The sequence below is a fragment of the Toxorhynchites rutilus genome, chromosome 1 (assembly GCF_029784135.1).
Source record: "Toxorhynchites rutilus septentrionalis strain SRP chromosome 1, ASM2978413v1, whole genome shotgun sequence".
Lineage (NCBI taxonomy): Eukaryota > Metazoa > Arthropoda > Insecta > Diptera > Culicidae > Toxorhynchites > Toxorhynchites rutilus.
The window spans coordinates 198181681-198325859 of record NC_073744.1 but is presented as its reverse complement, the minus strand read 5'-3'; the positions used below and the strand labels follow the sequence as shown (position 1 = coordinate 198325859).

At 41.2% G+C, this 144179-nt stretch overlaps 2 protein-coding genes across 5 annotated transcripts; one reads left to right on the top strand and one right to left on the bottom strand.

Annotated features, from left to right (window-relative positions):
- Positions 1–42528: 42528 nt before the first annotated feature.
- Positions 42529–90475, top strand: LOC129764936 (uncharacterized). The gene is made up of 4 exons (XM_055764602.1): positions 42529–43581; positions 60934–61233; positions 61301–61740; positions 90083–90475. Exons 1-4 carry the CDS (start codon positions 43096–43098, stop codon positions 90438–90440), a joined length of 1584 nt encoding a protein of 527 aa, XP_055620577.1. The 5' UTR covers positions 42529–43095; the 3' UTR covers positions 90441–90475.
- A 58-nt stretch (positions 90476–90533) lies between these two features.
- On the bottom strand, positions 90534–143838 carry LOC129764915 (uncharacterized). Of its 4 annotated transcripts, none has more exons than XM_055764580.1 (5): positions 143218–143838; positions 128676–129380; positions 100968–104789; positions 90786–91136; positions 90534–90725 (listed from the first exon to the last, which is right to left on the bottom strand). In XM_055764580.1, exons 2-5 carry the CDS (start codon positions 129335–129337, stop codon positions 90593–90595), a joined length of 4968 nt encoding a protein of 1655 aa, XP_055620555.1. In that variant the 5' UTR covers positions 129338–129380; positions 143218–143838; the 3' UTR covers positions 90534–90592. The 4 variants fall into 4 exon arrangements, with proteins under 4 accessions (XP_055620555.1, XP_055620540.1, XP_055620563.1 ...); XM_055764565.1 differs by having other exon boundaries at positions 128676–129356; XM_055764588.1 differs by having other exon boundaries at positions 128676–129356; positions 143583–143838.
- Positions 143839–144179: the final 341 nt, after the last annotated feature.

Here is a 144179-nt window from a genome sequence, read left to right as displayed (position 1 = left end):
ATTGGGGATCAATAAGTGTCACTCATTTTTTAGAATTGACCTTCCAACTATTGGAGGGATCGAAGCTGTTGCTTGTCATGCAAACATCAGAGGAAAAGACCTCTGTATAGTCAGCTTGTATTGGCCTCCGAGAGCTGCGGTTAGCCGCAAGCAACTTGTTGACATGTGCTCACTCCTTCCTGAGCCACGATTGATCTTGGGAGACTTCAACTCTCACGGAACTGCCTGGGGGGAACAGTACGACGACAATCGTTCACTGTTGATATATGATCTTTGTAACAGCTTCAATATGACACTTTTGAACACTGGGGAAACAACACGTGTACCTAAACCTCCTGCTAACCCAAGTGCTCTTGACCTCTCGCTTTGCTCGAATTCACTATCGTTAGATTGCGAGTGGAATGTAATCCAGGACCCCAACGGTAGTGATCACTTGCCAATCAAAATTTCCATCACCATTGGGTCGAATTCTTCTGAATCTATAAACATGGCATATAACCTCACAAGACACATTGACTGGAAAAAATATGCGGACGCGATTGCTCTAGCCATCAATTCCAGAGATGGTTTACCTCCATTGGAGGAGTATAACTTCCTTTCTCGTTTGATCTATGACAGCGCGGTTCGCGCTCAAACGAAACCCATCCCAGGTTCCACTCTTCGCCGAAGGCCTCCCAATCCATGGTGGGATAGCCAATGTTCCAAGCTTTATCAGGATGAATCGAACGCATTCAAAGCTTTTCGGAAACGTGGAACCATTGAAAATTTTCAGTCGTATTTGGACCTTGAAAACCAATTTAAAAACTTGATCAAAGGGAAAAAACGTGCTTATTGGCGAAATTTCGTGGGAGGTTTGTCACGAGAAACGTCAATGAAAAAATTATGGAAAGTGGCTCGAAACATGAGAAATCGCTCTTCAACGAATGAAAGCGAAGAATATTCACATCGATGGATTTTTAATTTTGCACGCAAGGTTTGTCCTGATTCCGCTCCCGTGCAAAAAATTGTTCGAGTTATACCACAAGATAGGTGCGATCTTGATTCCGAGTTTTCGATGGTAGTATTCTCTTTTGCTCTCCTTTCTTGTAACAATTCGGCTCCGGGAACGGATAGAATTAAGTTCAACTTGCTGAAAAACCTCCCTGATGTGGCGAAACATCGCTTGTTGAATTTATTCAATCGGTTTCTGGAACATAATATTGTTCCGGATGATTGGAGACAAGTACGAGTTATAGCTATTCAAAAACCCGGAAAACCCGCGTCCGTATACGGAAATTGTTGGAGAAAATGATCTTGTTTCGCCTTGATCGATGGGTTGAAACGAATGGCCTACTCTCAGATACACAATATGGGTTCCGCAGGGGCAAGGGGACGAATGATTGTCTTGCGTTGTTTTCTTCAGAAATTCAAATGGCTTACGCCGAAAAAAAACAAATGGCTTCAGTATTCTTGGACATAAAGGAGGCCTTCGATTCTGTTTCAATAGAGGTTTTGTCGGACAAATTACACTCTCGGGGTCTGCCGCCTCTATTGAATAATATGTTATATAACTTGCTTTGTGAGAAACATTTGAACTTTTCTCACGGAGATTCGGCAGTAAGTCGGGTCTCTTACATGGGCCTCCCCCAGGGCTCATGTTTAAGCCCCCTTTTGTACAACTTCTATGTAAGCGACATCGACAATTGCCTTACACAAAATTGCAGCCTAAGACAACTTGCAGATGATGGAGTGGTGTCTGTCGTAGGACCAAACGAATCCGACCTGCAAGGACCCTCACAAGATACTTTGAACAATTTTTCAACCTGGGCCATTGGGCTAGGGATCGAATTCTCCACGGAGAAAACAGAGATGGTGGTTTTTTCTAGGAAGCATAGACCAGCAAAACCAAAGCTTCAACTTTTGGGTAAACCGATCACTCATGCTATGCCATTCAAGTATCTTGGGGTATGGTTCGACTCCAAATGTACTTGGGGGCCCATATTAGGTATCTGAGTAAAAAATGTCAACAAAGAATAAACTTTCTCCGTACAATTACCGGCACCTGGTGGGGAGCCCATCCCGAAGATCTTATAATGTTGTATCGAACAACTATTCTCTCAGTTATGGAGTATGGCAGTTTCTGTTTTCAATCAGCTGCCAAAACACACCTCATTAAACTCGAGCGAATTCAGTATCTTTGTCTCCGTATTGCGTTGGGATGTATGCCCTCAACGCATACCATGAGTCTCGAGGTTTTGGCAGGCCTACTCCCACTAAAAGATCGCTTCAATTTATTATCTCTTCGGTTCCTCATCCGGTGTAAGGTTATGAACCCATTGGTGATCGGAAATTTTGAGCAGCTGATCGGGCTAAATTTTCATTCTGGATTCATGACTTCATATCATGAATTCATCTCCACGAAGGTTGATCCTTCTTCGTATATTCCCAACCGTGTTTGTTTTCCTGACTACATCAATTCCTCTGTGCATTTTGATCTGTCCATGAAGCAGGATATCCATGGAACATCAGATTATCTTCGATCGAGGATCGTTCCAACGATCTTCGATGCAAAGTATGGGGATATCAATTGTGATAATATGTACTTCACTGATGGGTCCTCTATGAATGAGTCCACAGGATTTGGAGTGTTCAACGAATTTTTTAGCACCTCCCACAGTCTTCAGAATCCTTGCTCAGTGTATATTGCTGAATTGGCAGCGATACACTGGGCGCTGGACAGCGTCGCCTCACGACCTGTTGAACACTATTACATTGTAACGGATAGTCTTAGCTCTGTCGAAGCTATCCGTTCAGTGAGGCCGGAAAAGCACTCGCCGTACTTCCTTGAGAGAATACGAGAAATTTTGAGTGCTTTATCCAGACGCTGTTATGTCATTACCTTTGTCTGGGTCCCTTCTCATTGCTCAATTCCGGGTAATGAGAGGGCTGACTCATTAGCAAAGGTAGGTGCGATTGAAGGCGACATTTACCAGCGTCAAATCGCTTTCAATGAATTTTTTTCTTTAGTCCGTAAAAATACCATCGCTAACTGGCAACGCAAATGGAACGAAGATGAATTGGGCCGGTGGTTTCACTCGATTATCCCTAAGGTTAGCCTCAAACCATGGTTCAAAAGTCTGGACTTGAGTCGGGACTTTATTCGCATCTTCTCCCGACTCATGTCCAATGACTGTTCGTTAGATGTGCTACTCTTTCGTATTAATCTTGCCGACAACAATCTTTGTGTTTGTGGCCAAGGTTACCACGACATCGAGCACGTTGTTTGGTCGTGCGAGGTGTATCTTGTCGCCAGATCGAATTTAGAAGACACCCTTCGGGCCCGAGGAAGGCAGCCCATGGTGCCGGTGAGAGACGTGTTGGCTCGGTTAGACCTTGATTACATGTCCCAAATATATGTCTTCCTTAAAGCTATCGATCTTCGTGTGTGATTGTCCTTATACCCTTAGTTTTTCCTTTTCCTTTTCCTTTGTGAGAGATCGGATCCCTTCTTAAGAATAAGATGAAATGTAAATACATATTAGATATAAGATAGGTTTAAGAATTGAGTGTGATGAGTGTGATTGAGAGTGTGAGTGTGATCATTGTCAACATATCCTCATATCCCCTCCTTTTCCTGAAGAAAATATGTCACCATTCTAAACTCGAGTCGACCGCGAGTAATCGGTTTCCTATATTATTAACATTAGAATTAAGGAAAAATGTATATATACTAGTAACAATACAGTAAGGAGTTCGGCTCCTTTAAACCTATGTAACTGAGCCTGTAAAAATAAACAATTTAAATAAAAAAAATAATATATGATTTTCATGAAGGAAAATCGATTTGCATTTACTTGTTGCATAGAAACACCCTAAATTGGACAAAATCATTTACCCTAATTTATACAGAATGAGTTTTTCTGTGAAACAACCCTCTGAAAGTTAGCAGCATCCATACAAAAAATCTCAATTAGAACCGGGCCCAACCAACAAATTCAACTCCCGTAAAAAGAGGAGCCGTCGCAGCAATTTGAATAACCTCTTGCATTCGGATGGGTGAAGGGACCACCACCGGTGGCGGCTAGCGGTCAGTCAGTCACCGGTGGTTAGTTGTCTCCAGCGGAGAAAAGCGTTGGTTGCGTCTCCCGCCGTCTGCACAGAAAAGATAATGATCGTGTGAAAGAGGTCTCATACATCAAACATGAGCTTAGTGTACCTTCGACCGAAGCGCGGGGTGGGAAGAATGTGCCTTAACTATGCAGGTGGTAATGTCGGATGTGACATTGGGCGAAGATGAGTGTGCTTTGATGGTGTGTTGAAATTTAATCGGGGTCTCGGGGGAGTGATTCATTCCAATGAAACTAAAAACAAACAACAAAATTAGAGAGCGATCGAAGCGATCGCTTTGTAAATGACAGCGTTGTGGTGCAATCCACTAATCACTGATTTCGTATGCAAATTGGGCCCCGAGAAAACGTGCCCAGCGTTCAAATTCTATTTATGCAACGAACGATTGAAAAGTGCACTGATATCGTCTGAGCGATGGTGTGGGTGGTGATGTGATCGAACATGTTGAATTCATGCACTGACCATCGGTGCGTTAGCCTTCGCTATTTTATGAAATGAACTCTCGAATGAATACAGGTGATTCGAATCACAATAATGTACTGCGTGGCGAATGGCTCGAGTCACAGTATTCTCGAAGGCCTCATCATTATAATGTAGAATTGTTTCCAGGCTATTTTCGTTCTAGATATTCTCAACACTTGAAAATAACGTCTTAAACTATTCCATAGTACACGTATTTAACACGGAAAATTCAATTTTCATTCATAGTTTTCACTTTGAAAGAGTGTTAATTCCACCTAAAAATTCATCACCATTTTCGTTTCATTCCAATAAAACTAATGTTTCATTCAATGTAACACAGTAGTATGCAATATTGTGTGCGACTAGACGCGCCTCGTGGTTAACAGATGGAGCAATGGAGCTTGAATCAATCGATTCACCTATCAGACTATTCCAGGCTACTACACTTCAACTTTTCACCTTTTCAACTTCAACTTCAACAACAACTACACTTTCATCTGTTTACTTTGTAGTTATCAATGGAAACTTTTGTCTCGGTGTCATCCACTCGCTTATTTTTACCTGTATTTTATTTTTTTGCACAAGGTAAGTATCAACAGATTACATTCAAACCAACAGATACAACTTACTTAAACTATCTTATACATAACACTAACATTATTACATTATTACAAACAAGTTATACATTCAATAGTCATGGTGATAAAATATTGTAAAACATAAACTTAAGACTAGCACGAGAATGATTAAAGTCAAATATATGATAACATTTGTTGAATATTTTACACATGCTGGTCAGAGGTTCATTTGCACCATAGTTTGTACGAGATGCCGGAATATTCAGAAACGGGTGGGAACGTAAATTTATTCGTCTTATGTGTATATTTAACTGTTGGAGAAGTGCAACGCAGTCTATATCTGACCGTAATAGATCAGCAATAAACATTGCCTTAGACAGGTCTCGACGCACATTTAGAAGTTGCAGGCTCAACAAATTACATCGACTTTCGTAACTTGGCAGGTTAACGGGATCCCTCCAGGGTAGTTTTCGAAGAGCAAAGCGTACAAATCTTCTCTGTATGGACTCAATACGATTGACTGCATTATTGTAGAACGGCGCCCAAATTACTGAACAGTATTCTAAAGTTGAGCGGACTATTGAACAGTACAAGGTTTTCAAACATGCAATGTCTCTGAAATCCTTTGCATAGCGAAAGATAAATCCAAGCAGAGAAGATGCTTTGCTGGCGACATATGACACATGCTGTTTAAAGGTGAGATGAGAGTCAAGCATTACTCCCAAATCCTTCACAATAGACTCTCGGTTTAGTGACTGCCCACGAAGAGAGTATGTGAAGCAGATGGGTGATTTCTTCCTACAGAAACTGATGACAGAGCATTTCGAAGCATTCAGTATCATCATATTGTTTTGACACCACTCAGCAAATATGTCCAACTGTTGTTGAAGGAAAACTGCGTCAGTACGATCGTTTATGACAAAGTACAGCTTGAAATCATCCGCAGAAGACAGCTTCTGGCATTTGATTGAGAAGTGAATGTCATTCAAATACAGCAGAAATACGAATGGACCGAGATGGCTGCCTTGTGGTACACGAGATGACACAGGAAAAGATTGAGAAACATGATCACCTATTTTGACGGACATTTGACGACCCGTGAGATAAGATCGAAGCCAGTTGAGGAGTGCACCATGGAAGCCAAGCCGCTCTAGTTTGGCAACAGCAATCTTATGGTTGATTTTGTCAAACGCAGCCGAGAAGTCAGTATAGACAGCATCAACCTGTTTCCCGTTATCAAGCTCGCGGATTATAAATGATGTGTATTGCACTAGATTTGTTGATGTTGATCTTTTCTTCATGAATCCATGTTGTTCAGCAGCTATATAACTGGAACAACTGTGTTTAACGTAGTCTAGGACGATTAACTCGAAAAGTTTGGACACAGCACACAATGCGGCAATGCCTCGATAGTTCGTAACAGAATGCTTGTCGCCTTTCTTAAAAACAGGAAAAATGAAAGAATCCTTCCAACCGTTAGGGAAAATTCCAGATTTTAATGAGAGGTTGAATATGGCTGCAAGTGGTGTACTCAGGACGTCTATACAGTATTTAATCACCAAGGCGGGGATTCCATCAGGACCAATGCAGGTGGAGTTTTTCAAACGAAGACCAGCTTTACGGACGTCATCTATCGATAAATGTGGAAGGGGTTCAATGGCTAAGTGCATGGGAACTTCTCTTGCAGCATTTGAAACGAGTTCATCAGAAACCACTTCGCTAACGAAAACACTGCGAAAATGTGCCATGAACAAATCGGCGATTCCATCAACGGTAGACATTTCCCGATCTCCATTGGACATCGTGGAAGGAAGGCCGGATTCCTTACGTTGATCTTTCACGTGATTCCAGAAACTTTTGGGATTAGATCTAAGCTTATGTTGAAGACGATACTGATGATTGCGATAGAGATGTTTGTTGAGCGCCTTATACTGTTTGTTGATTCGTATGTATTTCTTTCTCGATTCTTCTGTTCGCAGTTTGCAAAACTTCTTCAGAGCAGCCCGCTTAGAGGTTTTTAGGCGCTTCAAACGATGACTGGACCATGGAGGGTGAATTAGTGAGAGCGAAATTTTCTTTGGTACGAACTGGTCGATTGCATAACCAACTATACTTGTAAATATATTCGATGCAACATTCACGTCACAACCTCGCATTTCTTCATCCCATTTAATGTTGTCGAGAAAAGCGATCATTCTAACGAAGTCAGCTTTCCAAAAGTCGTATGAGATGCTTCCTGTGGCGTTTCGGTAAGGAAAAGCCTGGCACAATTTTAGCGATACTTGTAGAGGTGGATGGTGGATGCAATGTTTCACTAGTGGCTCAGGTGCCTCGAAAATTGAGCAGTTGGAAATTAGCTCCTGACTGAGAAAACATAGATCGAGCAGTCTATGATTCGCATTGGATACACTATTCAGTTGACGGAGACCTGCAGTGCTATAACTATCCAGAAGGGCAGCCGCTAAGGGTCCAATGTTTGAGCAACTGGATTGAGTATAGAGGTATCCGGCATCGTTTACACACCATTTGAGTGAAGATAGATTGAAATCACCAATAACAAGAATGTCGTCGTTTGTACTCATCTTCGATACAATCCAGAAGAGAGAATTTATGTGTTGATTTATCAATTCAGAATCTCTTACTCGGTCGGGAGGCAGATATACTACACAGATGAATACAGATTTTGATTGTAGAGTGAAGGACATCCACAGTTGTTCAACACCAGTGCAATTCGGTGGATGGAGCTGTCGAGATTGAAAAGTTGACCGAATGGCAAGTAAAACTCCACCACCATTACTTTTGGGGCTCGTGTCTCGTGACCGATCAGTGCGATATACTGTGAACTCCGTGCTGAATATTTGCCTAGAGAGTGTGCTGCTTTTTAACCATGTCTTCGTGAATGCATAGATGTCGTAACAGGCGTCTGAACAAGCCAATCTGTATTGAGCCACTGACGTGTTGATGCCTCCAACATTCTGGTAATAGATGAGTACGTTATCTTCCAGTAGTGTGTTATAGTTACACGGGACACGGTCGCTGTAACGCGAAGATCCATTATGTGGAGAACAAGATGAAAACAATGGATACTTTCCTGATATTACAGGCTGGACGACTCCTCCACCAGACCCAAGCACAGGCCTGGGACGACTGTTGAACGCAGGCAGGAAATGCTCGACTGTGCTGGGGGGCTCAGAGTCTCCCATAATACTGAACGGTTTGCGTCCCAGGTGATGAAGACTATCAGAGTTGGAGAAGCTGCGATGTGAAGGATTTTCAACGTATGAAATGTTCGTATTTAGAGTGTACTTGCCAGAGGGGGTAGCACGGAAGACCCCGTCTCCAGAACTGAACACAGAGCCAGGACGACTAGGGCACTGCTGGTTAGACTCAGGATGCAGCACGACTGTGTCAGACGGAGAGGAGTCTTCCATAGTGCTTATTTCTGTGCGTCCTGTGATGCGATGATCTAAGTTGCAGTTAGGTGACGGATGGATGATCCGTTTTTTTGGTTAGGCTCAAACATACGTACGGTTACCCCATCAGGCCAGTACCATGAGTCACCAACAATTTCAGATACGGCTTTTGATATGACAACTTTGAAGGATACGAAAGAGAGATCTTCTAGACTCTTCCCTCGCGGTACTAGCTTGGTGATTTTTAATAAAGATGAGTCAATGTTAACAATATCATGAATATGCCTCTTCAAGTCGTTTTCGTTCTGTTCCGTTGCGAAGGGGGTAACATAGAAAGACACCATATCGCTGTCAGCTTGATCCTTTTTTGCCACTTTCAGGAATGCGGTATGCTGTAGAGTGTTAAAAGTGCAAATTTCAGAATTGTATTTAAAAGCATGGCCCACAAACAGACTCAGACGGTGTGATCGATATCGTAGATGCGGCTGAGATGCGACTCACAAATGAGATGTACTGCATGAGTGAAAATTGAAGGAATTACAGCAAAACGTATTTTGGTACAAGTTTAATCAATTTTTGACTCTATCGACATTTTTCTTTTCAGAATATGGCGCCACATCATTCGAACATTGGGCTCTATTCTATATGACGAGACGAACAATTCGTCTAGTTTCGTCTCGACTTCAGTCACTGTCGAGTCGAGCAAAATATCCTATTCCAGTACACGAGTTTCATTGAAATGTATTATTTGGTAGACTGGAAAGACTTCTGCCACTTTTGCTCGGTATGATCAGTGATGTCATATGTGAAGAGATGATTTTATTCTGAGAAAAACAACAAACACAGAACAAACATTTCTAAAAAAGGTCAATCGAGACTCAATTTTTTTTTTTATCTGAATTACAGGGACTTTCAACTCATTTGGCTGGTTCGTCACTTTTACTTCCATTTTTGGAAGAATTTCGGGAGTGAGAATTGAACTCGTGACCTTTAGCGTGAGAGGAATGGATGTTACCACTACGCCAGATCGCCTCCACATCGAGACTCAGTTTTCTCAGTGCCAAAATTCTAAAATCCTCAATCTAAATAAATTTTGTTTTATTAATATTTTTTCTACCAATATATAATTTCCGACGTTTCGTTATTGGGTCCAATGTTTATTCGCCTAATCAACGATTTGAAAAGAAATGTTTTAAATTATATGCATGAACATATAGATTTCCCTTAACAGTTGCACAATTATAGTACACTGGCTGATACTTTTTTATTGGTATAGATAGACTTTTTAGCACGCTCCCTGATATCCTGACGAACACTCAATTTATCCTGATTTTTGTACTCTTCACATTATTCGTAATCAATATACTGGTTTTCATGCTAAAGTTTCGGTTCGTGATAGCTCTCCGCTTCGCACTTGTACAGGGTTTTCCATTTCGGGCTTCCGAAAGTATACAGCCCTGCGCTGACAACCGTTTGACATAGCTGTCAACCAAAGTGTCATATCGTTAGTTGAATGTCTGCCATTTTACAATATGGATCGTTTTAGCATCGCACAACGTGTTAATTTTGTTAAATTATACTATAAAAATGATGAAAAACCGGCAAACGTTTTTCGAGCATTACGGACGGGTTTTGGTCGTCATGGACGGCCTACAGAGCACAAAATCGCTTATGTAGTGCGTAAATTCGAACAAACTGGATCCGTAGCGGATATCGTGAAACCTGTGCATCATCGTAATGTGCGTTCGGCCGAAAATATTGCTGCTGTTGCTGCCAGTGTGGAGGATGACCCGAATGTTTCGATTCCACGGCGTGCTCAGCAATTGGGCTTGTCAAACACATCATTGTGGCGAATTTTGCATTTGGGCTTGTACCTACAATGTGTTTCCCATATAAAGTCCAACTGGTACAAAAATTAGAGCGTGGTGACCATGGAATACGTCGGGCAGACGTCGATTGGGTGAACGAACAACAGCAGCAAAATGCTGAATTTTCGCATCAAATTTTCTTCAGCGATGAGGCACATTTCGAGCACGGTGGCTCGAATACCAAAAACACCAAAAAATTCCCGTATATGGGGCTCAGAAAATCCACACGTGATTGTTGAGAGGCCATTGCATCCGCCAAAAGTCACTGTTTGGTGCGCATTATGGTCTGGTGGAGTCATCGGGCCGTATTTCTTTGAAAATGAGGACGGCGAGACGGTAACTGTGAATGGGGAGCGCTATGGCCGCATGTTAACCGATTTTTTTTTGCCACAAATTGAAAATATGGATACGGATGACATGTGGTTTCAGCAGGACGGCGCCACGTGCCACACAACACGACCGAACATGGCCATATTGCGAACGAAATTGGAGGGACGCATAATTTCGCGTTTTGGTGATGCCAATTGGCCGTTGATATCATGCGATTTGAACCCGCTAGACTTTTTTTTGTGGGGTTATGCGAAAGACCGTGTCTATGCCAACTCTCCGCAAACTCTTGAACATTTGAAAGACAACATACGTGAAGTTATGACCGAGATACCGCCCCATATTTGCCGAAAAGTCATCGAAAATTACCTGTTCCGGATCAAGGTGTGCGAGGAAGCCCTAGGTGGACATTTGAATGATGTTGTATTTCACACATAATGGCATAAACCAAACTTTAATTTGAAATAAAAGTTTCATCGAAATTCGAATTCTAAGTGTGTTTTATTTCAATTTACTTTCGGAATTTAAAGTTGGAAAACCCTGCATTATGCGTTGATAGTAATGAAAATATATCTCCTACTAAACGGTTCACAGCTTTAAGAAATGGTTTGTTTCCGAGCTTTCAATTGAAGTTTATTTAACAAGAGTAGAAACTTCATTTCTGAATTGTTTTTTTTTCATGTCCGCAGCTTTTACGCTACTAAGTTTGCGATCAACGAAAACGCTCCTCTCCACAGGCCATCCCGCAACAGTTACTAATCAGTGAATCCCACTTATCATTTTGTCGAGCGTGACCTGGAGCTAGCTAGTGCTAGTGCAGCCGAAACAGCGCTCAATCCGTTGCCTGCTCGGCTTCGAGAAACTCTGCCGCGTCCGGGTGGAGATAATTGACCGCCACTCGGGCTGCTTTCGCTTTCGGGCAGAGGTTGCGTCCAATTACGCACTTCCAGTGCCCATCGTTGTCCTATTCACCGTATCATCCATCATCCTCCGGAGATCTCACACGCCCGGTTATCGTATTTCATCTCTCGGTTATACGCTCTCTGCTGGCAAACAACTCCGAGATCCGATATCGAATAAATGCCATGTAGGAAAGAGCGTCCGCGGCGAAATGCTAAACTTATCAATCATTAATTTTTGTACACGTCGATCAGCGTCGAACACCTCCGGTCGATTCGCGATCCGCGGAGACGCGAATCCCAGATCGGGTGTCAGTTTCGGGTTAAGCTCTTAAAAAATGCGCCCTACGTCTGCACTCATTCCATGCGCACGTTTTAAATTTCTTGCTGAAATTCTCCCTCCCCGGATGAAACGGAATGTTTTGAAGGTTTGAGTCGCAGTGCAGGACGGAATTCGCTTTCGATCATCTGATAAAACAAACATCAAACGCCAGCCCACACTCAGTCAAACCGACTTAACCCATTTCTGCCCAGGTGTACAAGAACTTGATCCAAATGTCATGAAACTTTCTAGTCCATCTAGGTTTGTCCCGAAACGGGGGAGAAACGCAATATTTTGGTTTGGAGTTCTTTGGAAGTTGAGATATCTGACGTATGAAATTTCATACGCTGAGCCAATACAGTATCAAAAATGGGAATCATTTGAATATTTGTATTTCTTTGTATTTGCCAACAGATGATTTCCATCCCAATGACATTAGTACTTAAACTAACTTAAACTAACAACACAAATTTTAAAACTGACAACACCGTAAGCTAACAAAAAAATCGTCTAAATTCGCGCTTATTCGATTCTTGTGATACATTGAAATCAAACACAAAGTAACACTTATTGAAAACACGACACATACTCCGCACTGGTTCATGTAGGCCATAGTTCGTTCTAGCATGAGGTATGATGAAAAATGAGTGTGATCGTAGATGACGACGACGGGTGTTAATGTGCAGCCTACTGAGCAGTATAGGACAATCGATATTGCCCTGCAAAAGATTTGCAACGAAGCATGCTTTCGTTACCTTGCGTCTCGCGGCCAATTGTTCCAGGTTGATGAGCTTACACCGGCTTGTGTAGCTTGGCAAATTCAAAGGATCCCTCCAGCTGAGGTGACGAAGTGCAAACCTGATGAATTTCCTTTGAACAGATTCAATGCGTTGTGTTTCATTTTGGTAGTGCGGTGACCAAGCAATGGATGAGTATTCCAGGATAGGACGCACAATTGAACAATATAAGGCTTTTAGGCAGTAAACGTCCTTAAATTTTTTGGCAAAGCGAAAAAGAAACCCCAATTGCGAAGTGGCTTTAGATACAGCATATGTGACGTGATCTTTGAAACTCATTTTAGCGTCGATCAGAATCCCCAAGTCCTTGACTATTGATTCGCGTTTGAGTTGTACGCCTGCCAATGTGTAGTCAAAGCAGAAGAGTGTGTGTTTACGCCCGAATGAAATAACGGAGCACTTCGACACGTTAAGCGACATACGGTTCGTTAGACACCATTCGGCAAAAGCTTCCAATTGTTGTTGCAGGAATAATGCGTCTCGCGGTTGCTGTATCACGTAGTAGAGCTTCAGGTCATCGGCATACGAGAGTTTCAGACATTTCATAGTGAAGTTGACATCGTTCATGTACAGCAGGAACAAAAATGGTCCTAGGTGACTGCCCTGCGGAACACCAGACCAAACCGGAAACGGTGATGAAACATGATCTCCAATTTTGACTGCCATGCTACGACCAGTGAGATACGATCGGATCCAGATGACCATTTGGTTACTCATTCCAAGTTTGTCAAATTTAGCTACTGCTATTCGATGATTCATCTTATCAAACGCTGCGGATAAGTCGGTGTAGATAGCGTCTACTTGTAGTCCATTCTCAATTTGATGTATCACGAACGAGGTGAAGCACGTCAAGTTAGTGGTCGTGGAACGCTTGGGCATAAATCCGTGTTGTTCCAATGAGATATACTGTGAACACCTTTGCATTAACGCCTGAAGCACGATCAGCTCAAACAACTTCGAGGTGGCACATAATGCAGCAATACCTCGATAGTTCGAAACGCTCCGTTTGCATCCTTTCTTATATACTGGAAAAACATACGACTCTTTCCAGCATCTCGGGAATACACCGGAAGATAAGGACAGATTGAACAGTGTCGCTAGAGGTGACGCAAGTGTGTCTACACAACCTTTCAAGACGAGTGATGGAATGCCGTCCGGACCACATCCTGTGGAGGTTTTCATGTTCTTAGTTGCTGCAATTACCATGTCGTCAGTGATAACAAAATCCAGCTCAGAAGCAAGAAGTCGAGGTACGTTTCTGGTAGAAGCAGCAACATCCTGCGGATCGATGTGTTCATTGACAAACACATTACTGAACTGAGAGCGAAACAGGTCAGCGATGTCGGTAGTCGTATCAGCTTCCAATAAACCGTTGGTCAACGTAGATGGTAGACCGAATTCCTTACGTTGGTCTTTGACGTAACGCCAAAATCCTTTAGGATTTACCTTAAGGCGTCTCTGCAGACGGTCTTGATAAGCACTGAAGAGACGATTATTGAGCTGTTTATACTCAGCATTCGTCTTTAGATATTTCGCTCTTGTTGAGTCCGTACGGTGCTTGCTGAACTGTCTTAAAGCAGACTGCTTCACTCTTTTAAGATACTTCAGGGCACTATTTGACCAGGCAGGCTTGGTATCCTCACGTTTCATCTTCAATGGAACAAACTGATCGATTGCATACAGCAGAATACTCGACATGATCGATGCAGCGAGGTTAGCGTCACAGCCTTGAAATACATCTATCCACTCGATTTGTGCGAGGAAATTGTTCATCGCGGTAAAATCAGTTTTACTGAAATCGTACGAAACACTTTCAGAAGCATCGTGAAATTGTCGGAAAGGTTTCAAATTGAGATTCACCAGTATAGGAGGATGATGTCGCACTATTTTAACAAGTGGTGATGGTCCTTGCATGACTGTGCAGTGCTCACATAGTTCTTCGTTGACGAAGCACAGATCAAGTATGCGATCGTTTTCATTTTTGATTCCTATCATTTGCCTCAGTCCAGCGGTGCAATAGGAATCAAGCAGTTCTTGTGATGTCAAGCAGATCGAGGATTGAGAAGAAACCGGGTAGAGAAAACCATGCGAGTTATGCTGCCAAGAGATTGAGCTCAAGTTGAAGTCGCCCAGGATCATAATGTTGTCTCTCGGTTCTAGTTGTGAAACAACCCAATAGAGAGAGTCAAGATGTTGGTTGATCAAAGGTCCATCGTTTACCCTATCAGGAGGCATGTAAACTACGCACAAGTAAAGTGTAGCGTCCAAAGTGGTAATAGCGATCCACAGATGCTCTACCGTCGAGCAACTCGGAGGATTGAGCGTACGGGATTTGATCCTTGAGTGAACAGCCAACAATACACCACCTCCCGTGCGTTTGTTACTATTCAGCGACGAACGATCCTGCCTGTAGACGGAGTAAGAGTTGTCGAACAGCTGAATATCGAACAAAACAGTTTTTGACGTGGGACTACGTCTAACCGGAGTATATGGGGGGTAAAATGAAAACCTAAACACAGAACATGCAGGAAAAAATGAAAGATTCCGAATGCTTATAACTCGAACATTTCTTACTGGATCGGAAAGATGTTTGCATCAATTGATAGGAAATATTTCTACGCTTCTATCACAATTAATAAAATGTTATTTTTCATTAGATAAACAATTGAATAACTGTAAAATGTTAAGCATTATCGAAACGCCCTAACTACCTCGTTTTGATTGGCCCGATTTACGGTTTCCCCAACACAGCCATCAAAAACAAGCAGCATTGGGGAAACCGGCATCGCAAATACATGAAGGTATGGGGACTTTTGTTCTCATCGAAATGTGTTCCCTAATACAGACTTCAAAACCTAGCAGCGTTGGAGAAATCGGCATTGCCAATACATGAAAGTCGGGGGCGTTTTTGTTCCGACTGAAATGTGTTTCCCTAACACGGACTTTAAATCCATGGAGCGTGGGGAAATTGGCATTGCGAATACATGTAAGTCGTGGGCATTTTTGTTGCGACTCTAATGTGTTTCCTTAACGTAGACTTGAAATCAATGGAGCGTGGGGAAACTGGCATTACAAATTCATGCAAGTCAGGAGTATTTTTGTTCTGGCTGGAATATATTTCCTTAACACAGACTTCAAATTCATGGAGCGTGGGGAAATTGGCATTGAAAATTCATGCAAGTCGGGGTTTTTTTTTGTTCCGATTGAAATGTGTTTCCCTAAAAGCCCCCGCAGACTGCAGGCTTTTGTTGGCCGATAGTTTGATTGCCCGACTTAATCAGTACAAAGCGACATGCATATGCGCACACTTCACCGATTCAGTATCGGCAAACCGCATTCAAACTGTTTTGTCGGCAAACTATCGGCCGTCTGTTGAATCAGTACTGGCTAGCTTTGACCTGCGGCCATACGACGATTGTTTATTGATCGATAATTCAATTCGCTCTCAATTTTGGAATCCGACATACATGCCGTGCGAATCACTGAGAATGGGATGTACCCAATACTCTCGGATTCTGTTTTTGATTTTCCTTCTCCGTTGTCAAACGATGATTAAACAATATGCGTTCGACGTACATATCAAAATCGAAACTGAGTGCCTGAAATTCATCAAATCAAGCGAATACGCGGCTCAAGAAGTACGTACACTTGAGAGATGCAACCTTCAGAGGGAAATGTAAAATTAAATAATCGTTTGATAATTCTTCCGTTCACATATTTTGTCCTAGGCATCATACCAAACGTAAAAGAAATGTCATTAAATTTACTTATAACGAAGAACATAATCTATCACAATGCATGAATTGACCTTATATGGCATTTATTCAATCTATTTACTCACAACCGAATATATTAAATTCGGAAATTGTTTCATTCAATCAAAAGTCAATCAATACAAACAAATGATTGCTAAGCTTAGGTAGTCCCACGTCAACCTTGCGGTTATATCATAGATATAACCCACCCATTTTTTTTTTTCATAAAATTCAACTTCAACAACCATTTTCATGGTTTGTTAGCACTTTCGTGTACTGCCGTTCTACGCATAATTGTCCCACTGTTCATAGAGATTGCATAGAACATAGTACAGTTATGCGTAAAACGGCAGTGTATCGAATTTGGTATCACTGAGTATGGTACCGGAAAAAGCACTCCGAAGGGTGCAAACCCACATCATACTGCAAGCAAATATGCGTCGTACATCGGTTGCAATACGCACACCTTCGTTGGGAACCAGTTGGATTCGTATTAATGAAATGATTTATTCCGTCAATCCTAACTTCCGGGGACTTTGAGTGTTTAGGCTTAATCTGCATGAACTCGATCCTTGCTGGATTGATGTCACTTAGAAGTCCTTCACAGATAGCTCTGACCAAAATAATCAAAGGCCCATTTCCATGATTCTTTCTGTAGATATGATAAAGATTGACAGATCGGAAAAAGGGCCAATATCACTTCTTATTACGGATGGTGCAGTGGTATAGCCCTTGTTGAGCGTCGAAGAGATCAACTCCACCCATTCCTTTGTTGTAACTTTGCAAAGATGGGGTTGGAATATTGATCCTGTTTTTTTCTCAGCCTTAATGTATCTCTCACACGTATTTTTTTTTTTTTGGCACTCACTTCTTAACTAGGCGAACCTAGCCAGAATTTTCACCTGCCCCCGGGCTTCTGAATGCCAAAGGGGGACTAGGCTCTGCGGAATGCACGTATCTGCATGCTCGTGCTGTTTCAGTCCTGACCGAGAAATTGTCGGACAATCGCGCAGGTGCTAAGGATGACCGACTTTTGGATGCCGGCCAATTCCTTCTCCATGTTCAACACCTTTAGCGCTTCCAGAAGTGTCTTCGGGATAATTCCAGTTCCAGAGAGAACGACTGGAACATTTCTTGGGACCTCCCTTAGCCCCCACAGTTCCTTGAGCTCCACGGCCAATGGTCGGTACTTGCAGATTTTGCGACCGTGGGTCTCCTCCAGATTCTGGTTCAGTGGAATAGCGACATCGATGATGGTGACTTTGCGGTCGCTCTTGTCGTAAACCATTATATCTGGGCGGTTGTGGTGGATCGAGAGGTCGGTCAGAACAGTGCGATCCCAGTACAGCTTGAAACGGTCATTTTCCAGGACAGGTGCAGGCAGGTACCGGTAGTTTGGTACGTTGTCTTCCAGTAGAGCACATTGGAGCGCCAGTTGTCGATGAACAATACGGGCCACGTTGTTGTGGCGCTCGGTGTAGGCTGCGTTGGCCAAAACGGGACAGCCTCCCATAATGTGCTCTATGTTTTCACCTGGTTGATGGCACATCCGGCAAATGTCATCAACGTGCCAGACGTACCGCCTGCAGTTTCTCGTCGGCATTATCCTGTCCTGGATGGCTATCATGTCGGCTTCTACTACTGAAGAGAGTTCACCACGCGTTAGCCACAGATTAGATGCGGCCTTGTCGACGTGTGGCCGGTCCAGTTGATGGGGGTGGGCACCATGCACTGCCTTCTGCTTCCAAGCTGCAATCTTCTCCTCCACTGTCTGCAGATTGCAGTTGAGTTGGTACTCCGCTTGCGCCAAGTGCAGAGCGCTGTATCCTCTGTCGGCGGTGCAGACAGCCCGGTATAGCGCGTTTTGGTTGGCGCGTTCTGCGAAGTACTCGCGCAGTTGTCGTACCTGGGCAACACACAGTGCAGATATGTCGACTATTCCAAGTCCCCCTTCTTTGCGTGGCAGTGAAACTCTCTCCAGTGCCGATTGAGGATGGTGCATTCCGGCCTCTTTAAATGCTTTCCTCATCCTCCTCTCAAGGTCCTCTAGGTCAGTTTTGCTCCATTTGACTACACCAAAACTGAAGGTCAGCAGGGGAACCGCGAATGTGTTGATCGCGCGTACCTTGTTCCCCGCGTTGAGGAAAGTCCTCAGGACACAGTTAACTCGACTCAAGAACTTGTCTCGCAGCTCCGTCTTGATGTCGGAGTGGCGAATCCCGGTGAGCTGTCGGAATCCAAGATATTTATAGGATTCGCCACGAACCATGTCTCTTATGAACTCGCCGTCATAGACCTCGTAACCTCCGGATTCGGTAAGCTGCCCTTTCAGCAGATGGACACAGTGGCACTTGTCGAGGCCGAACTCCATGCAGATGTCCCTGCTTATGTCTTCGACAACCCGGATAGCTACACCTAGACGCTGACGTGAATCAGCGTAGACCTTGAGATCATCCATGTAGAAGGTATGGGTCACTTCTTCGTGGGCGCCGTCGCCATACCTTATTTTATAGCCATGACCGTTTCTATTGAGCGTCCTACTGAGGGGGTTCAGTGCCAGACAAAACCAAAGCGGGCTGAAAGAGTCGCCTTGGAATATCCCCCTCTTTATCTGCAGCGTTCTAGACTGCAACACATTTTCCCCATCACTGAGGTGCAGAGACGTGCTCCACTGCCTCATCGCATGCTGCAGGAACCTAACGACGACGGGATCAATCTTCTATAGCTCCAATACCCGGACGAGAAACGAGTGAGGTATGGAGTCATAAGCCTTCCTGTAATCGATGTAGGCCATACTTAGGTTCCGCTGGTTATATACCGCCTGGCCGACTATGGCTGCGTCGATGATGGCCTGGTCTTTGCAGCCATGCGTATTTTTCCTGCATCTTTTCTGCTCTTCTGCGATGATGTGATGCTGTTCGCAGTGAGCAGAAACTTTGGCGGTAATTATGCTGCTCAGTATTTTGTACAGACTCGATAGGCACGTTATCGGTCTGTACTTTGATGGGTTCAATGTGTTGCTGTCTTTCGGGAGGAGGAAGGTGACGCCACGGGTGGCGAATTCAGGAAGGTTGTGTGGGTCACGTAGCACCTTGTTGAAGCACTCAGCTATCTTTGGATGTGCGACGGTCAGCTTCTTGTGCCAAAAGTTCTGGACACCATCGGGGCCCGGTGCTGCCCAGTTCCTCAGGTACCGCGAGGCTTCGCGGACATCGTTCTCTCCGACGATGATAGCTGGCATCTCTCCAATTTCACCACAACTCTCCTCCTCCCGTCTTAACCACATTTGCCCGTCGCGATGTTCTACTGGGGTCTCCCAAATACCAGCCCAGAAGTTCGTCACATCGCTAATATCTGGCAAACCTTCGCGGTAGTCGGGCTTCTCGTCGCTAATGTGGTCGTAGAACGCTTTCTCGTTATCTCTGAACATCCGATTTTGTTCCTGGCGCTTTGCAGAGTCAGAGTAACGTTTCAGCCGTTTTGTAAGGACGCTCAATTGCTGTACCAGTGTGTCGAGTTTTTCCGTCAGCTGGTGAGCTCCCAGCTGGCGAAGTTCAGTAGGCCGCACGATCACAGCAACTTGGCGACATAATTTCACCGATCTGCTGCCTCTTTTGTACGCCATCAGTCTTCCAATTGCGGCGCGCTTGTTTAGGATCCGTTGCTCCAATCTCCTTCGCCATGGAGGCTCACGCCTTTCACGGAGATGTTGGAGCAGTCTGCCTCTTGGCCTAATACGGTATCCTAAACTTTTGGCGGTCGCCACAGCAGCACAGTAAACCTTCAGTTGCAGCTCCTCCATGTTCTCAGCATCAACCAAGTGCAGCGGAAGAACGTGCTCGTTCATGAGCTTTACTGCACTTGTCAGCCTGCGGGAATGCTGTAACTTCGGGATCCTGGGGCGCGACAAAGGGTCCGTGTCGCGGAACTGTGAGATCGCCTCGTCGTAATGGAAGACCAGATCGCGTAGTAGTTGTTGATCTGGCTGTGGATCTTCCGGCTCAGAGGGTTGTTGTACTGTGGCCTCCACTGGTGCTGATTCGCGTGCCCCACTCGCGAATGAATTGCTCAGCCGTACTGAACTTCGTCTCGACACATCGCTTGCTCTGCTTGTTCTGGAGCTTAGTTCTCTCTGCAGCTGCTGCTTGATCTCGTCGACTTGCGTTTGGGAGAGCATATTGTTGCGTACAATCGCTCTACGCCTCGCGTTCATCGCGTTTTGGTCAAGCCTCCCGACGAACTCTGGATACGCTTCCTCGAACATTGCGAGTATTCGAGGGCGACCGCTCATGTCCGTCTCCAAAGCAGTGCAGATGTAATAGGCGCGGATCACGAATTCGTTCATTTCGTGTGTCCACATTAGGATTGGGCAATTTTTATAAAAAGATCGATCTTATCGGATCGATTTTCCAAACGACTTAGGGATCGATGCACTGAATCAATCGGTACCAAAGAATCGATCTTTGCCGAATCGATTTTTGAAAAATAAAAGCTGTCGTTTATTTGAACAGGGAATACAAAATTTATATTTCTATTCAAATATCAAAATCATTTTGTTTTGTTTCACATCATGAAGGCCACAGCCACAGATCACTCATCTTGTGCCGCCAGGTAGTCGTTTTATCTGATAAATAAATTGAAAAAGTATTATTAGAAATTCAACAACCGCCTTAAACTCAGCTGACAATGATCCCATAAAAGCCAATCGTGCCATACATCTGTCATTTAGTCGAAGCCGATTCTTGATTTTGGCGCCAGATCTAGATAACAACCTTTCGCCAGTAATTGATGGCAACATCAGGTTCAGTGATCCTATGTGCAACCGATTACAGTTCATCCCCTCAGTAGCTGCCGCTAGTTCTGTCTCTGTCAGCATTTGTACAGAAGTAAATCGTACAAGAAGCAATCCAAATGTTGACATTATGTTTAAAAAAAATGTTAGGTGGCCTTTGGTGAGAAAAAAAAAATCGATGTATACTGAAAAACAAATCTACAAAAAGATCGAAAAGATCGAAATCAAAAATTCGATTTTCTCGATTTTCTCGAGTACAAAAGATCGATCCAAAAAATCGGAAATCGGAATGGAAAAGATCGATCTTCTAGGAATCGATCCGAGATCGCCCAATCCTAGTCCACATGATCCGTCGCCTAGTAGTACCCACAAGTGTGGACGACTGACAGTCGTCTGACAGTCGCAACACGCCTCGTAGGCGCAGCGTTTCGTTGGTGATGTCGATGGCTGCTGTTTCCGTGTGGCGGTAGCTCTCACTCTAGCTTTTTTTTTTTTTTTTTTTTTTTTTTTTTTTTATCTGTATTATAGTGATTTTCAACTCATTTGGCTGGTTCGTCACTTTTTACTTCCATTTTTGGAAGAATGTCGGGAGTGAGAATTGAACTCGTGACCTTTAGCGTGAGAGGCATGGATGTTACCACTACGCCAGATCGCCTCCCTCTCTCACACGTACCTCCACGTAGGACAATGTTGTCGTTTTTGACATTTGTAGCCATTTTGACAACATTATTTTCATTCCAACGAACAATTTATTTATTTATTTATTTATTTATATATTTAATTCTCATCTGGCTAGTTGCCTTAATGATATCACATGTACCGATAAGATGAGGAAAAGCCCTTTTGAGTTGTTGGATGTTTTACACAAAAGGGCATAAAAACCTCATATCTTTTCATAATTCCTACTACAAAATATTAACAATAACTAAGCACATAGTACAGAGAAAAAAAACATAAAAACAAACATTCTCATAAATCATAATAATAAAATTAGAGTCATGAATAATAAAATGTATACAGTGAAGCTGCTGATCGTGGTGGTTCTTCAGTATTCCAATGTTGGGTGTTATCCATTTAATAGGTTTCGATTGAATGCTGCAGCAGAAGAGTTAAAATCGAACATCTGATAGACTTCGTTGAATCTTGTCGCCATAAATCGAATGGGGTCGTATTGACCATATGCTGAACGACGACCGTCTAGTAACAGGAAGTCCCGCTGTCGAAGGGCTCTAATAGGCGCATATATATTTAGTTGTGTCAATATTTCCGCTGAGTCAATATCGCCCAAAAGTATTTTTGCGACAAACATAACTTGGGCAACATATCTCCTGCGTTCCAACGTGTCAAGCCCGAGGAGCCTACATCGCTCTTCATACGGTGGTAAATTCAACAGGTCTCGCCATGGAAGACTACGGAGCGCGTATCTAATGATTTTTTTTTTTGTATCGATTCGAATCTACTTATCCAGTTTAACTGATACGGGCACCACACGATTGCATTTGATTCCAGAATGGAGCGCACCAGTACACAGTAAAGTGACCGAAGACATTGTGGATCACGGAATTCGTTGGATACTTTTAATATAAATCCTAGTTGTCGGTTAGCCTTTGCAATTATGCTGTCATAATGGGGGCGAAAAGTCAACCCTGTGTCAAGGATGATTCCCAAGTCGCGTATTTGATCAACACGCACAAGAGTCTCGTTAGAAATATTGTTATTGTGGATGATTGGGTTCAATTTTCGATGAAACGATATTGCGTTGCATTTATGGATACTGATCGTCAATAAATTATTTGTGCACCACTCTTCGAATTCATTGATCCATTGTTGTAGAGTGTAGCAATCTTGGATGTGATTTATGGCTGTGTATATCTTGACATCATCCGCGTAGAAAAGGCGACATCCCGGTGGCAGTAGTTTTGATAACTCGTTGATGAAAATAGAAAATAGAAGAGGTCCTAGATTGCTCCCCTGCGGGACACCTGATATGTTGGTGAAAAATTCAGATGACTCAGATCCAATTCGCACACATAGTTTTCGATTCGTGAGATATGATTTAAACCATCTAATGAGGTCATTCGAAACACCTAGCTTGTCCAGTTTTATAAGCAGTATCTTATGATCGACTCTATCGAAAGCTGCTTTGAGATCAGTGTATATCACGTCAACTTGTGATCCGGCATCTAGATTCCGCAAGCAGAATGATGTAAACTGCACTAGACAGATCGCTTGGGGTAAACGCCGTGTTGATCAGCTGTTATGTAATTTTTACAACTTACAAACAATACTTCATTGACGATAATCTCAAATACTTTGGAGCATGCACATAACGATGTAATACCTCGATAGTTTTCAATGTTTTGCTTATTTCCTTTTTTATAAACAGGGAACATAACCGACAATTTCCAATTGGAAGGAAATATACCTTCACGAAGGGACATATTGAAGAGTAGCGTTAAAGGACGAATCAGTGAGCTCAAGCAATGTTTTAAAACGCAGGCCGGAATCCCATCCGGACTAGTTGATGAGAATTTCATTTTAGAGATGGCGCGTTCAACCTGTTGTTGGTTGATAACAACATTTCTCAATTCAAATGCGTTGATAGTGGTGTTTCTACATGCAGCTGCGGCTTGTTCAGCGGAGGCGATAAAACTGTTAAATACACTCTTGAAGTGGGTGGCAAAAAGCCTGCATTTTTCAGAAGAGGAGGAAGTGACATCATGATCTAGGAACATTTCAGCAGGGAGTCCGTTTTCTTTGCGTTTAGAATTCACGGAATTCCAGAACTGCTTAGGATTTCTTCGAAGGTTGTCTTGTGTGCGGAGAGAATATCGTTTGTACAGATACCGATTGTAAAGGCGATAGCTGTTGCTGGCGCAAACGAATGCCTGCTTACGAAAAGGACACCGGGTTTTTCTATACCAACGAAGAGTTCTTGATCTGATACGTTTTAGGTGTCGTAGATGAGCATTCTCCCATGGCGGTTTGGGAGTAGGTCTTCGAACAGGAACATGTTCCGCAAACGCTTCGTTTACCGACTGTGAGAAATGACTGACGGCATCGTCCACATTCGCTGATTGTTCAAGAAACGTCCAATCTGTTTGATGGAAAACTTCATTCAACGCTACATAGTTAGCTCTACGGTAGTTTAGTTCGACGGTGTTTGAGTGCAGTCCTTCAAATATAGGAGGAATTAGCACTTCAATCTCTACTGAAAGGGCTGGATGACTAGAGTCATTGACGGTAAGCGGCTCGATGGCTTCAGATAGTTTGCACTGTCCAATCAATGAGTCCGTAATCAACACTAGATCGAGAAGACGTCCTAATCTATTGTGAATTTTGTTGATTTGTCTCAAATTTTTCAAATTAAAACCGTCGAGCAGCACAGTACACGCAGAAGAAATATGCGATTCCAAAACATTCACAGTAAGATAATCGGGACTGGTTGAGTTCCATACTAATCCCGACTGATTATAGTCCCCGAATAGGAGTGCGTGATCATGCACTCTGAGATTGGAGAAAATGGCTCTGATAGAATCGATATGGTCATTCATACTGATCAGGTCATTCCTACGATCTGGTGGTAGATACAATACACCAATGCTTATGTTTGAATCGGACAACTTGAGGGTAACCCACAGATGCTCGAGTGAATGAATAACTTGAGTTCTATCCAGAAAACAGTTTAGTGAGACTGAAACGGCAATTAGCACTCCTCCTCCGCGAATTTTCGTGCTATTGAGATGGTTACGATCATTCCTGTACACATTATAGGAATTACCGAAAAGCTGAGAAGAGAATATCTTCTCGTCGAGCCAAGTTTCGGTAAGCACAATTATGTCGTAATGTGATTCGCAGATTGCGAGAAAAAAATCCTCAACATTTGTACGCAAACCTCGCACGTTCTGGTAATAGATTTCAAGCTTACTGGAGTGTGTTGCGCGGAGTGGATTACTATCCTGCTCGGGAATTGATGCTGCTTTAGAGGAACCATTATCGGAGACGGATTCCAACCTCACATGTAATGGTTTGATACAACTTAGGAGAGGTGCAGTATCCACAGATGCTTCGGCAGGACAATGGTGATGTTTGTTTCAGTATCACGCACAATGTCATATGTTCCACGAGCTTGCTTTTTCATGGTTTCCAACGGTGCCTTTTCAATGCGGTTGTTACGGATGGTTGCAATAATATTTATGTCCCTCTTGCCAAAATCTTCAAGAAGGGCCAAACTGGTAAAAAAATATCTATGTACACGTAACTTACTTCAGCAACAATATCTTTGCTCAAATTGGACACAACCTTCGATCCCAATGGTTCTCCAGGGTAACGATCAGTTTTTCCTACAAAGTATATCAATAAAACATTATAAAATGCATATAAATCTTAACATGTGTTTTACCTTCATGAGTACAAAGGCACCAAAATTTGTAGCCAAAACGAATTGGCTTTCCTCGAATGAATTGTTTCATAGAGTTCCTGCCGTAGTAAGGCTCCATAGCTTCGTCGATAGAGACATGTTTTCCCAATGGTTGTCCCATTCTCAGAAACTTGTCATTCGCATGTTCAATCAATGGACGAACCTTGAACAATTTGTCGGACCCATCATTAAGTAAATTGTCGTTGAAATGCAGATATTCCATGATTTGCTCAAATTTATTCCTTGGCATAGCGTTGGCAATCAGCATATTGTACTATCTTCTTTTGCTTCCCAGTAGAACCGCTTACTTGGTACTTTTACGTATCCGGAAACGAGCACAATTCCTAGAAATTTGTACATCTCCGGTACGGTCACACGGAATCTTGTATCTCCTTTTAGCAGTGCGTACTTATTTGTCTCTGCGGTGATTAGTCCGACGAAATCTGCGTCAAATAGGTAACGGTACATTTGAACGGCAGATCATTTATGTTTCGAGCAGAGATCAATAAGATCAGGTGAATGCCCTTCAAGAACAACGGCTGCATCTGCATCCGAATTTAAGGTCCTTTTTTCCCAGTGTCTGGCTCTCCGCTTCTTGCTGCTGCCCGAGGAGCATTCTTGTGATTGGCCTCGTTCAATGTTGCTCTCGACACTCACTTGTTTGCCAAAACCGGAAGGGCCGTCCTCTGAGTCACTATCTCCAGCATCCACATCGCTGTCTCCACCGCTAGGGGGCACGATGACAATGTCAATATCATTTGTTGACACTAGATTTTCGAAAGCGTCTTCGTCCAAATCAATCAGATAATTGTACAGCTCCTCCGGATTATCGGGAAGCTAATATATCCTATTGAGAAAAAAATTATAGGAGGTTGTGTCCAAGACACGACCGCATTGTTGACGTAGAACTACGCTGTAGTTTAATTCAAGTCGCTTGTTTAAAACTGCGAATAAAGGGTGTGTCACATCAAATTGCATCACGGAAAAAACGCTGTAGAAATTCGCCCAGTAGACCGATTCTTTTGAAAATTTTAGACAGTAAAATAAAAGACGGGTGGGTAATGTCGGGGACATAACCGGAGTGACGTAGGACTATACAAAGGGGACAGCTTTTGTTAAATATTTATTTTAAATATATTGTTTTATTTTCTTCTCCTACGTGAATACCTACCTATCTACCTGAAAACTGGATTAGTTTACTGTTTACTCTTTATGAATATGTTGATGGTTCTGAAAAAAACCTTTGGTGTTGTGTTTTTGTTATCACTCGATATCCCCATCTTGTTCGGCTGAACCTTTCTGTTTAGCGATTGCATTTGCCACTCGCCACAGCTTTCACAGTTGGAAAATTTCTTCCCATCCAGCTTGTGACATATTGTTTAACCTGTAATTGAACATTTGCGATGACAGTGGTATAGTGTCGACTTTCAATGTGGGGTCATAATGTGGACCCCGAACTCTACGTTTACAAAAATGTCCAACTAAATATGTCGCATTACAGGTCCGTCCAATTAGCTAAATGTCGAGATAAGTGTAAATTACTGTACTTTCAATCTAGAAGCAATTTAAGAATTGGTGAAAATCAATAAGCTCAGAACAACTGCCAAATTCACATACTCATCATATCCTGGCAAACAAATTATGAAAAAATCAATTTGTGTTTTATTATTATTTTGGATATTGTTTTAGAAAGCATTGAACTGTATTTCCTAAACTTTTTTTTGGAAGGTTTAATGGCCCTGAAAAGCGCCTTGTTTTATGGAATGGTTTCAATTTAGAAAACTTAATACTCGTGATTTTGAAAAAAAAAACCATTTCGAACGCCCTCGATGCCGCCTTGTTCTGGATTTGCCACCAAAGCAGATTATATAAAGAACAAACTTTTTTCTTCTGCTACCAGCTGCCGTTTTGCGATTGCGTTTGCCACTCGCCACTCGCTGCAACTGCCTGTTGTCTTGATGTCCACCGAACCGAATGTGTTCTGTTCTGAATACGGGTTTTCTTATCGTCTCGAGCAGCTTTGCCAGCTAACTCGATCACTTCGGCGGCCGAAACTATATAACGCCAGCTAGGTAGACTGGTGCACTGGTACTAACGCGCTCGGCCTAGCTACCCTTGCGGAGAAATTGGCGAATACACCTACGTGGAACTGCACACTTGCACGGTTCGAGTGGGACTTTGCCTTTCCCTTCACTTGTCCTCCTTTGTTACGTCAACACGTTCACGTTGCTGCTTGTGTTGCTTTGTCGATGTGATGCGATGCGATGTTAAACGATGCCGTACAACCACACGGTTTGTTTACGGTTTGAAAGAAAATAACATATTTTTTTGGGGTCCACGTATTTTATACTCTAGCGGTACACACTCACAGGATAGAGACAAATCGGCAGACTCAGCCAAAGGGACGAGTCCAACGAGACGAACGAATGAGCGTTAAAAGGCAGCGATGGCAAAAAAATACATTCATCACGATTTGTTCGCTCGTTGGATTCACATGCAGGCTAAAAAGGGTCCTTTTCAGGATCACAAAATTATCTTCAATCTAAAGAGTTTATTGTTTTGTTATCACTCGATATCCCCATCTTGTTCGGCTAAACCTTTCTGTTTAGCGATTGCGTTTGCCACTCACCACAGCTTTCACAGTTTGAAAATTTCTTCCCATCCAGCTTGTGACATATTGTACAGTAAATTACATTCAATGGCACGTCGCATTACCACCACTTAGTGTCGGATTGGAGGTAATTTTAACCTGTAATTGAACATTTTCGATGACAGTGGTACAGTGTCGACTTTCAATGTGGGGTCATAATTTGGATCTCTATGTTTACAAAAATGTCCAACTAATTATGTCGCATTACATGTCCGTCCAATAAGCTAAATGTCGAACTAATTGTAAATTACTGTACTTTCAATCTGGAAACAATTTAAGAATTGGTGAAAATTGAATAATCAGGAAAGTCCCCAACTATCAATAATCTCAGAACAACTGCCAAATTCACATACTCATCAGATCCTGGCAAATAAATTATGAAAAAATCAATTTGTGTTTTATTATTATTTATTATATTATTGTAGAAAGCATTTAACTGTATTTCGTAAACTCTTTTTTGAAAGGTTTAATGGCCCTGATAAGCGCCTTGTTTTATGGAATGGTTCCAATTTAGAAAACTTTGTACTCGTGGTTTTAAAAAAAACCATTTCGAACGCCCTCGATGCCGCCTTGTTCTGGATTTGCCACCAAAGCAGATTGTTAAAAGAACAAACTTTTTTCTTCTGCTACCTGCTGCCGTTTTGCGATTGCGTTTGCCACTCGCCACTCGCTGCAACTGCCTGTTGTCTTGATGTCCACCGAATGTGTTCTGATCCGAATGCAGTTTTTCTTATCGTCGCGAGCAGCTTTGTCAGCTAGCTCAATCACTTCGGCGGCCGAAACTAAACACGGTTCGAGCGGGATTTTGCCTTTCCCTTCACTTTTCCTCCTTTGCCTTGTCCAGACATGGCTGCTTGGGTTGGTTTGTTGATGTGTTGTGATGCGAACTGATGTGGTGTACGGTTTGAAAGAGAATGATCGTTACGGCAGCGAAGCGGGGATTTTTAAGCTGACTGGCTGGCTCGAGAATTACGCATGTGTGACACTGCGACCAATGTTTCGTTCATTTTTTTTCTTTTTCCTTTCCAATCGTGGTTCATTCTATTTCGCTGCTGCTCTGGTTGCCCGTTTTGGTCGGTTCGATTTGAGGAGCACAAAATGGACCAATCAAAAATGGGCACATAGTGCATTTTGACAATGCTCGATATTTCACAATTATTCAATTATTTATCTCAAGAAAAATGAAATGTTATTCATTATGATAGATGCGTAGATATATTTCCTATCAATTGATGCAAAAACCTTTGCGATCTATTGAGAAATGCTCGAGTTATAAGCGTTCCAAATCTTGCATTTTTTCCTACTTGTTCAGTGCCTATATTTCCATTTCACCCCCTATATCTTCCGGTTAGACGTAGTCCTACGTCAAAAACTATTAAACAACTTTTGGCATTTTCTTTTTATTCATACTTCGAGCCCAAGCCCGTATGCTCGCACCTTCCTCTTTACCCAGTCCATAAGGTTCTGTACAACGTCAGGTTGTAGTTTTTTTTGAACAGAAATCCATTTTCTCTTGAAGTCCGCCTCCGATTTGACAACTTTTGGGTTCTTCCGGAGGGCCTGCTTCATAATCGCCCAATATTTCTCTATTGGGCGAAGCTCCGGCGCGTTGTGCGGGTTCATTTCCTTTGGCACGAAGGTGACCCCGTTGGCTTCGTACCACTCCAACACGTCCTTTGAATAGTGGCACGAAGCGAGATCCGGCCAGAAGATGGTCGGGCCCTCGTGCTGCTTCAATAGTGGTAGTAAGCGCTTATGTAGGCACTCCTTAAGGTAAACCTGCCCGTTTACCGTGCCGGTCATCACGAAGGGGGCGCTCCGCTTTCCGCAAGAGCAGATCGCTTGCCACACCATGTACTTTTTGGCAAACTTGGATAGTTTCTGCTTGCGAATCTCCTCCGGAACGCTGAATTTGTCCTCTGCGGAGAAGAACAACAGGCCCGGCAGCTGACGAAAGTCCGCTTGACGTAGGTTTCGTCGTCCATTACCAGGCAATGCGGCTCGCGTCTTCCCCACCATGTTTTGCCTTTCGTCGCGGTTAGGAGCCTTCTGAACCTTGTATGTACGCAGGCCCTCCCGCTGCTTGGTCCGCGGGACGAATGAACTTGACAAATTCAGCTTATTGGCGACATCCCGGACCGAACTTCCCGGATCACGTCTAAACTGCTTAACTACGCGCTTGTGATCTTTTTCACTGACGGAGCATCCATTTTTGCCGTTCTTCACCTTCCGGTCGATGGTTAGGTTCTCGAAGTATCGTTTTAGTACTCTGCTGACCCTGGATTGGACGATTCCCAGCATCTTACCGATGTCCCGATGTGACAACTCCGGATTCTCGAAATGAGTGCACAGGATTAATTCACGACGCTCTTTTTCGTTCGACGACATTTTTCCAAATTTACGAAAAATTGACAGTGAAGCATGGCCAACGTGATCTATACACTCTTATCTGATTATAAGCGAAAGCTGAAGATATAATTCCTAAAAATTAAATTTCTACAGCGTTTTTTCCGTGATGCAATTTGATGTGACACACCCTTTATTATTTTATAATGCCACGAAATTTCAGAAATGGCCAGTTTGGTCACCCTGAAATGTATTTTTTTGTAGAATCATTTGACGAATATTGTTTGATGATTCATTCTTGTCCTCTCAGAACAATACATGCTCGAGATAAGCGCCGTTATCATCCTTAATGGAGAAAGTTTTGCTACTGGCAAGCGAAACCAAATCACATACAAAATTCCAGAACATTTGCTCTCCTGATGACTAAATAAACGAAATAAACTCTTCCTGTTAATCTCAATAACCGAGTAAGAAAAGAGTAGCACTGCTTCATTATGATCAAGATTAGCGCTAATGTGAGTGAGTTTTGCTACTGGCATGCGATCCCAAATAAATTTATGACTTATTATAACTTATTGAATAGCTTGGTATTCCCAAATAATTTTTTGGTGCACAACCTCAACACTTGCTTTACCATAGCGTCAGTTCAATGCATTGATACAATGTCAAAGGCACCAACGAAGCCTTTATGATGACGGAAAACAAACAATGTCAACTGCTTGGAAAAAGGCTGAATATTTGCCTCAGCAGAGATTCATTACTAACACCCTATCGCAAATATTTCCCTCCCGCTATCTCCCCTCCTTGTCGCCACGTTCAGATCCACATGTTCACCCGCAACAGCGCAATACGTTAAAACGCACGCACGTACACGCATAAAAATATCCATATATCGATGGCTTGAAGCAATTAAATATGCACACACTTATCTCCGTTTTGCGCTCTTCTCAACAGAAGCCCTTTTTGTTAATATTGCCGGTCTAGGCCAGCTTAGCTGTCATCCTTTGTGGAGAGAGTTTTGCTACCGTCATGCGAAACCAAATCACAGACAAAATTCCAGAACATTTATTTTCTTGGTGAGCTGACGATAGCCTAGCTCCCCACAGAATTGTGTAGCTCAGAACCTTAATGCAATGGCGTCAGTTTGATGCAATTATTGCAATGCTAAAGGCATCAGCGAGTCAGTAGTTTCCACTGCTTAATCCGAAACTAAGACACGTGAGACTTTAAACTTCTTTAGTTCATTCTTCTCTTACCTTCAAAAAAGCCCTTGGAAAATTTTACACTTACCCAGCAACGATGTTGTTGAGTCGGTGTCCTCACGAAGAATGAAAGTTTGCCTCAGCGAGATACACTGTTTATACTCTAGGCAAATATTCCCCTTCGTTCTTCTTCTTTTCCTTTTTTCACGGAGATTTTAAGTCTTACGATTTCCTCTTCGTGGCTCGTCCGTAAATTGCTCGTTATTGACAGCTCTGTTCGGCAAGCACACAAATGGACAGAACAAATGTATGGAAAAATGAAAACGCTTATAGTTTTCATGAATTTTAATCATTTACACACCGTGGGATTGTAATGCATAGCATATCAAACAAATCTAAGGGAATTTCCGACTCGTTTGGTATGCAAGTCGTCAAAATCCGTTCGCGACAAAAATAGTTATTGACGTTAACTTTATTTCATAAAAACGTGACCTGTTTTCTGATTTGGCACCCTTAATGAAAGACGTAGTTCTACGTCAAAAAATATACCGTTGTTGCACAGCGTATGAAATTTCATACGCTCAAAAGTAAACACAGATTTTTTGCGGTTTCATAATTTTCTTCGGATTTTTTGTTGTATATCATTTTTTACATTCGTCTGGTAGTGTTGTGTCACAGATTTGAGCAATTTAGAATCCTTTAAGAGGTAAAACTTTGATCAATTCACGTTTACTTTTGCGACTCCATTAAACTCGAACTTTGCAAGCTTCAATACACAACAAAACAACAAAAATGACAGATAAAATGGCACTGACACAAAAAACACCCTTAAATTGTCATGTGGTATCATTTAAAATGCGCTTAACACTTAAGGTGGGACCAGAATGCCGCGCTATACGTCGCGTTGCGACAGTTGTGCTTTGACACTTCATTTTAAATATATGTGTTTCCATTTAGTCGAACACAATAATGCGTTGCGTCATTAGCATCGTTGTACTAAACGCTAACATTTGTTCTAAACTGCTTGCGCCGAATTTGCGATAACAATGGCATGGTGTCGACGTCTGGTGGCAACTTCATATTAGGGCCATAATTTGGGTCCCAAACTCATTAGTGTAATCTCTATCAGATTAGAAGACACGAAGCTGGTTCTTAAATTTTAAAATTAGAATGAAAATTTTTACATCATGTTATTTGATTACTTGGAACACGTGTTTCTGACTTTCATTTAACCATATGGCTAAACAATTCCAACATTGTTGCTGAATTTTTTCATTATAATATAGAGTTGTCTTCATAAACAATTTTCGTATGAGACTGTTTCACCACCTGCAAACAAAAATGTTTTTCATTTAAATAGAATACTAGTTTGATACAAAAAAAGCTAATTTTCATTCATAATTTTCATTTTGAAAACGTGTTCATTCCGACTGAAAATCAGCTATTCTTTCACTCTCCCTTAAACTAGTAAACGAAGCTCAATGCCGCCAGCGCGGATATAACAATGTGATGTTTTAAAAACATTCAACTGATCCGTGGACACAACAAGAATAAGATTATCATACGAACTTTATTTTGTTTTTGTTTACATGAAAAGTGGTGACGCGAATGCTAGATTGTGACTGCAAATCAACAAACTGCGTCGGACGAATATTTTAGTACAAAACGCAAGCAATGACTGCTGATGAGAAGCAACGCACAACGCGGCATTCTGTTTCCACCTTTAGTTTCATCAAAAACAGTTTTTCAAAAACGGGCATTTTTGGGTATTAAATTTTATACGCTGGGCACTAATAGGTTGAGATTGTTTCCTAGCCGAACAGCAGCGGATCCATGCAATAACCTCAATTGAATCCCCCGGGTTCTATTTCGCCTGGCGTGCGCTACGTTCCGTACTTCCGGACAGGGTGGTGCAGCACGGTAATAATTTTCTAATCTCAACACTTCGAATGGGTTATTTTTAACATTCACGCTCGCGGAGACGCACGCCTGCCACCCACCCACAAACGATCACCGCCGGATATTTTTGCTTCCATCCGCGTTTCAGTGATGGAGGCGTCGTCTAGTTTAAGATACAGGGGCAGATGATCTGCGTTTAATGGGAGATTATGTGGTTAATTGAGCTACTTGAAAAATGAGGTTAGCTGGATCTGGAACGTTCACAAACCTATATAGGTTAGCTCAATTGTTGTGACTGTGGCATCATACCCATCGACCCGGTGAACTGTCGTTCCGTTGTTTGTTTCCGGATCACGTCCACGTTGCTGAACACATTTTTGTACAACCAATTAAACGCATCAACAACGCGATGCACGACGATTAATTTGTATGCAACGGACGAACGCTTGGTGTAAACAAACCCATGCTATCACCACCAGATGATGAGAATGACAACCGGGTTGACAAACGATTCTTGAGGCACACTGGTACCCAAAGTGGTTTCCCGAGTGATTGATGTAACCTCCGGATGAGCCATTTGGACGGGTAATTACGTAGCGCGCATGGAACACACAGACGCACGAAGGGAATGTCAGTAACTGTAAACAAACCCGGACGGACGGATCGGATGGTAGCGCGCACATAACATTTGCAACGAGTAGGCACTGGATTTGTTTTCGCTTTCCTCTCGCAGAAGCTCCCTGTGTCTGCGTCATCCGCGTTGTTAGTGGCCGGTGTTTGCTTGGATCTCCGTGAAAAAATGGTTGAAATAAAAATAAACACACTTTAACGAGCCCGCTAACCTAAATTAGTTGATCTTACTTTCGACATACGGGAGATCTTGGTCCCCCTTTCTCCCGCTGGTTGGTTATGATAAATTTTGAAAGCTGCAGCGAAAACTGCGAAAATTTGTAACTATGTAACTATCGGGGCGGAGATTCCATTGCGTGATAATGAGCGCTTCGAGACGTGTCTTCCATTCACACAATTATTATAGTTAATGATCGTAGACATGGAGGCGGCGGCGGCGGCCGGAATCAATACTTGTTCAAAATCTACAAACAAAGCCGTTTCTCCTTCATCTAATCGCATTCGTACCGGTGGGCAACGGGAATGAACGGAACTAGAAGTGCACCAAAGTTTGCTGTCAGATCAATTGTCAACATGACTTCTGAGATTGCGATTCGGCCGGTCAGGCAAACAATAACAATCAATGTAAACAGGATATAGGGAATTCTTGACACGTGTTATCATATTGATGCTTCCGGTTTTGAATTCATTGAAATTCGGGATAGATTTTAGAATGTGATACATAAGGCTTTTTGGCCTTATGAAACTTGGTACACATTTTAGCATTTAAGATAATACACATTTCGTCACATGTTGTGTAGTTATCCCATGGTTATGAAAGAATACATTTGTCACCAAAAGATACGATTTGTTTTGTAAATAAATTTGTTTTCTCACTAGCAATGGCCGAACAGCAATTTTGACATTGCGGTCCAGCTATAGTACAACGCCTTGATAAGAAGCTCGAGAACGCTTCCATGTACCATGTACCCCACTGCCCATGTTTGTAAAGGTGACGTAAGCGACAAAATGAAGAAAATTAACTTCTTGGTTGCTACGCATTGTACACAACGTAACGGTTATGCTCAACATGTAAACAAACATTTTTGTTCGAAAAAATATGAGCAATTTGGAAAAAAAACGTTTTTGAATAATCCCAGATTGAACGCAAAATTGACGTAGTTCCAGTAGTATACAGCAGAGGTTTTCAAATGGTGCTCCGCGAAGTTATAGCAAATGCTCCCACTTGAAAACACACCTTGAAAAAAAAACATTCTTTAATTCGTTTTCACTGGCATAAAGTGATTCACCTTGTTTACTCCGGGTCAGATGTCCTTTATCTACGAGACGCAACCGAAAAAGAGCTGTTCCCAGTTGGGTAACGTCATTGCAAACAGGATTTGTTTTATTGATTAAAAAATGCAGGTGCTCCTTCAAATATTTTTGCTATAAAGAGTGCTCAGCCATAAAAAAATCTGAAAACCCCTGGCATGCAGCATTGTGCTATAATCTACATCCTCATTCAAATTCTTTGAAGAGTTCAAACATGTCTTTCATGACAGAGTTCCATTTCATAGCGTTTTATAATAGATGAACATAAGAAACCTTTGAAACATTATTCTCTACTGTTCTCTGTTCACAGCACCACGATGAACGTTGAGAAGAAATCGTGTTTTAAGTGTCGTATTTACTATAATTTCTGTATTTGAATCTTCAATGTGATAATGAAAATAATCAAACTAGTAATGGAATCAAAATAACAATGACGTGGCCGGTGGTATAGAAAAAACCGACAAAAAAAAAGTCACAGGAGGGTTGTGCCCGAGACACGACCGCATGTTTGGCGTAGGATTCCGTTAGGCTATCTGTTGATTTTGAATATGTTTGAAGAATTACATCGTTAAACTCTTTGATAATGATTTGGTGGCCCTGAGGGCTGCTTTGTTTGGTTGTCGGGTATTGTTTGTTCACTCCACCAGTGTTTACCGAGTAATGATGACAGAAGGATGGTAAACAGTCGGTGGTTGGCGTATCAGATAGAAGATACTGAAGTGGAACGATATATGATGAAAGCCGCCCTCTGAGATCCTAGACGAGATGCCTCCTGTGATATGTATGGAAGGAGAAAAGGAAAAAAACCTCACCAATGTAATATAAGATAATTACTAATACCGAACACAATTATCAATTTTTCTCATCAGTAAAAACATATTGCTTTTATATAGAGAAAACATATTTTAAATCTAAAATTTCCTTAGGTCTAAACTTTCCTTGGGTGAAAATGAACACAACAAAACAGACAGCTTAAACCAAACGACCCGTTCTCAAGCGGGAAAACACTTTGGTTGTTATTTATGAAAATTGAAATAAATCGTTTCATATATCAAATCATATTTAACGCAACTGTTACCATATACAGTTTTACTTTTACATTTGTGCTAAATTTTTCACAATCCTATCAAAAATGTCCCCGACTTGCATATATTTGTAATGCCGATTTCCCTCAAGCAGCTTGGTTTTGATGTCTCTGTTAGGGAATACATTTCGGTAGGAACAAAAACTCTCCCTACTTTCATGTATTTGCAATGCCGATTTCCCCCAGGCAGCTTGGTTTTGATGTCTCTGTTACGGATCCGCCACAAGTTTCGTCAATTTCGACCAATCAGAATTGGGTATTTCCGTTAGAATAGGGGTTAAGATTTTTCAATTGTTCGATAGTTAGTTTCATGACATATATTATTTTCTTCAATATGAAAAATTGTTATGCAGTTCCGGAACCGATTAACGCAAAAATTTCATCAATCCATCGTGAAATGACTGAGCAATAAGCGTTTGAAATTGGACAATTTTCGAGATGTACTCGATTTACGATTTTCAATTTGTAATCCAATATGTTCCCGAAAGACGTAATCCTACGTCAAAATAGCCATCAACTGGACAGATTATTTAAATGTGTATGATTATGCTTTTAGACCAAAACACAACATATATGCGTTTTAAGGTATAACCCTAGCCATTCAAGTACTACTTTCCTTCTGATCCCCCGGTTTTCAACTGCACCATCCACAATTAGTACTAAACAACCTTCACTGATCGGCACCATATCCAACAGGCACTGACAGAACTTCGAGTTTCTCTTCAGTGGTAAACTGCGGTAGCTGCCGATAAAACTAAACAGTTCACTACAAATGCTTCTGATGTAACACTTCATGGAGAATGTGGACTGCACGAATTTCTTCCGATGCAACCTTTTTATTCAGTCGCGGCTTTTTATTGTTCGGATCGTGAATAAACTCTAACCAATCTCCACTTTTACTACATGGGCTGAAAAGTTGCGGGATTTTTTAATGAAAACAATCTTGTTTTTTTTTTTGGGCAAAGCTGCATTCATTCCTCAACATAGTTTCCCTCGAGGGCAATACACTCGGTATAGCGAGTTTCCGGGGTTGTAAACAACTTTCGGTATTGGGTGGTTGTCAATTCAAGGGAATCTATAGTACATTACAGTATTCATTCGGTAACTGGACGGGAAAGACAGCCCAACTATCGACATTTGGCTTGCTAGCTGGACCGGCATGTAAAAAGTCAAATAAAATCGAAGGGAACTTCGATGAATTGTTTGATTCGCGTTCTTGGAGAAATTGGATACACAAAAGGTTTCCACTAGACGTTTCGCATTGAGTGCGACAACAAGTATGAAATATAATTTGGGGAAATTATTTTTCTGTAATATAATTAATGTTTTTGTCCATGCGAAAATAAGCAGGTCCTTTTATCGAACAATTACTATACACTTTCCAAAGGTTACAGTATACAGATTTTGAACCGCTTTCGCATCCAAGAAGTGATCGTGTACATTGATTAAAACTCCTATGTGTGTTAGAAGCGTTAGCGTTAGAAGAGGCTGCTGACTGCTTGCTAGTTGGAGCTAGTCTGAGTATTAGAAATCGCGAATGTCTTCTGTATACCCAATAAGCTGTAAACAGGCAGGGCTAATTTGCGATATCTTCTCTTTCCACGGTATCCGTACAGGTGAATGCTGCATTCGCATTTCTAGCGACTATTTAACGCACGACCCATTCGCAGTGGTATACAAAAAATATACCTCGCGACTCTAATCGTTCCTCGGTATTGAAGACTCGGTTCCGGAAAAGTATAATTACACTGTCTTCCGTTTATCGCAATCTTTTCTCTTTGTCTCTTTGAATCGTGTTTTGAAACTGACAAAATGGCTTTGTTGAGGAGAGGACGTAACGTTCAGGGATGTGTACAAATTAGAGCTGAACATACTGGGAAAATCGAGAGGTTATCAAATGTTTTTTTTTCTCTGTCTTCTACGCTTACAGTATAGAAAGCACAGGTAGGTAAAGCACAGAAATGCACAGAACAAATGTATGAAAAATTGGGTACGCTTCCAATTTTTGTCAATTTGAACCATATGTGGGTTAGGGAATCGTAATGTTTCATATAACAAACAATTGTCAGAGAATTGCAAATTCGATGGGTAGCAAAAATTAGTTATTATCTTTAGAACTATTTCTTTAAAACGTGACATGTTTTCTGATTTGGCACCCGCATTAGTTGAAAGGATTTTTCTGCGACAATCAATATTTGGGCAAACGCGGATATAAACGCTAGTATAATTGACAAACAAACTTTAATGAATGAGACAAATTGTGTGATATAATTTCCAAAAATCATTCTAGAGAACAAAGCAAGTATATCCAAGAATGTTTAATTGATTGGTTTCATTCAGTCAATAAAATTCAAAAAAATATTATGTCTTTTTTTATTTTTTTAGGTTTACGTGTCCCGTTTTTATCCCCGAACTATTTGGTCAGCCTAATTGAGGTTGGTTATCAAATATGCGTTTGGTTGATTTGACAATTTGGAAAACTAAAACTATACTTTTAACTATCGGTCTTGACAGAAGCCATTTTCGAGCATCGTTGCTGCTGGGGCTGGTCACTAGGTGAATGACAAATGAATCATGTCTTAGATATGCGTTTAATTTTCTTCTTTGTTTATTTTCGGAAACTTTAAAACGTTCGATTGATTCGGTTTATTTAAAAAAAACGCAATCAAATTGGTTTCTTGAAATTCATCTCAGCTGAAAATTTCTCTTGGGCTTTGAGCTATATTGTGTCATGTTCGACCATCTTTGGTATGCTGATAATCCAGCAAAAATGGCTAACGGATATGGGTGCCACATAAGGGGAACATGAAAAAAAAAGCTTCAAAAATTCAGAATCCGAAATCACTGTTATTTTTATAGCAGCGATCGTAGCAGGCGTATTAGAAATCTTTTGACAGCACATTGTTTGGAAATCCCGTATCTTTCGACGATAAAAATAACGTTGATTCGTTTTGTTTTGAAATCGTTGTGCAGGATGGAAGCCGAAAGAGGAAATTAGATTTCGGACACCCACATTAAAAATCCGACGTGGTCAGGTACTAAAATCGCGATATGGCTGAAAGTGGCTGAATTGTGTGTATGTGCTGAAATGTTTCTGTGAATGTACAAGTGTTAGGATGGAACACATCGTTTGGAATTTACGATTGGAAACTGAGGTTAAAGGTATTGAGAACAATTAAGATAAACCCAGGACTCTCGGACTGCAAGATCGCAAAAAAAGACCTCCAACCAAAGTACAATCCGGAAAACACGGTGGTGACCAAAAGATGCACTTGAAAGTTATACAACAACAAAGTATAATTTTTGGTGGGTGACGAAACGTACCTGAAGATGGATTTTAGACAGCTCCCATGTCAGAAATTCTATAAGGCCACTGCCAAAGGAGATATCTCCTGTAAATTTGAGTTCGTTTTCGCTGATAAATTTGCCGGGAAGTTCTTGATTTGAGATTTGCATTGGAGGAAACCAAACCAAAAGTCTATCAAAGATTTGTTACAAACACGACAATGGGCTCGAAAATGTGTAGGGAAGAGTGGCTGCAAAACCCTTTCCTGTGAAGTTTTGGCTAGATTTGGCAAGCTGCCACTACAATCGAGTGGTGCTTCAGTGGTACCGTGACAATGGAGTCGATTATATTGAAAAATTCCTCCCAATTGCCTCCAATTCCACCCGATCGAAAAATATTGGGCAATTGTCAAGCAGAATTCGAAAAAGGGTGCCAAAGAGACTCGGGATGCTGCAGGCATAAAAAGATCGTGAAATAAACCGGCCGCTGATGTTGACCAACAGAAGACCCAAACTTTGATGGAGGGAAGAGGAAATGGAAGAAAAGTATGAAAACTCATCAAAACTGTAACGGAATAATTTTCTCAATATTTTTTCCTGGAAAGAACCACAAAGTATCTGCATTATGATACAGGAACATTTTTTGTACCTTTAACTAATTCCGAGATACAACTGGTTTTGTGATTCCGGATTCTAAATGTTTCAAGCCTTAGGTCACTTTAATATAACTATCGACACTGCCAATCAATTCTGTCAAGTAACGCTTAGTTGAAAAAATGGCATTGTCGGAATAAGACCGTCGTAATTTAATTTTCAAATTTTGCGAGCAAAACAAGCAAAAGTCTATAGGGGGAATGTTTCACTACTTTAGGGATCTGGGATTCAAAAAAACGTGTATATCCGTATCAAAGAATCCGACTAAGGTTATGTTATAGATGACCATCAGTGAGTGTGGGATAAACGAACCGATGTTTTTCAAGAAATCAGCACGATGTGAAGCGGATTTTTTACTTGTGAATTTTGTTAATGAGTTAAATTACATGAATAAACAGACAAGTTCAGAAAAATATGTTATGCAGCATTTTTATTTCAAATCGAAATTTTGTTCGGATTTTTTTCCTCATACGTTAACATTGTAACAGGTGAGAGGTATAAATTATTTGATTTAGTGATTGGCAGTAATTTCACTCTAGATAGCGATCAGCCCACGCCATATGGTGAGGCTGAGACTTAACATGGAAGTTAGAGTCTGTTTTTGAAGACTACGATGTTTGAATGTAAGGTAAAACCAGTTGATCATAAAATTTCGTTCATTCCTAACTTAATATCGAAATTAATAACTCAATTGAAGGTGGATTGAATGCAATAAGTTCGTAGTCCTATGTCAACGATGCGGTCGTGTCATGGACACCACCCTTTTTAGTTGTACAATTGTAGGAATACTTTTCTCCACATCGTTTTGTGGCAAAGCTTTAGTAACTGTTTTCTAAAATTCAACAATTAGAGAACATATTACAAAAATAGAAACAATACACAACGAAAAGATCAATCCTCGATCGCTGCTGGAAAATCTCCAAACAGAAAAATCTCTCCCGCACTGTCATCCGAAACAAGTATTGTATATCAATTTCCATTTGTTATCACGCTGGCCGACGCAATTAAATTAGAAATCCCAAGCGAAACGGACACGATCACAAATGCAGAATCATTCGTTGATTCACTCATTCATGGTTCCATTTAGCAGCGAAACCTTGTTTTGTTGATTTGCATGAAGCCTACATTTTTTCGCAACACGTAGGCTTGCATGCTGTGATTTGTTGATTCGATGTGGCGAAAAGGGAGACAAAGAAAACCAATTGCACTGCTATTCGGACACAAAAATTACCCACAATATGTGAAGGTTTTTTTTTTCTCATTTCCCCCCTATTTGTTTTATATGTTAGTAGGCTATGCTCCGCTGCGTCGTGTCGCCGGCGCGCAGCTTTTGAAGAGAATTTTAATGGGTTCTAATTTTCCGTGTCTTCCGGTGGTGAGCCACCAAGGCACAGCATGCTTCGATTCCTGTTGGGACAGACTCTCAGGTGAGCGAGAGATGCCAGCGAGGGACCGCTCGATGCGTGTGGAATGTTTCACAAGCTTACTTTCAAAACAGTCTTATTGGAAGAAAGAACAACAACAACATCAATTCGTTATCAGAGGTATCAACATAATGTTGTTAGTTGATTTGTGGAATGCCACTGGTAATTTGAGCACGTGTAAGTTTCCCTCCGGATGAGAGAAAGCACCTGGTGAGAGACAAACTGAGTGAGAATGAGAGGGAAGCTGACTTCATTATGCTCCTCGTGGTGGCGAACTTGAGTACGCGAGTGTCCGCCTCAGTCGTCAACGAGCAGTGATCGAGATCACCGCGTGTGACGTTGACTTTCGGTGGTTGTTTCGTGCGAATTCGAGCGACGGGAACCCGTTTTCGAGCACCTCGAGTGTTCGTTGTGTTTGTGTGGGCTCCATACCTGGGCTAAGTAGCGTTTTGGTTGGCCCCAACCTGTATTGTTGTATACACATTTGTGTACGCTGGTTTGCGTTGTGCAGTTCGGGGGAACTTCGGAAGTCAATAGACTCCTAACTGTGCGCGAGATGTCCGACGAGTGGCCGAGGGCGTGTTGTTTGGTTTGTGTCGTTGTTTTGATCCGTCCTGAATACCTACTGAAAAGGCATTGAAAAACTAAAATAACAAATAGTTGTTTCCGAACAAAGAGCTGCCGCCACATTGGTGGCGTTGATCGCGTGGACAATCGGATGCGGATAAGTGATTTATGCTGTGTCAACGATACGTTCGAAATAGGTAATTGAGGAAGTGCGTGTTCCTCCAACGGTACATTTCGATCGGTAGCGATCGCTACGGGTTGTGTGTTTGTGGTTCGCGTGACTTCACTCTGCACGCGGCTGCAATGTTCTCGGCGAAGAGAGCTAGTGCGAAACTGCCCGCCGCCCCGGCAGACGATAAGCCCGAGGACAGGCCCCTAAGCCTGTACGACAACCTGATGGCTGGATCTTCCGGCTCGGGCTCCAAAGTGTTACAATTTCCGAACATTCAGTTCAAGTTTGACGACGATGGTCCATCCACGCTAATGAGTGATGCCAAATCGGACTTCTTTGGACTCTCGAAGGCTCCCGCTCCAGCGATCGTTGATGACGACGACACCGCTCACGCTAAGGACGAACCCGATGAGTCACAACAGCTGTTCTCGGAACACGATCGGCGATCGCCACCGGTCTGCATCGCACCAGCTACTTCGTCACCCACCTCCACTGCCAGCACAGCTCCCGCCAGATCTTCCGGATCGCCACATGGCTCCCCAGGGGGCAAATCCCGCCCAATTTCCACCCATCGGAATATCACCATCAAACTGCCCGATGCCGAAAAACCATCAGAGGTGGGTTCGCTAATTGATATTTTGCAACTGAATAATGTGCTGAATAATATCTTACTTTGTGCTACCTGTTCGATAGCGTAGCGTAGGGTTTTTTCTCTCTGACATTTGCATTTTTCCTCATGGCGATCGCATGCCTAGGCTGCGGTAAATTTAAATTTCGACACGGTCTGTTCTAGGTGCTGACTATTGCTGCTGTTGCTGCTATGGGATGTGATGACGAATGACGGCGAGATCGAAGCAATGGGATCGCTGTATTCGTCATCATTGCTCCCAGCAGACAACAGCGTCTTACGTTGAAGTGATTTTCGTTTGCACCGAAGCTAACAGTGCGTGCTAGAAAAGTGTGAACAGTTCTACACGAAAAAAAATTGTGATACGCCTGAAACTGAAACCCTTTTATAAACTGTCAAGGGCGACATCAATAATTGCTCCATCTTACCCAAAGTAAATTTGAATGGATTAAAAACCACACAAATAGTTGAATATATGTTGCGGAAAATCGTCAAATGTGTTTTGTCTGTTTTTAAGTGTTGATTATATGCTGTTTTTTAAGTGTTTTTGTTGGGAAATGATTGAATGTCTTCGATTGATGCTATTTTCAGTTATCATTCAGTTGGAACTGCTTCGAATTCCATGTTTTGTGGAAAAAAAATTCAGTTATATGCGAGGAATTGTTGTTTTCGGCAATTTGTTGGTTTTACAGTTTTCCGATATCTAGCCATGTATACAGTCACATCAAATTGCATCACGGAAAAAACGCTGTAGAAATTCGCCCAGTAGACCGATCCTTTTGAAAATTTTAGACAGTAAAATAAAAACTATTAAACATCTTTTGGCATTTTCTTTTTATTCACACTTCGAGCCCAAGCCCGTATGCTCGCACCTTCCTCTTTACCCCGTCCATAAGGTTCTGTACAACGTCAGGTTGTAGTTTTTTGACGTAGGATTACGTCTTTCGGCAACATATTGGGATACAAATTGAAAATCGAAAATTGAGTATATCGTGAAAATTGTCCAATTTTAAACGCTTATTGCTCAGTCATTCGATGATGGATTGATGAAATTTTTGTTTCAATCGATTTCGGCACTCCATAACAATTTTTCATATTGAAGAAAATAATAGATGTCATGAAACTAACTATCGAACAATTGAAAAATCTACCTACCCTAACGGAAATACCAACTTCTGATTGGTCGAAATTGACGACACATGCGGCGGGTCCCTAACAGAGACATCAAAACCAAGCTGCCTAGGGGAAATCGGTATTGCAAATACATAAAAGTAGGGGGAGCTTTTGCTCCCACCGAAATGTGTTCCCTAACAGAGACATCAAAACCAAGCTGCCTGGGGGAAATCGGCATTGCAAATATTTGCAAGTCGGGGGCACTTTCGTATTGCAAGTAAAGTGAGTGATACGATTAATTCTAGCAAATAAAATTTAAATTTGGAACTTTAATGTTGGTTGCTTCGTTAAATTTCATATCAATGACCGATCGTGTATTGTGAAAAATTTAGCACAAGTGTAAGTGTAGAGCAAGGGGACGAATTAACCGCAAAGGAAGGAAAGGAGGGTATAAGGATATAGGGACAATCACACACGAGAACTTGATGCATGAAACGATTTATTTCAATTTTCATAAATAAAAACCAAGGTGTGTTCCCGCTCGAGAACGGGTCGTTTGGTCTAAGCTGTCTGTTTTGTTGTGTTTATTCTCACCCAAAGAAAGTTTATACATGAGAAAAATTGGAAAAGTGAAGAAATATTAGAAAATATTAGAAAGTGATTTTCCATATGCTCTACATATAAGATTAGGTGTTGTTAGTCCAATTTAAATTCGCATCAACAGATAGCCTAACGGAATCCTACGTCAACTATGCGGTCGTGTCTCGGACACAACCTTCCTGTGACTTTCCATAAACATTTTCCAACATGTAAATAAAATGCGATCATTTTAAAATTTTGACGTAGGACTACGTCTAACCGGAAGATATAGGGGGTGAAATGGAAATGGAAAAAAAGTAGGAAAAAATGCAAGATTTGGAACGCTTATAACTCGAGCATTTCTCAATAGATCGCAAAGGTTTTTGCATCAATTGATAGGAAATATATCTACGCATCTATCATAATGAACAACATTTCATTTTTCTTGAGATAAATAATTGAATAATTGTGAAATATCAAGCATTGTCCAAATGCACTATGTGCCCATTTTTGATTGGTCCATTCTGTGCTCCTCAAATCGTACCGACCAAAACGGGCAACTAGAGCAGCAGCGAAATAGAATGAAGCACGATTGGAAAGGAAAAAGAAAAAAATGAACGAAACATTGGTCGCAGTCTCACACATGCGTAATTCTCGACCCAGCCAGTCAGCTTAAAAATCCCCGCTCCGCTGCCGTACCGATCATTCTCATTCAAACCGTACACCACATCGGTTCGCATCACAACACATCAACAAACCAACCCAAGCAGCCATGTCTGGACATGGTAAAGGAGGAAAAGTGAAGGGAAAGGCAAAATCCCGCTCGAACCGTGTTGATCTGGAGTTCCCCGCAAGGGTAGCTAGGCCGAGCGCGATAGTACCAGAGCACCAGTCCACCTAGCCGGCGTTATATAGTTTCGGCCCCCGAAGTGATCGAGTTAGCTGGCGAAACTGCTCGCGACGATAAGAAAACCCGCATTCGGAACAGAACACATTCGGTTCGGTGGACATCAAGACAACAGGCAGTTACAGCGAGTGGCGAGTGGCAAACGCAATCGCAAAACGGCATCAGGTAGCAGAAGAAAAAAGTTTGTTCTTTATACAAACTGCTTTGGTGGCAAATCCAGAACAAGGCGGCATCGAGGGCGTTCGGAATGGTTTTTTTCAAAACCACGAGTACTAAGTTTTCTAAATTGGAACCATTCCATAAAACAAGGCGCTTTTCAGGGCCATTAAACCTTCCAAAAAAGAGTTAAGGAAATACAGTTCAATGCTTTCTAAAACATTATCCAAAATAATAATAAAACACAAATTGATTTTTTCATAATTTGTTTGCCATGATCTGGTGAGTATGTGAATTTGGCAGTTGTTCTGAGCTTATTGATAGTTGGGGACTTTCCTGATTATTCAATTTTCACCAATTCTTAAATTGTTTCCAGATTGAAAGTACAGTAATTTACAATTAGTTCGACATTTAGCTAATTGGACGGACATGTAATGCGACTTATTTAGTTGGACATTTTTGTAAACATAGAGATCCAAATTATGACCCCACATTGAAAGTCGACACTGTACCACTGTCATCGCAAATGTTCAATTACAGGTTAAAATCGCCTCCAATGCGACACTGAGTGGCGCTTCGGCATGTCGCATTGAATGTAATTTACTGTACAACATGTCACAAAGCTGGATGAGAAGAAATTTTCCAACTGTGAAAGCTGTGGCGAGTGGCAAACGCAATAACTAAACAGGAAGGTTTAACCGAACAAGATTGGAATATCGAGTGATAACAAAAACACAACACCAAAGGTTCTTTTCAGAACCATCAACATATTCATAAAGAGTAAACAGTAAACTAATCCATTTTTCAGGTAGATAGGTAGGTATTCACGTAGGAGAAGAAAATAAAACAATATATTAAAAATATATATTTAACAAAAGCTGTCCCCTTTGTATAGTCCTACGTCACTCCGGTTATGTCCCCGACATTACCCACCCGTCTTTTTTGAACAGAAATCCATTTTCTCTTGAAGTCCGCCTCCGATTTGACAACTTTTGGGTTCTTCCGGAGGACCTGCTTCATAATCGCCCAATATTTCTCTATTGGGCGAAGCTCCGGCGCGTTGGGCGGGTTCATTTCCTTTGGCACGAAGGTGACCCCGTTGGCTTCGTACCACTCCAACACGTCCTTTGAATAGTGGCACGAAGCGAGATCCGGCCAGAAGATGGTCGGGCCCTCGTGCTGCTTCAATAGTGGTAGTAAGCGCTTCTGTAGGCACTCCTTAAGGTAAACCTGCCCGTTTACCGTGCCGGTCATCACGAAGGGGGCGCTCCGCTTTCCGCAAGAGCAGATCGCTTGCCACACCATGTACTTTTTGGCAAACTTGGATAGTTTCTGCTTGCGAATCTCCTCCGGAACGCTGAATTTGTCCTCTGCGGAGAAGAACAACAGGCCCGGCAGCTGACGAAAGTCCGCTTTGACGTAGGTTTCGTCGTCCATAACCAGGCAATGCGGCTTCGTCAGCATTTCGGTGTACAGCTTCCGGGCTCGCGTCTTCCCCACCATGTTTTGCCTTTCGTCGCGGTTAGGAGCCTTCTGAACCTTGTATGTACGCAGGCCCTCCTGCTGCCTGGTCCGCTGGACGAATGAACTTGACAAATTCAGCTTATTGGCGATATCCCGGACCGAACTTCTCGGATCACGTCTAAACTGCTTAACTACGCGCTTGTGATCTTTTTCACTGACGGAGCATCCATTTTTGCCGTTCTTCACCTTCCGGTCGATGGTTAGGTTCTCGAAGTATCGTTTTAGTACTCTGCTGACCGTGGATTGGACGATTCCCAGCATCTTACCGATGTCCCGATGTGACAACTCCGGATTCTCGAAATGAGTGCACAGGATTAATTCACGACGCTCTTTTTCGTTCGACCACATTTTTCCAAATTTACGAAAAATTGACAGTGAAGCATGGCCAACGTGATCTATACACTCTTATCTGATTATAAGCGAAAGCTGAAGATATAATTCCTAAAAATTAAATTTCTACAGCGTTTTTTCCGTGATGCAATTTGATGTGACACACCCTTTATGCATGTTAACGATAGATGAATTTCATTCGGACTGGTTCAAATACTCTATAAAATACAACCTATTTTTTGGGAGAAATATTAATATATCAATCTGTAAATTCTGTGTTAAACTCAAAAAAGCTGTAATCTGTAGAATGTGAAAAACCTGCCGAAATACAGATTATTCAGTAAATATGATAAGCCTAACTGTGTGTATATAGATTTTGTGATATACGCATTAGGAATGAATTGTCTATTCGCTAGCTGGATCGAGACTGCGATTAAAACGTTTGGGTTATATTGTAAGTGTATGCAACTCACGTACTGCATCTGCCTGATATGCACATATAATATCGTTCAGACCGATTTAACGATAGTGTATATCATGAAACCGATGCTTATTATAAGATAAATTTCGACTTTATCTGAGTAATTCTTTTCTTACACTGGAAGTGGTTTTTCAAAAGACGACGATTTCGCGGTTTTCATGAAGACTTTATTACTTGCACTGCAGTTGACGAAAAAAAAGGGGGAAACACAGGCGCGGCTCGCTTATATGAATGAATTTTGCCTAGTCAGCTATATTATATTGGTGCATTCCATGGCGTGACCATGTGTGGTCTGAGCTCTACCTGTTCTAATTGGTCAATCCACCTACTAGTGTTTTCCTAACTATGTACAGGTAAACTTCGATATAACGTACATTTCACTTTCAAAATTGTACGTTGTATCGAACTGTACGTTATATCGTAGCATAATGAAGTACTCACAAACGTAGTCTATAATACATTATTGTGTTGCTGTTTTAGTCAAGTTAATGAATAAATTCAATCAGAAGACGAAGCCAGCCTTTCTCATGATGTTTCCCTTTGTACTGTTGATTGAAGCTTGATTCATTTAGAATCTGGAATCACAAAACCAGCTGTATTTCGAGATTGACTGAAGGTACATAACTTGTTTTAGCATTACAATACAGATAATTCATTGTTCTATCAGAAAAAAAATATTGAAAAAAATGTCCTTTACACTTTGAAAAGGTGTACGTTATATCGAGGTAAAATGTACGTTATATCGAGTGACGTTATATCGAGGGTATGTTATAACGAGGGTACGTTATATCGAAGTTTCCCTGTAGTGTTAAAATAAAAAGGGGTTTTCGAAATTTATACGATTTTAGATATACGCGATGTATAGTTTGTCGACATTATATATGTTTGGGATTCCATCCCTCTTTACACGTGATAAATATATTTTGTCACAAACCAAACAATCAATATTTTTCAAGAAGATGTACGAAGAGAAATTTGGTTTTTCAGTATTTTATTGAGTTATATACAAGGGCAGTCCGATAAGTACTTAGCCTACAAAAAACAATCTTTTTGTGGCTATTTATTTCTCAACATAGTCTCCTTTCAGCTTTATAAAGGGCGAACACGAAATTATTGCGACACCGAAAATGTCATGCCAATTTTCTTATAATGTTTAGCGCGTAGTTCTAGTTGTATTTATTGTATCGAGTCATACTATAGCTTGTTGGAAAGGTATTTTTGTGCGCTTGACAGTGTTTTGTTTGGTTAAGTCGTTCGTGAGTTATAGTGTCGCAAATATGGAGCAAAATAAAGAGAAAATCCGACATATTTTACAGTACTACTATGACAAGGGAAAAATGCATCTCAAGCTGCCAATAAAATTTGTGCAGTTTATGGACCCGATACAGTTTCCATTTCCACCGCACAACGATGGTTTCAACGTTTTCGTTCTGGTGTAGAGGTCGTCGAAGATGCGCCACGCTCCGGAAGGCCTGTCATCGAACATTGCGACAAAATCGCTGAATTAGCCGAGAAAGACCGGCATAGTAGCAGCCGTAGCATCGGCCAAGAGCTGGGGATAAGTCATCAAACCGTTATTAACCATTTGAAGAAGCTTGGATTCACGAAGAAGCTCGATGTGTGGGTGCCACACACGTTGACGCAAAAAAAACATCTTTGACCGTATCGACGCATGTGAATCGCTGCTGAATCGCAACAAAATCGACCCGTTTCTGAAGCGGATGGTGACTGGCGGTGAAAAGTGGGTCACTTACGACAACGTGAAGCGCAAACGGTCGTGGTCGAAGCCCGCTGAAGCGGCTCAGACGGTGACCAAGCCCTCATTAACGGCCAGGAAGGTTCTGCTGTGTGTTTGGTGGGATTGTCAAGGAATAATCTATTATAAGCTGCTTCCCTATGGCCAAACGCTCAATTCGGACCTGTACTGCCAACAACTGGACCGCTTGAAGGTAGCACTCATGAAGAAGAGGCCATCTTTGATAAACAGAGGCCGCATTGTCTTCCACCAGGACAACGCCAGGCCACACACTTCTTTGGTGACGCGCCAGAAACTCCGGGAGCTCGGATGGGAGGTTCTTTTGCATCCGCTGTATAGTCCGGACCTTGCACCAAGTGACTACCACCTGTTTTTGTCCATGGCGAACGAGCTAGGTAGTCAGAAGTTAGCCACAAAAGAGGCCTGTGAAAATTGGCTATCCGAGTTTTTTTGCCAATAAGGAAGCGAGCTTCTATAATAGGGGTATTATGAAGTTGGCATCTCGTTGGGAACAAGTCATCGAACAAAACGGCGCATATTTGACTTAAAACAGATGATTGTAACTAATTTTATGAACAAATTAAAATTCAAAAAAAAAAATACCGCAGGACTTTTTTGACAGCCTAATATATTTACTTCAAAAATCAAAAGAAAAGTTAATCAATGGGGCCTTGAGTGTAAAATTGAACGCATTTTCGCTTGATGCCCTCCATCAAAGTCTTTACAGTGTCATCCGGTACCAGTTTCTCAGTTTTTTTTCCCTTTTCTTAACATGTCCTTCTCGTCTTTGACTGTCTTCTTGCTCTTCCGAAGTTCCTGCTTCATTATTGCATTAGTACTGCTCCACCGGGCGCAGTTCCGGACAGTTTGGCGGTTTCATGTCTTTTGGAACAAAATGGACAGAATTGGCCTCAAACCACTCCAGGACACTTTTAGAGAGGCATGATGCCAAATCTGGCCAAAATATCGTAGCTTCGTCGTGCTGCTGCAAGAACGGCAAAAGGCGCTTCTCGAGGCACTCAGATTTGTAGATCTCGCCATTTACTGTGCCCTTTGTCACGAAAGGCTTACTCCTCAGCCCGCAAGAGCAGATGGCCGGCCAAACGAGATATTTGGAGGCGAACTTCGACATTTTCTTCTTCTTAAATTTATCGTCGACATCAAACTTGCTCTTGCCGGTGAAAAACTCCAACCCCCAGGAATTTGCTTAAAATCGACTTTTATATACGTTTCGTCGTCCATCACACAGCAGCCATATTTTGTTGCCGCTCATCGCGGTTTGGGAAGTTCTGTACCTTGTATGTATGTAGTCCAGCTCTCTTCTTTGCATTCTGGACGTAGCTCTGCGACATGCCTATCTTTTTAACCAAATCACGGCTTGAGACGTTGGGATTTGCTTCAATCATCCGCTTCACCTTTCCCTCCGTCTTTTTGTTCTCCGGTCCCGGTTTTCTTCCAGCTCATTTGCCGTGGTCCAACGTCAACCGCTCCTGGAACCGCTTCAACACTCTGGAGACGGTAGAATGGTGAATGTTCAACATTTTTCCCAACTGTCGATGCGACAGGTCAGGAAATTCCAGGTGTTTGGAAAGAATTTGTTCTCTCGACTCGCGTTGGTTCACCTCCATTTTCGTTGAGTCGAAAAACACGACTTCGAGTTTGACAGCATGTGGACAATACACATCAATGAAAAAGTGTGCGAAATTTGGTTGATTTTTACCCAATGGTAAAAAAGTTATGCCCTGTTGAATGTGTCGCAATAATTTCGTGTTCGCCCTTTATAGTTGTATTTAGGAATTACATCACGTGATGTGTACCAATTAATTCTCTCTCTATTACCTTCTTTATGTTGTTTGCGTGTTAAAAACACGCATAACACGTGTTATTTCACCTGAAAATCAATTTCAACTTTCGAACAAAGATCAATTTCGTTAGCTCAAACATCGAATGGACTAACAACGCTTATCATGATGTTTCTTCGGTTTTACAACAGATGGTGTAACTTGATCATTATTCCAGTGAATCAAATTTCCACACATTCGTTGGAAAGCTGCTGTCATTGCACGTCTTTTTCAGTATATGTCAAAAAGTTGAAGCGTAAACAACAAAGTTTTTTGCCACTTCGAACATGTCGAATTTCGTACCAACGAGTTCTTCTGTAAGTGCGCGTTCGAAAAAATTGTATTGTATGTCAACAAAAAGCCATGCAAGCTAATTGATAAAAGCCTTCGAAGCTCGAATTGTATGCAACAATGCAAATTCGAGCGACAAGTAAACACAAAGCAAACAACAAACTTTGCTTGTTGGACATGCATCCAACCCCTGAGCGAATACGACCGAGATGAACTTCAAGCAGATACCCATCTTTATAGATTTTTGTGATTCCAATAGTTTCAACCAAGAAGATGGAACGCATACTTCAGACACCATTCATCAGTCTCCAAATTTCCAAATTTGTAGATCAACCTACAGCAAAACCTTATTCTATTCTAGAAATGCATAATTAAGCGATCGTCGAAGCAGAAATATTTTCAAATGTACTCTCAGCTCTAACATATGACGCTGACCTAACGCTGTCTAGAGCGTTGCTAACAGAATATGTCACAGTAACGTAATTTATATCTCACTTTGATGCGACGTGATATGTTGCATCATAATCGCTACATTATTGGCTATTTCTACAGAAAAACTGAGAGAGCACCGATTGTAATGGTTCCTCTCTTCTCTCTCTCTCCTCTCTACTCTCTCCTATCTTATTACCCATAGAACGAACGCTGCATTCAGCGCCCAAATTCGGACAAGTTATGACATAAACAAAATTACAAAATGTGTGACATTAAGAATAAATTAAGTCCGCTCGTTGTGCTGTGCTTGTGAGTTCAAATCGCGGATGGCTTTTTTATAGCAAATAAGATGGAATGGGCTAAAGCGAATCCCTTACTTGCTCGTAATTGACGAAATGGAAACGTTCCGAATTATCGTGAATTTTAATTGTTCACGGATCGGGGAATCGTAATGTACAGTATATGAAACAAATCTTAGAGAATTTCCGATTCCATTGGTATGCAAATCACCAGAATTCGTTCGTAGCGAAAAAAGTTATTAACGTTAGCTTTATTTCATGAAAACGTGATATGTTTTCTGTTCTGGTACCTTTCCCGGAAGACGTTGTACTACGTCAAAAACCGTGATAAAAAAAAAATATGCAGTATATTCAAAATTCGATACAACTTTTGAAAACCTATCTACATTGATCGATTCTCTTCATTGACTATCTTTTTCGATAACCACGGCCTTGCAGACGGATTTGACGCCGGTTTTACCACATAGTTTGATGAACGAGGTTTCCTTCTACACTTTTGATCTTCAAACACATCAGGAAGTGCTTTCATCACCGAGTCATTAACGAAAGAGAATCGATCAATGTAGATAGGTCCTCTTCAAAAATTACGCGAGAATTGATCAAACGCGACCTTCTTTCGGAGTGCTTTAACACTTTAAGGACCGGGAAGACATATGTAAGTCATACACCTGGGACCGCACGTTTTGACTTGTGTGAAGTTGCTTGCTTTGCTTGCAAGTTTTTAAGAGGCTTTAAACTTTGCAATTCATTCGCCTCTATGTGTGAAGTTAGCGGATGAAAGTTCTGCGGATAAAAGTTTTTGTTGCGTGCAAGATTCTGTTCAACGTCTTGCTGGATTTAATGAATAATGAATTATTTCAGTTGAAATAAATTGATTGTTTATCAAGTAACAACCTTCAAAATCATACTCATTAGATAGAGAATTGAATCACTCATCTTTCCACCTAATTCATTTTTTTCTTGATCGTGACAGAGAAAAGTTATAGACTGAAACGTGAGAATGAGTTAACATAGGAAAATTTACAGAACCAAGTTGTATGGAAGAAATTAATTATGCTAAAGAAAATTGAAAAAAGTTAATTGAAAGAACCCAAAACACATTCTCGAGATAGTACTTATTCGATATAGAATATTTTCATCTATCTTTAGTAAAATTTCCATTGGTCGTAAAAGGGTCTAAGAAAAGTTAAAGCCCAAAACATGTACAACTTGTATGAGTGAAATAAATTAATTTAAAGAAAATTGAAATAACAAATTTTCGAGGTAGTACTCATTCGATAAAAAAAAATATTTTTAATTATCTTAAGCCAAATGTCCATTGATCCGAAAGAGTATGAGAAAAGATATTGGCCAAAACGTTCACGAGTTGTACGGGGGAAGGGGTCTGGCTGGGTAAGGAAGTGAAAAGTAAAAATTTCTATTGTATAGAAATTTTGACTATTTTTCGAATCCCTATCCATTGGATCTATGGTGAAAAACGTACCTTTCATTTTTTTAGCACGCCATTCTCAATAGCTTTGAGATAAAAAATTTTAAAAAAATACTGAAAGTGCATCTTACTAGGACATATCGAAAAATATAATCAAAAAATAAATTCCTAAAAAATTTAAGTACTAAAAAAATACTAAAGAAAATTGAAATATTGAACTTTTTTTAGTGTTTAGGGATTCAGTACTACTATAATTCGTATTTAAATGTGTTCCTACGCCTTTTATAGATGTATGTGAATTTTTCAGATAATAATAAGATAGTGAACCATATACTAAGAGCTATAGTAAAAAAACGAGTCTTTTTTTCCCATTCTAAATAGGCTTGGAAATGAAAATTTGAGAAAATACTCAAAGTACATCTACAAATTATAGTGCAAAGTACCGCGACAAATTATAACAAAATTCTATCCCCTGCGAAAAAAAGCGTATATAGAATTTATTAGAGTTTTCAACACTGTTTTTCGATGATTATTTATTGAACTATTTATTATAAAATACGAATTCGAAATTTTTCGTTCATGCAATTATATCTCAGTACTGAATGATCCACAACAACGTTATAGAACGGATAGTCTTAGCTCTGTCGAAGCTATCCGTTCAGTGAGGCCGGAAAAGCACTCGCCGTACTTCCTTGAGAGAATACGAGAAATTTTGAGTGCTTTATCCAGACGCTGTTATGTCATTACCTTTGTCTGGGTCCCTTCACATTGCTCCATTCCGGGTAATGAGAGGGCTGACTCATTAGTAAAGGTAGGTGCAATTGAAGGCGATATATATCAGCGTCAAATCGCCTTCAATGAATTTTATTCTTTAGTTCGCAAAAATACCATCGCTAACTGGCAACGCAAGTGGAATGAAGATGAATTGGGCCGGTGGTTTCACTCGATTATCCCAAAGGTTAGCCTCAAACCGTGGTTCAAAAGTCTGGATTTGAGTCGGGACTTTATTCGCACCTTCTCCCGACTCATGTCCAATCACTGTTCGTTAGATGCACTACTCTTCCGTTTCAATCTTGCCAGCAGCAATCTCTGCGTTTGTGGCAAGGTTATCACGACATTGAGCACGTTGTTTGGTCGTGCGAGGTGTATCTGGTCGCCAGATCGAATTTAGAAAACTCCCTTCGGGCCCGAGGAAGACAGCCCAATGTGCCAGTGAGAGATGTGTTGGCTCGGTTAGACCTTGATTACATGTCCCATATATATGTTTTCCTTAAAGCTATAGATCTTCGTGTGTGATTGTCCCTACATCCTTATACCCTCCTTTCCTTCCTTTGCGGGTAATTCATCCCCTTGCTATAAATAGTAGAATAAGTTGAAATGTAAATAAACTATAGATATACGAATAGATTTAAGAATTGAGTGCTCATCAACATTGTTACAATTTCCTTATATCCCATCCTTCTCCTAAAAATATGTCACCCTTCTAAACTCGAGTACACCGCGAGTAATCGGTTTTCCACCTTACTAACCATAGATGTAAGAAAATTGTTTATATATATATATATAGTTTTAAAAATATATTTAAGAATTCGGCTCCTTTAAACTTAAGTAACTGAGCCTGTAAAAATAAACGAATTAATAAAATAAAACGTTATAGAAATCGAATAAAAGAAAGTTGATAACGTTTATTGGATTTGCTATCTTTGAAAAAAACAGGAAGAAATCGATTTTTCATTTCTTCCCGATATTTTTATCCACCACATCTACACATACATCGAAATACAAATTTCTCTGAAAAATATTCCGTGTTAATCCATGTAAGTTATGCTTCAATGAGATTTATATCCCACCTTCATGCGTTGATATTTCACGATTTTGAAGCATTTCAAAAATCGCCATCCTTAATTTTTTTCGAGTGTGAAAAAGTTCTATTTCCATTTTCGATCAATTTATTAATTTCCCTCCTACAACTTGTATACATTTTGGCCCATACCTCTCCTCAGACGCTTTTCCGGCCAACGAAAATTGGGCTGAAGATGGATAAAAGTATTCTTTATCCAATGAGTATTATATCAAAAATGTGTTTTGGGTCCTTTCAAATAACTTTTCTAATTTTCTTTAAATTAATTGATTTCCCCCATACAAGTTGTGTAGGTTTTGGGCTTCAACTTTCCTTAGACCCTTTTCCGACTAACGGAAATTTCACTAAAGATAGATGAAAATATTCTATATCGAATAAGTACTATCTCTAGAATGTGTTTTGGGTCCTTTCAATTAACTTTTTTCAATTTTCTTTAGCATAATTAATTTCTTCCATTTTTTTTCCTGTTGGGTACATTTTCCACTACGACCAGTTATTTCATCTATTGTGGCGGGCCCCTATTTGTTGTAAGCCTTATCAGGGTGTCGTATCGCTATTAGTTGGAGTGATTTCCACTTGCTGACTGTAGGCATGATCCCAATAAGGTATTATAGCACGAATGAACATTATTGCCTTATTGGGGGAAGCTATCCAAACATCTGCAGGTTGCATTAAACCTTTATCAAATAAATTGCGCCTTCTATGAAAAAGTGCTTCGCAATTGCATAATAAATGTTCCGAGCTTTCACTTTCTAGGTTACAGAAACGACAGGTATCATCTTCTAATTTACCTAGTTTCTTTAGGTGGTATTTGCTTGGACAATGTCCTGTCACTAGGCCAGTGAAAGTGCATAGGTTTTTTTTTGTTAGGCTGAGAAGTCTTTCAGTTACTTTTTTACTTGGTGATATAAATGATTTAGCCTGTCGAGCTACTGTACTATGTGCCCAGATGCCATCAATCTTTGATTTTTCCCAGTTCTTTAATTCCATTTTGAGGGTACATTCAGGGGCCCCACAAAATGGTTCTGGTCCTAGGAATGGTTTCGATGATCCACATCTAGCTAACAAATCTGCTTTTTCATTACCTTCAACTCCACAGTGCCCTGGAACCCAGAATAGGTTCACTGCACTTTTTTTTAGCTACCTCTTGAAGAAGTTGAATACTCTCCCAAACTAATTTAGAAGTACAGGTAACTGACTTCAATGCTTTCAATGCAGCTTGACTGTCAGAAAAAATGCATATGTTTGCATGTCTATAATTGCGCCTTAGACAAATTGTTGCACATTCAATAATTGCCTGCACTTCTGCCTGAAATACAGTTGGCCACTTGCCCATTGAAATTGATATGTTCACTCCAGGGCCGGTTATTCCAGCCCCGGCTCTTTCGTTTAATCTGGAACCATCAGTGTAGAAAATTATAGATCCTGGGTGAATATCAGGTCCCCCTGACTCCCATTCAGTGCGGCTTGGCTCAGTCACATTGAATAGTCGTTCAAAGTTGTATTGCCTGTTCATCCAGTCCTCCTGAGTTAGTATCGGATTAAGTTTGAATTCCTTTAGAATACTTAAATGACCCCTAAGGTCTCCATCAAAGAACTGTTTTGTTCTTTTCAACCTTAGTGCGTTTTTTTCCGCCTCCAATTGAACGAATAGATATAAGGGAAGTAGATTTAACATTGCATCTAGTGCTTTAGATGGCGTACTACGAATTGCTCCTGTGATGGAAATTGTAGCTAACCTTTGTAATTTTCCTAGCTTTTCCTGAGCATGCTTGGATTTTGTTTTTGGCCACCAAACTAATGACGCATATGTTATTCTAGGTCTCACTATAGCAGTGTAGATCCAGTAGATCATTTTAGGTCTAAGTCCCCATTTGTTACCGAATGTTCTTTTACTAATCCATAATGCATTTGTAGCCTTATGTATTATTTCATCTAAATGCGAGTTCCAATTGAGCTTGCTATCAAGTGTTACTCCTAAATATTTCACTTTTGGAGAAAACACTATTTTAGTTCCCAGCAAATGCTCTGGTATTTTCATTTTCCTTCTACGTGTAAAAGGAACAACAGTAGTTTTATGAGGATTTATAGATAAACCCTCATCATTACACCATGCTATAGTTAAGTTTAGAGCATATTGCGATCTGTCTCTGATTACATGCTCATATTTCCCACGAACTACAATTACAATATCATCTGCAAAGCCTATGATTTCAAATCCTATCCTTTCAAGGAATGCCAGTAGGTTATCTACTACCAATGACCATAACAGAGGTGAAAGGACCCCTCCTTGTGGGCATCCTTTCACAGTTCTTATTGTAACTGTGGCCCCTCCCTGATTACACGTTATTTCTCTTTTTTGTAGCATTTGAAATATCCATTCTACAACAGTTTCATCGAAATTACGCTGTATCATAGCATTTCTCATTGAATTGTGGGATGCATTGTCAAACGCTCCTTCAATATCTAAGAACGCGGCTAGTAGCAACTCTTTGACTTCAAGTGTTTTTTCAATTTTCGTTACTAGTGTATGAAGTGCTGTTACTGTTGATTTTCCTGGCTGGTATGCAAATTGAAGTTTACTGAGTGGTGTCGATTTCAAGTATTGCGATTTGATATAGTCATCAATTAGTTTCTCCATTAATTTCAGCATAAATGACGAAAGACTAATAGGCCTAAACGATTTTGGACTTTTTTTTATCTTTTTTATTAGCTTTGGGAATAAAAACAACCCGAATTTGTCGCCAATTCTTTGGTATAATTTCTTCCATACAACTTGGTTCTGTAAATTTTCCTATGTTGACCAATGCTCACGTTTCAGTCTATAACTTTTCTCTGTCACGATCAAGAAAAAAATGAAGTATGTGGAAAGAAGAATGATTCAATTCTCTATCTAATGAGCATGATTTTGAAGGTTGTTACTTGATAAACAATCAATTTATTTCAATTGAAATAATTCATTATTCATTAAATCCAGCAAGACGCTGAAAAGAAACTTGCACGCAACAAAAACTTTTATCCGCTAATTTCACACAAGTCCGTAAAGGAGGAACGCGAAAACGAGAATTCTCGTGAGCGGTCCGCAAAGTGTTAAAAGCGGGTTCGAACGCATGTAAATGTATACATTTTAAAAATAAGTGAAGGTTGATGTCCATGACATGACCGCATTGTTCACGTAGGACAAGGATTTTTGTTTTGTTTTACATCACTTGTTTATCACTATGAAGATAATTTTTGAATGAAACGAAATTTGAGTTTTTACTCTCTACTATAAATTTTTGATGGATCACGAAGGGTTCTCGGGAGCAACTGAAGGCGAAAACAATATACACATTAATTCATCAATTATTGGTTCATGGATTAAATCGTAAACAGTGGAAAAATTGTCTTCTCTGAGACCTAACATCTTTATTTTTTGGTTCAACACATACGTGGAAGTTTCATTTTCAAATTTGATTCCATCCATGAATTTTAGTGACACTGTCATGAAACTTCACCCAAAGCTAGTGACAGATAAATCTCTCGAAATGAACCTTGTTCATTTTTCAGTGGCGCCATCTGTTGAAAAATACCGGCACTTTTCGGCCCATGTAGTATAACAAAACGTGTATTTTTTGACAATTTGTCTCAATATTTAATATTATTAATCACTATACAGTGCTTACATTTTTAGAACTAAACAAACATATATTCGTGGTCCAAAGTTGAATACTGCAATTCAAATTCTCCTATAATACACTAAACCTAATGCTCATACACTCTCCCCAGGAACGAATAACATTTCGGGTTAATGTCCCTCAGAAATAAATACAAATCATACACTCTTCTTAATGGGTTAATGGGCCGTCCAAACAAAAATAATCGAATCATCAACCAATTATTCAATTCATATGCAAACACATTCGGGCCTCCATGTTGCCCTGCCGGCAATCGTAGAACAACAGCAGCGGCAGTGACGGTGGCGGCGGAACCGGTTGAATTGTTGCACATGTGCCGTACACAGATATAAATTCAACCTTTTCGGCAAGCCATTCATGGATTATTGTTCTCCTCCGGTTTTTCCTCCCCCATGCTTGCCTAACTCATAATCCCATTCCCTGCGTTCTGAATTCGAAACACGATCTTCATGCTAAATCTCGGCGGCATGGTCGTGTTTTTTTTTGTTCGTTTGTCTGCTCTCTTGCAACGGTTGAGTGACGCAATCTGCGCTGCCGTGTGAATAAATGGATTCAGATGTAGGTTAGCACACTCGAAATAATGGTGGTGGTGGCGTTGAGGAAAACATTATCCAAGCAACGAAAACCGTTTAGTTAGTTTATTTTTTCTTTCGTTACCATTGCAGGCCGTCTACATGACCACCACGGTGCCGCAGAACTTCTCCAAGAACAGCCACACATTGATCGGGAGACACAAACCCACGCGCAGCAGCCTGCGGCACAGTCGGATGCTGGTGGTGAGCAAAAATTTCCACCAGCGCTACCCGAAGGGAAACTCGCTGAATCTGAAACACATCCGGCTCAGCCGGTGGCTGATGGTGCTAAAAGTTCTAATCGGTTCGCTACTTACCATTATGGGGCTGGCCATTATGGTGTGGTCCCCCAATACCCACACCAAGGACAATCCCTACTGGGCGGGATTGATTGTAAGCGGTTCTCTTTCCTCTAGATGATTCTAACCCAAACTCAGCTAACATTTGAGCTTGCTTGCAGCTTGTCCTGAGCGGTTCCTTGTTCCTGATACTGTTCGACTACAAGCGGCGGCCGGCGAATCGGCTGCGCGAGACTTGCTTCAACGTCATCCGGGTGAACGCTCTGGTGATTCTGCTGCTGACGATCTTCTTCACGATGCTGGCGTTCATCTACGCGCTGATACACACCGCCAATTTGAGCTCCAGCAGTTTACGGTGCGAGCCGGAGTATAGCTTCAACGTGAACGCCTCGAGTTGCGTCTGCACGATCGATACCCGACCCTTTTGGGGAGGGAAGCCGACTTCGTCCACTGGTGGTGATGTGAGAGCAGGCGAACAGCAGTTATTCCCTGGTGAGGAGGCAGAGGAGAATAGTACCACCACCGCCACCAATGTGGTGGTTAATTTCCGAAAAATCGGGGATCAGTTTGAGGACGAGAGCGTGACACGGTTGGAGTATCGGTGAGTACATTCACTCCCTCTTATTCAACGCAGCGAGTGACGTGAGATAGCAAAGTTTCTCGCTTCATTGTGGAAGCTACATTACTTTTCAACTTATTTTTGATACCCGAATCGATAACATATGAGGACACGACTTCAAATCTCACTTATAGCGAATTCGTTTTTGTTCAGTTTCAACCCCAGTGCCGCACTAACTGCTGCAAAACGTGTTTTTATTCACTCAGTTTCGCACTCAGTGTCGCACTAGTTCGCCCCGAAAACTGTTAGTTTCGCACTGAGATGTTTCACGGGTTGGCACTCGGGTTCACCAATACAACTATACTGAACTGTCAAGTTCCGAATATTATTTTGGAAAATCTTAAAATAAAGACTATGAAAATGGAAAACCTGCTGCTTTTGCTTTTGTATTATTGGAAGCGTAATCCAATTCGGATTCTGATTTTGAAGAGTATATTCGAGTAGACGGCATTAAGCTACGTGTGCTTTCATTGGGAGGTGAAAATAATGATGGATATTCAGGTGGAATAAATTTCAAAATCAAAATTATGAATGAAAATTTACTTTAACGTATCGAATATTTATTTTATGTGATTAAATAAGAGGATTTTTCCGATATCGCAGAAACATATTGAACGAAAACTGTGTCTAATGATGATTTTATATTATAATAGTAATTATTTGTGGAACAAACAGGAAATGCATCGACAAATGGTTAAGTGAGTGTCAGAACTACATGTGTTAGGTAATCGAACAATATGAAGTACACATTTTCATTCAAACTTTTATATGTTTACACTGCACTTGGCCCTTCTGATCTGATGGAGAACAATTTACCTCCCAAGCACTAATATCACCACCAGACGTCGACACTGTACAATTGCCGTCGTAAATATAAACAAATCAGACTATATAACGTACACCAACAAACCAACGCATTCGTGAAACTGAAAACGTTTTTTTATTACAGAGTCAGTTTGGCACTGACTCAGTTTTGAAAACGAATTCGCTATTAGTGACAAACTATAGTCACGCCATTCGCCTACGAGAATGCAGTGACTTGAGCCATTTCACCTCACTCGCCGTGCGGAGTAAAGGGAACTATGCCGCAGGTAGAGATTCAAATGCGACAGAAAATAATTTTAGCATCTGCGAGTCCTAACTTCTGCCTGTCATCGAATAAATCTTCAGGAGGTCTAAAATGTTTACTTGAAATACAGTCCATTATTGAGAATTTAGTTTCTCTTTGATTTACGGACGAATGTCTGATAAATATCTCGTCGACATTCAACTCGATGCTATTAGAATGTTCCAGATCCATCTCTGTCGAGGTAATTATAGCGAATTCGTTTTTGTTCAGTTTCAACCCCAGTGCCGCACTAACTGCTGTCAAAACGTTTTTTTATTCACTCAGTTGCGCACTCAGTGTCGCACTAGTTCGCCCCGAAAGCTGCTACTTTCGCACTGAGATGCTTCACGGGTTGGCACTCGGGTTCACCAATACAACTATACTGAACTGTCAAGTTCCGAGTATTGTTTTGGAAAATCTAGAAATGAAGACTATGAAAATGGAAAAGCTACTGCTCTTGCTTTTGTATTATTGAAATCGTAATCCAATTCGGATTCTGATTTTGAAGAGTATAGTCGTGTAGACGGCATTAAGCTCCGTGTGCTTTCATTGGGAGGCGAAAATTATTATGGATATTCAGGAGGAATAAACATGCTCTCAAAATCAAAATTATGAATGAAAATTTACTTTAACGTATCGAATATTTATTTTATGTGATGAAATAAGAGGGTTTTTTTTTCCGATATCGCAGAAACATTGAACGAAAACTGTGTCTAACGATGATTTTATATTATAATAGTAATTATTTGTGGAACAAACAGGAAATGCATCGACAAATGGTTAAGTGAGTGTCAGGACTACATGTGTTAGATAATCAAACAATGTGAAGTAAAAAATGTCATTCAAACTTTTATATTTTTACACTGCACTTGGCCCTTCTTATCTGATAGAGAATTTACATTTGTCGTCGCAAATATAAACAAATCAGACTATATAACGCACACCAACAAACCACCGCATTCGTGAAACTGAAAACGTTTTTTTATTACAGAGTCAGTGTGACACTGACTCAGTTTTAAAAACGAATTCGCTATTAGTGTCACCGTGGCCAAGTGATTAGCGTCTCACATTATCATGCCGGGTGTTCGGGTTCGATTCCCGTTCTGGCCGGGAGATTTTTCTTCAGAGAAATTTCCTTCGACTTGCACTGTGGTCACGCGTATTCTAGAGCTTCGGAATACATTCAAGGCGTGTTATTTGGCTTAAGAAATCTCAACTAACTATTAATAAATGACGCTAGTTAATGTATACGTTGAGACGGCAAAAGTTCCACAGGCAACATTCGAAAAGAAGAAGAAGAATTAGTGCCATTTGAAGACGATTTCTGGTAATTGACAAAAAACAAAAATACAGTGTCGAACAAAACATTAAGACCACTACTTAAGCAAAAATTTGAGGGGTTGTATCCGAGACACGACCGCTTAGGACGTAGGACTACGCAATCTTTTTTTTTTTAATTTGTTGGTTTATCATTTCGGATAATTTTTACGAATACGTCGAAAGTTCATAAGTAACTCTTTAGTAAAAAATTTCGGGGACCCTGAAAAGGTTTAATGGCTTGCGGGGTTTTGTATAATCATTCCTAGTAGCAACGATTCTTTCTTTGCCTTTGCGAGAAGAGTACACTAATTGGTCATATGTCGCAATTTGAGTATTTAACGGTAGGCATCATATGTGACGGTTCATACATAAACGGGTCCACTGGCTTCGGCATCTTCAATGAAAATTCCAGTGCCTCTTTCAAACTCAAAGATCCTTGTTCCGTGTATGTCGCAGAAATGGGTGCGATATACTATGCTCTAGGGATCATTGAACACTGCCCATCGACCATTATTTCATTTTTTCAGACAGTCTCAGCTCAATAGAGGCAATCCGCTCAATGAAAGTTGATAAACGCTCATCTTATTTCCTAACAAGAATAAGACATCTATTGAGTGTTTTGGTCGAAAAATTATTCAAGATTACCTTAGCATGGGTTCCCTCTCATTGCTCGATTCCGGGGAATGAGAAAGCGGACTCGCTAGCTAAGGTGGGCGCTTTAGAAAGCACACTTTTTGAAAGGCAAATTGCCTATAATGAATTTTTTCACATTCCTCGTCAGGACACACTCGTTAGTTGGCAGCGCATGTCGAGTGAAGATGAGTTCGGTCGTTGGTTACACACGATTATCCCTAAGGTTTCGACGAGTGCTTGGTTTAAGGGATTGAATGTAGGTCGTGATTTCATTCGCGTGATATCTCGGCTCATGTCCAATCACTACAACCTAAACGCGCATCTCTATCGCATTGGGCTCGCAGCAAACAATCATTGTGATTGTGGCGATGGCTACCACGACATCGAGCATGTTGTCTGGTCGTGTATCCGGTTCCATGCTGCTCGCTATCAGCTCTCTAGAGCACTGAGAGCACAAGGCAGACAATCGGATATCCCCGTCCGGGATATCTTAGGTAGCCGGGATCCTGATCTTCTGCTTCATCTATACCTGTTCCTCAGAAACGCCGATGTCAACGTTTAATGATGTTTCCTTCGTTGTGTCCCCGTTTCATATCCCTCCTATCCGATCGATAAACTTTTACTTAGTCGCGGCAATACATACACACACTCTTTACAGATGCACGGGCCGAAGGTTGTGCAGTCCACTGATTATTCAACAAGAGCCAAAGGTTGTACCGCTCATGACAACTCTACACGAGCTGATGTTTGCGCCGGCTACTGACCATTCTATCCTGGATTCCTCTAGTCGAGAAGACGCACCACGCTAGATATGGGGTACAGACTAGGGGGCGTTGCTGATTAATGGTCAGCTGCATCCCAAAAGGAAGTATCCCGTGTCGGGCACAGGTACAGAGCATTGGAGACAGCAACATCCCAATTACGAGAACACTTGTAATACTAACCTCGAGCCGACCGCGAGTAATCGGTTAAATATTACTAACATTGATAATAAGAAAAATTGTCAAAATATTGAACTCCGGCCCCGTCAGGCTAACGCCATATGAGCCTTGATAAAAATATATATTTTGGAAAAAAAATCATATGTGCTTCGCCATTCAACAAGCATCAAATACGCGTCTAACAGATGCACACAGTTGCAGCGATTAAGTGAAATATTCGCTAGCGTTCACAGCTCGAAGGGAAACATAAAACACAATAAGCGACCTTTGTTGTTTTGGGCACAGAAAGATTCTGAGCGGCAGCTTACTTACTTCCAAATATTCGCTTTTCGCTATCCCCCTTCGTTGTTTATATTTTTCTTCTCCTTCTTTTCCTTTATTTACGGAGACTTTAAATCCAACGATTCATTCGTCTCTGACTGTTTCTATTCTAGCGGCTGCATATGTTGCTCGCTATTGAGAGCTCTGTTCGAGAAAGCACACAAATCGACAGAACAAATGTATGGGGAAATGGGAATGCTTCCAACTTTCATCAATTTAGACCATATACAGACTATGGGATTGTAATGTATATCATATCAAACAAATCTTAGAAAATTTCCGATTCGATTGGAATGCAAATCGTTAAAATCCGTTCGCAGCAAAAATAGTTATTAACATTAACTTTATTTCATAAAAACGTGACCTCTTTTCTGATTTGGCACCCTTAATGTAAGACGTAGTCCTACGTCAAAAACAAAAAAAGAAAATGACAAAACTTTGAGAAAAAAATTACAGGAGGTTTTGTCCAGGATACGACCGCATTGTTGACATAGAACTACGCTGTTATTTTATATAAGTCGCTTGTTTATATCTTCGGATATCATTCTATAACGCTTTGGCGCACAATCTTAACGTCTGATTCGCCATAACGTCAGTTTAATGCATTGATGCATCCTCAAAGGCACCCACGAAGCCCTTATGATGACGGAAAACAAACAATGTTAACTGCTTGCGACCGCCTTCACCACCAGCGGGGAGAGCTTGATTTGATTGCTGCCTGGGTAACGGTGTTTACATGTTCGACCGACGCGCCGAAATCGCCTACTTCGCTGTTGTTCGATGCGGTGTCACACTCGCGAAGGCTCGTTCAGTGCGAGCGCTTTTCACTGCACCAACATCGCGTGCATCATTAGATGACGCTTACCTCGAAATTTTATTGCCCCTGGCAATGCGTTCGTTTTTTTTTGCAGGGCTCGAGCCTGCCTTCCTCTTCTTCTTGCTCATCACACACTACGCGATACGTCCAATTTATGACGCGGAAAGAAAAACACACGATACGAATAACGCCAAAAACAAACTGAAAAAACCACACGACGATATCCAAGTTGGATTACCACTGGTGGGGTCCAACCTTAGATCGAAGCGCAGCAAAAGCAAAGTGAACTGGATTGCTCAACAGTCCGATGCCGAATGAAAGTTTGCCTCAGCGAGATCCACTGTTTATACTCTAAGCAAAAATTCCCCTTCATTCTTCTACTTTTTATTTGTTCACGGAGACTTGAAATCCTACGATAAGTTCGGGAAAGCACATAAATGTACAGAACAAATGTATGGGAAAATGAAAACGCTAAAAGTTTTCATGATTTTTAACCATTTACAAACCAGGGAATTCTAATGTATAGCATATTAAATAAATCTTACGGATTTTCCGATTCGTTTAGTATGCAAATCGCCAAAATCCTTTCGCGGCAAAAATAGCTATTAACGTTAACTTTATTTCATAAAAACGTGACCTGTTTTCTGATTTGGCACCCTTAATGAAAGACGTAGTTCTACGTCAAAATAATCCAATACAGTGCTTCAATCCATTTGTAATAATTTGCCATGTTTGAAGAAGTATATAACATCTGTAGTTAATAGTCATTCATGAAAAATGCGTTCTAAGCATACTTAAGAACTGAAATGACGCGACAAAATTTAGAACCAGTTCCTCGTTTCGGCTGTTTCTAGTGTTGATTTGACCGATTTTTGAAGAAAATTGATTCTTTCTCGGCGGTATTTTGTGTTTTTCGGATCCTGGTAAGTATTTATCATGACATGAGAAGACCGCGAAAAAGATCCGGGACGGACTGAACTTGTATGTGAGTTCCCGGACAGTTCAGCGGCGGCTTTTGGAGCAGGGGCTGTGCGCTAAAAACCCCCGGAAGATCCCGATGCTGACGTCGAAGCATCTGAAGGCGCGGCTGGAGTTCGCGAAAGACCACTTCGATTGGATTGGTCCGAAGAAGGAACAGCAGTGGCGATATATACTGTGGTCGGATGAGACGAAGGTAAACCTCATCGGCCCTGGACGGAAAAACTTGGGTCCATCGCCCAATAGGCTGCGCTTACATGCCACAGTACGCCACGAACATTATGGTGTGGGGGTGCTTCTCCTAATACGAGGTTGGGCTCTGCACTGGGTAGATAAGATCATGGATCAGTACCTCTATGCCCAAATCCTAATGGGTGTTATGCGACCATACGCCGAGTGGGACATACCCCTGAAATGGCAGTTCATGCAGGGTAACGATCCGAAGCCCACCGCCAAGACCGTCAAAATGTGGTTCCGAGATAACAAAGTCGACATCATGGAGTGGCCAGCGCAGTCATCGGTTCTGAACCCTATAGAGAACCTATGGGAGATCGTGAAAAGGTCGGTGTATATGGAGAAGTCGAAGAATAAGCAGCAACTGTGGAATCAGATCCCGGTCACCACGTGCCAAAAGCTGGTGGAATCCATGTCGAACCAAGTGCGTGAAGTGATGCGTGACAAAGGTTACATGACCAAGTACTAACCCTAGAAGCTATTCACGATATGAATTCCCTTTTTTTTACCATTAATTTTAAAACCGGTGTTAAATGTTTAAAAAGGCATAATTTAACTACAGATGTTATAAATTTCTTCGAATAACGAAAATAAATTATTTTAAATGGATTGACGCACTGTATTGGATTATTTTTTCTCAAAGTTTTGTCACTTCCTTTTTTAGCTTGTGTAGTGGTCTTAGTGTTTAGTCCGACACTGTAGCATAGATCCGGTCTTGATTTCAGTATGAAGAACATCAAACTGTCAATTAGTTCACGATAAGAATAGCTACACTCTTCAGTGGTCGTCTGGAGTTTTAGCTAAGTCTCAGCAGGTGTATTGGCAGGTTTACAGCTGTCCATTCCGAAACGTATCAACATTTTTTGGACTAGCGTTTCCTGGGATAGATAGAGGGAAACCTCGATATAACGTACATCTCAATTTTAAAATTGTACGTTGTATCGGATTGTACGTCATTTCGAAACATAGAAATATCGTTATATAGTTGTATCGAAGAAACTCGAAAAAATAACTCAGATTACTTTATTTTGTTGCTGTTTAAGTATGGTTAGTGAATAATGAAATCCAACTAGTCAACTTTACTCGTAATTTTTTTTGACGTAGGACTACGTCTTTCATTTCTATACCGGGGTGTAAAACCAAAGTTTCGAGAACGAAAGCGTTACGCCGGAGACCGAGATTTTGAGCGTTAATAGCTCTTAAACAACTGAACGAAATGGTATGATAAACACTTCATTCGAAAGATAAAATGTCTACGCGTTATATACTTGTTACTTTTTCATCCAAAAACTTGTTTCAATAGTCTTAAAATTACTTTCAAAACAGGCTATTGAAATCACCAATCGGTATATAAGCGAGCGCCGCTCGTAAACCCACTCAGTTATGATTGAACAGCGATTGGAGCATGTTGTCGCTGTTGTTGTGAAACTAATTTCGTTTATCATGAAAACGCTGATGAACGGTGTCACCAAGAGCCTGTTTGTGCACCTAAGGCCAAGAGGGAATCCAGCCGCCACACACACACACACATACACGCGCGGAATTCTTGTTGCTATCATCGTTGCTGAAAAATAATCTGCCAGTTCCCCTGGGAATTGAAAAATACATTCATGCGAAAGAGTTTATTTTAATGTTTTCTATCCATATAACACTGCAACCAAACACATTTGGTTTTGTTATTTTTCAATCAATCGCAATTAACAGGAAAGCTTCTGAATATTTTTTTCCCCATCAGTGGAAATTTTCGTATCCAATATTGGATGCATAACATGAAAAACGGAAAATGTTTCACATCGCGAAAATCAAGTCATTTTCGAGCGATTATTTGCTTTCTACTCATATAATGCTTCGACCAAATACATTTCGTTTTGGATTTTTTCAATCAAGTGCGATCAACGTAAGACCACGTCTTTCGGCAATTTATTAGAGGTGCCATGAATCTTTAGGAATTCCCGCTCTACGCGCACTGGCAAACAATGTTTACTCAACAATTTCTCAAACGAGAAATAGTTGTTGTGAGAAAGGATTAGCGAACGCGAAAACGACAAACGGGAGAAAGATACGTTTGGAGGTTGAAGGAAATTGGCAGAAAACTTCTTCATTCTATCATTCAAATAATGTGATTCATATCACATCGTTTTGCCAGAAAGAGATTATTAATGCTCAAAGGAGGAATCGAGTCCTCCGAGGAAATTACCCAGCGCAAATTAGAGTCGACTATCGATTGCGGCATTCGTACACAAATAATTTTATAATGCAGTTTCACCAAAGTGATTTCTTCGGATATATTCACTACATCATGTCATGTATTTCATATTCTTCATTAAGAAATCCATATCCATGGCACCTATCGGTAACGAATTATTGCATGGATAGCACACAAATTGGTATCATCGAATAAGCCTCCTGCAGCGTCAAAACCGCGGAACTTTGGAAGCGCAAGTCGGTTTTGAAGTCCTGAGCAATTCCACGAACCAAATGCTGCAAAGGTAGCTTGCGGATCAGCAATTCGGTCGACTTCCGATAGCGACGAATTTCATGCGAAGTTCCCGGTCGATAGCGATGTGGCTTCTTCACGCTTCCTGCGGCTGATGCGCTTATCCGAGCTGCTTTCGTGGTGCCTTACCACCGAATGACTAACGAGCTGTCTGCGAAAGACTAACGAGCTCGAGTCCTCACGGTGCGAGAGTAGAGTAAGAAATGAACGAAAGCAAAGGAAGCGTCATTTTATAAACCATAAAAGTATAGAATCTAAATCCCACCCTTATTATATACAGTAAGCTTATATAATAAAGAGGGTGGGGTTTACATTCGATTCTTTTATGTTTTATAAAATGACACTTCGCTTGCTTTCGTTCATTTCTTCCTCTACTCTCGCACCGTGAGGACTCGTTTCATCGGGACTAAGCAGACAGCTCGTTAGTCCTTCGGTGGTAAGGCACCACGAAAGCAGCTCGGATAAGCGCATCAGCCGCAGGAAGCGTGAAGAAGCCACATCGCTATCGACCGGGAACTTCGCATGAAATTCGTCGCTATCAGAAGTCGACCGAATTGCTGATCCGCAAGCTACCTTTGCAGCATTTGGTTCGTGGAATTGCTCAGGACTTCAAAACCGACTTGCGCTTCCAAAGTTCCGCGGTTATGACGCTGCAGGAGGCTAATTCGAAGATACAAATTTGTGTGCTATCCACGTAAAACGCGTCACATCATGCCCAAGGACATTCAGCTGGCCCGTCGAATCCAAGGAGAGGGTGCTATATTAGCTTAGCATATAATCAACGGCCCTTTTCAGAGCTCCAAATTTGATGGATTAGAGTTCAGAAAAGTTTTTTGTAGGCCAAACTGAAACGAGAATTTTCGTTTGGATGCCATACAGCATCGAGAAAATTCCGGAAAGATCTAATCGTTGCTGAAAAATAATCTGCCAGTTCCCTGGGAATTGAAGAATACATCCATGCGAAAGAGTTTATTTTAATGTTTTCTAATTATATGGCGAACACAGCGACCAAATACATTTGATTTCGTAATTTTTCAATCAAGTGTAATTAGCTGGAAAGCTTCTGAAGATTATTCTTTCCCATCAGTGGGATATTTTCGTATCCAATAATGGATGCATAACATGAAAAACGGAAAATGTTTCGTATCGCCAAAATTATATAATTTTCAATCGATTATTGCTCAGTCGTCGAAATTTTCATACTCAGAGAGTTCATTCTCCTCTAGTTTGCCTTCCAAATTGCCATCGTAAACCACACCTTCTCTCGATTCAATCACGCACGAAAAGCATACTGAAATGATATTGTGGTGGTGAAACCGATTCATTTTTCGTGAGGCGTCGTGCACAAATTACGTAACGCGATAAGGGGGGAGGGGTTAGATGTTGCGTTACTTTCTGTTTATTAGAGATAGGAAATTGCGTTACGAAAGGGGGGGGGGGAGGTTCAAACTCCGGATTTTTGCGTTACGTAATTTGTGCACGACGCCTGAGGACATCGACAAGACAACATCGTTACTGAACGAGCTGAACAGCGAGGGATCGAGGTATTCATTACCTGGCTTGACCTGACCTGAAATGCAATCAGTTTGTTTTAACTGTGAGGGAGCGCAGAAAAGCCGATCGATCAGAAGGAGAAGAGAAGGTGACCAAGAGAGTATCAGCATCGAAATACGGTTCCTCGGGAAGACATAGAAGCAGCCGCCACACACACACACATACACGCGCGCAACTCTTTTCGTTTGCTGGTTATCGAGAGGAAACCTGGAAAGAAATGATCGTTGCTGAAAAATAATCTGCCAGTTCCCCTTGGAATTGAAAATAACATTACATTCAAGCGAGTTTATTTTAATTTTTTTCTATCCATATAATACTGCGACCACATACATTTGGTTTTGTGGTTTGTCAATCAAGTGCAGTTAACAGGAAAGCTTCTGAAGATTATTCTACAAAACAAGGTTTTTTGTATCCAATATTGGATGCATAAAACCTTGAGTCTTCAAAGTAACACTCTCGTTTTTGAAGTCACCCAAATATTTATTTATTCATTCATTCAGGATGGATTTAGATTCAACTTCAAACAAATGATCTCTAAATCAACGATAGTCCTACGTCACCCTTGCGGTTATACCATAGATATAACCCACTTCCTGTTTTTCTTCATACAGTTGATGGAGGGTGAATAGATAAATAACTTAAAATAAATTTTAAAAACATTAAAACCAAGAACAATTTCATTTATTAAATCCAAGAAAAGTAGAATTTTTTCTCTCTGTGAATATGTGACATAAATCAAATCAACTCAGAGAAATGATAAATGGCAACATAATCATCCTTGATGATGTTATCAGACCACTTCTAATGTTTTCTACATGCAAAGTAGTCCACGATGATCTTTCGCAAAGCACACTGCGCCTTTAAAGACAAAACATCGACATCATTCAAAGCAAATTCGTCGGATACGTTGAGATCTTCTGATCAACTGTTCCGAAATTCGAAAAATCTCCTCAGCATCTCGATTCGGAATGCAAGTGTATTCACTCAACTGATGGGTTGAGCAATTTCAGAACATCGAGTATTAAATATTGATGTGATCCAAATAATCATGGGAATCTGTGTTTCGTCTAAAAACAAAGAAAGATAGTCATGATATTTTTGTAATGAGCATCTGTATCACACGCTAGTCCATCGGTTGGAGATGTTGGGAGACAAAAACTTATAAAATATAGCTCTCACTTGTTCTTAGTTTTTCTGAACTGTAATGTGCCCATGAGTTACCGAGAACAAGAACGGCATTAACCCCTCGGACTATGACTTCCGAAACGCCTTTTTGAATCGTTTTCGATATGCTGCAAAACAATTGACGGATAAAAATTTGCCTTTCCTGGCGCGTTTGATGGTGCTGACTGGTGAGCGCGATCTGATGTTGTACTTCAGCATAATTGGTTTAAAGGGGGGAACCCGGTCTGGAGGATTGAAAAAAAATATTTGTTTTTGCTTTTTTGGGAAGCTCATGCCCTCAGAAATGTTGTCCTAAGAGAATTTCTCGATATTATATTTCGTTTGAAAGCTACAGCCAAAAGTAGTCCCAAACCCATTCATGGCACTGTGTGCATGCTATGTTGAACGCTTGTTTGGTGCTGGATTGGTTTGCGCTGTACGAACGATGTCTGGAGGGACGATTTCACTTCCCATAAAACATAATTGTATTGATCATGTTATAAAAATATTTCGACGGCCTTCCGACAGGCGGAACTCTCGTCATTGCTGACGAAAACATATTTGTTGGCATGTTTTTCAGTTCCTTCTTTTATTTATCTATTAATTCTTCCTCCGTTTGCGCCACGAAATTGTTGGAGTAGATCTTTTGCTCCAGATTTACCCAGAAATTCTCAATCAGACGCAACTGGGGGACGTTCGGAGGGTTGGCGGACTTCTGAACAACATCTCTCTGCAAGCGATTCATTTCCTCCAGCCAATTCTTCGCGTAATGGACGGAGGTCTGATCCTCGCCCGGAAGATATTTTTGAATGAAGGAGGAAACTTCCGGCAGGCATTTTGTGCTGTAAATCTTTCCATTCACCGCAAGTCACTAGTTCCCAACTAGTCGTTGTCATCCAACGTTCAGTACGTCTTGTTGTCCATAACGAACGCGATGTTCCACTTCGCCTGAAATATTTCATTCTCCATCATTTTTAGCTTGTTTCTGGGCCACAGTTTGCTGTTCCGACACTGCCGGTCTTGACTTACGTTTCCGCATGATAATGTTCATTTTCGCTGGTTATTTTTCACCATTTGACCCTAATGTAATCGTAGTAGCATAGTAATACGCGTCGCTAAGGATTGTTAATAGTTGCTAAGAGATAGAATAAAATTTTCATTCCATTGCAAGCATTCAACTGCATTCTTCGCCGATTGCCCGAAGTAACCAGACGAAGGAAAGTCGCGTCCAAGTTCCGTTATCGGTTACCGCGTGATTGTTGTTTTTTTGCCGCTGAAGAGTTCATTTCGCTATCTGGATAGTGAGTGAAGTGCCCTGCCTGCAAGTGGATAAAGGCTTTCATCCTCGGAAAGCCAAGCATTGGTTTTTGTTTTGTCGCTGCTTCGCCGACATTGGAGATTTCGCCGAGTCATCGCCGAGCCAACAGTGACAGTGCGGGTCAGCTTTCACCGACGACTGTGTGTAGTGGTGTCGTAGGCACATTCCCACCACCAACGAGCTTTCAGCACGCTCCCGTTCATCTGCACTGGAGTGCGTTCATAGGTGAATAACATTAAATATACTGAGAGAAAATATTTAATAAGTATAAGTTTTTTTTTTGTTTTTGTGAATTATTTTATTGTGAAATATTGTTTAAAAAAATACTTAGAATATAAGTGAAAATTTAAAATGGCAGAGAGTGGGGGACCTTCGGATATGGAGGTCTCTGACTCTAGTTCCCTCCTAACGGATAAAAAAAAGTCACTCAAACGTGTTCCAAATACGGAAGATACTTCTTCTGGGGACGAGTCAGCTAACCCTACCAAGCCTCCCTCCAAAAAAACTAGCAAATCTCCCATCTGCCCTTAACGATCCCACTCTACCTTCAACCTCGTCTTCTCCCTCTGTTCTTCCCGCTCCTTCTCAACCTTCGCCTTCCCACTCTCAATCCCCGTCCTCGCCTTCCCCCCCCCTGTTATTCCCACTCCCCGTGTAAAGGTCTATCCAGAAGATGCGCCCGGAACTGGTCCCTGGGTTGTTTTCTTCAGGCCTAAGCCAAATGGAAAGGCGTTGAGAGTCATGCAGATCGCGAAAGATCTGGCAAGGTATACCTCCGTTTCGGAAATTTCGAAGGTTAGACCAAACAAATTGCGAGTTGTCGTGAATGATCGAAAAGACGCAAACAAGATTGTTGTCGATCAGCATTTTACAATTGAGTATCGGGTCTACATACCCTCTCACATAGTCGAAATTGAGGGTGTGATAACCGAAACCGGCTTGACGTGCGAATACATTACGAGTGAAGGTACCGGCCGTTTTAAAAAACTGCCCTCGACGACTGTTAAGATCTTGGGTTGCCGCCAGCTCGGAACAGTCTCCCATGAAGGAGAAGAAAAGAAATTTACGCCGACCAACTCGTTTCGAGTCACCTTCGCTGGTTCAGCTCTCCCTGACTACGTGATGGTAGATAAATTGAGGTTAGCCGTGCGACTTTTTATTCCAAAGCCAATGACTTGTCTAAAGTGCAAGTCAGTTGGTCACACGGCTGCTTATTGTGCCAATAAAGAACGATGTGCCACTTGCGGAGAACAACATGAGGGGAAATCCTGCAGTGCGACTGAGCATAAGTGTCCATATTGCGGGGGATCCCCACACGTGCTCTCAGCTTGTGAAACATACAAGACTCGCTGGGAGAAACAGAAGCGTTCTTTGAGGGAACGCTCTAAACGCACTTTCGCAGAAATTTTGAAGGGCGCTTCTCCACTGGCTCAAGAACAACAACCAATCAATACACACAATGTCTTCGCTACGTTGCCAGTTGACGAAATGGAAGCGGATACAGCTAACGGGGGCACGCCGTTTATTTCTCAAGGGAATCCCCGGCGCAAAAATGTGACCACTCCCAAAATTCAAGAACAAGTCCCCCCTGTGATACCCCCTGTTAGCTTGCCCAAAAAATCGAGTGCAGCGGATAAGCAAAATCAGGTCCCTCCTGGCCTCCGTGGTAATAGTTCACCTTCGAACGACCCAGCACTCGAGGGGACATCAAAAACCCCAACTGTCCCTGTTTTTCCGTCAAGTTCAACTTCCCAATCGGGATTTATAAAGTTGTCTGACCTTGTGGATCAAATCTTCACGTGTTTTAATGTTTTTCCGACTCCATCAGAACCATTGTCACCGCAATGCTTCCAGTACTAAAGACAATTTTGCAGCAATTGATGCAAACATGGCCCCTCCTTGCAATGATTATCTCTCTTGATGTCTAATTTAAATAGAGAGGTCGGAGATATCACTGTTTTACAGTGGAATTGTCGTAGTCTTATGCCTAAATTGGATACATTCAAATTTCTAATTCATAAACTCAATTGTGATGTTTTTGCTCTATCCGAAACCTGGCTCTCTTCTCAAAATGATCTCTCTTTCCACGATTTTTATATAATACGCTTGGACCGTGATGACAGATACGGAGGGGTACTATTGGGGATCAATAATGTCACTCATTTTTTAGAATTGACCTTCCACCTATTGGAGGGATCGAAGCTGTTGCTTGTCATGCAAACATCAGAGGCAAAGACCTCTGTATAGTCAGCTTGTATTGGCCTCCGAGAGCTGCGGTTAGCCGCAAGCAACTTGTTGACATGTGCTCACTCCTTCCTGAGCCACGATTAATCTTGGGAGACTTCAACTCTCACGGAACTGCCTGGGGGGAACAGTACGACGACAATCGTTCATCGTTGATATATGACCTTTGTAACAGCTTCAATATGACCTGATGTGGCGATGTGGCGAAACATCGCTTGTTGAACTTATTCAATCGGTTTCTGGAGCATAATATTGTTCCAGATGATTGGAGACAAGTACGAGTTATAGCTATTCAAAAACCCGGAAAACCTGCGTCCGACTTCAATTCGTACCGCCCAATAGCAATGCTGTCTTGTATACGGAAATTGTTGGAGAAAATGATCTTGTTTCGCCTTGATCGATGGGTTGAAACGAATGGCCTACTCTCAGATACACAATATGGGTTCCGCAGGGGCAAGGGGACGAATGATTGTCTTGCGTTGCTTTCTTCAGAAATTCAAATGGCTTACGCCGAAAAAAAACAAATGGCTTCAGTATTCTTGGACATAAAGGGGGCCTTTGATTCTGTTTCAATAGAGGTTTTGTCAGACAAATTACACTCTCGGGGTCTGCCGCCTCTATTGAATAATATGTTATATAACTTGCTTTGTGAGAAACATTTGAACTTTTCTCACGGAGATTCGGCAGTAAGTCGGGTCTCTTACATGGGACTCCCCCAGGGCTCATGTTTAAGCCCCCTTTTGTACAACTTCTACGTAAGCGACATTGACAATTGCCTTACACAAAATTGCAGCCTAAGACAACTTGCAGATGATGGAGTGGTGTCTGTCGTAGGATCAAACGAATCCGACCTGCAAGAATCCTTACAAGATACTTTGAACAATTTTTCAACCTGGGCCATTGGGCTAGGGATCGAATTCTTCACGGAGAAAACAGAGATGGTGGTTTTTTCTAGGAAGCATAAACCAGCAAAACCAAAGCTTCAACTTTTGTGTAAACCGATCACTCATGCTATGTCATTCAAGTATCTTGGGGTCTGGTTCGACTCCAAATGTACTTGGGGGGCCCATATTAGGTATCTGAGTAAAAAATGTCAACAAAGAATAAACTTTCTCCGTACAATTACCGGCACCTGGTGGGGAGCCCATCCCGAAGATCTTATAATGTTGTATCGAACAACTATTCTCTCAGTGATGGAGTATGGCAGTTTCTGTTTTCAATCAGCTGCCAAAACACACCTCATTAAACTCGAGCGAATTCAGTATCTTTGTCTCCGTATCGCGTTGGGATGTATGCCCTCAACGCATACCATGAGCCTCGAGGTTTTGGCAGGCCTACTCCCACTCAAAGATCGCTTCAATTTATTATCTCTTCGGTTCCTCATTCGGTGTAAGGTTATGAATCCATTGGTGATCGGAAATTTTGAGAAGCTGATCGAGCTAAATTTTCATTCTGGATTCATGAGCTCATATCATGAATTCGTCTCCATGCAGGTTGATCCTTCTTCGTATATTCCCAACCGTGTTTGTTTTCCTGACTACATCAATTCCTCTGTGCATTTTGATCTGTCCATGAAGCAGGATATCCATGGAACATCAGATTATCTTCGATCGAGGATCGTTCCAACGATCTTCGATGCAAAGTATGGGGATATCAATTGTGATAATATGTACTTTACTGATGGGTCCTCTATGAATGAGTCCACAGGATTTGGAGTGTTCAACGAATTTTTTAGCACCTCACACAGTCTTCAGAATCCTTGCTCAGTGTATATTGCTGAATTGGCAGCGATACACTGGGCGCTGGACAGCGTCGCCTCACGACCTGTTGAACACTATTACATTGTAACGGATAGTCTTAGCTCTGTCGAAGCTATCCGTTCAGTGAGGCCGGAAAAGCACTCGCCGTACTTCCTTGAGAGAATACGAGAAATTTTGAGTGCTTTATCCAGACGCTGTTATGTCATTACCTTTGTCTGGGTCCCTTCACATTGCTCAATTCTGGGTAATGAGAGGGCTGACTCATTAGCAAAGGTAGGTGCAATTGAAGGCGATATTTATCAGCGTCAAATCGCCTTCAATGAATTTTATTCTTTAGTCCGCAAAAATACCATAGTTAACTGGCAACGCAAATGGAACGAAGATGAATTGGGCCGGTGGCTCCACTCGATTATCCCTAAGGTTAGCCTCAAACCATGGTTCAAAAGTCTGGACTTGAGTCGGGACTTTATTCGCACCTTCTCCCGACTCATGTCCAATCACTGTTCGTTAGATGCGCTACTCTTTCGTATTAATCTTGCCGACAACAATCTTTGTGTTTGTGGCCAAGCTTACCACGACATCGAGCACGTTGTTTGGTCGTGCGAGCTGTATCTTGTCGCCAGATCGAATTTAGTAGTCACCCTTCGGGCCCGAGGAAGGCAGCCCAATGTGCCGGTGAGAGACGTGTTGGCTCGGTTAGACCTTGATTACATGTCCCAAATATATGTATTCCTTAAAGCTATCGATCTTCGTGTGTGATTGTCCTTATACCCTTAGTTTTTCCTTTTCCTTTGTGAGAGATCGGATCCCTTCTTAAAAATAAGATGAAATGTAAATACATATTAGATATAAGATAGGTTTAAGAATTGAGTGTGATGAGTGTGATTGAGAGTGTGAGTGTGATCATTGTCAACATATCCTCATATCCCCTCCTTTTCCTGAAGAAAATATGTCACCCTTCTAAACTCGAGTTGACCGCGAGTAATCGGTTTCCTATATTATTAACATTAGAATTAAGGAAAAATGTATATATACTAGTAACAATACAGTAAGGAGTTCGGCTCCTTTAAACCTATGTAACTGAGCCTGTAAAAATAAACGATTTAAATAAAAAAAAAAAAAGCATTCAACTGAACAAGACGTTTGATTCATTTGCTCTGCAATAGGTTATGGGCCCAGACAAATGGCCATAACTGAAGTTAAGAAGTAGTTTTATTTTAACTGAAGCATTAATCTCAAGAAGTGTATCAAGTAAGAAGGAGTATCCAAAGTAATCCGAAGTCAAGATGTCGCGAAACAATTCTAGTATCGGAGATGGGGCGAACGGAGCTGCAGCTGGACCGGGAAGTGTTCGAGTTGGCGGAGGTTCCGTGGCGTTGCCGGCCATTGAAAAGCTACGCGGAAGGGAAAATTTCACGACATGGGCGTTCGCGATGCGGATGATTTTGATCCGTGAAGGATGTTGGGAAGCAGTTAGTGCTGAAACCGACGAAGCACAAGCAGCGGTGCCAGCGGATATGAAGCAACGGGCATTGGCTACCATCTGTCTTAGTTTGGAAACCTACAACTATAGTTTGGTGCTGGATGCGGCCGATGCACGAGCTGCCTGGAAGAAGCTTGAAACGGCGTTCCAGGATAGCGGTCTGAATCGGAAGATTGGATTGTTACGAAAATTCACCTCGATACGTCTTGTTAACAGTTCCAGTGTGGAAGCTTATGTTGATGAGCTGATGAGCACAAGTCACAAGCTAGCGTCAGTGGGATTCAAAGTCGATGATTCCTGGTTGGCTGCGATGTTGCTAATGGGCTTGCCGGAGCAGTATGAGCCGATGATAATGGGACTAGAGGCGTCAGGTATTGCGCTGACAGCGGATGCAGTGAAGTCCAAGATACTTCAGGATGTGAAGATCGAACGGGGCGCAATGAATTGCAGTGACGAAGATGCTTTGTATGTCAAGCAGGGTTCCAGAAAGTTCAAACCAACGATGGTGAAAGCGAAGGTCGACGAGAAAACGTGCTTCAAGTGTCAAAAACCAGGTCACTTTGCTGCCAAGTGTCCGGAAAAGCAACAGCAACCGAAGCCGAGGAAGAACAAGGGTCTGTGTTCCATTTTCGCCATGGGAGATGTAATTACCAATGAATGGTGCTTTGATTCGGGTGCCACTTGCCACATGGCACGGACGGAGCAGAAATCTGTGAACGAAGAGAAGGTGAACCATGATGTCGGAACGGCGAACAATACCAGCATGAAGGCCGTAGCGAAGGGTACCGTCGTTTTGAACAGTGACGATGGTCAAATCGATGTCAACGGAGTACTGAAGATCCCGGAATTAGCTACAAATTTGCTATCTGTAAGTAGCATCTGCAAAAAGGGAAAAACCGTTATATTCACCAAGGACAAATGTGAAGTTCGGGATGAAGACGGCGATCTGGTTATCACCGGTGTCGAGGAAGGTGGCCCGTACAAAGTCAATCGATCGGAGAAGTCACTTCTGGTAAGCGGTATTGAACTTTGACATCGACGTCTTGGACATCTCCACGAAGGTGGGCTGAAGAAGCTAAAACAGATTGTGGACGGAATCGATTTTCAAGTCGGGACGTTGAAGAATTGTGTTGCCTGTCTGGAGGGCAAACATGCGAGGCGTTCGTTTCCTAGCAGCGAGTCACGAGCTGAAGAGCTGTTGGAGTTGGTACACTCCGACCTCTGCGGTCCAGTAGAGGTTCCGTCGTTGGGTGGAAGTCGTTATTTTGTGACATTTTTGGACGACGCGAGCAAGCGCGTGGCGGTTTATTTTTTGAAGCATAAAAATCAAGCACTGGGGGCGTTCAAATCGTTTAAGGCCAAGGCGGAGAGACAAACGGGTAAGAAGCTGAAAATCCTGCGTTCAGACAACGGAAAGGAATATGTGAATGCAGATTTCCGGAAGCTGTTGGAGTCGGACGGGATCCGACATCAAACCACGTGCCCGTATACGCCCGAGCAGAACGGGGCGGCCGAGAGGATGAACCGCACGTTAGTAGAAAAAGCGCGATGCATGCTCAACGATGCAAAGGTTGGAAAGGAGTTTTGGGCAGAAGCTATTTCGACTGCTGCTCACGTGGTGAATCGTGGTCCTACACGTTCCCTGAAGGACAAAACGCCTGAAGAGGCGTGGACAGGGAAAAAGCCGGATCTTGGGCATCTTAAGATTTTTGGTTCAAGAGTGATGACCCTGGCTCCGAAGGCGAAAAGGAAGAAATTCGATCCCAAATCCGAAAAGGGTATTTTCGTTGGTTATTGTGAAGACACAAAAGGCTATCGGGTGTATGATTCTGAGAAGGGCAGTTTCCGCATCAGCCGAGATGTCGTAGTTCTGGAGGAAGGTGTCGTTATTTGTGAGGTGGAACAACCAGTGAAGCCGGTGGAGTTCATGGAGCTTTGTTGGGACGAGTTCCGTGACCATCCTGCGTGTGGTACAGTCGAGCCTGTGACTGGTGCTGGAGTTGTTTGTAGTAATCGTGATGATATCGAGCCAGCGGAAGAAGCGATTGGTGTCGATAGTTCGTTCAGCGAAGCGGATGACTACGAGGATGCCGTTGCCGATCATGCGCTCCCACCGCAACTAAATAGACTAGCTGATGAAATGCAGCAGGAGTTGAGGCGCAGAGGTCGGGAGCGCCGTTGTCCAGGCAAGTACAGTGACTTTGTTAATTACAGTTCATTTCTTGGCGGTGTTCATTCTCCTCAGTTATCCTCAAATACGACGAGCGATGAGGATATAATGGATGATCCGACGAGTTACGAAGAGGTTCTGCGACGACCGAGATCGCTGGATGGTGGCGATGCGCGAAGAGATCGCTTCCCTTAGCGAGAACAGGACATGGGTGCTCGCAGATCTGCCTGAAGGGCGGAAAGCAATCCGGAACAAATGGGTGTTCCGAACGAAGAAAGGTCCCGACGGGAAGACTCAGAGATACAAGGTCCGACTTGTGGTGAAGGGCTGCTCTCAACGACCTGGTCTGGATTACAACGAATTGTATTCTCCGGTCGTGCGGTACGCGACCGTCCGATACTTGATGGCTCTGGCAGTGCGGTACAATTTGGACATCGACCAAATGGATGCAGTCACAGCTTTTCTTCAGGGCGAGCTGAAGGATGAGGAGATTTATATGCTGCAACCAGAAGGGTTCGCAGCAGAAAACGGAAAAGTTTGCAGACTCAAGAAGGCGCTGTATGGCCTGAAGCAGTCTAGCCGCGTATGGAACGCGCAATTGAATGAGGTGCTGCGTGAGTTCGGATTGAAGCGGTCGAGAGTGGATCCTTGCTTGTACTGGTGTGTTTATGAGGATAAAATGATGTTTGTGACTATCTACGTGGACGACCTCTTGATTTTTACAAACGATCGGAAGCTAAAGAAGAAACTGAAGGCTCATCTGCACAGTCGGTTCCAAATGAAAGACCTCGGGGAGGCGCATCACTGTCTCGGGATCAGAATCACGAGAAAGCGTGAAGAAGGCAAGCTGTGGTTGGATCAACAAGCCTATATCGAAGACATCATCGATCGTTTCGGTATGGCCGAGGCTCACCCAGTTGCAACACCTACAGATCCTAGCATCAAGTTGGACAAGTCGATGGCACCGAAGACGGAATCCGAAACGCATGAAATGAAGTCGGTTCCATACAAAGAAGCAGTCGGGTGTTTATCTTTCGCAGCTCAAGGCACTCGACCGGATATTGCTTTCGCCGTTAACGTTGTGAGCCAGTACAGTGCTAACCCTGGCTGTCCTCACTGGGAAGCGGTAAAAAGGATAATTCGGTACCTGAAGGGTACAACTACGAAGAGATTAGAGTACTTGGCAAGCGGTCCAGCGGAAATAGTTGATTACAGCGATGCCGATTGGGGAGGAGATACGGATGACCAGAAATCCACGACCGGTTACGTTTTCTTGATGCAGGGAGGAGCGATCTCATGGAACGTCAAGAAACAGCCAACCGTAGCCCTCTCGTCCTGCGAAGCGGAGTACATGGCTATGTCTCGCACAATTCAGGAAGCTATGTGGTGGAGCAATTTGCAGTCGCAGTATTTCGAGGCCAGGCCGATTTCTGTACGTTGCGATAACCAGTCGGCAATCAGCATCGCAAACAACGGATCTTATAACCCCCGGACTAAGCACGTCAGTATACGATACCATTTCGTGCATGATAGCCTGCAAAATGGTGTTGTAAAACTAAGCTATATGCCTACAACTGAACAGCCAGCTGACGGGTTCACAAAACCGATGACTGTTCAAAAGCAACAGAAGTTCCGAATGTTAACAGGCGTCGCGGATTAGGGAGGAGTAATGTAATCGTAGTAGCATAGTAATACGCGTCGCTAAGGATTGTTAATAGTTGCTAAGAGATAGAATAAAATTTTCATTCCATTGCAAGCATTCAACTGAACAAGACGTTTGATTCATTTGCTCTGCAATAGACCCGTCGCTCCGACCTCCCGGCCCAAACACCGGAATGATTTAGAAACCTTTCTTTCCATCTTCGTTTAAGCTTCAGCTGTAGTTTACGATTAGGTAGCACCATCGGACGACCGGAACCAGGCTTCCGTTCAATGCTCTCATTCTTCTCCAGAAGTTTACGGATGATATAAATAGCGGAACGGGCGTATACGCTGGACTCAAAGTACTTGACGATGTTCACTTTCTTCGCAACGGCATGGAGCACCGCTACTTCACTATTTTCGCCATAACTTCCGCAGTTCAACTGATAGCGCTTTCAAATTTTGTCTGAAAACTTATGGGTTATTGTGTTTGACAATGGACAAGTGGTCTCATCACCAGGTGTTAAAGTGAACGCATGAAAAATTGGTAGAATTTGGCCACTTTTTAATGCAAACGTTAGAGAGAAAATTGGCTGACTTATGGCATCCAGTTCAGTAACAGTGGCACCCGTTTCTTCTAATGCACGAAGCAATTCATCATACTTACGAAAGTGATTTTTTAACCCTCTCTCTACGAGGCGTCGTCTATAGACGACATCCGTGCGATGACTTGTGTGTACGAACGTCGTCTTTAGATGACATCAGGGTGATACTGCACATCGATCACACCAGCGCGATATGCATACTTTTCGGCGCGGTGCTCCGTTCAGCGGTAGCACTCCGGCGGAGCACACTGCCGTAGAGAAAAGGTTAATTGCTAGGGAGTTCGACATTTCCTTAGCAGTATTTTGTCACGTACGTACTTCAGGTGAGAATCCACTATGCACGAAACTAGAAGCGCCTTTGTCTTTTCATCCTTTTCTTGAAAAGTCTTCCTCTGCGCATCATCAGCAGATACATCCGCTGTTATCGCCTCTTTCACCCCGTGAGCCGACAACTGCGTTTCGACCCGTAACTTCCAAACATCGTATCCTTCTCAAGCAAACTGAATGATTCCTGCTTTCGAGGGGTTTGACATTTTACGTAATTTGATAATGAACTTTTGATTTCTTCAAAACTTTTCCGCTCCAGTTTCAATTCAGGTTTCAATGGTCAGATGCAGTTGGAGCCATAACCTGTCGAAGAAAGATGTGTGTTGGTTATGAAGTCTGAATAATTTTACGTTATTAACTACGACCTAAGACAAGACCAGACAACTGGCTTCTTACTCTTCTTCGTCGTCCAAAAACGAAGCCATGACATGAAGATGCCAGAGCTGCCAAATATTATAAAATATCGGATTTTTCAAATTTCTATTTTAATGAATCGTAACATTTGGTTGGTGCGAATTCAATGATTATTGCATATTTTCAAATAGACAATCTCAAAAATATGCTTTAAAAGGATAAAATAAGTCTTTTAAATACCCATATCTATAATATAATCGTTTCCAAAACAAATTTGGGATTTTTTTTTAGCAAATAAATCTAATCTGACAACCGTTACAGCGTTATGCAGATTCTCATTGTCTGAACCAAAACATTCTATCTTATTATATGAGCAGGAATACAACCAAAACAACGTTAGGAAGCCATTTTATTCATACAAAACGTAATTCAAAAATAAAAATGAAGTGTAAAGCCTTAAATTGTGAGCGAAGGACGGATACTCATCCTGAGTATAAATTTTATCGGTTCCCTCAAGACAAAAATATTCGGAAAGAATGGATTCGATTTTACGTGAACAGTGAATTAGAAGTTCCATTCTTTGAAATCAAATCAAGCACAAGAATATGTAGCGTAAGTATTAAAAACTAATTCTAAAACATATCCTAATACTAGTATATATACAGGCTCATTTTGTTGATGGGAAATACAATGAAAATGGAGTTACGAAAATTCCGACCTTAGCTGCATCCGCGAATGAGGAATGGGAAGAGATACAAAGTATTGAGAACAATTATGATTTGGTTGACGTATATGAAGGAGATAAACAACTACAGGAAGAAATATTTCGTTTGAAACATCAAATTTCCAAGCTGAAAAGGTAGTGTGTCAAAAATTATGTTATTTTCTAATATTTTATATTGATGTAACCGTTAATAGAATTGTAAAACAATGGAAGAAAAAATGCGGATATCTGACCTCGAGAATTCGTGGAAAACAACCCTTGAAGAAGCTTTTCAGAGAAGATCAAATTAAGCTATTAACAGGAGAGGTTAAAAAAGTGAAACGTTGGTCCAATGAAACGATTACGGAAAATTTACAAATTCGGTTTGCATGTCAAGGTGGATACGACAAGCTTATTCAAAAAGGCTTCCCGTTCCCATCCACGAGGACTCTACTATGCCAAATTGAAGGAGTTCGTTTCAGTCCTGGTATGTAATTATAATCATATGTCTCATCGCATGTTAATATATGAAATGATATTTTGTAGGTATTCTTGAAGATATATTCGAGCTGCTACAACATAAAGTCTCCACAATGTCGGTTGAAGAAAAGGACTGCGGATTGGTTCTAGACGAAATGAGCATAGACGAGGCAAATGAGTTTTGCCAAAATACGAAGCAGTTTGTTGGAACAACAACGCTTCCTATGTCCCAAACTTTAGCCTGTAAAGCTTTGGTATTCATGCTAGTTGGAATCGCAGCGCGCTGGAAACAGGTGGTGGCTTTCGAGTACACCGGCAACTCCATACAAAAAGAGTTTTTGAAGAATGCTGTATTGTCTGCAGTTTCAAGAGCAGAGGGAATCAGTTTGCGTGTCCATTTTATAACAACAGATTCCGGGTCCGAAAACCAGCGCATGTGGAAGGATTTGGGGATCGATATTCGTCGCAAAAATGAGACATTAAATGCTGCGATACCTCATCCAAACGCTGAGAACAGAATGCTAGAGATCATACCCGATCCCGTACACGTATTTAAAAATACAGTACATGGCTGGTTGAACAATGTCTACCTGAAAGTTCCGGATTGGTATGTTCGTGAAAAAAAGCTAACATCCAATATTGTTCATCGAGACCATTTAACCACAATCGTGAACTCCGAAATAAACAACACGTTGCGGCTTTGTCACAGACTAACGGCCTCGGATGTGTGCTTTGACAACAGAACATCTTCAATAGATAAAATGAAAGTATGCAACGCAACAAAATATTGCAACAGGACGGTGGCTGCAGCATTGAAGTTTCATGCGGAAATACGAGAATTACCGGAGCTTCTTACTACCGCATGCTTCATAGAAGACTTTGCTCGATGGTTCGAGCTTATCAATAATAGGGCAGAAGAAAAAGTATTTTGTTTGAATGATCCTATGAAATATGACGAGGATATCGCTCATCTGAAGACCATGGTGCGGTTAATGTATGATCTCCAAGTAGGACACGGACATTGGAAACCATGGCAAACAAGTGTAATCGTTTGCACGAATGCAATTGTGAGGTTGACAGATCGGCTTTTGCATGAAGGACACCCACAAATATTTACATCGCGGTTCGTCCAAGATTGTCTGGAGAGTCTTTTCTCATTGATTCGTGCAAAGCAACGACGCCCAACTCCATTGCAATTCAGCAATAACTTGAAAATTGTGACTCTTTCGCAATACATGACCGTAGTACCGAATGCTTCGTATACAGCCGATACACAACAACATCTTATTGGATTGATAGATTTGCTATCAAAGCGGCGTGAAGAATGTTCAGCCCAGAAATTGATGGACAATGAAGCAGCATCGACATCATATCGAATTTCAGCTTCATCTAATTCTAGTGATAATGTGGATGATATGAATATTGAATTCGACTATGAGTACACCGTCGATGAAGCGAAAACTTTTCTCGACAGAACAGAACAAAATTCGTTGTTCTATATAGCTGGTTTCATCAGCAAAAAAATTATTCAGCGGGAAAGAACATGTCAGCAGTGTAACAAGAGATTGGTAGTCAGCAAAACACAACCTAGATTGTATCAACCGTCTCTTTTTTTCATATTTGCGAGCTACAGCTTCTAACTCTCCCATCTGCATAGTGAATGATGAGACTTTTAATTTCTTCTTAGCAATGGAAATTCTATTCCGAAATATGAAATCGCATTTGGAACCTAACGAAGCTGATTTGCCGAAGAAAATGGCAGGAGAAATGTATGTTTTGCCATCCACTTTATTCCATTGTGAAAAAACAAGGAATGACATTATAAAAAAATTTATATCTTTTCGTTTAAAAAGCGGAGAAAACAAAAAAACAAGGAAACGAAAATTTGATAGCAGGAGCATGGCATGGTAGAAATAAAATATATTAGTATCAGAAACCAAATAGATTATTATTAAACTAAACTTATGTCCATTTCCATTTTAGTGTTGTCCGAAAACTCATTTTTTCCACTTTTTCCCAAAAATGACTTTTTCAAAAAATCATAACTTTTGAACCTCTGAACCGATTCAGATGATCAATAAATCTAATTGAAGCCAATGAGGTAGATTTTTAATAGAAAAAATATTGAAAAAAGTATTGAACTTGGAAAGAGGGTTCTAGAGAGGTGTTTTTTTCGTTTTAGAGTCATTATTTTGTAAATTTAACATGTTTTAAGTCTTCGTTCAATATTCTTATGTGACTAGACTATACCTATGCGACTAGAATCCTATCTTTCCGGTAAGTGTGATATTTTTTCAAAAAAGATTGGCTTATTGGCTTCAATTTAATATGTCGATCATCTCAATCAGTTCAGTAGTTCAAATGTAATAAATTTTTGCAAAAAATTATTTTTGGATAAGAGTGGAAAAATGATTTTACGGACGACCGGTTAACTTTGAAAAGTCACTCAAAAACACAAAAAAGCCTATCAGATATCGAGATATGTTATGTAATAAATCCTCAGCTTTCAAGAAAAAACATAAAATATAAAAACATAAAAACAAAAAACATAAAAATAACAAAAAACAACTACAATCAATAGTTACGAAAACAAAATTCGATTTCTTGGCAAGCCTAATATTTTTCCAAAAAAGATTAATTGGCTTCAATTTGATATATCGATCATCTCAATCGGTTCAGTGATTCAAAAAGTTATGAATTTTTAAAAAAGGCACTTTTAGGAAAAAGTTGAAAAAAATGATTTTTCGGACCACCCTAAAATAAGAAAAGGTCACCCTAACGAAAAAAAAAAAATACGGGTCTAATATTTTGCAATAAAGAAAGAAACTACCACTTTTCATGGAAATCTGAGGAGCACTATATCGGTTTGACATGAAATGGATGTATATATATATATATATATATATATATATATATATATATATATATATATATATATATATATATATATATATATATATATATATATATATATATATATATATATATATATATATATATATATATATATATATATATATATATATATATATATATATATATATATATATATATATATATATATATATATATATATATATATATATATATATATATATATATATATATATATATATATATATATATATATATATATATAAATTTTTCAATTCAATCAAAATATAGTAACAAAATAATTAGGTAAAACGTGTATACAATTCCTTCACATTTCCTCTAAACTAAGTATCGTAATATCAATTAAATTCATTTTTTTTTCTAAATTCAATACAAACCCAACGTAATTTATTTTTATTGGCAACACTGGAAAAATCGACTTTGTTTACAAAATTTATCGAAATCGACCAATCAGAAATCAGAATGACTGACAGAAATTTGGTCCGTATCTGACAGAAATTTGGTCCGTAAAAGACCCCCTATTGTCTGATCTTATCTTAGACTACGACTAACAACACCATGGTTACAGAAATTGACTGCTACTATGATTCATTCCGTCAGATCCTCACATATGAAAGTTTTATAATGACGAAAGTAATACTACGTTAAGAGGGCAAAATTTTTCTAGAAACGTCCATACCATCTAAGAAGTTTACAAAAATCTGATGACTACGAATTTTTAAAATTATTTCCTCTTTTCCTCCAATTCACACCGTTATCCTCTCTCTTTTTTTGCAGTGATTTCAACTGCAGCGAAGTGTTCGGCATCTGGTACTACGTCACGCTGGTCTCGACCGTTCTCAGCAGTCTGGGCTGCCTGCTGGCGGCCACCTTCCTCGCCATCTACGGTGTCGAGTGCCAGCGTCGTATCCAGGAGCGGAAATATCTGAAGGCACGCGAAGCCGCCCCCAGTGGGAGCAACGGGATCAAGATGACCGAATGGAAGGTTGACGACGAGAGCACAAACGCGGCGGCGGCAACGGATGACACCGGAGCAGAGTGCACCGAAACCAAACCCCTGCAAGCTGACAGCAGTCGGCGGAAAAGTTCCGCAGACGTTACCGAAAGTATTGACATTAAGACTAGTGAAGCGTAATACACGTGTATTATTTAAAACAAAGAAAAACAATGTTTTTTATGGAGCTGGAGATAGGGATTTTCGAAGAAAATGGCCATTTGAAGACCTGCGTTCCTCTTATACTGGTAGATATTGGCTATCTAATGGCTGTATTTGTGTTTAAGATTAGCTTAGAAAAACAAATCGCTAGTTGGCAGAATGTCGTCCTTGTGGAGACTATACAATATGCTGGAGTACCACAGGATTTGGTCACTGAAATCGATTCCCCCCAGCAGGTGGCCGATGAAGGGTGAGTCTCGTGTTCTAAAAAAATACTTCCAATCAATACCCGGTATGCGTGGTTCCCGGAATGTGCACACTTACCTTTTCTTGAAATCATTTTCGATGAGTGTTATCGCCCACCGCAGGCTGGTCTGGTCGCGCTTCGCCTCGCGCCCAATGTACGCGTGGACCTTCGTCAGGTTGATCTTCATCAGCTCCTCGTAGGTTCCCTTGTCCTTTTTGTCGGTGCGCTTCAGCACAACAATATGGCGTCCGATTAGTTGCAGGTTGTACGTTCGTAGGGCTTTCGTGCGTCGGTCGGCGAACTTGAGCTCCGTGGTTGGGGTAAGACCGGGGGCCTTCTGGATGTGACGGTAGACATCGTTCAGCGTCGTGGTCGGACGGATGGCGAGATAGTTGGTCCGCCGGTCAGCGTCCTCCCAGTAGGTCCACCTGTAACAATTCGCGTTAGTCTGGGTTAATAGACGAATTTCATACCAACTCGATTAGCCATTGGGCAGACAAAACAATCTCGGATTGCAGTGAAACTTCGTGAATGTAAAAACATTCGCCATTTGCTTTGCGTGCTTGAAATCCCCAAAAACTATCAACTTTTTGAGCTTCTTTCTTAAATTTTTACGCAAATTTATAACTCAAAAATTATAAGACACAAATATGTGGTCAAGGAAAGAAATGTAGGGAATTGTTTAATTTCAATCAAAGAAAAAAAATCAAACTATACTGAAGAAAATATTTCCAAAATTGGAATTATTTTACTTGGAAGTGTTTTTTTTTCAAATTTCAGGGAAAAATATATGGATAACCCATACAATAACCAACAGATCATCTATCCAACGTAAGTTGGGCGCTTCTACAGGGAAAGACACAACTAATAACTTTTTCATGTTTTTTTTTTAATTTTTCAATTAATCCTAATTTTGTTTAAAATCAAGACAGTGATATAGTGTATTCAGAAAAAAATTAGATAATATTAGAATGAGGACTTTCCACAAAGACGTCACATTACTATCTATCTCTTATATCCTCTGAATATATGGTATTGTTGCAGGGAGACTTCTGAAAAACTAATATTTTACTCGTAACATTTCTGAGTTCTTGTGATTGACATGTTTTTAAATAATAAAAAATTCCCTTTTCAGGTCTCAAAGATTTTGAGTTTGAGTTTTGTTGTAAATTTGAGTTTTTTCTAATTGATTTACAGAAAATTCTAACTCAGAAACTGTAAGACCTGAAGAATTTTGATCAAAGAATGAAATGTTCTTAATTAATAAAATTTCCATTTGAAATTATCAAATTATTGTAATTTTGAGTTTTTTTTAAACTTTTCCGGAAAAAAACTATATCAAAAACTATAAGACTATGGGTTGCCGTCTAGGCACACCCTATTAATTTCCCAGAGAGAGAATCACTCGATGTCGAGGAACGAAGAGAAGGAGAGAAACGACAATAGTCAGTTTTTTACCACGCGCGGTGTCGTTAACAACGGAATATATTTTCACCGAATAAAAGTTAGTTTTATTGTTAGTCTAACCGTGACTTTTCATTTCCCTCTGAATCCGTCCGCCACATTGGTGACCCCGACGTGATTTGAAAGTGGAAATCGCGTAATTTGCATCGAAATCGCGTAATTGGTATCGAAATCGGGAAAGTTTGCAGTTCGTTAAAAGTTGCTTGCGAACAAAATGGCGAATGAAGAGGTTCGCGGCGCTGCAGCCGTATCTGTAAAACTTCCAGAATTTTGGAAATCAGATCCAGAAATGTGGTTTGCACAGGCTGATGCTCAATTTATTTTGGCAAACGTCGTAAAGGATGAAACCAAATTTTATCACATCGTAGCGAAAGTGGACCAATCAGTAATATGTCACATTGCGGATTTAGTGTCGAACCCCCCTCCACAAGAAAAATACAAAGCGATAAAAGAGAGGTTAATTTCACGTTTTGCCTTGTCATCAGAGGCTCGTTTGGAGCGGCTGCTTAGTGCGTCGGACCTTGGAGATATGCGACCGACACATTTGCTAGCTAAAATGCAGGAACTGGCAGCTGGTCTGAACGTTAGTGAAAATTTACTCAAGATGTTGTTTCTACAGCGTATGCCAGCACACATTCGTCCGATTTTAACCATCAGCGATGGAACTTTACCTAAGCTAGCAGAAATGGCTGATAAAATGGCAGAATCACCTCAAGTTGCAGGAATAACGACGGTTCCATCTTCAAGCGAAACTTCAAATCAAATTGTATCTTTACAAGAGCAGCTGGAGTTTCTCAGTGCGGAGATTCGTCATCTCAAGTTCAGTCCCTCGCCTCACCGCAATCGTTCTTCGTCCCGAACAAGAACAAACAACGATTTTTGCTGGTATCATCAAAAGTATGGGCAGCAAGCACAGCACTGCAAACCACCTTGCCAATATAAAAAACAAAAAAACTAGCTCTCTGCTCGCACGAGTCGGCCGAAGTGGGCGGAGCATTTACGAGCCGGCGCCTCCTGTTATCAGACAGAACGAGTAATTACCGATTCCTCATTGACACGGGTTCCGACGTTTCGTTAATTCCAGCAACGAGAAAAGAAAAATTATCGACAACGAAAACATTATTTACTCTACACGCAGCAAACGGTACGGGCATCAAAACGTACACGACGAAAATTGTGTCAACAGACCTCGGATTAAGACGGAAATTTACTTGGAATTTTTTGGTGGCGGATGTCAATCATGCGATTATCGGAGCAGATTTTTTGGCGCATTTCGGGCTTCTGGTCGATTTGACAAACAAAGTTCTAATTGATTCGAAGACATTGATGCAATCTTCTGGCAACGTGATGACCACCCGAGTTCACAGCATAACTAGCATTAATTTAAATCACCCGTTCCATCAGCTTCTATCTGAGTATCGTCAAGTTACACTTCCGGGAAGTCTGCGTACTGAGGTTCAGCATGACGTCACGCATCATATTCTTACCAAAGGTCCACCAAAAGCGAGCAAAGCGAGAAGAATGCACCCAGACAAATTAAAGGCTGCAAAAGAGGAGTTTGCCTTAATGAATGAACTGGGTATTTGCCGCCCATCATGCAGCAGCTGGGCTAGTCCTTTACACTGCGTTCCCAAAAAGAATGGTCAATGGAGATTCGTCGGCGACTATCGGCAGCTAAATCAAGTAACGATTCCGGACCGTTATCCAGTGCCTCACGTTCACGATCTACTCAACTCTCTACAAGGTAAGAATATTTTCACAACGCTTGACTTGGAGAGAGCGTATCATCAGATACCAGTTGAAGAAGCAGACATTCCAAAAACAGCCGTAATTACACCATTCGGCTTGTTCGAATTTACACGAATGCAGTTTGGTTTGTGCAACGCGAGCCAAACCTTTCAACGTTTCATGCACAAAGTTTTTGGAGATCTCGATTTTGTAATTGTATTCATCGATGATATCTGTATTGCGTCAACTTCATATGAAGAACACATGGAACATGTACGTGTTGTTTTTAAACGGCTGAAAGAAAATGGCCTGGTAATCAATGTAGATAAAAGCAAATTCGCACAGCAACAAGTTGAATTTTTAGGATATTTAGTAGATCAAGAAGGGATGAAACCATTACCATCCCGTGTACAAGCTGTCATTGACTATCCTCGTCCGACAACTGTGAAGGAGCTTCGAAGATTCCTAGCCCTGATTAACGTTTACAAAAGATTCATTCCTAAAGCTGTCGATGTTCAACTTGAACTTCGTAAATTGATTCCAGACAATAGAAAGAACGACACACGGAAAATCCAATGGGACAGCGATTCTAAAATATCATTTGAATGTTGCAAAAATTCTTTAGCTAACGCAGCACTTCTACATTATCCAGCCTCGTCAAAACCACTTGCTTTGTTGATAGATGCTTCCAGTACCGCAGCAGGAGCGGTGCTTCAACAGCTTTCCGGTGCGTCATGGCAGCCGCTTGGTTTTTATTCTGAAAAATTTGGAGATTCGCAGAAAAAATACTCAACATTCGGGCGTGAATTAACGGCTATGAAAATGGCTGTCAAATATTTTCGGCACTTCCTAGAAGGCCGCAATTTCATAATATTCACTGACCATAAGCCACTTACGAACGCATTGACTAGTAATTCAGCCAGCAGGTTGCCCCACGAAGAAAGATATCTGCGATATATTTCTCAATTTACTACGGATATACGTCACATCAGTGGTGTCGACAATACTGTTGCTGATACTCTGTCCAGAGTCGAGGCTGTGTCGGCAATTGACTTAAATGCTATTGCAAACGATCAAAAAACAGATATTGAGCTAAAAAGGCTTATGTCGTCTCCGTCGTTGAAATTTGAACAAATACGTATTCCGAATTTGTCTCAGCCAATCTACTGTGATGTTTCAATAAAAAATCGAATTCGTCCTTTCGTTCCAGAGAAGCATCGCGCTACCGTGCTGCAACAACTACACGGTTTGGCGCACACTGGTGCACGGGCTACTAGAAAACTCATTTCCGAGAGGTTTATATGGCCTGCAATGAATAACGACATCAATCGTTTTGTTCGCGAATGCATAAGCTGTCAGCGTTCCAAAGTAAATCGACACACTGTGTCACCGTTCGGTTCATTCGACCTACCTAAATCCAGATTTCGACACGTACACATCGATTTAGTGGGTCCCTTACCTCCGTCTGATGAACATCGATACCTTCTGACAGTTGTTGATCGTTTCACACGCTGGCCAGAAGCATTTCCATTATCGGATATTATGGCTCCAACTGTGGCAAAATCATTAACATCGGGATGGATTTCTCGATTCGGTACACCGGAAACAATTACCACCGATCAAGGTCGTCAGTTTGAGTCGGAGTTGTTTCGTGAGCTGACTTATATTTTAGGATCACATCACATTCGTACTACTTCATATCACCCACAAGCAAACGGAATGGTGGAGAGATTTCATCGAACATTGAAGGCAAGCTTGATGTGTAGAAGCGGAAATCATTGGAGCAACGAATTACCAATTGTACTTTTGGGGTTGAGAAGTGCATATCGCGACGAGTTAAAATGTTCTGCAGCTGAACTAGTTTATGGTCAGCCACTGCGTGTTCCAGGGGAATTTTTCGACTCACCCGTTACAAGTGTTGACCGTTCAGAATTTGCTAAGCGCTTGCACGATGCATTGTCTAAACTGCGTCCTCCTGAAACTACTCATCATGCCAAGCAATCCGTGTTTGTGCACAGTAAATTGAACACATGCTCTCATGTCTTTTTACGCGTCGACGCTGTCAAGCGATCGCTACAACAGCCTTATGAAGGACCATATGAAATCGTGAGACGAAGCGGAAAATATTTCGATATCATCATAGCAGGAAGAGAGCAAAGAGTATCTATAGACCGACTCAAACCAGCGTTTGGATGCGATGACAACATCAGAAATCACCCAACTGAGGATAGCCAAACGTTAGTTACACAATCCGGTCACCGGGTTCGATTCTTAGTGTAACTGGAGGGGGCCCTATGGGTTGCCGTCTAGGCACACCCTATTAATTTCCCAGAGAGAGAATCACTCGATGTCGAGGAACGAAGAGAAGGAGAGAAACGACAATAGTCAGTTTTTTACCACGCGCGGTGTCGTTAACAACGGAATATATTTTCACCGAATAAAAGTTAGTTTTATTGTTAGTCTAACCGTGACTTTTCATTTCCCTCTGAATCCGTCCGCCACAAGACCTAAAAAATTTGGAAAAAAAAATTAAATGTGGGTTATTGCTTAAATTTTCATTTTAAAATATCAAAACGGATTGAAAAAAAAACTAAAAACGAACACATACTAAAAAAAATTGGTCATAGAATTGATGAAAAAAAAGTGATTTGTGATTAAAATTGAGTTTTGAGAAAAAAAATCAATTCAAGAAAAAAATTTTTTGTTGAATAGTCTTTGACATTTTCGAAAGGAGATTTGAGCAATTTCCTACATTTCATTCTGTGGCCAAAAAAACTAAAAAAAGACCAAAAGAACTGAAAAAAGGACTAAACATTACAAAAATTCCAACTCAAAAACAACTGACCTACAAAAGTTTGGTCAAAGAATTTTGAGTAAAAAGGATTAAATGTAGGAAATTGCTTAAATTTCCTCTTAAAATGCCTAAATGGATTTCAAATTTAAATTTGGATGGATTGGATTTGGAATGGATTTAAAATTCAAAAATAAAAAAATATTTTTCTCGAAAACGTTGTCCCTAATTCTGGAAAAAATGAATGTGAATAACTCATAGAATGACAAACAAATAATTTATACATCGAAAGAAGGTAACTTCTAGTTTTCATTATAGTATTCGAGTTTGGAAGTTTTGTTATTTTCAATTTTTTTAGCTTTATCACAAAAATAAATTCTGAATCAAAAACGATAAGACTTATAAATATTGTTTAGAGAATGTTAAATTACCAAAATGGATTTAAAGAAAATTAGACAAAAGCAAAATATAAAAAAAATGTTTTTGAGAAAAAAGAATTTGAATTTTTTAAATAATATTTCTTTTCAGCATGATTTTGTTCAATCTGTTTTGATATTTTTAATGAATTTTAGAAAATATCAAAATTTTAATCGATTTTAGGCAACTTCAATTCTTTAACAACAGTTTTGCAGGTTTTATAGTTTATGAATTAGAAATTTTTTGTGATTTTTCTAATATTTTCACAAAAAATCTAATTCAAAAACTTATTGACTTCAAATATTTCGGTCGAAGCATAAAATGTGGAAATAAGTTTAAATTTTGGTTCAACTGTTTTTGAAGGGAAATTTAATTTTTTTTTTATTATTTAAACTTCGACCGAAATATTTTAAGTTTTAATTATGACGAAACAATAAAATTTATAAAAAAAACTGTGTTTGAGAAAAAGGAATTTTATTTTTTTAAATTTTTTTTTTTGAAATTTATTTCGACATTTTTGAATGAATATTGAGGCAAATTCCTATATTTCATTCTACGACCAAATTTTTGTGGTTCTTATAGTATTTGAGTCTTTGTATATAGTGAAAATTTTTGTAATTTTGTGTTTTTTCCCAACTTTTTTACGAAAAAGCTAAATCTAAATTTTTGGTCAAAGCATAAAATGTAGAAAATTGCCTAAATTTCATTTTCTGAACAAAATTTTAGGCCTTTTTTCAATTTACAATGTTTTTAATCCGGTTTGTATTTCCAGGTGGAAATTGTAAATTGCAAATTGAAAAAAAAGGCCTAAAATTTTGGTCAGAAAATGAAATGTAGGAAATAGCTATATTTGGATTGAAAAATTTCAGAATGTAAAAAATTACCACGAAAAACAAATAATAACAAAAAAATTTCTGTTTATGAAAGGGAATTTTAGAATATTTTTTTTCAAATCCGTTTTCACACTTTGAATGAAAATTGAGATAATTTCCTACAGTTTATTCTATGACCAAAATTTTGTATGTCTTATAGTATTTGAGTTTATATTTGTAATTCTGAGTTTTTTTTTAACTTTTTCACAAAAAAACCTAACCTAATTTATATCAAATAGTGGAATGTAGGAAATTATTTAAATTTTTATTTTAAATTATCAGAAAGGTTTTTAAAAAATCAGTTTTTAGGAAAAAACAATTTTAATTTTTGAAATTTTTATATTTCAGTGTAATTTTTCTTTGAATCTGTTTAGACATTTTTGAATGATTTAAGCAATTTCCTACATTTTGTTATATAAACAAAATTTGAAAGTAATAGTTTTGGATTTAGATATTTTATGACAAAGTTAAAAAACTCCAAATTACAAACATTTTTAACTCAAATACTATAGAACCTACAATATTTTGGTTTGAATTAAATTTAGAAAACTGCTTGGATTCCATTTTAAACTTTAAGAATAGATTTTACAAAAATACAACAAAAAAATATCAAAAAAACTATAGGAGGATGTGTCCAAGACACGACCGCATTGTTGACGTAGAACTACGCTGTTATTTTGTTCAAGTCGCCTTCAATAACTTCTGATATTATTTAACACACACACACATACACTTATCTTCGCTTCGCGCTCTTCTCAACAGAAGCCATTTCTATTAAAATTTCCGGTCTCTATTAGTTTAGCTATCATCCTTGATAGAGATAGTTTCGCTACTGTCATGCGAAACCGAATCACACACCAAACTCCTGAACAATTATTTTCTTGGTGAGCCGCTGATAGTCTAGTTTGATGATTCCCCACACAATTGAAACTACACAGTTCAGAACCTTAATGGAATGGCGTAAGTTTGATGTAATGATTGCAATCCCAGAGACATCAGCGAGTAAGTAATTTGGTCATGTCCACAGCTCAATCCAAAACGAAGACATGTGATGACTCAAAACAAGGAAAAACAAACGATGTTCATTGCTTGGTATCTAGAACGATACTGGAAGTTTGCCTCAGCGAGATCCAATATTTATCCTCCAGGCAAATATTCCCCTTCGTTCTTCTTCTTCGTCATTTCTTCTCGGTTTTCGCCGATAATTTGACGGCATGGATAGGGAAGCTCCTAAATGAGCGGAAAAAATGTATGGGAAAATGGAAATGCTTCCATTTATTTAAACCGTTTACACATCAGAGGATTGTAATATATAGCATAAAACAAATCTTAGGGAATTTCCGATTCGTTTGGCTTATGAATCGTCTAAATCCGTTCGCGGCAAAAATAGTCATTAACGCTAATTTTATTTCATAAAAACTTGACCTGTTTTCTGATTTGAAAGACGTAGTTCTACGTCAAAAAATTTCTTTGAGGAAAATGAATTTAAATTTTTAAAATAGTTTTTTTCAAATCAATTTTAGCATTTTAAAATACATTCTTATATACCCTCCACTCTCCCCCACACCAAAATTGTCTACGGTGAGCCCCCTGGTAGTGGACATACTGAACCCAACCAACAAAAACGTAATAACAAACAAAAATAACTAAATGGTTGAGCTAAAGTAAAGAGTTTTAAAGTAATAAAGGGATAGAACAACAGAACACGTGCTTCTATGGATCAAAATCCTTTAATAGAAGCGTTTACGTTTAACAATCTAGACAAACACAACATCAAAGGTAATGAAAATAATAACAATGATAAAACATAATTTTATATTAAATTATTAGTTCATTCAGAAAATAGTTGATCTTAGTTTTGAAGATCAAAATGTTCGTAATTTGTTGAATGTCGCTTGGTGGGTTGTTTTATCTTGTCGGACCTATCAAGGAGAGCCGTTTTTGACCGAAATAATAATGCGTACGGGATCGACTCAAATGCTTTCTGACCTACAGCAAACGTAGGAAAATGCCTCAACTTTCTTTTAAAAATGTCAAAATGGATTTGAAAGAAATTACAGTGAAAAACAAATATTTTAAATTTCTTTTTCCCGAATATGATTTTTTTTATAAATATTTTTTCTTCGTAATTATTTTGTTAATGGATTTAACATATAATTTTTCTTAAAAAGAAAATTTATGAAATTTCCTACATTACAATCATTTACATTTTCTCTATTCTCTATGTACTTTGAAATTTGATTTATCTAGAAGCCGGTATTACAAAACCAGTTATATTTCGGAATTGGTGAAAGGTACAAAAGGTAAAAAATTCCAGAATAAAATATTGAAAAAAATATCCCGTTACAGTTTTGATGAGTTTTCGTACTTTTCTTCGGATACCCTCCATCAAAGTTTGGACTTTCTGTTGGTTAACCGGCAAGCGGCATTTTATTTAATGATCTCTTCATGTCCGCAGCATCTCGAGTACTTTGGCAGCCTTCTTCAATTTCCGCTTGACAATTGATCAATATTCATCGATTGGGCCGAATAGTGGACAATTGGAGGATACGTTGTGATGAAACCCTTGGTTTTCTGTTCACAACTGCAAATCCCTAATCAAATAAAAACTTTCTGGCAGATCATTTTCGTCGATTTCGCGATTTTAGTACTTGATTACGCCGGATTTTTAATGTGGGTGTCCAAAATCAAATTTCTCCTCTGGGCTTCCATCCTGCACAGCTTTTTCAAAGTAAAACCGATCAAATTTTCACCATCGAAAGATACATGGTTTGCAAACAGTTTGCTGTCAAAAGATTTCTGATACGCCTACTACGAGTGCTGCCACAAAATGAACAGTGATGCCGGACTTCAAATGTTTCAAACCTTATGCGATCAATATTTTTATGCCCACAAAGTTTTATTGCAACCCGAGATGGTGCTGCCATCTCCCAACACGAGCTGGCATGAAATTCGTCACTAAAAACTTTTGAATTTTAAATATTTACCTCAGCACAGCTTCCAGCGCTCGCTCGCTGTAATGCATGGGCCGCGTTAGCGACCCATCTCCGATCACTTCGTACAGTGTCAACTTGTACCACTCGTAGCCGGTCTTCCCGGCAAGCTCCTTGCATATATCGGACGCTGTTTTTGTCGGCGTTACCGTCACATTGATTTGGGTCCTGTCCTCGCTGTCCACCCGTTCACCTTCCCCCTCGCAGTCGATCGTTATCCAAACCTTGAGATCACCGGAATGTTTGACCGTGTCGGAGAGGTTCTCCGCGGCGGCGTGATATTTCTGCAGAACCTTCAACATCAGCAGTTCCTTTTGGATCTCCTCCGGCGAGATGGTGTACAGATTCTTGTACAGCTTGATCAGGTCGGCGACAACGTCCGCCTCCTCCTGGGAGTAGCTGGCTTGTTCGGCTTCCGCGTTCAGGGCCGAGTTCGCCATCAGCGTCGAGCCCCAAATCATCGCCAGATTGGGGATGCCCATCTTGTTGTGGGGCTCGAGCGATGCGATAAAGCTCAGATGACCGATCAACTTGCGCAACGTTTGGTACTCGATCTTGGGTAGCCGCGAGAGCAACTCCTTGTACGAATCGATCTTATCCTTGGCGCTTTGGAGGGATGTTATGCTCACGAAGCTGATCGAGTAGCTTCCGAAGAACGAGTTTGGGATGTCCCGGATGAATTTCTTCAACGCTCCGGCCACGTCGTACTCGTTGAACTCACCGCGGGTCAGCTGGACGGCGAAGGCGTCCTCTTTGAAAATTTGGAGAATTTTGCTGATTTGGGTCGAAGAGCCGGATTTGCGGTAGATTCCTTCCGACATGGAACCGTGGGCGTAGATGAAGTTGACACACTTGTCGATCAGCACAGGGATGTCATTTTTCGTGAGTTGTTGGCTGTGGAGGGTGTTCCCGTTTTTGTGCGCCACGTCTCGGACGATCTTCCTCCAAATTTGGGTTTCTCTAGGGGAAGCCATGATGAAATACAGCGTCGCGTACGGCGGACAGTCGATAAACAGCGAAGGACCGGCTTCAACGTGAAGATTCCGGATCGTTTCGTCCGACTCGATCGCGCCGATGCAGCGTGCCTTCCGCAGGTCAACCTGCTCCAACTGTTGTTGATCCTGGGAGCTGTAGAAATACAACTTTCTCTTCGCCAACAGAAGCCACGCCCCGCTCCAACCGGAGGACACCGATTTCTTCATATAGCACCAACCGCCTCGTGTGAACTCCGTCAGGCAGCTCTCGGGGAACACATCCGTCACGGACTGCAAGATCTTCGCCATCCACACGTTCCGATCGAGCCGCTTGTGGACTCCGAACATGTACGACTGCCGCAAGCTCTTCACGTTGCCACTGTTGGTGCTCGTGATCACCAGGTTTGGATTCGTGACAAGCTGCTGACTCGGCCCGGATCCACCCTCCTTCTTGGGCAGTGCCAAAACCACCTCGAAACAGTGCAGTGCCAATCCTCCCTCGTTGTTGAACTTGTGCTGCACCACACATTGCAGACTCAGAACGAACTTCAGGTGTAGCGTCTCCTTAGGCTGGGTCTTCTGGGGATCCTGGTAGGTCTGGATGATCTTCTCCTTCAACACGGCCATCCGTGGGGTCAACTCATTAAACACATCCCCAATCACCCCCGAGGGAAACTTCAGCACATGACCCTGGTGACTGATGAGTCGCTCGGTCAGCAGAGGCTTCGGTACCATCTCCAGAACGGTTCGCACATCGCTACCCTTCGCTTTGAAGCTGGACTTACGCTTCAACGCGTTCATCAGTTTGGACTTGACGCTCGATTTGCTCGAAGCTGATGGGCCCGGCATGGGATCCACTGCCATCGGGTCACCACCTCCCACCGCTTCCAGGTACGAGGGAAGATACGTATCGTCTTCGTTGATGCAGGTCAACTCGGAGGGGAGTTCCTTCTGAATTTTCTCCACCGATTTGCTATCGTTTGCCTTCTCGTTCACAGGGTCCACCTTCGAGTTTTTCAGGAATTTATTCGCTTCCGGAGCGGACGCTGCGTCCGTTACAAACCAGCTTGTGTGGGGAACCTGGCTGCTGCTGCCGCTGCTGGACGGATAACTGAAGTCAACCGGTTCCTGGCTAGCGGTTGGTTCTTCCACGACCGCAAGATAGGGCTCGATCACCGCTTCGTCCACCGAGGCATTATCCGAGGGCAGCTTCAGATTCTGATGGATGATCATCGATCGTTTGGGACTACGGGATTTCTTTCTCCGAGGGATCGGAGGCGGATCGCGGCTCGGTGGACCAGGATCGTCGTCGTCTTTTGTCGCGGTGGTGGACGAATCCAGCAGCGAATCCGATCGCTGCGGTGGCTTGGGTAGGCTCAGCTGAGAAGTGGCTGCATCATCCGCCGTCGAACTATCATCCGACGATTCCAGCTTGACCCGCCTTCCGTACGATTCGGCACCGAGGATATTCTCGATCAGCGCAAGCTCGCTATCCACGGTTCCTCCTCCCTTCTCGAGAATCGCGGCAAGCGATCGTCGTCGCTGGGCAAGTGGATCGAACTCGTCGATTATGTCCGAGATCGAGACTTCATCATAATCATGCCTCATCGGTTTGGCCGGCTCCGGTTTCAACAGGGAAGACTCCATCTCGCAGATTTGTCCATAAATCTGACCTCCCTCGTTCGCATATGTTGGCTCGGGAGTGCTCAACCGGGAACTGTCATCACCGTCATCATCTTCCCCCGTGTTGCCGATATCGTAAAAGTTCCACGAATCCGACCGTAGGTTCAGATTGTTCCGAAGCTCGTCGATCGACGAGGAACGCCGGGAGAAGATCCGATTAACGGAATTGCACGTGGCTCGACGCGAGTTGGGAGCCGAGGAGCTCCCGACCGCCACATTCTCGTAGCTCTCCTGCGGCTTCTTGCGAATGTGAACTCGCTTTAGCAGTTCCGGCAGATTGTTGTCCTCCTCCGAGGAGCTGCTCGCCGGACGAGGACGGGGAATGATATTAAGCTTCCCGTAGGGACTCTCCTGTTTCGGTGTGGAGTCTTCCTCGGATTTGAGAACGGGCGCAGGAAACGATGGTGGCGGAATGTTCTCCGAGCTGCTGGCGATGTCAACCTCCCGAACCGAATCGATGTAGAACCTCGATTCGTACAGGTTCGATTCGCTTTTGATCTTCTGTCTGAGCGGTCGCGGCGAGGGCGTAGCACCGCCATTGCGCTCCTTTTTCGGAACGATTTTGCTGTACAAACTTTGACTAAGGCCGGAGCCGCGTCTGAAGGCTCCCGTCGGAGGCGGATTCGTAGAGGACGAGGATGCCGACGCCAAACTCGCGTTGCTGCTCGATTTAGCCTTGCTCAGTGTGTCCTCGTAGGGAGGTGGCTCCTCGAAGTTCGTTCGCTTTGCATTTTTCGGGATATCATAGGTTGAGGAGGAAGATGATCCCCGCGTGAGATCATCCCGATTGTTGGAAACCTTGTTGTTCAACGGACTATTAAACTGAATGTTTCGAATAAGCTCGCTGTTCTCCGGTGGGACGGTCTGTCTGCGCTCGAGGAAATCATCATCATTCCCGGTGCTGTGGCTGCGCTTACTCTTGGCGTCCTTTTTGCGGGTCAACGACAACGAAAGCTTATCCTCCGCCATTGAGTGCATGGATTTGCCGACTGTTTTGAGCTTGCTGGAGGCACCCGATCCCCAGCTGGCGATTGAACTGGTGGAATTCTTGAAGTTTTTGTCCAGCTTGTTGGCGACCTTCTTCGTCTTGAGCGTCACCCGTTCGGAGATGGATTCGGTGAGGAGTTTCGAGGTGACGCCAATCGATTTGAAGAGTTCACTGTGAAATGAGAAAAAAGTCAATTTTAGTTTTCTTCGAAACAAAAATCGTTTGCTTTATGATTGAGCAATCTTTGTGAAAAGATCGATCTAAACGAATCGATTATTTGGAAGGCGTAGGAATCGATTCACTTTTTTGACACAGGACTACATCTTTCATTCCTGTACCGGGATGTAAGTTCAAAGTTTCGAAAACTAGTGTAACAGAGTGCAAGGTTTTAAACGTTAATACCTCTTTGTCGGCGGAACGGAGTGGTTCGATAACCACTTCATTGGAAAGATAAAATGTTCGTCCAACAGCTATATGCTTGTTAATTGTTGTCCCGAAAACTTGTTTCAATAGTTTAAAAAATGCTTCGAAAACATACTTTTGAAATCACACAAATCTGTATATAAACAAATGCCCGCTCGGAAATCCACTCAGTTATGATTGTGCAGCGGTTGATGTGCGATTGCTGTAATGTGTATTTCTAACGCAGAATTCCAAACCAATGAGCCTGGGGAAATCGGAATTGTAAAATAGATGCAAACTGCGGGTACTTTTGTCCCCGCATGCTTTTCTGCGGACCGGAATGTGTTTCGCTAACACAGATTTCAAAACTAATCGGCATTGCAAACATATGCGGTGATATTTTTTTTATTTGCCTGCATTTCTGGTGAAAGGAATATGTGTTCCCGAACACGGACGCAAAATCAAGGCGCCTCGGTTCTATTCAAGACCACCAACAAATTCAAAAGAGTTGAATCCCTGACATTCCCTGATTTTCCAGCATTCCAGATGTAGACTAGTAATCAAATTTTCTACTAATTCTATAGTTGAAGCTCTTAAAACATTCAATTCGCTGAAACAATGAAGTTTCGGATGGTCTCTTGATATCTTCTCATAAATGTTTGTGATTTTTGGTTGAGTTAAACCACGACGGAGAAGTATAGTAAACGATTCCTTATCTTTGGATTTTTGATAGATTTTAAAGTCATCTTCTCTTTTGTGCCGATGAGATATGTGTTGACTCGGTTAGATCTTGATTGCATATTCCAAACATAGGGGAACTTCGATATAACGTACCCTCGATATAATATCACTCGATCAAACGTACATACTCCCTCAATATAACGTACACATTTTCAGTGTGTGTAAAATATTTTTTTGGAATAGGTACTGAGAGTTTCATGTCAATCTCACAGGTTCAACAAGGTCAATCGGTGGTCTGGATATAGGGTTCCGAGTTTTGATTAGACCATTGGAAACACCATAAAACAATTTACCTGTGTCTTGTGCATTCAGAATAAGCTGATTACAGTCTCATGCAATATGCAATATGCATTTTCACATTACATGCTCTGCAATTAAGCACTTGTGCTGAAGCATAAAGGTGCAAGTGGCCATTTTATCTATTTACCCTTAAGGTTTGATTCAGTTAGAAACCGGAATCTCAGTTCATTTTATACCAGCGATCGTAGTAGGCGTATCTCAAATATTTTGACAGCAAACTGTTTGGAAAACCTGTATCTTTCGACAGTGAAAATTTCACGTGGATCCGTTTTGTTTTGAAAAAACTTTGCAGGGTGGATGCCGAGAGAAGAAATGTTGGACACCAACATTAGAAATCCGGTGTGGTCAGGTACTCAAATCACGAAATCGCTGATGGTGGCCACATCGACATTTATGATGTACTGAAACGTTTTATTGAAAGTGCAAGTTTTGTTTTGATAGACCAGAGGACGCGTCTTAGTGGATCGTACGATCGAGAGCAGCGGTTGAAGATGAATGCAAACTTTCGGACTACGACATCGCCACAAACACAACTTAGGCCGAACAGGATGCTGAAGCAAAGTCTGATGGCCTAAAGACGCGCTCGAAAGTTGTACAACAAGGTTTTGACGAAGTACGAAGGATGCATCCTGATGGATGACGAAACGTACGTAAAGATGAATTTGAACAGCTCCCAGGCCTCGAATTCTGGAACGGCACTGCTAGAGGAGACGTTTCCAGCAAATTTATGTTTATTTTCGCTGATAAATTTGCCAGAAACTTCTCGATTTGGCAAAGGATTTGCAGCTGTGGACGGAAAACCAAGGATTTACATCAAAAACAAGACAATCAACCTGAAAATGTATAGAAGAGAGTGCCTCCAGATACGTTCGGCGAAGTTTTGACTTGATTTGGTGAGGTACCACTACAGTCGAGAGCTGATTCAGTGGTACCGCGTGATCGATTACATTGAAAAAGACCTCAATCATCCCAATAATGATGATGGTCCAATTTTGTTCGCCCACATAGGTTTGGGCTAGATGAGTTATTTTGTGAATAATTATATGGAGGAGTTTCTTCTGGAATATTCAATCAATCAGTAAGCAATTTAAAAACAAAAAACGGACCGGATGACATATCATAGCATAGATTCTTAATCAAAATAACAAGTAAAGACATTATCTGAACGCGAAATATTCCATGTCACGTCAAGAGGATTTCCAACCCGGAAAGACCCTTGATGCAATATTATCACGTATTAAAATAGCTTTGCATTCCAGCCGGCCTTGGTTCGATCCCCATTTACGTCGTATGGACTTTTTTGACGTAGGACTACGTCTAACCGGAAGATATAGGGGGTGAAATGGAAATCTAGGTACTGAACAAGTAGGAAAACATGCAAGATTTGGAACGCTTATAACTCGAGCATTTCTCAATAGATCGCAAAGGTTTTTGCATCAATTGATAGGAAATATATCCACGCATCTATCATAACGAATAACATTTCATTTTTCTTGAGATAAATAATTGAATAATTGTGAAATATCAAGCATTGTCAAAATGCACTATGTGCCCATTTTTGATTGGTCCATTTTGTGCTCCTCAAATCGTACCGACCAAAACGGGCAACCAGAGCAGCAGCGAAATAGAATGAAGCACGATTGGAAAGGAAAAAGAAAAAAATGAACGAAACATTGGTCGCAGTCTCACACATGCGTAATTCTCGAGCCAGCCAGTCAGCTTAAAAATCCCCGTTCCGCTGCCGTAACGATCATTCCCATTCAAATCGTAAACCACATCGGTTCGCATCACAACACATCAACAAACCAACCCAAGCAGCCATGTCTGGACAGGACATGGTAAAGGAGGAAAAGTGAAGGGAAAGGCAAAATCCCGCTCGAATCGTGTCGGTCTGGAGTTCCCCGCAAGGGTAGCTAGGCCGAGCGCATTAGTACCAGTGCACCAGTCCACCAAGCCGGCGTTATATAGTTTCGGCCGCCGAAGTGATCGAGTTAGCTGCCAAAGCTGCTCGCGCCGAAAACAAAACCCGCATTCGGAACAGAACACATTCGGTTCGGTGGACATCAAGTCAACAGGCAGTTGCAGCGAGTGGCGAGTGGCAAACGCAATCGCAAAACGGCAGCAGGTAGCAGAAGAACAAAGTTTGTTCTTTATACAAACTGCTTTGGTGGCAAATCCAGAACAAGGCGGCATCGAGGGCGTTCGAAATGGTTTTTTTCAAAACCACGAGTACTAAGTTTTCTAAATTGGAACCATTCTATAAAACACGGCGCTTTTCAGGGCCATTAAACCTTCCAAAAAAGAGTTTAGGAAATACAGTTCAATGCTTTCTAAAACAATATCCAAAATAATAATAAAACACAAATTGATTTTTTCATAATTTGTTTGCCAGGATATGATGAGTATGTGAATTTGGCAGTTGTTCTGAGCTTATTGATTTTCACCAACTCTTAAATTGCTTCTAGATTGAAAGTACAGTAATTTACACTTATCTCGACATTTAGCTAATTGGACGGTCCTGTAATGCGACATATTTAGTTGGACATTTTTGTAAACATAGAGTTCGGGGTCCAAATTATGACCCCACATTGAAAGTCGACACTGTACCACTGTCATCGCAAATGTTCAATTACAGGTTAAAATTACCTCCAATCCGATACTGAGTGGTGGTAATGCGACGTGCCATTGAATGTAATTTACTGTAAAATATGTCACAAGCTGGATGGGAAGAAATTTTCCAACTGTGAAAGCTGTGGCGAGTGGCAAATGCAATCGCTAAACAGAAAGGTTTAGTCGAACAAGATGGGGATATCGAGTGATAACAACACAATAAACTCTTTAGATTGAAGATAATTTTGTGATCCTGAAAAGGACCCTTTTTAGCCTGCATGTGAATCCAACGAGCGAACAAATCGTAATGAATGTATTTTTTTGCCATCGCTCCCTTTTAACGCTCATTCGTTCGTCTCGTTGGACTCGCCCCTCTGGCTGAGTCTGCCGATTTGTCTCTATCCTGTGAGTGTGTACCGCTAGAGTATAAAACACGCGGACCCCAAAAAAATATCTTATTTTCTTTCAAACCGTAAACCCGTGTGGTTGTACGGCATCGGCATCGTGGACGTAACAAAGGAGGACAAGTTAAGGGAAAGGCAAAGTCTCACTCGAACCGTGCAGGTCTCCAGTTCCCTGTTGATCGCATTCACTGATTGCTCCGCAAGGGTAACTAGGCCGAACGGATTGGCGCCGGAGCACCAGTATACCTAACAGCGATTATAGAGTTTCGGCCGTCGGAATGCTCGAGTTGGCTTGCAAAGCTGCTCACGACAATCAGAAAACCCGCATCAAGAACAGAGCAGCTTCGGTTCGGCGCTCATCAAGGCAACAATTAGTTTCAGTGAGTGGCAAAGTGTTTCTCCGGCACGTCGCATTAAATGTAATTTACTGAACAACATGTCACAAGCTGGATGGGAAGAAATTTTCCAACTGTGAAAGCTGTGGCGAGTGGCAAACGCAATAGCTAAACAGGAAGGTTTAACCGAACAAGATGGGAATATCGAGTGATAACAAAAACACAACACCAAAGGTTCTTTTCAGAACCATCAACATATTCATTCGTTCGATAACTCGCAAGTAGATCGGATAGGTTTTCGAAACGATCCAACAAAGGTGTTTTTTTTCCACATCGAATCAGACTGTGTTTTTTTTCATCGGTTGCGCTTGCGAGTAGAGCGAAGCTCAAAGTGGTGCGCGACCGAGACGCAGAGGATACAATTCAGACAGATTTATCACACACGCCACACAGCAGCGGCAAGTATAAGTTTATTTTTCTTTTGTCCTCCTATCATTCCTTCTACCATCTGTGCTCGATTTACACCATTGTTCATCTGTGTGTTTACCAAATCGGCAAACGTTGGCATTAGGGGTGTCTATTTTTTCTTGGTTACATTACCGTTGAAATTTTATTGGAACTTTTTTTCATTTTAGAATTTTATATAAATAAAATAAATTAATATAAATATTATCCGCAGCATAACCTTATAATATTTTTTTTTTTACTTATTCATTTTGATAATTATTATATTCTGTTCATATCGAACAGTTGGCCGATTTTTCTAATATGGCTGAGGGCGGAAAGGACCCCCCGTTGACGCAATTGAATATTTCTGATACCGAACCTCCTCCTGATGAGCAGGAGGATGAAGCAGAAATTGAGGTAGAAAATTCTGCTTACGAAGTTGATAGTTCCGAAGATGAGGAAATCGACGAGAAACAGGATTTTCGTCCTAAAGAATACCCTGAAGGCTCCAAAGGCCCATTCATTGTGTACTTTAGACGAAAATCCAAACCTCTCAATGTCATTCGTATCTCGAAGGAACTAACTCAACATTTTTCTGACGTTACCGAAATTACACGGATGGGGCCAGACAAACTACGAGTTGTCGTCTCAAGCAGGACCCAAGCGAACAAAATAACGCGCTGCGACCTCTTTGCGATTGAGTATCGTGTATACGTACCCTGTTGCAACGTCGAAATAGACGGCGTAATAACCGAAAAGGGTTTGACCCGAAAAGAGATAATCGATGGTGTCGGTCGCTTCAAGAACTCCACACTAAAAACTGTGAAGATTGTTGCATGCGATCGACTGAAATCTGTGTCACATAAAAATGACAAAAGAATTCTCAATCGGACAAACTCTTTTCGTGTGACATTTGAGGGTTCCGCCCTTCCAAATTACGTTGCAATAGGGGCACTTCGTTTACCTGTTCGATTGTTTGTACCCCGGGTAATGAAATGCAACAAATGTATGCAACTCGGTCACACGGCCGCCTATTGTTGCAATAAAAAACGTTGCGCAGATTGTGGAGAGAGCCATGATGAGAATCCTTGCGCGAAAGAGCACAAGTGTCTTCATTGCGGCGGGACTCCTCATGATCTTATTCAATGCCCGGTGTACAAACAACGAGGGGAAAAACTCAAGCGTTCCTTAAAGGAACGTTCCAAGCGGACTTTTGCAGAAATGCTTAAGAGTTCCGTGCCAACGACACAGGACAATCCCTACTCCATTCTGCAGAACGACGAGCCTGTTGCTGACGCTCCCAATGCCGGATGTTCCGGTACATCGCAGGGTGCCATCAGGAAAAGAAAAATTACTTCTTTTCCATCACTCCCCAGAAAGAAAACCGAAACTTCCCAAGTTGGAATGAAGCCTCGAACTGAACGTACTGAGAATAGGCCGAAGCAAGTACCTCCCGGTTTACGTGGTCATGCTACCAACCAGGGGTCCTCAGCACTTCCCGGAACAACAACGAACACGTCTGTTCCATTTTCGCGGTCGAAGCAACAGCCACTACCTGGCCTGCTTGCGCTTTCAGACCTTGTGGATAACATTTTAAATGCTTTAAATATAAATGATCCTCTTAAAAGCATAGTATTATGTTTGCTTCCGGTTGTGAGAACATTTTTGAAAGAAAAATGTGTTTTTTTAGCAGCGTTCATTTCCCTCGATGCCTAATTCAGCGCAAGAGGTCAAGGATTTGACCACTGTCATACAGTGGAATTGCAGAAGCAACATCCCTAAACTAGACCAATTTAAATTTTTAGTTCACAGTTCTAACTGTGATGTATTTTCTCTCTGTGAAACATGGCTTTGTTCAGCCGACGAGCTGAATTTTCACGATTTCAACATTATTCGCCTCGATCGAAATGACTCGTTTGGTGGCGTACTATTGGGGATTAAAAAATGTCACTCCTTCTATAGAGTCACTATCCCATCGATTACAGGCATTGAAGTTTTCGCTTGCCAGATACAAATCAATGGCAAAGAACTCTGCATTGCTTCGATATATATTCCTCCCAGGACTACGGTAGGCCGCCATCAGTTCTTTGATATTATCGAGGCATTGCCGGAGCCGCGGTTAATCTTAGGTGACTTCAACTCCCATGGAATAGCATGGGGGTCACTCTACGATGACAACCGTGCCACGTTGATTTATGATCTGTGCGACAACTTCAACATGACAGTTTTAAATACTGGGGAAGCAACTAGGATAGCCAACCCTCCTGCACGGGCAATCATGCTAGACATATCTCTCTGCTCTTCTTCATTATCCCTGGATTGCACATGGAAGGTAATCCAAGATCCCCACGGTAGTGATCACCTACCAATAATTTTATCGAATAATGAATCGCTAATGAATCAAGCTTTCGTGAGTCAGTCAATATTTCGTATGACCTCACGAAGAATATTGACTGGAGAACATTTGCGGAAATAATATCTGAAGCAATTGTTTCAATGCATGAACTTCCTCCACTCGAAGAGTATAACTTTATATCGAGTTTGATTTACGAAAGCGCACTTCAAGCTCAAAAGAAACGTGTACCGGCTACCACTTTCCGACGTCGTCCTCCATCACTTTGGTGGGACAAGGAATGTTCAAAGGTCTACCTTGAAAAATCATCCGCTTTCAAAAAATTCAGGAAAACTGGATTAGTGGAATGGTTTCGAAAGTACCAAGCTCTAGAAGCCAAACTAAAAGGTCTGATTAAAGCAAAAAAGCGTGGATATTGGCGGAAGTTCGTCAATGGTTTGTCAAGGGAGACCGCTATGAGCACTCTTTGGAATACGGCTAGGAGAATGCGTGGCTGGAACCATACCAATGAAAGTGAGGAATACTCTGACCGTTGGATTTTCAAATTTGCAAGGAAGGTTTGTCCCGATTCTGTTCCTGCACAAAGCGTCGTACGCGATATTCCGCTCCAATGCGATTATGAGAATTTTTCAATGGTAGAATTCTCAATTGCCCTCCTCTCATGTAACAATTCAGCTCCGGGGTCGGACAAGATTAAATTCAACTTGTTGAAGAATCTTCCCGACTTGGCAAAACAGCGTTTGCTGAACTTGTTCAACAAGTTTCTGGAGCTGAATATTGTCCCGCATGACTGGAGACAAGTGAGAGTGATAGCCATACGGAAACCCAATAAGCCGGCTTGCGATCACAACTCGTATAGGCCGATTGCAATGTTATCCTGTATTCGTAAATTGTTAGAGAAAATGATTCTACTTCGTTTGGACAAGTGGGTCGAAACGAACAATTTGCTGTCAAATACGCAATTTGGCTTCCGCCGAGGTAAAGGGACGAATGATTGTCTCGCGCTGCTATCTTCTGAAATCCAAATCGCATTTGCTCGCAAAGAACAAATGGCTTCCGTTTTTTTCGATATCAAAGGGGCATTTGATTCAGTTTCCATGGAAATTCTCTCAGAGAAGCTTCATAATCGTGGACTTTCACCAATTCTCAATAATTTCCTGTACAATTTACTGTCAGAAAAGCACATGAATTTCTCTCATGGCAACTCAAAATCTTCTCGTTACAGTTTTATGGGCCTACCGCAAGGCTCCTGCCTAAGCCCCCTCTTGTACAGTTTTTACGTCAATGATATGGATGATTGTCTAACTAGAGACTGCACGCTGAGACAACTTGCAGACGATGGAGTTATTTCCATCACGGGTACTAATCCCGTCGCTCTGCAAAAGTCGTTGCAAGATACCATGAACAATCTGTTCACGTGGGCCCTCAAGCTGGGTATCGAATTCTCTACGGAGAAAACTGAAATGGTCGTTTTTTCTGGGAAGCACGAACCCTCCCAATTCCAGCTTCACCTATCCGGCAAAACGATCCAACACTCTATGTTTTTCAAATACCTGGGTGTATATTTTGATTCTAAGTGTACCTGGGGGAGACACATTGCGTATTTGAAACAGAAATGCCAGCAAAGAATCAATTTTCTCCAAACAATAACCGGAACATGGTGGGGCGCCCATCCAGGAGACCTCATTCAGTTGTACAAAACAACAATATTATCAGTGTTAGAATATGGCAGTTTTTGCTTCCGATCAGCTGCCAGGATTCATATTCTCAAGCTGGAGAGGATACAATATCGTTGCTTGCGTATAGCCATGGGGTGTTTGCATTCGACACATACGATGAGTCTCGAAGTTTTGGCAGGAGTACCCCCGCTTACTCTTCGGTTCACAGAATTATCCTACAGATTTCTCATCCGTTGCAAGATCATGAATCCATTGGTGATTGATAACTTCGAAAATCTACTCCAGCTGACTCCTCAGTCAAGTTTTATGTCTTTATACCATGAGTACCTTACCCACGACGTGCACCCTTCACCAGGCATCTCCAACCAAGTTTGCTTCCCATACTTTTGCAATTCCTCTGTCATTTTTGATCTGTCCATGCGACAAAAAATCCATGGAATACCAGATCACCTACGCTCCAATGTTATTCCGTCGATATTTTCGGAAAAATATGGGAAAGTTGGATCTGATAAAATGTTCTTTACTGACGGTTCATACATAAACGGGTCCACTGGCTTCGGCATCTTCAATGAAAATTCCAGTGCCTCTTTCAAACTCAAAGATCCTTGTTCCGTGTATGTCGCAGAAATGGGTGCGATATACTATGCTCTAGGGATCATTGAAACACTGCCCATCGACCATTATTTTATTTTGACGTAGGACTACGTCTAACCGGAAGATATAGGGGGTGAAATGGAAATCTAGGCACTGAACAAGTAGGAAAAAATGCAAGATTTGGAACGCTTATAACTCGAGCATTTCTCAATAGATCGCAAAGGTTTTTGCATCAATTGATAGGAAATATATCTACGCATCTATCATAACAAATAACATTTCATTTTTCTTGAGATAAATAATTGAATAATTGTGAAATATCAAGCATTGTCAAAATGCACTATGTGCCCATTTTTGATTGGTCCATTTTGTGCTCCTCAAATCGTACCGACCAAAACGGGCAACCAGAGCAGCAGCGAAATAGAATGAAGCACGATTGGAAAGGAAAAAGAAAAAATATGAACGAAACATTGGTCGCAGTCTCACACATGCGTAATTCTCGAGCCAGCCAGTCAGCTTAAAAATCCCCGCTCCGCTGCCGTAACGATCATTCTTTGTGTGGACACCGACTGGACAACATCGTTGCTGGACGAGCTGGACGGCGAGGGATCGAGTGCCTTTCTCAAGGCAAGAGGGCGGAGGTGGTAGCGCTAGAGTAAAGTAGAGTAGAGTTTTCAAAGGGCCTTTCTCAAGGCTAGAGACGAATGAACTGCAAAAATTTAAAGTCTCTATAATACAATACCTTCCTTCCGTAACGATCATTCTCATTCAAACCGTACACCACATCAGTTCGCATCACAACACATCAACAAACCAACCCAAGCAGCCATTTCTGGACATGGTAAAGGAGGAAAAGTGAAGGGAAAGGCAAAATCCCGCTCGAACCGTGTTGGTCTGGAGTTTCCCGCAAGGGTAGCTAGGCCGAGCCGGCGTTATATAGTTTCGGCCGCCGAAGTGATCAGAGTTAGCTGGCAAAGCTGCTCGCGACGATAAGAAACCCCGCATTCGGAACAGAACACATTCGGTTCGGTGGACATCAAGACAACAGGCAGTTGCAGCGAGTGGCGAGTGGCAAACGCAATCGCAAAACGGCATCAGGTAGCAGAAGAAAAAAGTTTGTTCTTTATACAAACTGCTTTGGTGGCAAATCCAGAACAAGGCGGCATCGAGGGCGTTCGAAATGGTTTTTTTCAAAACCACGAGTACTAAGTTTTCTAAATTGGAACTATTCCATAAAACAAGGCGCTTTTCAGGGCCATTAAACCTTCCAAAAAAGAGTTTAGGAAATAAAGTTCAATGCTTTCTAAAACATTATCCAAAATAATAATAAAACACAAATTGATGTTTTCATAATTTGTTTGCCAGGATCTGATGAGTATGTGAATTTGGCAGTTGTTCTGAGCTTATTGATAGTTGGGGACTTTCCTGATTATTCAATTTTCACCAATTCTTAAATTGTTCCCAGATTGAAAGTACATTAATTTACAATTAGTTCGACATTTAGCTAATTGGACGGACATGTAATGTGACTTATTTAGTTGGACATTTTTGTAAACATAGAGATCCAAATTATGACCCAAATTGAAAGTCGACACTGTACCACTGTCATCGCAAATGTTCAATTACAGGTTCAAATCGCCTCCAATGCGACACTGAGTGGCGCTTCGGTACGTTGCATTGAATGTAATTTACTGTACAACATGTCACAAAGCTGGATGGGAAGAAATTTTCCAACTGTGAAAGCTGTAGCGAGTGACAAATGCAATCGCTAAACAGAAAGGTTTAGCCGAACAAGATGGGGATATCGAGAGATAACAAAACAATAAACTCTTTAGATTGAAGATCATTTTGTGATCCTGAAAAGGACCCTTTTTAGCCTGCATGTGAATCCAACGAGCGAACAAATCGTAATGAATGTATTTTTTTGCCATCGCTCCCTTTTAACGCTCATTCGTTCGTCTCGTTGGACTCGCCCCTCTGGCTGAGTCTGCCGATTTGTCTCTATCCTGTGAGTGTGTACCGCTAAAGTATAAAACACGCGGACCCCAAAAAAATATCTTATTTTCTTTCAAACCGTAAACCCGTGTGGTGGTACGGCATCGGTATCGTGGACGTAACAAAGGAGGACAAGTTAAGGGAAAGGCAAAGTCTCACTCGAACCGTGCAGGTCTCCAGTTCCCTGTTGGTCGCATTCACTGATTGCTCCGCAAGGGTAACTAGACCGAACGGATTGGTGCCGGAGCACCAGTATACCTAACAGCGATTATAGAGTTTCGGCCGTCGGAGTGTTCGAGTTGGCTTGCAAAGCTGCTCACGACAATCAGAAAACCCGCATCAAGAACAGAGCAGCTTCGGTTCGGCGCTCATCAAGGCAACAATTAGTTTCAGTGAGTGGCAAAGTGTTTCTCCGGCACGTCGCATTAAATGTAATTTACTGAACAACATGTCACAAGCTGGATGGGAAGAAATTTTCCAACTGTGAAAGCTGTGGCGAGTGGCAAACGCAATAGCTAAACAGGAAGGTTTAACCGAACAAGATGGGAATATCGAGTGATAACAAAAACACAACATCAAAGGTTCTTTTCAGAACCATCAACATATTCATAAAGAGTAAACAGTAAACTAATCCATTTTTCAGGTAGATAGGTAGGTATTCACGTAGGAGAAGAAAATAAAACAATATATTTAAAATATATATTTAACAAAAGCTGTCCCCTTTTTATAGTCCTACGTCACTCCGGTTATGTCCCCGACATTACCCACTCGACTTTTTTCAGACAGTTTCAGCTCATTAGAGGCAATCCGCTCAATGAAGGTTGATAAACGCTCATCTTATTTCCTAACAAGAATAAGACAACTATTGAGTGTTTTGGTCGAAAAATTATTCAAGATTACCTTAGCATGGGTTCCCTCTCATTGCTCGATTCCGGGGAATGAGAAAGCGGACTCGCTAGCTAAGGTGGGCGCTTCAGAAGGCACACCTTTTGAAAGGCAAATTGCCTATAATGAATTTTTTCACATTCCTCGTCAGGACACACTCGTTAGTTGGCAGCGCATGTGGAGTGAAGATGAGTTCGGTCGTTGGTTACACACGATTATCCCTAAGGTCTCGACGAGTGCATGGTTTAAGGGATTGAATGTAGGTCGTGATTTCATTCGCGTGATATCTCGGCTTATGTCCAATCACTACAACCTAAACGCGCATCTCTATCGCATTGGGCTCGCAGCAAACAATCTTTGTGATTGTGGCGATGGCTACCACGACATCGAGCATGTTGTCTGGTCGTGTATCCGGTTCCATGCTGCTCGCTCTCAGCTCTCTAGAGCACTGGGAGCAAAAGGCAGACAATCGGATATTCCCGTCCGGGATATCTTAGGTAGCCGTGATCCTGATCTTCTGGTATAGATGAAACCTGTTCCTCAGAAACGCCGATGTCAACGTTTAATGATGTTTCCTTCGTTGTGTCCCCGTTTTATATCCCTCCTATCCGATCGATAAACTTTTACTTAGTCGCGGCAATACATACACACACTCTTTACAGATACACGGGCCAAAGGTAGTGCAGTCCACTGATCATTCAACAAGAGCCAAAGGTTGTACCGCTCATGACAACTCTACACGAGCTGATGATTGCGCCGGCTAGTGACCATTCTATCCTGGATTCCTCGAGTCGAGGAAGACGCACCACGCTAGATATGGGGTACAGACTAGGGAGCGTTGCTGATTAATGGTCAGCTGCATCCCAATAGGAAGTAGCCCGTGTCGGGCACACGTATAGAGTATCGAAGACTGCAACATACCAATTATGAGAACACTTGTAATACTAACCTCGAGCCAACCGCGAGTAATCGGTTACATATTACTAACATAGTTGTAAGACAAAAATTGTCAAAATATTGGACTCCCGGCCCCGTCAGGCTAACGCCACATGTGCCTTAATAAAAAATATATTTTGGAAAAAAAAAACATATTCATAAAGAGTAAACAGTAAACTAATCCATTTTTCAGGTAGATAGGTAGGTATTTACGTAGAAGAAAATAAAACAGTATATTTAAAATATATATTTAACAAAAGCTGTCCCCTTTGTATAGTCCTACGTCACTCCGGTTATGTCCCCGACATTACCCACCCGTCTTTTTTGGCACAATCTCAAATGAAATGAGAAAAGAAAACAGAAAGAGATGTCTGCACGCATACATACAAACTATTTTTAAGCTTTTAAAACAGCTCATTATTTGCGCATTTGACTCTCCAGCACACTAAATGGCATCATTTCTGCCAAAGATGAAATGTTTTCTGTCAACCAAGCAAACCATTTGTCATGACAATTGTCATGCGTAAATGCGAAAACAGAATAGATACATACGGTATGAGGCATGATGTCGACGCCAACCTCTCTCAGTTTCTATTCTACTCTCTGAGATGTTTTTTTCATTGTAGAATCAGTTGACGATAATTGATTGATGATTCATTCTTGCCTTCGCCGTAGCATGCATACATAGCCACACATTAGTGGCTTGAAACTACTAGGAATATAAACACTTCGCACCATTTTGCGCTATTCTCAAAAGAAACGCTTCTGTTAATATTACTGGCCTCGAGAAAAGTTACATTCTCATGCTCGAGATAAGCGCAGCTGCCACCCTTAGCGGAGGAAGTTTTGCTACTGGCAAGGAAACGTGACCTGCTTTCTGATTTGGCACCCTTAATGAAAGACGTAGTTCTTCGTCAAAAAATGGTTTTCTGTCTGTCTGTCTGATTCTTACGAACTCGGAAACTACTGAGCCGATCGACATGAAAATTGGTATGTGGGGGTTTTTGGGGCCGGGGAAGATTTTCATAATAGTTTGAGACCCCTCCTCCCTCTCTAACGGGGGGGCTGCCATACAAATGAAACACAAATTTTTACATAACTCCAGAATTAATTAACTAAATGAAACGAAATTTGGCATGTGGAGGTTTTTGGGTGCAATGAATGATCCTATGGTAGTTAGATACTCCTCCCCTCTCTCTAAGAGGGGGCTGGCATACAAATGAAACACAAATTTCTGCATAACTCGAAAACTAATCAAGCAAATTGAGCCAAATTTGGCATGTGAAGTTTATTTCTTTATTTTTATTGTCGTCAATCTAAATTGTAGACCGATACATTCTTAATACTACTTAAAACAAAAAATCTAAAGAGAGCTGGCTGGATAATTTATTCGTTTAATTTAAAAGGCGATTTTAACAAGTTACAGAATCATTTTTTTTTTATTTATTTATTTCGTCAAACCAGCGTAGACTAAATATGCTGCCCAAATATTACAGTGAAATTTAACGATATCTTATGCTATTCAGATAGTCTTTGAGCATTGATCTTGACATGGTTACATCAATTGTTTCACTGTGTTCGTTACAGCGGCTCATCATACGATTAATAGGACTATATTTGGCATAATTCGTTCTTCGATAATCTATGTAAAAAATGTTAGGGTTTCTCAGGTTCCTAATCGGTGCGTAAAAATTCAGGTTTCCTAATGTTTCTTCTGAGTCCACTCTTTGTGATATGATATCAATAATAAATAGAATCATGGCAGAGTTCCGACGTTCTTTTAGGCTTTTAATATTGATTAGCATACAGCGTGCTTCATATGGAGGTAGATGATATGAAGACCAGCCTAGTTTACGAAGTGCAAATAACAAAAATTGTTTTTGTACAGATTCAATTCTGTCTTCGTGTGAAGTTATGTAGGGGGACCATACAATACTACAGTATTCGAGAATTGATCTGACGTATGTAATATACAATGTTTTTATTGTGTACGGATCGTGGAAATGGTAACTAAAGCGTTTAATGAAGCTCAACATATTATTTGCTCTATGGATGATTGTATTATAATGATCCACGAAGGTTAGTTTCGAATCTAAGATCACACCTAAATCTCTTACTCGTTGACATCTACTGATGGGTTGATTACCCAGTATAACACCATTGTTCAATGGTGTTCTTCTTCTTGTAAAAGTAATCAAGGTGCATTTCCTAACATTGAGCTGTAATAAACTCTTAGTGCACCAATTATAAACTATGACAACTTCATTTTTGAATGTTTGAGAGTCTTCTTCATTCTTTATTTCCATATACAGTTTCATATCATCTGCGTAGATAAGTGCCTTAACACTGTTAAGAAAAACGCAAACGTCATTAACAAATAAAATGAACAAAAGTGGTCCCAAATGAGAGCCTTGAGGAACTCCGGATGTAACAAATATTGGTTTTGAAATTTCCCCATTAAATCTTACCATTTGGGTGCGGTCAGTCAAATATGATTCGAGCCATTTCAATAGCTTGACTTCTATCCCTATTTTTTGAAGTTTAAGAAGGAGTAAGGGTATATCAACACGATCGAAAGCCTTACTAAAGTCAGTGTATAGAGCTTCAACTTGATTACCATTATCCATTGCATTCAAAGTGCATGTGACAAATTCCAGCAAATTTGTTGTTGTTGATCGTCCTTTGAAAAAACCGTGTTGCTTATTCAAAATTCGTGTCTTTAGTTGTTGAAAAAGTTTTTGGTTTATTATGGCTTCAAAGAGTTTTGGAATGCAAGAAATAATTGCTACTCCAAGATAATTTCTTACATCGGATCTATTACCGGATTTGAATATTGGTACAAGAAAAGAGTTTTTCCATATTTTTGGGAATCTTTCTGATTCCAATGACGCATTGAAAAGCCATAAAAGTGGATGAGTTAATTCAGATGCCAATTTTTTTATAAAACCCGGTGGAATTCCGTCAGGACCCGGCCCTTTCGAGACATCGAACTTATTTAATGCGTCGAAAATTTCAATGTAAGTTAGTTTTCTGACTCCAACATCACATGGAAATTCTGGAAGAAATGCAAAGAAGTCACGATCTCGGTCCTCCTCAGCTGTTACAATATAAACTTCTTGAAAAAATGTTGCAAAGAGGTTGCAAATTTTTTCTGGGTCATTCCCCACGGTATCGTCAAGGTGCATGCGTGATGGAAAACCATTGCTTTTTAATTTTGTTTTTATGTAATTAAAGAAACTTTTCGGGTTAGATTTTATGTCCGACTCTGTTTTTAAGCTGTAATCTTCAAAAGCGCTTCTAACAGTTGAGTTGAGCTGTTCGCAAATGTTCAGATATTTTTGGAGATTAGCGTCAGATTTGTATTTCTTATAAAATTTATGTGCCTTCTGTTTTTTTTATTTTTTAGATTCTTTATGCTTTGATTAAACCAAATCGGATATTTTGTGTTCATATTTCTCCTTTTTCGTCTTCTTGGTATCTCCTGCTCTATAATTTCATTGATCATCGAGTCACTGCTACTTCAATGTTTTCCACACTTCTAAATAAATCCTGCCAGTTGATATAGTTAAGCTTACACCTAATTGATTGGTAATTTGCTTTAGTGTAATCAGAGACTTCCTCAAATTCATAATCAAATTAAAAAAAAAAAGACTTCCTCAAATTCATGGCAAATGGTATCTATAAATATAGAATATTCGATAGCTGTGTGGAAAGCTTCATTTTTCCAAAGTGGAGTTAATGATTCGGTCACACAAAAATCTTCGGTCAAATTTGTCAACAAGAAATCCAACAAGCATTTCTGTCGATTCTGAACATTGTTTATTTGATTCAACCCAAGACCGGCTATTTTATCAAAAATAAATTGCAGGGTCTTATTATCACCAACAACGGATTTTAGGGGCCACGAAACGTTCCTATGGTTAATAGACACTCCTCCCCCCTCACTAAGGGGAGAAGAGAAACGGAGAAACATGTTATTCGCAAGTGGTTGAAAAATCTTGAACGAGAATTGTGTCTGAAACTAATCTGATATTATAATGATGAGTTTTGGTAGAAGTACTAGGAAGTTTTTAGTAAAAGATAAATTCAACGGGGTCGATTAGAATATCAATCAATGAACAGTTCTGCTATTGGACCCATGAACTTGAACAAATTTTGGGCGGGACGAAGTTTGCCGGGTCAGCTAGTATAATATATTATTTTATCCATTGTGATGAATTGTTATGGAGTGTTCAGATCGATTCATGTAAATATCCCGTGAATCCATCAGGAAATAACTGAAATAATTATAAGTACATAAGCCGCCGCATGTGTCGTCAATTTCGACCAATCAGAAGTGGGTATTTCCGTTATATGGGGTTGAGATTTTTCAATTATTCGATAGTTAGTTTTATGACATATATTATTTTACTAGCTGACCAGGCAAACGTTGTTCTGCCAAATAAATTATTTCTAGTGAATATTTTGGGTGTTGAATAAAACACACTAATGTATTGTAAGTGTGTTTGAATATTTTAACGATCTTTAAAATAAATCGAATGTGACCGATAAAAAAACGAATTAAATGATTTGAACGAAAGGTTATATGATGTTTCTTGGTGTATTTCATTAACGTAACTGACATGTTTGATCTCTTAAAAGTTAAACGTCAACTGAAAGAAGTAATATAAGTTTGTCGTAAAGTAGAAAAAAATGAAATATAGAAAATCAATATTTATTGCTGTCTCCTTGTTAGAAAATACGTGCATATGATTTTCAACATGGCTTAGTTTATAACAGCTTGGTCTCGTTCATAAATTGGAAAACAGCGATACGCCAGCTAACTTCAATGGAGCTGATTAATCGGCCTGTTTGGAATCGCGTTATTTTATCGTTGTCATTCAATCGAGGAGTATTCACATCGGTAATCTAACTTTGAAACACAGCCATATTGCTTCCTTTATTCATGGATGTTTTTATTACTCTTCACCGATTTGCAGAAATCAACATTCATATATGCATATGAGTGATCGGATTTTACAATTCGATCGAAATCGACTTTTATACTCTTAAATTCGTTCGCCTTGTCGCGAAAAAATGGTCAAAATAAGTCATCCGTATTTGTGGTTCAATTTACTCTCTATCTGATCGGCATAATTCCGGAAATAATTCTAAATTGTTGAAATTTGAATGAAAATTATTATTCGATTTCGTTTGGATGCTAAATTTGTTTTGAATGTGTCTGAATGCTAAATTTTGCGTGTTTATTCCACCCGAAAAACCATTACTATTTTTGCTTCATAGAAATGGAACATGGAGACCAATGTTTTGACGTAGAACTACGTCTTTCATTAAGGGTGCCAAATCAGAAAACAGGTCACGTTTTTATGAAATAAAGTTAACATTAATAACAATTTTTGCCACGAACGGATTTTGGCGATTTACATACTAAACGAATCGGAAATTCCGTAAGATTTGTTTACTATGCTATACATTAGAATCCCCTGGTTTGTAAATGGTTAAAATTCATGAAAACTTTAAGCGTTTCCATTTTCCCATACATTTGTTCTGTCCATTTGTGTGCTTTCCCGAACAGAACTGTCAATACCGAGCAACCTATCGACGACCAACGGAGGGGAAATCGTAGAATTTAATGTCTCCGTGAACAAAGGAAAAGTGGAAGAATGAAGGGGAATACTCGCCTAGAGTATAAACAGTGGATCTCGCTGAGGCAAACTTTCATTCGGCATCGGACTGTTGAGCAATCCAGTTCACTTTGCTTTCGCTGCGCTTCGATCTAAGGTTGGACCCCACCAGTGGTAATCCAACTTGGATATCGTCGTGTGGTTTTTTCAGTTTGTTTTTGGCGTTATTCGTATCGTGTGTTTTTCTTTCCGCGTCATAAATTGGACGTTTCGCGTAGTATGTGATGAGCAAGAAGAAGAGGAAGGCAGGCTCGAGCTCTGCAAAAAACGAACGCATTGACAGGGGCAATAAAATTTCGAGGCAGGCATCATCTAAGGATGCATGCGATGTTGGTGCAGTGAAAAGTGCTCGCACTGAACCGAGCCTTTGCGAGTGTGACACCGCATCGAACAACATCGAAGTAGGCGAACTCGGCGCGTCGGTCGAAAATGTAAACGCCGTTACCCAGGCATCAACCAAAATCAAGCTCCCCCCGCTGGTGGTGAAGGCGGTCGCTCTTGACAAACTCATCAGCGAATTCACATCGATGGGTGTTACAGCAGAGTACAAGCTGTGTGGCATAATTCAGTCTTTTTTCAAGCAGTTAACATTTTGTTTTCCGGCATCATAAGGGCTTCGTTGGTGCCTTTGAGACTGCCGTTATGTCGAAGCAGACGTTAAGGTTGTGCGCCAAAAAAATATTTGGGGAATACCAAGCATCTTGAATGTCTTACTGGAATGCTATAAGTTATTTGGGTTCGCGTGCCAGTCGTAAAACTGCCTTCAACTAGGATTGCATTTGCGCTAATATTGATCATAATGAAGCATTGACACTGTTTTCGAGGTTGTTATTAACAAAAAGAGTTTATTTCGCTTGTTTAGTCACCAAGAAAGCAAAACTTCCTCCACTAAGGGTGACAGCTGCGATTCTCTCGAGCATGAGAAAGTTATGTAACTCTTTTCGAGGCCAGTAATATTAACAGAAGTATTCTTTTGAGAATAGCGCAAAATGCTAGAAGTGTTTATATTCCTAGTAGTTTCAAGTCACCAATGTAAACCAAGAAATAAATTGCGACATACGATCAGCTAGTGCATTGTTTTGCGAGGGCAAGAATGAATCATCAATCAATTATCGTCGACTGATTCTACAATGAAAAAACCATTTCAGAGATTATTCTACTAAGCAGTTGTTTCTAAAGTTTCACAGCATTATAGAATAATATCCGAAGGTATAAACAAGCGACTAATATAAAATAACAGCGTAGTTCTACGTCAACAATGCGGTCGTATCTTGGAGACAACCTCCTATAATTTTTTTACGTTGAATTGCGTGGCAAGGTTGTCACATTTGCTCAACTCGATTGGACTTGAGCTTGAACAGAATGCAAAATTGCGCTTTTTCCATTCAACAGAATACAACCAACAATATGTGGTGGGACGAATACGATCGAACTTCATTTTGTGTTTGAACACACGCGCAATGTCATGACAATGCATTGCGCTTTGGCCTGGCTATAACTAAAGCTGTGTCGGCGTTGCTCATGATAGTGTCTCGCAAGTGAATGTATTATTCCTCGCACCGCTTTTGTTGATTGTGTAGTAAGAGTTGCAGTCGTTCTATCTCGACCCTCGCGTATATGTCGACCATAAATTGTTGGCACAGCTTACGATATCTTGAATTGGCGATTCTTGACCATGTCAAATCACCATATGATAAACATAAAAATCCATCGAGCGCGCCCTCTGTCTGTTTGTCAAAATGAGAAATGATGTTCATGATGAATTAAGTATCTGTGACGGGGTCTCGTTGGTCTAATGTTTATGCAAGAGATTTTTCGTTAAAGTAACTCTTCTGATTTGCACTGTAGTCACGCGTATTCTTGAGCTTGCCACTCCAGAATACATTCAAGGCGTATTGTTCGTCATAGAAATCTCAACTATTTACTAATAAAAATGACGCAAGTAGTACTACGTTGAGAAGGCAAACCTTGGGAACGTTAGTGCCATTGAAGAAGAACATAGCGAGGGTCGTATGAACGGTCGTATGAACGCAATTCCAGATTATTGTTTTTTTCTTCGCAATCAATTACTCGTGTCACCGTGCTATCATGATTCCAGCAGCGCTTGTGCTTTGGATCTACACACGTGCTCTCCAGCTGATGTTCTATCAGGGTTGATGGCAATAGCGTGATTGTCATTTTGTAATCCGAGCAAATGTGATTTGAAGAATTTCGATAACTCATTGTGCTCATTCAAAAAGGCTTCCAGATCATCGGAGATGCTCTCTGCTTTAGATGAATTGATGTTACTTGTGTATTTGTAGATGGATGTTCAATGAAGCGGGCGTTACGCCATCAGTCATTGAACAACTTACATAAATTCGTTCTGTTGAAAAAACGAACAACGGTTAAATTATTAGAATATTTTTGACACAAAAATAATAAAATCGCAATTAAAAATAGGGAATTGGGGTCAAAATTTAGGGTTATATGTATGGAATGAAATCAAATTTTTGAAAAAAAATATCCAGATCTTTTTTTCTGCATTTCTGCATAGAGGCACCTTATTCGGTATTAAATGTATGGTTATCGGTATCCTACCGGTATCATATATAGTTTACAATCTATTCTCATACCTAACAAGTATTTTGAGTATAATTTCATCAAAATCGGTCGAGCCGTTTCGGAGGAGTTCGGTAACAAACACCGTGACACGAGATTATATATATATATATATATATATATATATATATATATATATATATATATATATATATATATATATATATATATATATATATATATATATATATATATATACTTCGTCCCGCCCATTTACTTGATTAATTCTCGAGTAATGCAGAAATTTGTGTTTTATTTGTATGGCAGCCACCCCTAAGAGAGGGGGGAGGGGTATCTAACCACCATAGAAACATTCATTGCACCCTAAAGTTTCCATATGCCTAATTTGGTTTCATTTGCTTGATTAATTCTCGGGTAATGCAAAAATTTGTGTTTCATTTGTACGGCAGCCCCCTCTAAGAGAGGGGGAAGGAGTATCTTAACACCATAGAAACATTTATTGCATCCTAAAAGCTCCACATGCCAAATTTGGTTTCATTTGCTTGATTAATTCTCGAGTAATGCAGAAATTTGTGTTTCATTTGTATGGCAGCCCCCCCCCCTTTGAGTGGGGGAAGGACTGTCTAACCATCATAGAAACATTTATTGCACCCTAAAACTTTCACATGCCAACTTTGGTTTCGTTTGATTGATTAATTTCCGAGTAATGCAAAAAATTGTGTTTCATTTGTATGGCAGCCCCCTCTAAGAGAGGGGGAAGGAGTATCTTATCACCATAGAAACATTTATTGCATCCTAAAACCTCCACATGCCAAATTTGGTTTCATTTGCTTGATTAATTCTCGAGTAATGCAGAAATGTGTGTTTCATTTGTATGGCAGCCCCCCCCTTAGAGAGGGGGGAGGGGTCTCAAAATATCACGAAAACCTTCCCCGCCCCCAAAAACCCCTACATACCAATTTTCATGTCGATCGGTTCAGTAGTGTCCGAGTCTATAAGAATCAGACAGACAGACAGACATCACTCCATTTTTATATATATAGATATATATATATACAGGGTGGGCCATTTAAAGTTGAAGCATCTGGCAACCCCATAACTTTTGACAGAGATGTCAGATTAATAAATGTCATACCGCGTTGGAAGCGTCATTTCAGTACTATTTTAACCATGGAACAATACACACCTAAACAACGCGCTGAAATTGTTCAGCTGTACATTCAAAATAACTTCTCAATTGTGTTAACTAAACGTGCGTGGAAAAATAAAAATAAAGTTAAAACATCGCCTGGAGACAACACTATACGTCGATTATATGCCAAATTTATATCGTCTGGTAGTGTTAGTAATGCCAGTCATTTGTCCAGACAACGACCAAGACGTTTCGACGAGAATATTGATGCCGTTCGAGTCAGTGTTGCAGAGACTCCATCGACATCAGGTCGCCATCGTTCGCAAGAGTTAGGCATCTTTTTATTGCCATTTGTTCGTGAAAATGAATTGGACAATTACTGGTTCCAACAGGACGGCATGCCTACATGCCATACAGCGGCTGCCACGACCAAATTATTGCGCGAAATGTTCCCCGGAAGATTAATATCGAAAAACGGCGATTATGACTGGTCACCGAGATCACCTGATTTGACGCCTCCTGCCTTTTTTTTATGGGGATATTTAAAATCCAAGGTATACACTGGTAAACCAAGGACCCTGGCTGCGCTGAAAGACAATATCCGACAAGAAATTGCTGCCATATCGGCCGAAACATTGGGCAAAGTGATGGAAAATGCCGAAAAAAGGGCACATTCTGCGGTCAAGGCCAGAGGCGGTCATTTACGAGATATCATAATCAAAAAGTAGTTAGAACAAATCTCCTTGGACCAAAATAAATGAATTTAAAAAAAATTTTAATATATATATATATATATATATAGATTGGAGCGCAAAAATCTCATCAATCCATTATGAAATGACTGAGCAATAAGCGTTTGAAATTGGACAATTTTCACGATGCGCTCGATTTTAAATTTTCAATTTGTACCCCAATATGTTCCCGAAAGACGTATTCCTACGTCAAAAATACGATCTTCCAAATATCGATACAAGATCGCCCAATCCTAGTTCACTTACCCCGGGGAGGAAGTTTTATACTTCTTCCCGCTATCGCCACTTCCAACCGAAGCTCCATCCGATTCGCTCCGATCGAGGCCGGGCAGCTTCTCCCCGCCGTCGAAGCTGAACCGCTTGGAATGTATTCCTGGTGAGGGAGTTTTAGACCCCATTGGTGGTCCTCCCATCACACTTCCCCGGAGATCATTGCGAACCGTCGTAATGCCTGGACTCCTGGGTGATTTCGGCATATGACTCGGACTGGGTGGAATGGGAGGAGGTTTCTTAATGGCACCTGCAGCAGCTGTTGATCGCAGCCTTATTGGGGTCACATTCTGATACTGAATGGGGCCACCACCATCCTCCTGCTCCTCCTCGTGGACGATGATCCTGGTTTTTCGGGGCGCCGGAATGGGTCGTGGATTGGCGTTCGCGTCCGGATCGGCGTTGTGTACCTTCACCGGCGGTTGAATTATTTCAACATTTTCGTAGTTGAGCTTTGGGTATAGGGATTGGGTGGTAGTTGTGGTGATACAGTCTGGCACGTCTCGGCTGCTGCTGTTGTTGTTATTGTTGATCGTGTCCTCTGCGGTTGTGGCCGGGCTGCTGCTCGAATTGTTATTCGTTCGTTGGCGGGGTCTTGGCACCGGTGCAGGAGTGGCGGATGTGGTGGTATCAGCCATTATATTCTCCTCGCGTTATCTGTGGATAGAAAGCGATGTGGAACTATTAACGATGTTAGAGGTCGAATAAACCAAACAAACGCAATTCCCAACTCGTAATTGGCTCTTCCTAGAAATTACCAAAATTGACCAAGTTGGGACGTGGGAAGCGCAAAAATATTCATTAATTTGCAGTGTTTCACCGAGGCGACAGAACCTTTTTTTGTTGAGAATGATAATAAAGTGTCTGACTCGGCCGTCTAATGTGTCTCGTTTAACGAGGCTATGGCTATAAACAGCGATTTTAAAATCATCATCATCCAGTCGGTGCAACAATGTGTCTGTGCGCGCTGCCGGTGGGATTCTATGAATCACCCTGCCACAAGAGAGCTGCGCAATAGTTGAGGCAGGCATTTTCAATTTGGCTTGCGGATCGCTGCCGTATATGCGGTTATCAGTCAGCGCTTCATTCAAGTGTTTTCATTGATTGAATTGATCATTCATTGTGTCTAATGCTGGAGGCGCGCACAATTGCGGTATTTCCGATAGATAGTTTGGTCACACGTCACAACTTAGTGGGTTGTCTCATCTGAAACCGGAAATGTGTAGAATAGAATAATGCGTTTTTCGACGAATAGAGGGTTTACAATCTCAGGGATCAACGAAAAATGCTCTATTCCATCCGAATGCAAATTTGATGGTTTCAAGGCGAAGGCTAAAATATTCCGAATTAACGCAAGAGAGATCATTCAAGATTTGGTGGAAGGCGAATCATTTGAAATAAATCCTGCAATTTCAATTTAGATTGTGTGTTTTCACTAAACATACTCAAACATCGATTTTTCAATTTCATTTTAGTTCTGCTGTCGTTTCCTTTGAATTTGAAAGCAGACGCTTTCGCTCGAAGATTGAAACAGCCCTACTGATTATCATTTAAATGGGTTATATGTCACTTTCAGTTTCAGATGTGGAAGGACGATCACTGCTTTTCAGAGAAAGTTTCATTCGATTTAATTTCTCCAAACTGGATTTTCCCGGACAGTCTTTCAAAAAAATGGAATTAAAAAAGACACATGATGTACAAACTTGCAATACAGTGTATCAATATTTTTTGACACTTACTGTGTACGCCTAGCTGGCTCTCTGTTAAAATCTATATAAATAAAAATGATTTGGTGTCCGTTCCTCACGATTTAACTCAATCACGGTGCAACGGATGTAACAGTCAGTATCAGGATTGATGTGTCTTAGTCTGCATCAGGTTTATACGCCTAAAAAGAAATTGTATACCACGAATATAGATCACGTACAGAAAAATAATTTCTGTGGAGACTTGAGTGTTCGAAATTATTGAAATGAAAATCCTGGACGAATCAGTAGAGCGGTTTTTGAAACGTAATCCGAATTTGTGATTCCGAATGCCGGAAGCGATTTTAGACATGATAAAAATCAGGTGATTTTAGTCTAGTCTTTTTGTTCGATCATTATTAAGGCCTATTTGAAGACCTCTAAACCTTATTGAGTACATGAACTTGAATTTTCAGTTAGTGTCCGCCTTTCCCGACTCAATCTTATTTTTTCAAAGATGCCAGACAAATTCATTTTGCATAATTTCTGCCTCAAAGACAAATTTTATTATAAAAAGACACCTAGACTATCAATTTGCTTTAATTTGCTGTCAGAAAAACACATGAGTTTTGCTCATGGAAATTTGGCAGTCTCTCGAATAAGCTATATGGGCCTTCCACAAGGTTCACGTATGAGCCCCTCTATTATACAACTTTTAGGTTAATGATATCGACAACTGTCTTTCGGGACATTGCACGCTACGACAACTTGCAGATGATGGAGTGGTTTCCATTAGGGGATCCTCCTCCGCCGATCTGCAAAGACCATTCCAGGATATTTTGGACAATTTGTCCACATAGGCTATCAAGCTATCGAATTCTCTACGGAGAAAACAGAAATGGTGGTTTTTGACGTAGGACTACGTCTAACCTTTCAATATAGGGGCCCATTTCAATATTTCGGTGTGAAAAAGTGTTCAGTTTTTGAACGCTAATACCTCCTCAATTAATGAATGGATTTTGGTTCCAAATACACACGTTGATAGGAAATATCCTCAGCAATCGTTTATATGCTACACATTACGGATTTCCAGCTCATATAAAGTTCGAATTGATGAAAAATTGGAAGAAAGAATTCCCTACTTTCCCATACATTTTGTTTGCGCTCCCGCAGCAAACAGCTATTCATTACAAGGAACCACGGGTACGGGCGAACGGTATGGACAAAGCGAAAGAGGGAGACAAAAAAGAGATTATAAATAAATATAGGCGGTCGATACAACGTTAACTATATGGCTATACAAAGTGAGCGTTGGCGGGGCTTGGTCTTATTCTATCATCGGACGCCAAGCAGGAAAGACGCTATCTTGAAATTGATTTTCAGCATAACAGATTGCTGCATTTGCCGGGGATGTATGCGGGGCGATACCGCAAGAGTGAGAGACAGGAGTTTCAATGGGATGTGGAGCAGGAGAGCCTATCGAAGTGTGTTAAAAGCGGTGGAAGCGTCGCGTCGGGTGAATGAGTGGCTAATAGCGCTCGATTTGATAGAATGCTGGAGTTTTTAAACGGTTTTATTCAGCTGTGACATATTTGTATGTTTGTATGTAACATGTTTGTCTATGGCGCTGTACCACATTAATTGAAATTTGACCCCTTTCCTGTTGACCGGTTGATCTGAAATTTGGAACACACCTTTATCTCTGCAGTCATTATAAAACTGCATATTTCATGATATTGAAAATTCAAGATGGCGACCGCTACAAAATGATGGATTACATATTTTCTCAAAGCCCCATCAATATGGGTATCAAATGAAAGGAATTGACTAGTAGATCACAGTTGTTTATGAACAATGCAAATCCAAAATGGTCGCCACCACAAAATGGCGGATTACATATTATATGTGGGTATCAAATGAAGGACTTGACTAGTAGAACACAGTTATTGATGAGGAGTGCAAAGCCCAATTATATCACGATACCAGACGGTAAATTCCTATTAAGATATGCTTGCCGTCAAGTGTGTGTTCGTTGCCGGCTGAACAATAACCCCTGCAACATTTGCACGACAAATTTTGATTTTTGACGTAGGATTACGTCTTTCGGGAACATATTGGGGTACAAATTGAAAAACGAATATCGATCGCATCGTGAAAAATGTCCAATTTCAAACGCTTATTGCTCAGTCATTTCATGACGGATGGATGAGATTTTTACATCAAAACATTGCGGCACTCTATAACAATTGTTCACCTTGAATAAAATAATATATATCATGTAATTAACTATCGAACAGTTGAAAAATCTCAACCCTTATCCAAACGGTATGATTGGTCGAAATTGACGTCATTTCTTTTTCGCCTACTTCGCTTCTTTCGTTCCTCGATAAGTCAAATATTTGCATGGCGAGCGAGTGGGGGCGCCTATTTCTCACATACCAACTGATATAAAAGGACGGTAGCATTTTTTGATTTCTCATTCTCGTTCAACGCTCAGATCGGCAAACATCTGGGCTTCTAGTGTGCAGTGCTCTACAAATCAACCAACACCATACGATGCGGCAACGGAGAGGAAGCCATCGGCAACCAACGATGGATGCGGTGCGGCAAAGGGAGCAAAGAAGAGGAAGCAGCGGAGAGCGTCGAATTAAATCTAGTGTGCATTGCTGGTGCGCTCCTCTTCACATCAACAATTGGATGCGGCAAAGGAGGCAGAGGAGCGAAGTGCATTGCATCGCATCGTATCACACCCGCTATCCGTCGTTTAGCTCGTCATGGCACAGAAGCCGATGGCGCCAAAGTCAAGGAAAGCATCAGCGAATCCGTAAAACCTACCGCTCTCAAAACTAAACTGCTACATCCGACGCAGCAGATTCCGTACAACCCATTAAACCATTCCAGTCCTTCTCAGGACTATCAATTTGTTTTGAAACAAAAGAGTTTATTTTACTGTTTTCCACTTACCACAAAAACTATATAAAACTATGATCAAAAATAGATTATTTTTACATTTTCTACTAACAACTAACAGGGAACCATCATATCACGTCTAGAAATGTCTAAAATTTCCGTAGGGGCATATTGCAATATCCGATTCATTCGAGGAAATGTCTATAAGTATTCGATTAATCGAGCGAATATTCATTGACTAAACATCGATAAAAGTTACGTCAAATATAATTTTAAATAAACATCGAAGTGCTAAATAATATATATTTTAATGAAATCGTTTTTCAGTTTGATCCAATAAATTAACAATTCATGATTCATGCGGCGATAGAAAAATAAACCCATTACCAACGTAATTCACATAATTCTTATTGGAAAACGTACTGTTTTGACGTAGGATTACGTCTTTCGGGAACATATTGGAGTACTAATTGAAAATCGAAAATCGAGCACATCGTGAAAATTGTCCAATTTCAAACGCTTATTGCTCAGTCATTTCTTGGTGGATTGAAATTTTGGCGTCAACCGATTTCTGCACTCCATAACAATTTTTTATATTGAAGAAAATAATATACGACATGAAACTAACTATCGAACAATTAAAAAATCTCAACCCCTATCCTAACGGAAATACCCACTTCTGATTGGTCGAAATTGACGACACATGCGGCGGTACTCTAACAGAGACATCAAAACCAAGCTGCCTGGGGTAAATCGACATTGCAAATACATGAAAGTAGGGGGAGCTTTTGTTCCCACCGAAAAGTGTTCCCTAGCAGAGACATCAAAATCGAGATGCCCAGGGGAAATCGGCATTGCAAATATATACATGTCGAGGGCATTATTATATTGCAAGTAAGGTGAGTGATACGATTAATTCTAGCAAATAAAATTTAAATTTGGAACTTTAATGTTGGTTGCTTCGTGAAATTTCTTTTCACGTTTTTTTTCTTTATTTCGTCCATACATAACACAGGAGGCATCCCGTCTAAGATCACAGAGGGTGGTTTTCATCATAGCTCGTTCCACTTCGGTATCTTTTATTTGATATACACCTTCCAACGACTGTTTACCATCCTTCATGTAAACACTGGTATAGTGAACAAACAATACCCAACAACCAAACAAAACGGCGCTTTTCAGGGCCACCAAATCATTATCAAAGAGTTTAACGGTGTAATTCTTCAAACATATCCAAAATCAACAGATAGCTTAACGGAATCCTACGTCAACTATACGGTCGTGTCTCGGACACAACCCTCCTGTGACTTTTTCGTATTTGAATCTAAACGTTTGAGTGTTTGCTGAGTGCTGAGGTTTTATTTTATCCTCTGATTTTTTTTTCTGTAATTTTGTACATGAAAAGTTGATCATTCTGGGATCTGTGTTCCATGATATTCGAATAATGGACACCCCCTTTTGTGTAGTCCTACGTCTCTCCGGTTATGTCCCCGACATTACCCACCCGTCTTTTGACGTAGAACTACGTCTTTCAGGACGGGTGCCAAATCAGAAAACAGGTCACGTTTTTGTGAAATAAAGTTAACGTTAACAACTATTTTCACAGCGGACAAATTCTGATACTTTGCACACCAATGGAATCGGAAATTCTCTAAGATTCGTTTGATATACTATACAGTACAATCCACTAATGCCTAAACAGTTTACATTAATGAAAAATGGAAGCATTCTCATTTTTCCATACATTTGTTCTACCGATATGTGTGCATTCCCGAACAGAGCTGTCAATAACGAGCAACTGATACATTCATTTCTGCCCGTTTTCAAAATATTTGGTTTAAATAAGCCATCCGCGATTTGAAGCCACACCACTTCTCGTTTGGTGGTCATCGAAGCAACATGGTTGCCGCAGAGCGTCGAGCGGGAGAGGATTGTTTTCTTGTCGGGTGACATAGGAGTAAGAAATAGAGTTTCTTTCCATAAGGGGCCCTTCTCAGGGCTAGAGGCGGAAACCAAAAATAAAATAGAATAAAAACACAGATGCAAGTGAGCTAGCATAACACAACTAACGGATATCATTCATGCCTAATGCTGATTTCACACACATACACACACAGCTCGATACAAGGAAAGGAAGCCCTCTGTATCGAGGTGTGCTACAACAAAGAAGAGCAGCATACGAGAATTTTTTTGGCTAATGCGGATATGGAATAGTATCCAGAATTTTGGAATATAGATATACACTGCATTTATTTAGATAAACGTATATTTCATGAAAGTATGCTTTCAAATTCCAGCAGGGTAACCTTATTGTTGCATTTTGTGGGGTTCGATCACATCTCAAGCGGAATATAGGAGCGAAAGGGTTCATAGTTTGTGATCGATATCTGAGTGGGAAGGAGAAACTCTGATGCGAGTTGAACCAAATGAACGACAAGTGCTGATAGCTTTCGACTCTACTTCTAAAATAATATCCGAAGTGACCAACAAGTGGATTGAATAATATAATTCCGTAGTTCTACGTCGAAAACTGCGGTCGTGTCCTAGATACAACCCATTACAATTTTTTTTTCTAAAAAGCACAAACCCGCAAAAGCTAATACTTATATTCTAAAGATGGAGCGAATACAATATCGTAGCTTGCGTATTGCTTTGGGTTGCAAGTAATCGACTCATACGATGAGTCTTCAGGTTCTGGCTGGAGTACTTCCTCCGCCTCTTCGATTTATAGAATTATCATACAGACATCTCATTCGCTGTAAGAATACGAATCTCTTGGTAGTTGATAATTTCGAAGAACTTCTTGTGGCTGTCGAAGATACACCCCGTACTGGTAGGCCAATCGTTATTGGATTCAACGCCTGCGATGCACTGCTGAAACGGAACTAACTCGTCCCATTTTTGAAGAGGATGGTGACTGGTGATGACAAGTGGATCACGTACGACGACCTAAAGCGAAAAGAGTCGTGGTCGAAGCGCGGTGAGCCGGCCCAAACCATCGCCAAGCCCGGATTGACGGCCAGGAAGGTTTTGCTGTGTGTTTGATGGGATTGGAAAAGAATCATCCACTTTGAGCAGCTTGACCGTTTGAAGCAGGCGATTGACCAGAAGCGGCCAGAAATGATCAATAGGAATAGTGTTGTTTTCCACCAGGACAACGCACGGCCTCACACATCTTTGATGACCCGCCAGAAGCTACGGGAGCTCGGATGGGATGTCCTATTGCACCCACCGTATAGTCCGGACCTGGCTCCAAGTGATTATCATCTCTTCCGGTCCATGCAAAACGCTCTTGGTGATGCCAAGTTGGCCTCAAAAGAGGCTTGCGAAAACTGGCTGTCTGAGTTTTTTGCAAACAAGGAGGGGGGGTTTTATAAGGGGGGGATAATGAAGTTGCTTTCTAAATGGCAACAAGTTTGCGGACAAAACGGCGCATATTTGACATAAATTAGATAATTTTAAGTATGTTAAATAAAGCGTCAAATTTCGATCAGAAATACGACTTCTTTTTCCCCAACCCAATATTATAATGTCGAGTTTTGGTAGAAGTACTAGGAATTTTATAGTAAAAGGTAATTTTAAAGGGTAGATTAGAATATCAATCAATGAATAATTCTGCGATTGGATCCATGAACAGCGCTTAGTAAGAAATCGTGGATGTGAGAACGAAAAATAAATTTTGGGCGGGACGAAGTTTGCCGGGTCAGCTAGTTTTTAATAAATTAGTTCAATATGCTTTTAAGCTTTTTGCTTTGGTACCTATTCGATTGAAAACATAAAAAAAAAATCATCGAATAAAATGATTTTCAAATGAAGCAAATCAGAATCAAACTTCGGACACTGTTTATAAAAGAAATCAAATTTTGGACAGATTGAATTCAAAATTCGGACACTCTGTTTGCATAACCGTTTCTTGTGGTTTTAAGCACAATTTAGATTTTTGTATGATCAAACTTCCGAAAATAACAACGACTTGGCCTGTCTAAAAGTGTGCTGCAACCTTTCATGCACACGTAATTGTCTTAGGAATTGTCTACAACCATTGATGGCTGGTTGAATTGTAATAGAACTTTAACCAATTGTTTTTCTAATTGGCTTGAAATAATTTTCAACAACCTCTTTTATGATATTTTCTATTTTCCCTAAAATGCTTGTCATTTATTGATGTTTCTTTGTAGCTTCATGGTTTAAAATACCGTGAGGCTCATATTGCTTCAATGATAATTATATATTTGAATTCAGGTTATTTGTTGTTGAACAACAATAATAAAATAATTGAAGGCATCAGAGCATGAATCTTGATTCCTTATTTTTGTTAGATAGTTTGGTCATTGTATTTATTTATTTATTTGGTAAATCAACAGACACTTTCTGTCCTAATGATATTAATGAAAATTTCTTATCATAACAATGAAATTTCGCCGAACCGCACTTCGTGAAATATGGTAGTCGAAACCCGAAGCTACTTTGTTGAACAGCCGCTGCAGGCCTTGAATGGCTGAGTTGCATCCATAGCTAGTACGACGGAAAGGTACTCGAAGGAAGACGTAGTTTCGTAGAGTTCGAGATTGAATGTTAAAATTGATGTTTTCGAGGATCGCTGGGCATTCAGTCCTAGCCATCAAGACGTCATACATCAATAAGGCGCGGTTTAGATCTCTCCGTACATGTAGCGTTTCTAGACTTATTAGTTGGCATCGGCTCTCGTAACTTGGAAGCTGATGAGGGTTGTTCCACGGTAGATGCCGTAAAGCGAACCGAATAAACCGTTTCTGCACGGCTTCAATCCTGTTGACTCCATTCAGGTAGAATGGATTCCAAATCGATGAGCAATATTCCAGCGTAGAGCGAACTAAAGCACTGAATAGAGATTTCAAGCAATAGACATCGGTGACGCATAATCAACCCAAGGCTGCGGGAGGCTTTACCTACGACGTAGTTGACATGTGCTTTGAAGTTGAGTTTGGTGTCCAAATAAACACCCAGATCCTTCACACATTCGACTTTGTCTAGTGGAACACCATCTAGATGATAGTCGAAATGAATTGGATCTTCTCTTCTTGAGAAAGTGATCGTTGAGCATTTATTCGGATTCAGTGTCATACGATTGTTCACACACCATATCTGGAAAATTTCCAATTGCCGTTGGAGAAATAATGCGTCAACCTCAGACTTCACGTGGCAAAACAGCTTCAAATCGTCTGCGGAGGAAAGCCGAGGGCCCTCCAAGACTAGATTTACATCATTGAAGTAGATCAAAAAAATCAAGGGACCGAGATGACTTCCCTGAGGTATTCCTGATGTAGTCGAAAATTCAACAGAGAGGCCATCGCCAATTTTCACCGTGAGAGAGCATTCGGCCAAATAGGATTTCAACCAATGCAGGAGATTTCCGCTGAAACCAAGCTTGTCTAACTTGTGCACTGCAATATCGTGGTTGATTTTGTCGAAGGCGGCTGACAGGTCGGTGTAGATAACATCCGTTTGGTTCACACCATTGGACATTCCATCGAATATGTACGTTGTGAAAGAGAGAAGATTTGTTGTGGTAGAACGCTTCGGCATGAATCCATGTTGATCGATGGAAATGTATTGCTTGCAATGGGAAAATATCGGTCCCATAACTACGAGTTCAAAAAGTTTAGAAACCGCGCTCAGGGCAGAGATTCCTCGATAGTTATCAACGTTCATTTTGTCCCCTTTTTGAGGATCGGAAAAATGTATGCTCTCTTCCAAAGCGACGGAAAGATACCCGTTGACAAGGACAAGCTGAACAAAATCCGCATTGGAGACATCAATCCAACAGCACATTTTTTTAAAATCAATGATGGGATTCCATCCGGTCCAACAGATTTCGAGGATTTCAATTTGTTGAACGCTGATTGTAGCATTGAATCGTCGACATCGATGCGGAAAAAAGAGTTGTTCTGAAGTGGAACGCTTCGTGTGGCCATTGAGAGTTGCTCTTGAGAAAGGCTCTCATTTGAGAAAATGCTTGAAAACTTCGCTGAGAAAAGATTGCAAATCCCTTGAACATCAGACGCGCTTTGTCCGTTAAGGAACATAGATAATGGAAGTCCCGACTCTTTACGTTGCTCATCGACGTATTTCCAAAATGATTTTGGATCTCTTCTAAACTTTCTTTGAACCCCACGTAGATATATTGCATGGCATCGTTTGCACGTTCTTTGGTACTGATGGTTCAGTCGTAAATAGTGTTGCTTGAAGATTGGGAGACGGTTCTTTGAATATCTCCTGAGTGCAGCCCTCTTGGCAGTTTTGAGTCGTCGAATTTCGATGGTTTGCCACGGTTGGTGAGTAGATGAATGTCTATTTTTCTTAGGAACATGCCTGTCAATTAGGTAGCTCATGATGTTCGTGAAGGTTTGAACAGCACCGTCCACGTCGTCCTTGTCCAAAATTGCGTTCCAGTCAATATTCAAGAGCACATTAATTATGCTACTGATGTCAGCATTTTCAAAATCGTAGTAGACGGCGATAGGAACGGCGCTGAAACTATTCGCAGAGACTTCCAGTGCTAAACATAGTGGAGGGTGATGAGGTACTAATTGCACAAGAGGCGCTGGTGCTACCGATAGTGTTGGAGCTTCGTCAGTTTCACTCGCAAAGCAAAGGTCGAGTATGCGGCCGTTCTCATTACTAACGGAATTGATTTGTTGAAGCAAGTTGGAGCTATAGCCGTCTAATAAAGCGTTCGTACCCGCATGAAATGTCGATTTGGCCGGATCAGCGGACAGAAATCTTCCAGACCCTATTCGCCACTTCAGATCTGGGAGGTTAAAGTCACCAAAGATGATAATTTCATCTGCTGGAAGCGCACGTGCAGCTATTGTTGACAGCGATTGTACATGAACGTCGATCAATGCGGTATCTCGAATGCGATCGGGAGGAAAATACACAACGCAAATATACAGAACTCTCGCTGCTAGTTTTATCGAAACCCAAACTTGTTCGACACACGACCATGCGATTTCAGCAATCAGCTGGGCTTTCAAACGTCGATGGACAGCTATCAGAACGCCACCTCCAGATGACTTAATACTGTTGAACTGATCTCGGTCCGTTCGGAAGACTTCGTAGTTTTGCCCACAAACTTGATTGGACAGAGTGCGGTCATCGAGCCAAGTTTCCGTCAAAGCGATGATGTCGTAGTAATCATCAGAACAAGCGAGCAAATAATCGTTGATGCAGGTGTTAATACCACCAACATTCTGGTAATAAACACACATTTTTCTACACCGACGTACGCTAGAAGGCGAGGATTCATCAGCAGGATCGAGATCGGTAACTTTTTGGTACTTGCCTTGAGCAGGTGGGTGGGAAACCCCTGGCCGCACATCGACAGCAGGACCGGAACGACTCCGCCGACAGGATAGATCAAAAAGCACGACTGTGTCTAGTGGACTAGGGTTTCCCATGGAGCTTTCATCAGTGCATTCCGGTTCACTTAACAATCCAGCTGAGTATGATAGAAGAACTGTACTATCCTTATAATGTACGGGATCGCTGGAAACGGGACGGAATTCATGAAGCGAAGAAGCGATATAACATTCGTACTAGCCTGAATCAGCACATTGTATGACCCCCTCACCAACTCCGAACACAGGAACGGAACGGCTGCGGTGGTTGCTAAAATCGGCACAAGTGAAAAAGTTGGGATGCTCGACTGTGTCAGGTGGTTTGGGGGCTTCCATAAAGACGTTAGATGTGCGTTCCGTTACTAGATGAAATTGTGGACAGGACGAACGGCTCGAAGCATGACTCATTGCGTTGAAGCTGTTACTGGGGTTCCTTCGCCAATCCGCGGATGTTTCGCTGGTACCCAAAAATCCTTGTTGGTTTCCTGCGACTCGAATTCCCTGAAGTATATTCCTTTAGGCCAGATTGATGGATCCAAAGCCGTTTCCTTCAGCTGCAAATCTACTCCGATTTTGAATGAAATAAATACATATTGATTCAGATCAGCATCTTTTCGCACGAGTTTTCGAACATCCACGGATTGTTCGGTTTGTAGACAGGATTCCACTAGCTCAGAGACATCATCCTCGGTGACATGGCGGGCAATCCTGGACAGGTAAATCCAGAATTTCTCCGGTGGTTTTGCCACAGTCTCAACGGCCCGTGTCTGTTTCTCTACGGATTTGGTACCACTAACAAGTCTAGTACTCGGGTGGGCTCTTGGTGTTTCCCGCTCCGATTTGTCACGAGTTCGCTTGTGTTTTCTTTCTGCTCCATCCGTTCTTCCTGCTTTCTCAGCTTAGCTAATGTTTGGACTTCTTTTTCTTCCCGTTTCAACTCAGTTTTCCTTTTCTTTTCCTCATGTTTTTTGGCGCTTCGTCATTTCAAACAACTTTTTCGCAGGTTCTACAGGTAGGTAGTGTAGTGTTGTCAGAGTTTCGCCGATTATGTTATAATTGAAATGTAGTTCTCATATGAAATGATAGTGAAACCAATGGATCACTCTAAAGAAGCCATTGTGATATTAATTTTATCGTTACATTATCAGTGCATTAAGCATTTCAAGATATTAGAACAAAGTGTCCGAAATATGATTCAGACCGGTACTTTTAGTTTAGATGCGAGTCTCAGTAAGGGTACGATCTTTCGACATCTAGGAAAAACAAATCTCATTTTTTTAAATCAATGTGTTCAGTTAATGCTGAGCTTGATGCCTGTCCGGATTGTGTAGTAAATTTGAATCAGATCCGTGCAGAATAAAGTTCGCGAAGGTCAACTAGACGCTATCGTTCAATAATCCCTCGTCTACCAGTACTTGACTGCCGGCACCAGCGCACAAGCGTCGGAAGCGAAAGTTCTTACCGTTATCTACGCAACAGGGCCCAACTCCGGTCAAGAGAGAGACAGGGAGAGCGGGGGTATGAGTCACTACTTGTTGCTGCTTACAGCTTGTTTTATCAAATCATATCTCAGTGAGTGCAAGCGCTTGCGCTCGCGTAATGTCAATTACCGCCTGAACTGGTAAAGTCACGACCCACCATCCCGGGGACACAAGCGTGGTGAAACCACACATTCCAAGCATGCACACATGCCTTATCAATTGGATCACTTTGACGGACCAAATTAGCTACAATGCGCAACGAGCTCGGCGCGTTTTGCGAAGGTGGCAGTACCAATTTCTCTACGTGACGCTGCTGCCCCATATCTTATCTAGTAGGGCATGTAATCAGTAGAGACGCGATGGATCGATGGTTCGTAGGAATATTGGTAGCAATTCTGTGTGGGCAACACTTTCCAACGAAACCCTTTTTTTAGGGCCCCCGTTATAAACAGTGGAGATTTTCGCTGGGTCGGAACTATATTGACCGTTTATTTCTCTGTGAGCATTTCTGTGGGGCACCAGTTTCAACTTAAACATCGCTGAGTAATCGCTATAGGAGCGAACCGGTAGTTAGGAGCGAAAATAGAAGCAATGTAGCGTCGTGAGTGAGTCACTTTCCTCCACAATTAAGTACTGCTTGACGAGTTTATGCTAGATTGGCATTAAGTCACGTCTCAGTCTGCATGGCTTTGGATGCATTTTATGTATGTTGTCCGTCGGAACAATGCAACTTCATTTAGGAAGTATCATCTTTCCTGGACTCCGAATGGATTGGCAAAATGAATGATGACAAAAGTTTCAAAAGTTAAAAATAATGGTGATTCATCCATCTACTGGAATCCAGCGGAGAAAACACATCATTTGCATCCTTGACTAGTTTACCTTCTTGTAACCGCTCAAAGAAAACAACCTCCATTAGTGAGTTTCTGTTTGTGTCCCTCACTTGGGTAATTCATGGCAATGCAAATGAGCGGTTTGTTATGTACAAGTCAAACACGAGTCTCGTTCGCGAAAATAGCGACCGATCAAACATGGTTCCGCCATTCGAGAAGTGAATACTAACCTCTCACTGTTGCGGTGTGTATACGTAATTACGATCTCGATCAGTCCGCTGTTACCATTCTCGACGGATCAGTTTCCGCGTTCCGTCACAAACTATTGAAGCAGCACTGTTTTGTTTTGAACCAGTGCTCTTTCTCTCTTTCTCTTTCAGCACCAACACACCTCGCTGCAGAGTTGCAAAACTTTCAAAAACAATCCCCCTCTCAGCATGCACTAACACCACTCCGATCACAGTTCGACTTGTTGCTTTCTTTCTTTCTCTTTCATACACTGCTCTTCCAAACTGCACTTTGCGTGACGACCTGCATGTATGTGTGTTTCGTTTCAATCGAAAAAAAAATGATTGGACATCAAAATTTGACTCACGTAACGCTACACAGTCAATCAATGAGGAAGCACCGAACTAAGTGTCCCACAGACTAGAAATCACCTAATGCAGTGATTGCGGGTGTGGCACCGCGCGATATGCCCAGAAAACCCGTTCGATCGCATAAAGTCGCATGATTAATAACAAAAGAACTTGCACTGCCTAAGCCACAACACACTAATACGGTTGCAAATGTAGTGAATGCACGTTGACGAGGAGTAACCGTAACGAGTGATCCGTACGCGCTCGCGGTTCGCTCATGAATGAAGCGAGGGTACGAGAAAGCTAGAGTCAGTCATCGGAGTGTCTTCATTGATATGGAAGCTCAGCGAAGAGAGAGAGAGAGAGAGAGAGAGAGAGAGTGAGCCGAGAGCCGGCCTTTACTAGAGGAAAGTTTGTTCAGTCGGTTAACGGGGTTCTGTGGACTTACCTTGAAACAGAAATAGTACGCAAATTAGAGGCGGTATACTTTACTTACCAGATGTAAATTAGATCTTTGTTTGCCTCTGCTCTGACTTTCAGTTTACCGAAGGCCTTACAACATTCATTCCGGTGAGCTCTCAGAGCTCTCTGTATCAATCAGATCGTAAGAAGGG

Excerpts from the sequence above, each read along its gene's own strand:
- LOC129764936 (XM_055764602.1), top strand. The coding sequence starts at position 43,096 with ATGTTCTCGGCGAAGAGAGCTAGTGCGAAACTGCCCGCCGCCCCGGCA. Across the intron at positions 43,582-60,933 it reads ATGCCGAAAAACCATCAGAG|GCCGTCTACATGACCACCAC; the intron begins GTGGGTTCGCTA and ends TTACCATTGCAG. Across the intron at positions 61,234-61,300 it reads CCTACTGGGCGGGATTGATT|CTTGTCCTGAGCGGTTCCTT; the intron begins GTAAGCGGTTCT and ends GCTTGCTTGCAG.
- LOC129764915 (XM_055764580.1), bottom strand. The coding sequence starts at position 129,337 with ATGGCTGATACCACCACATCCGCCACTCCTGCACCGGTGCCAAGACCC. Across the intron at positions 104,790-128,675 it reads TATAAAACTTCCTCCCCGGG|TGAACTCTTCAAATCGATTG; the intron begins GTAAGTGAACTA and ends CTCATTTCACAG. Across the intron at positions 91,137-100,967 it reads GCGCTGGAAGCTGTGCTGAG|GTGGACCTACTGGGAGGACG; the intron begins GTAAATATTTAA and ends GAATTGTTACAG.